This window comes from Artibeus jamaicensis, unplaced genomic scaffold (assembly GCF_021234435.1).
Source record: "Artibeus jamaicensis isolate MK-2021 breed Jamaican fruit bat unplaced genomic scaffold, CSHL_Jam_final scaffold_1031, whole genome shotgun sequence".
NCBI lineage: Eukaryota > Metazoa > Chordata > Mammalia > Chiroptera > Phyllostomidae > Artibeus > Artibeus jamaicensis.
In genome coordinates, this window is record NW_026522026.1 from 932093 (window position 1) to 1052395 (window position 120303).

Sequence of the window (120303 nt, forward strand, 5' to 3'; positions counted from 1 at the left end):
TTCTCTCATTTGTTGTCTGGACAGAGAGAAGAGCCAGATGTCAACGAACACAACACTACACTCTGTACCAAAGGTAGAGAATGCTACAGAATGCTACAATAGCTGTACTAAGTGATATACACACATCATGGCATAAACCCTTATTTTCACAAAAATGTATGAGATAGTTTTTACTCCTGTTTTCTGTCAGATTGAATGAACTTGCCCTTAGTGACTTGCCATTTAGTCACTAAACATACAGTCTGTACTCCACCTAGGACATAGACTGCCCACTACATTACACAGCTGCCCCAGAGCCAAGACCTGGGAAGTCTATTTCAGGGTAACTTTCCTAACCCACTGACCCCAAGTCAGGCATCCGGACATGTCTGGTTATGAGTGTGCACACATCTGTGTATCTGTGACTGCAGAAGCATAACTTTGACTCACAATGGTTCATTTTGAATATCAAGTTACACAAAACCACTCAAAATGACAAGTATTCAGTCAGAAAACTGAATATTAACTTGGTCTACTGGTTTTTAAGGTCCTGGTACAAGATGAATGTTATTCTTGTCATTAATTAATGTATTTTTTCTCTGGTTTGTGGTGAGTGTGCTCACTTAAGCAAATGGCTAAGAACTATGCAAAAGGAAAACATTCGCACACATAACACTCCCTTATACCTGTCTCACTAAAATATCCATTTAATCCAAATTAAAAAGGGAGGACAAACAGTACATCAATAATTGGCTTACAACAGATCCATGAATTGGTCACATTAACCTCAAAATGCCACATAAACTGTAATAAAATGCTATAGTGATAGTGGGCATACATGATTATTAAAGAGCTTCTGTTGGTATTCATTACGGCTATGACAGTGACTGGGTTTTCATTGCCATTTACTAGACAAGTGAACTAGTCAAACTGTTACTTACGCACTGAGTTCACTTCCTCCTTAACAATATAAAAGTAAACCCCAGAGTTATTCTGAGGTGTAAAGTGAGATGACATAGGTGAATCATGTGGCAGATAAAGAATATTCGGTACCAACATCATCATTATATCAGATACTGCACAAATGGCTACTATGCTAATAATTCAGGCCCTCTAGAGGCAGAATCCAAGAGGAAATTAAAGATACAGGAGAATATGGGGCAGGAGCCCAAGAAGGCTGGGAGAGGCTTCAGACTCTGACTCAGGTCTGACCCACATTGAGCAAAGGCAGGAAGGAAGCCTGCATAGGTAATACGTAGCAGTGGTACAGTGCTAAGAAAGTCCCAGTGAAGCTGATGGGCAGTCTTCAAGTCAGTCACCCTAGAGAAGTCCTGTGTCTCCCAGGACCTGGGGAGCAGCCCATGGACCTCATACACCCACAGTGCTGGGTACACTCCCTGCAAAGAACCGAGAGGTTCCTTTCATAGCTGCCTCACCTCCTTTCATTGATTCCTCAGTGTTTCCCCGCTAAACTGTTGACTGGTACAAGCAAACGCATGGGTAAAACTAAGCACAGGAAGGCTTTCATCTTTCTTCAGTAACTCTCAGTGAAGAGCCACCAGCTACTCTGGATTTATGTTGAATGAGTTAATGTTTAATAAAGCCCTAATCAATGCCTAGATGGTGGTGAACGCTAAATTGTTATTAATATGATGGTCTTCAAGTTTAGTTGAACTTCTGAAAGAAGGAAGATCTACAGGACTCAGCTGGAGGTGCTCCTCCAACTGGCATTTAAGGAAGCAATGATGCTGGGATAGGAATCGGCCACGTGGTAACAGGACTTTTTCTGTCGGGCGAAGACGGGGAGAGCTCAGAGGAGACCCTCCAGAAAAAACCTCCCCTAAAAGTCCTTATCACAAGGAGACAAAAAGAAATGGTTATAACTGTATGTGATAAATGTTAACTGAGCTTATAAACATTACGTTCGTTGGGAGGGGCCTTATCTTTTGTTTATTTGTTCTGTTTTTATTGATTTTATTTTTTCATTGCCATTTAGTACCTTATACACCCTTCTGCCCAACAATGTTGTCTTTTTGTTTAACTTCAGTTTTAAATCACAAAGCTACCTCAGATATGTGTGTGTACGAATTTAGTGATTAATGCAAAATTACATCATACTTACAAAAAACTATCCGTAAGCAATAAATTATATTTAACTTACATGTAACAAAATTAACAGTGTTTTTTCCCAGTAAATTATTTCACACAGGTATATGCTTAAGAATCTATTTAATTGTTCAAACTGTGCTGGAGAATACATATTTTGAAAAAGATATTTTGTTAGATTTAGGTACAACATTGACAATTTCCGATGGAAATTTCTTACACTATCCTGATGATCCAAAATAGATTATCAAAAAAAAATATGTATCATCTGCTATCAAATCTGTATTATGTCAAAACATATTTTTAATTATGCATTTAATTATGCCTCTTTCAGCTCTTGGTTTCATAAATATTAAAAATCCCAATTTCATTATTTTTATAAATATTTCTAAAGCATGTTTTCCAATCATTTTCATAATGAAGACCTATAATCAACCTGTGTTTACACATCACTTTTCTCTACACAGTTTTACTTTTTTAAAAGAGAATAGCATAGAATGTGCAAAAGCTCTGGCTCTCCAAGGCAAAGCAAAAAAAAAAAAGCTAAAATTTAATTGTGTATCCTGATTTTCACTTTGAGTTTCATTTTTTCTTCTTACCTATCTTTTAAAGGTTAGAAATTACATTCTTAAAGATCATATACCCCAGGATGATAAGAGAGTCAACACTTAGAGAGTAATTACCTAACAAAAATAACAATGTTACTATTCCAATTACTTTGGGGGAAAGTTTTACATTATCAAAAAAATTATGGTTTCAGATCCATTGGTGGTAAATATATTAAGTTTCTGGTTCAAAATGGAGAGCCTTTCAAGATGAGGAGCTGTGCAGCCAGCAAGGACTTGAGTTAGTCGGGATAGCAGGATTCCGGGGTCAAGGCCGTTTCCACCATCACGGTCTTACCGCCATACGAAAGTGGGACCTTATTTGTGTAGCACTTGTTTCTGTCATAAGCGTAGCAGGTCTCATTGTCTTCGTCACAGATATTGCTCTGGGTGGCAGTAACCACTTGATCTTCCAGTTCCACTTCCGCGGGATCACATTTTTTGCAGCTGGAAAACAAGGACGTGCATCAGACAACCCCCACCAAATGCTGTCTCAGCATTTCGGTGACTACACGTTTCCACCCAAAACCAACGAGGGGTCAGCTCTGGCCTAACAACTGACAGAGGGCAACTCCTTTCAGAGCTCAGCTGCCCTACCATATGGAATAGTTTACAGGACTGTTTTCAACCTTCAGTATAAAAATTAGTTGAAAGTAACCAATATGATCAATAATTTCTACTCTTTTGGACTTATTACATATCATGTACCAGGATTATACAAGTTATTTATACTAACAAAGAAGGAAGAATTTAAAAAAATTGTTTGTTATTGGATTCTGTAGTGTCCAAAGAAATTGGACTTCAGGCATATTAACATATGATCTACAGGGATAACTGTAGATCATATGTTAATATGATCTACATACTTTAGATCTGCATATGAACATATGCCTGAAATCTAGTTACTGAACTCGTAAGACAAATTGGCCCTTCCTGTACTAATAGCAAATATTTCTTCTTTAGAATAAACTTACAGCTAACTTGTAACTGCAATAAAGTTCTATAAATTTATCATATCAATATTTAATAAACATAAAAACTAATGTATTCAAAAGTACAAATTATATTGCTAAATGTTTATGCCACAGCATGTTTCAAAACATTCTTACTAACAAGTTCATTTTTAAGTTATTAGCTTGCATGTACATATTACTATGAATATAATAATGTGAATGTATATAACATGTGAACATATATTCATGTATATATTACTATGAAGGACAATCTCTTACAGGTCGGACAAATGGTACACAAATTTGGTTCTCAGTGGCGTGGTGGGATCAGAGATATTCTCCCTGTTGCCAAAAGGAACACTAAAAAAAGAAGGAAAGAAAAAACAAGTCAAAATAATGAAACTAACAGGTATTGCCATTTTTTGGTAGCAGATATATTGCTTGGACAGTACTTATCCCCTTGGGTTTGGTACAGTTGGCACTCTCTAAGAGTCTATATAGTAATACTAGTACTCAGATTTCACAGTAATTGGCTACATTTTAAGCATTTCCCATTCAAAATCAACCTCACGAGAATTCCTCAGTCAATGATCTTTGCTTATTTGGCAAGTCTGTTTTCCTTTAGCAGCCAGCTCAAGTTTTCCCCTCTCTGAAGTTTATGTTGCTCCCCTCTCCAGCCCTCGATAAATCCCCTCTTCTGTACCCTCACCACATTCATAGACCTCTGTTATAGCAAAGACCGCATCATAGTTGCTCGTCTACAGAATAATTGCTTCTCTCGACTACATAAGTTCATTGAGGCAAAAATAAGTATGCATTCCCAGTGCCTTGCTAGATGTGTGGGTGTGTAGAATATGTTCAATATTTGTGGAATGAATGAACAGATAGTATCAGCCACATTTTTTGAGATGCATAAATTATAAATCAGACAGGTTAGCAATCTACCCCAGATCGCACAACTACTGAGTCATAAAGCTGTAGCTGGAACCCAAATCTCCTGATTTGGCAATTTCCAGGAAAAATTAGCTAATGCTTATCAATTAGTTCAGGTGATTTCATGAACTTTTACGTTCTTATCATCTATATCAGCATTCCTCATCAATGTCCCCCTCCCTTCCAAAAGATACAAAAAAAAACCTTGTGTTTTCTAACTCAGCATTTAGCAATAATATCCACATAAGTATCCAAGCAAAAACTTGGACACCATCCCTGAGTCCTCCCTCTCAGTCATGAGGTCATTTAATCCATCTCACAGGTCAATTGGCTCCAATTCTTTGCATCTGTGAAATCCACCCACTGGGTTCAGGACACCACCATTTCTCTCCTAGCAATAACCTCCTTCAGTCTTGATCCCCCCAATGCATTAGCCACATTGTTGCCAAAATGGCATTTCTACAATAGGAGGCTAATTTCCTTCTCTGCCTAAAACCTAGAGTGTCTCCCACGAATGGTCTGGTCGAATGGTCGGGTGTCCTTAACGATCTGCCTCTCACTCTCCAGCCTCATTTCTCAGCCCACTACCCTCTTCACACTTCCAGCTACAAACAATAGCTTGCAATTTCACAAATTTGCCATGCTTTTCTCATCTCCAAGTCTTGGCAATAACAAACACAGTTCTAATGTTTACTAACTAAGTGCTTAGAGTGAGCCTATACCATGTAAATATGTTACTTGGTGATCTCATGTAACCCTCACAGCAACCCTGTCTCCTTTTCCTGGAATGACCTGCCCCACCTACCAACCGTCATGCACACACATTCACCCGGTGAACTCCTGCACAGCCATCATCCACTTCCACCACTTCCTCCCTACATTCTCTCCTGCCTCCACTGTCACTCTCCACCGGCCCCCGGGACTGCACTGGGTGCCCTCTAGCATCCTCTGCCTGTTTCTGTCATAGCATTTACAATACTGTATTGTAACTGTCTTTTTAACTGTTTACAGTTCCCTCCTGGGCTGTAAATTCTCCAGTGGTCCCCCAACTCCAGTCTCAGTGGCATTCACTAGCACTCAAGAAATGTTCATCAGCTAGATGAATGAATGAATCTATTCTTTATTAGATTGTAAAGGCTCTAGCAATACCAGAAAAGGCTTTAAGTACTGATAGAGATAAGAAAATAAACCTATATGAATGTCTACCATGGGTCAAACACTGTTCTAGATGCTTTTACACACTATCACATTTAATCCTCACAATCCTATAAAGTATAGTGTATATCTACATTCATTTATTATCCCATTTTTACAGTTTAGGAAACAGGCTCAATTAGTTAAGAAACTTGCCTGAAGTCATACGATTAGTAAGTGATGGAGTTGGGAATAATGGCATGGCAACGACAATAGAACTTTCACAAATGAGATCAGAGAACCTTCAATACCCATCAGGCAAAGTGGATGAAATAACTGAATTATCTGAATTCAGAAAACAATACATCATCATAAAAAGAATGGTCACAGAAAGAAGATGCATCAGAGAATCGTGGAGTGCCGTTTACAAATCCGAAGGTTTAAACGTAAGATGGACACTCGCCTTCAACACGGGTTAGGTGCCAGTGTCACAGACAGCAGCCCTTCCAGTCACACGCATCCCTCCCTGCTCTGCCTCTCACAGGGAGCTAAGTGGTACGGAGCCTGCGGGGTCAGAGAAAACCTGCTGGAGGAAGTATAGCTAAGCTGAGACATGCAGGTTGCAGAGAAGTTAGCCAGGCCAAGAGGGGTGGGAAAAAGGGCTCTTCAAGCAGGGGAACAACATACGCAAAAATAGAAGAGAAAGAAAGCACTATGAGTGCGGAAAAATGAGGCACAACAATACTGCTGGATTTTCAGACAGAAGGTGAAGAAAATGTCTATAGAGAGGTATGCTCAGTGTTGTACAGTAGGCTGAGGCATTTTTAATTTATCATAATAACAATGTTGAGTAAACCAGCAAAAGTATTTCAAGAAGTATAGTGACATAATGATAGGACAGGCAGATAAATCACAGTAAGTACTTTTTGAAAACATGCCAGGAATTATACATGCTCTAAATGGAATAAATTTTAATATAGCTTTACAATAGACCAATGAGATGTATACTATTAAAGTTTAGAGTAGAGAAGTAACTTGCATACAGGTGCACACAGCTATTAAGTGGCCCAAGCAGAACTTGAAACAAAATTTTAAATGCATACAACTTCTTCGATTGATTGGATGGAATTGAATTTACGTTGTTTCAAGAAGAGGCACTCAGTTGGGGGAAAACTATTCAAGGATTGTTTGGATCCAATAGGTATCTCACTTTTTAAATATTATTAGCATTTTGGCTATTGAACATCAAGACTCATAGCTAATAACCTGGACTATGTGTGAAATGAGTATCTTAAGTCCGATGTGCAAGTGAAGAATAAATCAAATGACTCAATTTGATTAGCCTGCCTTACCTGTATCCAGACAGTTGAGTGCTATGTAAAGTACTCTGTCCATATGTAGTATAAAATAAAGCTTTTAGTGTTATCTCAAGTTTCAGTTTGAACTAATCAAGAGCAATTAGAAGTTCTGATTGAAAATGAAATAATTCCATATAAACAGGGCATGCTGATGACCAGGCCCAAACCTTCCGTTACCGTCATTTGATCTAGATGGCCAATTTTCAACTGCATGGAAACCTCGTTCCCACTCTCAACTTGTATGTCATTGGCTCAAGCACATCAACCAGATTCAACCTCACATCAGGTGCTCACATCAAAAACAGGGGCAAAGATAGAGGCATTACATTCAAACAAAGACTAATATGACAGAAGATCTCTGCTTACAACATGAAAAGGTAAAACGTAAAATACCACGTACATAATTCTGATGTTTCTCTCAACAATGTCTTCACTAGGGTCTTCAGGAGAAGGGATGATCCTGGAAGTGACCTGGGCACACTTGCACTTGTTCTTCACAAGAACAGTCCTTTCCTCTTCATCTTGGGCTTGAAAGATAAAACGGTGTTGAGAAGAAATGGAAATGAAAATCTACCGATCAACTTTGTATTGAGTTAATCTTTTTTCCAGCGGAAAAAAATAAGTTTTATGGTTGATAAGTTTTACAGTTTGTTCTCCTTCCTAATCTAAAATAGCGGAGTAGAATCTCACAGCATAGAGAAGGAAAGGTACTCCAAAAGAATTTCCTCTTCTTCCGGTGGACCAGTCTATGGGAACCTGAACAAAAAGAACTCTGGTTTTAATCTGGGGCTTTTAACAGTGGCACAGCTCTCTGAATGATGTAGCCTTTGTAAAAATGAGTGCCAGATGCTGAAGAGAGAAAACAAAAATGTAAACAGCAGTTCTCTCAGACCAAAGCAATCCATTCAACAGTGGACCAAAATAACATCACATTTTGTAAACCCAGTGAAGTATCACACCCCTGCTGAACTCCTACCTACACACTGTCTGCTTACTTCCCATCAGAGCTGGGCACACGTACACTTCCCCCCGAGACAGCCTTGTTTTGTAAGGTTTTTCAACATTCTCCACTTCAGCTTTCCTAAAATTAATTCTATTTTTTCATAATAACAATCTGTTTATTATGATATAATGACTCGATCAAATAAAATAATAGGTGCCATATTAATATCTCATAAGAATTATTTTAAAGTTATATATATGGACATGAAGTGTTATAAATTTATAAAAACAATTCAGGAAATATTGAGGAGTACAATCACTATTTCATTTAATATGCCTGAAAGCAGAAAAAAATTAGTAAATGAATGAGTACAGAGATGACCACTAAGGCCTTAACTTTGTGTCAACATTTACTGTCTAATCTGAATATTATACAATAAAACCTAGATAGTGTTGCAAAGAATAAACAAAGTAAATTTATTAATAGCTCGATTTTTATACCAGTTAACAGATATTTGAGGAGTTAATAATAGCTCTTTTTAACAGTGCTAATCAAATAATAGTGATGTTAAATACTTTTTTAGTCCTGCAATATTAGCTAAGCAACATTGAAAACTTCCTCTCACCAAGCCTGTAATGAATAAAAACAAAAATTTAGCCCATAAATTCAAGTTAATGGGGTTAAATGATTGGTACAGACCACTATTACTGGAAGTCTAATTATTCCAGAGTGATCCCAGAGCAGAGAAGCCCTAATTGCAGTATTTCTGTCTCGATGATAATAGTCATTACAAAAACATTTAAAAATCATTGTTATTGTACTTATAAACCATTTGAAGTATTTTAGAATGCATATGATGTCATGATTCACAACTTCCTAATAAATCTGGTACAAGTCTGTGTGGTGTTGGTGAAGAAGTATCAGGACATTGGTTCAAGAGCATCAAGCAACTCTCCCTCCCGCTGGGGAGGGGAGGGCGCCCTCAGTGCTGTCATCCTACCAACTGCTGCATCATGACTCTCATTGTGTTTCTCAATAAAATACAAATGAGCCAGCAGGGCCGGTCCAGAGGAAGAAATCAAATCAATATGCGACTTCACAATTAGGTCTTAAATAGAAAGTGTCTATATTTTATTTATGCTATATAGTTTATTTTCTTACCTGAAACCTAAGGGGGGAAATAACATTACTGTTGTTATATAAAAGTATTAGGCAGCCCAATATTCCTACTAGAAAACATGCAAATGCCTTCAATTCACCAAGACTTAAAAGGTTCTAATATTCTCTCTCACTGACAGGCAGCACCTTTCCTAATAAACCTGTTATTAAAGACTGCACCTCACTTTAGTCTAAGAGCACCTGAGACATAGTAGGTGCTCAATAAATATTTATTTAACTTAATTCAGTTCAAACAAGAAAATGGACTTAATAACATACTACATATGAACATAATTAATTTACTGATTATTATAAGGTGATTCTCTCATGCAGACAAAACAGGATAGTAGTTAGAAGTGCAGACTGTTGGGTCAGAGGGTCTGGGCTCTGCGTACCTCATGCCTGCTGGGGGACCTCAGGGAAGATGTTTGGCCTCCTTCAATCTCAGTGGGCTCAACCATGTGTCAGAAATTGGAACCTGCCCTCAAGCAGTTGTTGTGACAACTAATTATAATAGTATACATAAAGTAATTAGCATAATGTGTACAACATAACATGTGCTCAATAATTATAGCTCATATATGTGTATATGTGTACATGTATTTATAGGCACATGTTTTTACTATCTTTATATTATAAATATTATTAGAAATTGATTATTCTTGATGCTGAATTAGTATGAAATATATTTAAATGATTATTCTTAATTATGTAATACTCGGTATTGAAATAAGAATAAGCTCAGTAAATGTTAGAAACAATCCAGCCAAATTATATCACTTCTAATTCATGTGCGTCCTGGATAAAAATTATGAAAAACTGTATCTCTATTTTCAGAATGTATTCCACTTTCTACAGTACTTTGAAGGGTTAATAAACAAAATACCCAAAGTTCAGCCACTTAGTTATAGGCCCTGTGGAACATTAAACATTGTTAAAAGGTCATAATAAATCTAGAGAAATAAAATCCAAATGCATCCTATGATGTATTTATAGTAATTACTACTTCATTTTTTCTAATAGTAATTTAAGACACTCAAAGAGAGGACTACTGATTTTTAAGAGTCAATATGTATATTCCTATAGGTACAGTATTCATATCAATACTTCCCTGGAAATATACATTTTAATAAGGGGTGTCCAACCTTTTGGCATCTCTGGGCCACACTGGAAGAAGAAGAGTTGTCTTGAGCCACACATTAAATACACAAACACTAATGAAAACCGATGAGCAAAAAAAAGCTTTAAAGTAAATTTACAATTTTGTGCTGGGCTGCATTGATTGCCATCCTGGGCTGCATGCAGCCCACGGGCCACAGGTTGGACAGCCCTGCAAGATAAAGTAGTCAAACAAATAAGAGAAAAAGGAAAAAAAAGAATTATGAGTCTCGTCCGCATAAAGATCACTGCCCATACAAAGATTAAGGCAAGTTAGAAAAAAGTAGACAGCTAGCCGGCCAACTAAAGTACAAGCATTAATGTTCACAGAAGAACAAATCTGTGTTATCTTTTCCCTTTTATCTGGGTTTATTTTCAAAATACCACATACCTGTCACAAAAGCAGCCTTAACAAAAATGGCCAGGACTCCCCAGAAAAGCAAACGGTTCTTCATCTTGCCTTCACTTCTTTCGAAAACTGGAGCCAAAAAAGTCAGGGTTAAGGTGTGTGCTCTGTGAGGAGTGTGGCAAACAATGGTGCTTCTGCTTTCTTAAAATAACGCTCCAGGCAGCTAACAAACTAAAACCAATCACAACTGCGGCTGAAGTCTGAAATTTTAATGCTGCACTGGAAAGAAATGTATGGCTCAGATTTACTTATTTTCTTCCAAAGCATCCCCCCAAAAGTCATGTTTTAATGTGATCACTGTTTTATACTTACTCCATATAATTAAAAAAGAAGACTAATAATAATTTCAAGGCAGGAGTCCATTAAGAATGTTTAAATAGGGATTTTCAACTTTATTCCCTAGATAATAAAGTTTTCAAATAGACATGACATTTGTTGTGCTTGGAACAATAAATGAAGGAGAATAAGTGAATTAAAGCTCATTAAGGTCCCAATTGTATCTCATGCCAACTTTTCTTCTAGTCCTTAATTAACCAAGCTACCATATATATTTTTTAAATATATATATGATATATCTCAGACAGCAGATACGTATACATAGAAGCTCAAACATGGAATTGGAATTAGAAAAAGGTGGAGACTAGAAGTCTCAGTTGCCACATTTTAACTTGATAGCCTTAGGGCAGACCTTGTGTTTGCTCATCCAGTAACACCTTTCGGAATTGTAAACCCATAAAATGATTTTCATTTGAGATGCCTCAACAGAAAACAGAACACTGTAGTATTTTTTCTCAGTATTTTTTCATTAATTAATGCAAGAAAAACAAAACAAAACTCTGAGCTTTGGGACAGAGCATTCACCTACCCTGCCACCACCCCAACATACTACAATTTTCTGTCTCAGGCAGATTTGTTCCAAGAGCATATTGGTTACATTTATATGCAATGTCAAGTCTATGTTACTCTTAGTTCTTAGTTCTCTAATTTTTTAAGAATCTCCTAGAATTTTGAGAGGTAGTAAAGAAATACTTCAGGATCATAAGTAGGCAAGCAGATTTCATAGCAGTAGAATACAGCAGAATGCAAGCTATAAAGTGGAGCACATAATTGCTCTCCTTAAGTCAATATGTATTAAAAGTTTAGCAATAAGTATTGAAAGTCAAGCTCTAGAATATACAGTAATACTATACTTTCAGAATTTACTTTCATTTGATTGTCCACTATCATCGCATTTAGAAACTGCTTGGGGTTAAGAGAATAGTTCACATGAACCATTATACCTAGTACAAGAAGAAACAGATCTGAAAGCACATTATTTTAGGTATGTGGTCAGGATGTAAAAACAAATACCAACCACTTAAAGAGTTCCTCATCTTTAACTGTAGTTTCTACATAACCGATTTATTCCATCACTCCAAAAGAAGAGTAACTAGAAGTTAGCTTGATACTTTTTTAGAAATTATTACTTCCTTGAAAGTAAATGCAAGACTAAACTGCTTCCCAAAAACAATCAGATACATTCCTGGGGTCAAATTAAAGTTTTCCCAAAAGCTTATTTTGTATAAAAGCAAAGATTATTATCTGATTCATTAATACTAAAGGAAAGGTCTATATTTGGTGTTTACATTCCTCCAATATTATAGTTTCATATTTCTATCAGGTAAGCTGCACATCTAAAAGTAATTTTAATAAAAACAAGGCGTGGAGATCCAAGAGGCACTTTTGCCACCAGAAGACTTAACTAGACTTGCAATGTAATGCCAGGACCAGTGTTTTGCCAAGCGTGTCCCAGGGATTGTCTTCCCCAGAAATACCTGGAGTGCTGGTAAAAACATGGCTTTCCTGGCTACACCCAGTCAGAATTTCTGGAGATGTAACCTTGAAATGCATATCATTAAAAAGTCTTGCAGTTGACTGTTAAGTACACCACAATGTAAAAATTGGTAGCTAGAAGCCTGGGGGAGGGGAGGTGGGCAGGGAAAGAACTAGCAGCATTAACTATAAAAGAGCAAGAAGTTAATAAATGCATTTTTAAAGCAAATTTATTTACAATTCTGTGATATAAGCAAATTGTTTCATCTTTTTAGCACTAACCAAATACACCTATATATTGGCTATTATATAGTTATATAAATGTTTTCTAACCAAAAAAAAATATATATATATATAATGGATTTTAGTTTAATTTTTAAGCCATTTCATCTCCAGATTTTGTTCTTTCCACCAAAAAATGTAAAATGTGAATAGAACACTTTCTAAGCAAGTGAAATAAATAATTGGGAGCTTAGCTACATATTCCAAAATTTTCACCAAAAATGGTTTATTTTTTTACATCCATACATGATATTCTCCCGGTAAGGGGTTCAGTGACAGACTCACCTGAATAAAAAAGATCTTACGGTAATTTTGTCTCACCTTCTTTATTTCCACTCCGGTTCTGTTTCAACTTCCTATACAGCAGACAGTCTGAGTTTAGCATTTGTTTAAAAACCACCTGAAGTAGGTCAGCACTTCACTTCCTCTGACACAGCTTATTATATTGCAGACACTCAAATCATGACACTTGATTCTCCCGGGACGTAGAGAACACACTCTCCTTGTTTTCCTGCTTTCATTGATGATGCCTCAGTCTCTTGCTGAGCTTTCCTCTGTCCTCAGCCTTCACCTCTATCTCAGCTTCTGCCTGATTAGCTTTATCCAGTCCCATGGCTTTGAACATAGGACCTGCTGTGACTGATAACTCTAGACTTTCCCTTGCCCGCTGAGCTCCGGCTTTTTGTTTGATACCCCCACTGGGCTGTCTAACAGGTATCTAACAGGTAACCAGGAACACAGCCCTCTTGAGGACCAAGTCACCCTCACGCCGCCACTCCGAACTCTCTCTTTCTTCAGTCTTCCTTGGTCAATGGCATCAACCCAACTAGCTGCTTGCCCAAACCCTCTTCTGTGATTCCTTTTTGTCCTCTCTCCCACGTTCAGTTTATCGTCATGTCCTGTTGGCTTTTTCCCCAAGATATATCCCAAACTTATCTGAGTCTCTCCACTTTCACTGCTACCCTAGTCCAAGCCTCTATCCCTTTTTTTTTTTCAGACTACTACAATAGTCCTTGTGACAAAAAAAGTGGTTTTCTCTTTGCCCCAGCAATGGCAACTAGCACTCACAGCTGACAGACGACAATGGCTAAGTACCCCACATTCTAAGAGAGTCAGACACACACCCCAAGTGTTAACAAGAGGCAACAGAACTCAGCTCACTGCCATCAACTGCCACTTTGCCACTGCCCAGCTCCCACCTCGTCTTTAGATGATTTGGGGGCAAAAGGAGAATGTCATCATCACGGGAGCTGTTGACTTTGTGGACATAGGAGTGTTTGTGGTAAAAAAACATTCCCCTCTTTACTCTTAGGAAAGAGATAGACACGGTGTTCTTCTTTCCTCATAGTCAAGTGAGGGAGAGATTCAAGAAAATAACTCAGAGAGATCAGGGACCCTGCAAAAAAGGGAAACTGAGAAGCAATATAGCATAATAGTCAAGTGAAAGAATTCTGAGTCCGCTGCTTGGTTTATCTCCCAACCCACCACTTACCAGCTCTGTGACAATTTAACCTCTATGTTTCAATTCCTTATCTGTAAAATGGGGACAATATAAATATATATATTTCATAGGGTTGCCATGAGGCTTAATATGTATTATTGCATATAAAGAAGTTAGAGCAGATCTTGGCCTGTGATAAGTGCTAAATAATTATTCATGATTATTAACATTGTCATAACCATTATTACATCATCATCATTATGTTGGTCTTTCCTTGTTGAATTGCAGAAAATGCAAACCCAACCTGAGGACATCAACTCTAATAAAGTTTGAAGAAAGCATTTCTGGGAGAGCTTGACATTTCCCTTTGGGTTATAGGCATGTGGGAACATAGAAACTGATGTGTTCATGCTAAATGGCCCTTATAAGGAATATTAGAAAATATTCAGATAGCTAGAGTAGTAAAAACAGTATATTACTGACATAAACAGCAAACATATAGACCAATAGGACAGAATCAAGAGCCCAAAAATAAATCCACATGTATATGGTCCACTAATATATAATGAGGGCAAGAATACTCAATGGGGAAAGAATAGGCTCTTTCCCAACATCGTAAAAGATGTTGGGACAGCTGGGTATCACATGTGAAAAAATAAAATTGGACCCCTACACCACTCACAAAAATTAGCTTGAAATGGATCAAGAACTTAAATGTAAGACCTGAAACCATAAAACTCCTAGAAAAAAAAGGAAAAATCTCCTTGACATAGGTCTTGGCAATGAGTTTTTGGATATAACATAAAAAGCATAAGCAACAAAAGCAAAAATCAACCACTGGGACTAAATCGAACTAAAAAGCTTCTGCACAGCAAAATACACAAAGCAATCATAAAATAGAAGTGCAGGTTAGAAAATGGGAGAACAATTTACAAGCCATATAGCTCATAGAATGTTAATATGTAAAATAATAAGAAACTCATACAACAAAGTAAAAAAATCTGGTTTAAAAATTGACAGAAAACTTAAGTATACATTTCTCTAAAGAAAGCATTCATATGGCCAACAAGTAAATGAAAAGGTACTCAACATCACTAACCATCAGGGAAATACAAATCAGAACCAAAACGAGGTATCACCTCACACCTGTTAGACTGGCTATTATTTTAAAAAAAAAAGATAAGAGCTAACAAAAGCTGATGAGGATACAGAGAAAAGGGTGCCCCACAAGCCACTGGAAAAAATGTAAATTAGTACAGCCACTATGGAAAACAGTATAAAGGTTCTTTAAAAAATTAAAAGTAGAACTGCCGTATGGTCCAACATTTCCATTTCTGTGTACATACCTAAGGAAAATTAAATCACTATATTAAGAAGATATCTGCATTCCCACATTCACGGCAGCACTACTCACAACAGCCAAGACATGAAAACAACCTATGTGTCGTTGACAGGTAAATGGATAGAGAAAAGTGTACACACACACACACACTATGGAATATTTTTCAGCCATGAAAATGAAGGGGAGATTTCATTTTTATGGCCAAGTAATATTCCACTGTATATATGTAGCATCGCTTTTTTATCTACTTGTCTATTGATGGGCACTTGGGTTGCTTGTATATATTCTGGCTAAATAAGGTAGCAATGGGCACAGGGGTGCATATACCCTTTTGAATTAGTGTTCTGGATTTCTTTGGATATATAACAAGGCGTGGGGTCACTGGGTCATAAGGCAGTTCCATTTTTAGTTTGTTTGCGGACCCTCCACACCATTGTCCACAGTGGATGTACTAATCTGCATACTTAGAGGACATTATGCTGAGTGAAATAAGTCAGACAGAGAAAAACAAATACCATATGATTTCACTTGTGTGTAGAATCTAAAGGAAAAATAAAGAAAATTGAAACAGACTCACAGATACAGAGATCGGACTGTTGGTTGCCAGAGGGAGGGAAGGGAGGTGGGGGATTGGATGAAAACATGAAGGGATTAAGAAGTACAGATTGGTAGTTACAAAATAGTCACAGGGATGTAAAGTACAGTGTAGAAAATAGAGTCATTAAAATAACTATGTATGGTACCAAGTGGGGGGCCAGAAATGTCAGGGGAGGGACACTTTATAAAATACATCATTATCTAACCACTATGTACACATCTGAAACTAATATATAATAATATCAGATGTAAACCATATTTAAAATTAAAACTTAAAAATATTTTTTAAAAGAAGGGAATTCTGCCATTTGTGGCAATGTAGATGAACCTTGAGGGCATTGGCCAGGAGAAGGCAGTCAGACAGAAAAACATAAATACTGCACACCCTCATCTATAGGTGGGATCTAAAAACACCGAACTCCTAGAAACACAAGGTCGAGTGGTGGCTGCAAGCAGGGATGGGGTGAGGGGACATGGGGAGCTGTCCGTCAAAGATTACAAACTCCCCCTTCTAAGATGAGTATGTTCCAGGTTCTAAGGTACAGCATGGAGATTGCAGTTAATAATGCTGTATTGTACACAGTCGCCCCCCCCCCCCGCTCCTTATCTGAAGTTTCACTTTTTGTGGTTTCAGTTACCCAAAGTCAACTGGGGTCTGAAAATATCAAATGGAAAATTCCAGAAATAAACAACTCGTAAGTTTTAAATTTTGCGCTCTTCCAAGGAGCATGATGAAATCTCGTGCAGTCCCGCTGGAGCCCATCCAGAATGTGAATCACGCCTTTGTCCGGCGTGTGCGCGCTGCATCATACGCTACCCATCCGCTGCACGGTAGCAGTCGCAGTTACCAGATCTACCGTCATGGTATCGCGGTGCTTGTGCTCAAGGAAACTTTATTTTACGTAAAAATGGCCCAGAGTGAAACAGTCATGATGCTGGCAATTCAAATATTCCAAAGAGAAGCTGTAAAGTGCTCCCTTGAAGTTAAAAACTACGTATGTACAGGGGAAAAGCATAATATATATAGGGTTCGGTACTATGCAAGATTTCCAGCATCCACTGGGGGTGTTGGAATGAATCCCCACAGCTAAGGGAAGACCACTGTACTTGAAAGTTGCTATGGAAGTAAAGCTTTAATGTTCTCACCATGAAAACAACAACAACATGGTAATTATGTGAGGTGAAGGATGTGGTAACTAACCTTATTGTAGTATCCATTTCACCATATATATGTGTATCGAGTCATCCTATTGTACAACTTAAACTTACATAATGTTATATGCCAAGTAATTTTCCATAAAGCTAGGAAATATAAAGAAAAGGGATATATCTAGAGTTTTTCTGACTTGGAGGAGAGGCAGAGGACACATAGAAGAAGTGTTAGCTTTATTTGTAATAGCCTAAAACTAGAAGCAAACTAAATGTCCATAAATAAATTGGAAAAACAAATTGTAGTGTATCCATTACTCAACAATTAAAGTAAATGAACTGTTGAAATACACACACATGGATGAATCTCAAAATAATTATTCTGAGTGAAAGAAGCCAAACTATTGAAAAGAGAGGACATACTATATGATTCCCTATATTATACATAATATTTACATATACATCATATGTAAAGGTAAGTACATACATACATATACATTATATTTATATTAAATTTCATATTATATTACATTAAATATTATATATCTCAATAAAATTTTAGGAAACATAAGCAAGTCTATAGTGACAGAAAGCAGACCAGCGGTTGCCTGGGAAGGAAGGTAGGGGAGAGGAAAAGGGGCAAAGGATTACAATGGTATGTGAGGAAATTTTGGGTGAGGATGGTATGTTTATTATCTGGGTGGTGGTTATAAATTCACAAGTGTGCAAATATGGTGAAATTTACCATATTGTTTGGCTCAAATATATATAGTCCATTGTATATCAATTACATCTCAATTAAGCTGTTAAAAAAATTCACATCTTCAGAATTCAGCATTTACGTATGATGTTGGGTTTTCCTTTAACGTCCTTTATCAAGTTGAGGAACTCCTTTTCTGTTCCCAGTTTGCTGAGAGTTTATTTTAATTAGAGATGGATATTGCACCTTTTTCAAAAAGCTTTTTCTCTATTGAAATGACCATATGATTTTCCTTTTTTAGTTGGCTAATATGGTGAATTACATCAATTTTAAGTGTTAAACTAACCTGCATTCCTGGGATAAACCTGACTTAATATGTAACATCCTTTTTATAAATTGATGGATTCAATTTACTAAAATTTTGCCTAGAATTTCTGCTCTTAGGTTCATAAAAGATAGTGGTCTGAAATGTTCTTTTCTTGTAATGTCTTGGCCCGGTTTTGTTATCAAGATAATAGTGGCCCAATAGGATGAGTTCAGAAGTATTTCCTCTGCTCCAATTTGCTGCAGGGGTTTCTGTAGAATTAGTATTATTTTTCTTTAAATGTTTGCATATTTCACCAGTGAGGCCATGGCCTGGAAACTCTTTCAAGGCAGCAGACCGAAGCCATTGCGGAGGCCGCCTCCTGGTTTTCTGCCTCTCAGAGACCACTATCCTTCGTTGCCTAATGTCCAAAGTCTTCGAAATCATTGTTTTATACATTTTATCCATTTTTTTCCTCTCAGTTGTTTCAAGTGGGAGGGTAAATCTTGTTCTGTTATTCCATCTTGTTTTGAATTGGGTGTCTGAGATTTGAAATTAAAAGTGAGTTTGAGGTACAAGTTTTTAGACCAAAGTAGAGTTTTATGACTACGTTTTAGAGCAGTTTTAGGTTCATAGCAAATAGACATTTGATAATAGAAAACTACCAAAATTATTGAAGTTTTTTCTTTGGCCAAAATCACACAGCGGATTTGCACCAGAGCTGGGACTAACCTCATCCCTGTGGGCTGGTCAGCACTGTTTTGGCCTAAAACCAAATGGCGGGTGCACCTGAGGGGTTAGGCTCAATGTTAGGGGGGCCTCCAGCAGGGTCTGAGCAGCTGGTACTTTCAGAAGTGGTCAGGGATGGGGATAAGAGCCTGGGCTTGGGTCGTGGAGCATCTGAGAGAAGGCGCAGGAGGGCTGGAGCAGCTGTATGCTGATTGCAGTTAGGTGTCCGCCTGGCTTGCATTTAGGATGCATGGCCATTTCCCCATTCCCTGTCCCTTATCTCACTGCTTCAGCTGAGTCCAAGTGACTCAGAGTATGGTTTACTCTGCTCCTCTCCAGAGAGGCATTCAGTCCCAGTTGGACAACTTGCCTTTGGGACATAAGCCTTTGTCCCACAAGCCATGCACAGGACCAAAACCCAGCTGCTTGAGCTCACTGTCTTGCTGCTAGTCCAGGCCTGCCTGCCAGCCAGAGGAGCCCCTTATGCAAGCCAGTCCTACCAGCCTGCTTGGTAAGGAGACGAGAGTGGAGAAGGCACCTGGGAGGAGCCTCGGTAAAGAACTGGACTTGACCCAAAGGGTCAGGAGGCAGATTTAGCCCTCTTGGGTTGTCCAGCCCTAGGGGAACAGCCTTCCTTATTTACCTTTTCTGCTTTGTAACACCAAATGATTTCTCTTCCAGAGGGGATGGAAATTGGAAGACCACACAAGAAAGCCAGAACTCCAATCCTCATCCACATGAGTCTGTGGTTGGATGTAGGCCTTCAAAAAGGAGATACCAAGAGATGGAGAAGTGGTAACTGCCCACCCTCCCAGTGCCTTGCTACCCCTTAAGCAAGTGCAGAGAAGATGAGGCAGAGAACTGTCAGAGCTGAAAGTTCCCATGGTTGCTTACAAGTCATGTATGCATGCTGTGGGGCAGCTGGGCAGCAGAGCCCTACTTGACCAAGAGTCCCATGAACCTGCACCTGTGGCCAGACTGTGGACTCTGGCTGCCCAAGGCATCACCTTTTTGCATAGCGTTCTCCTCCATTCATAACTACAGCTGACACAGACATCTTCCACTTTGTGCACACTGGTTCTGCCTTTGTCCTTGTAAGCTGATACCTGGCATTAGCATGAAGCTTGTGGGTATGGAAGGGTTTAGAGAGAATTCTAACACAAAACATCCCATTCAATTCTACTTGAGAGATGGAAAAACCTGTTGTATTTTGATAGAACTATTTTTTCATAAAATACATATCCATGAGCAAAAATAAACAAAAAATAAATAAAATTATTGAAGATTTTTATAACACTCTCAAGAGAAGTCAAAGGAAAATTTAATTATAGTAATTTAGAAGAATAATTGGGAGAAAAAAATGGTTTTATGCTTAACTAATGAAACTATTCACTGTTCCAAACTCTTCTCTACATCCAATCTTACCCTTAGGAATCATTGTCCACTTAGCAAACAGCAATCTTTTCAAAAGGAAAGTCAGACCACATTTGACTTATAGCCCTCCACTGGCTTCTCATTACACTTGGAATAAACTCAAACTCCTTATCTTGCCTGATTTCCCACAATTCTCCCTTTCACTCATCACTCTCCAGCTACTTTTGCTCAGGGCCTCTGTGCTCTCTAGTCCCTCTGCATGAACACTTCCCGTATCTGTGCATGGCTGGCCCTTCACCATCATTCAAGTCTCAAGTCAGATGCCATTGCCTCGGAGAGAATTTCCCTGGTTGCTAATCCTCCTAAGCAGCCTGCTAGTCACTGTCATATTGCCCAAATTTATTTTTTCACAGTATTTATTATTGCTTGAAATTCTTATTTACTTTATTTAGTACCTATCTCCTCCTCATCAAAACAAAAGCCCCTTGAGAATGGCATTATCTTGTTGCTCACTTCTTCCAAGAACCAAGCCCAGGAATGCCTAAAATGTATTGATTAAATAAAGGATGAATGGAAAACTTTTTCCCAAAGAGTTGAAAACTACTCTCTAATCTTAAGTCCTCTAATGATGTTAGTCTCTTTTTTGGACAGGCTCCACATTGTCGTAGTTGTGTTTTTAAGTGTAGTATCCAGATGTATACAACAATCCAAGTGTCATCTGACCAAGGACAAAACAGCAGAACTGTAACATTTTTCAATAAATGCCACTTAAAATAATAGTATCTTTTTTTGGCTACATTATGCTATTGGCTTTTATTAAGTGTACAGTCAACTAACACCCCTTTTTAAAAAAATGTGCTTCTATAAAGTAATAATTTCCCCATATTTAATAATTCAATACTTGAGATTTAGGTATGTGCTTTAGCATTGGTCTGCCAGTTTTATCTTGCTAAACTCAAACCAACATTATACCTGTTTAGATTCTTTTTTGAGTCCAGATTCTGAAATCCAGCACGTTAGTTCTCTCAGCCTCACAGCATCTATAAAATCAATATGCATGCTATCAGAATCCTCATTTAAATCATTAAGAAAAATGTTCAGAATGGTAACGCTGAAGGTAGACCTCTGTGGCATACATCTAAATTCCCACCTCTAAGCAACACCAGTACATTAACATGCACATGTGGACTATAGTAGTTCGTTTCAAGTTAATTTACATAACATACTACCACACAGACTGTAGTTCTCCATGCTGTCCACAAGAATAGCATGAATAATCATAAGTAATCAATCTGTCCTTAGCCTCTGTCTTAATTTCATGTGATTACTTCCCTTAAAAATCTTCCATAAAATAAGAGGCTCCTTGTACCCTGGCATCTTGCCACAGAAACACTTAAAAGAGATGATATTTTTAAAGAACTTCTTGGCTTTAAATCCAAGATCCGGACGAACTGTCTTCATTTTCTTTTTAATGGATTAAATTCTGCATTTAGTGTAAGAATTTATTGTTCCTACTTGTCCTTAAACTTTACATGAAAAACAAGCTTTGGTATTGAATAGTATTAACCGAAACAGCTCCCAAACCACAGCCTCTGAAAGGAGTTACAGGGTCATCAGGAACACAGCCTGTACCCCATCCCCAAACACTCTATCTTCTGTACCTTTGAGACACTAGACAGTAGAAAAGTAACTTGTGATTCAACCCTCAAAAATTAACTGAGGAAAGATCATATTAGCACTGGAGGAAAGATCATTGCCAAGAAAAGCTAACAGCAAAAATGTTCTCCAAGATAAGTGAAGCAAGATAAAGCATTCAAAAGTGGAAAATATTTTATGTGTATATCTACACAATATAACAAATATGTAATTATCAGCTTACTTTTAAACATCCTAAAAGTCCCAAAACATCCTATAGTCACTCAAAGTTCCACAAATCCACTGTACACAAAGTTACTCCCAAAGATTGAGGAGAGGGTTTTTTTTATGACAAAAGTGAGCTACAGGCTGATCCGACTGGCACCTACTCCCCCCACACAGAACCTGGCTGGGCTGCTCTGGACTTCCCAGAACTCTTGGGGAGCAGTCTCTCTCCATCTCCACAAGAGCAAGTGTAACTTACCAAAAATCATTATCAACAAAAATTTTAAGATATGTTTAGTAATGTTAAGGAGGATACAAGATGACAACTGTATTTCACATACTTTATTCTTAAAAATCAAGATGTAGTACATGTTGCATTACCCTTTACAACTTGGTTTTTTTTTTTCAAATTTTATTTATTTACTTTAGACAGAGGGGAAGGGAGGGAGAAAGGGGGAGAGAAACATCAATGTGTGGTTGCCTCTCATGCACCCCCTACTGGGGCCTGACTTGGCCAGCAACCCAGGCATGTGCCCTGACTGGGAATTGAACCGGCAACCCTTTGGTTTGCACACCAGTGCTCAATCCACTGAGTCACACCAGCCAGGGCTGTATTTTCATAATAACTTTAAAACAATTGAGTTATTATCCAAAAGAGACCAATTATCACTCCAAACAAGGGATGCCTATCCCTCCCTTTTCAGAATCCTTACTCTGGATCTATTTAATCAGTTAAGAATTAACTGATGACCCCACCTTTTGAATATTATTATAGGTTAAGTCAATGCTTAGTATTAAGTGCAGAATTAAAAATACTAAACTTTATTTCCAAAGTTAACTTTTCATCTTTAAAAGCATATATAATTGCATTTTACACAATTGTACTTTTTTGTGCAAACTATTTTGTGTTCCTTTTTGTCACATGTGTTTTACATACCAGTTTCCAAAAATTGATATACGAGGTCTGTCCAGAAGGTATCCAGCCGCAAAATATGAAAAAACAGAGACATTTAGTGAGGAAGATAAAAGGTACGAGAAACATTGTCCATAGGACAATCACACCTCAGTCCCCTTCAAAGAAGGCACCTTAGGACCCCACACAGTTCTCTCAACCACCATCAGCTGCCCCATTGTATTTTCTTGGATCTCAGTGACAGTCTAAAATCTCTTCCCTTTCAAAGGTGATTTTAGTTTTGGGTGAAACCAGAAGTCACAGGGTGCCAAATCACTCAGTCAGCTGAGTGATTTGATGTTTCACCAAAAAGCTCTGTACAAGACATAATGCATGAATAGGCACATTGTGACGAAGCTACCAATCACCAATTGCCCATAGCTGTGGCCTTTTGAATCATCTGAATAGTTTCTGGGGAGCTGTCCTTGGCTTCCCGATGCTGACAGCATCCCCTAGCTAGTGGCCCCCTTGATCTTCAAAGCTAGCAACAGTAAGCCACAGTAGACCAAGTCCTTCTCATGCTTCAAATCTCCCTGACGTCTGCTTTTGCCTCATCTCTCCTGCTTCCAGCCAGAGAAAGTTCTGTTTTTAGGGATTCATGTGATTACATTGGGCCCATCCAGATAATCGACAATAATCCTCCCATTTTCAGGTCCATACCCTTAATCACGTCTCCGAATTCTTTTGCTACATAACAGGCAACATATTGACAGGTTCTAGGAATTAGGGCCTGCAGATTTTCTAGAAGGATATTATTCTGCCCACGACAGAGTCAAACAAAGTTGTCTTCCAAGAAGAAAGGAAACAGCAAGGAAAGTCCCAAGACAGGAAAGAGCTTGGTCTGCACAGGTAGGTAGCAGGGAGCAAGGCCCTGGAGGGGAAGTAGAGAGAAGGGGAGAACCACAGCAGAGGACACTGTGTACTTCTTTACAAGAGTAATTTTTCCCCATTTGAATTATACAAGGGTAGAGTCTTCTTCAAATTTGAGAATCAAACTTAGTCGTTTTTTTTTAAATTATTTTATTATTGTTCAATTACAGTTGTCTGCGTTTACCCACCACCACTCCCCACCCCAACCCCAGCCAAACCCACCTCCCTCCCTTGCTTCTATCCCCACCTTGGTCTTGCTCATGTGTCCTTTATAGATGTTCCTGAAAACCCGGCCCCTCTCCCGGCCATTATGCCCTCCCACTTAACTTAGTCATTCTAAAGCTCAAGCAGGAGCACAGGCTTCCTAACTTCCAGTCCATTTCACCTCCCACAAAACCAAAAGCCATTATTATTTCTTTCCCATCTATATGAATAAATTTGTTCTAATTGGACAGTTTTCAACCCTAAACATTTTGGTTTTTGCATGCAGAATTTCTTCAAATATACTTCTGTATCCAATCAGTGTATGTAAAATTTATATTTAGACATCAGGAGGCAACAGCCAAATTCACCAAAAACTCAAAACATGAGGAAGACCCTGCATCCCAAAGTCTTTTTAAAAATTAAAAAATTAAGACAAACCAAAAAAAAAAGAATTCTCTTTTTTTCCAATGGCTTTCCACGTAGACTTTAGGGTAGTGTTTTGTGGTTGAATGTTTATAAGCAGAACAGCACCTGTGTTGTGGTCTGTTTTTAAATAAACTCACACCTGCAGGGGCTTTTCATAGAACAGCTGTTTGGGATATTACATGTCAGTTATTTGACCACCATGCAGAGCTCTTTCCCCCCACCACACTGCCTTCTGGGCACGTCTTAATGTACAAATAGGCTATTTCCAAAAATTTATTTGAAAAACAACAGTTCAGATTTCATGATCCTTTCTCTAGAGATATAATAGTAAACAAGGTTCCCAGGAAACCTCTCAAACAACATCTCTTTCAATTCCTTAACGTCAGTGGGGTGGTCCCTCACTGTTCTAAGGAAATATTCATCTATGTTCAGGGGAGGCCTCTGCTCTAATCAAATATATCTGTTTTCCTCTTCCTGTGATTAGCTAATTCCTGTTTCAGAATCTTTTCTGTCTGTCATTTTCCTCACTGTAGTTTCTTTTTCCTGTCAACCTTTGTTAATAATACAAAAATCTCTAAAACTAATTCTAACCAGACTTCCCTGCTTCATATCATTCAGTTCTGTTCACCACATGGCTCTGTGTTTCTTCACTGCCAATGAATTCATCTTATACCTCTTTATATCATTTTACACGATCTAGCATATTACTTTACCTTTTCACCCTTTTTCTTCATATGTGAATAAAGTTATTTTTATACTATAATTAATGCTTCCTAGATGCATAGAGGGGATCATACAGAGAAGTCACGGTTGGATAAAAGGATATGAGGAAACACCCAAAGGCAACTATAAAGATTCAGGAAAATGGGTGATAAAATAAAACTGTTCTTGTTCTAGCTCTTCTATTCCTAATTTTTACATCATATGTAAGTGCCATACTATCTGTTTACCCTAATAACAAGGAAAAAGCATAAATCCATAATGGGCAATATCCAATGAATAATTATAAAAATATCTAATGCCTTCTTTTAATATAATCATAAACATATTTTGAATCTCAAATTTCAAATAAGTTGCTTTAGCCCAAAAGATGTTTAAAAATTGACTATTTTCCAACTAACTTTGCAACATTATAGCTATAAATATATCGTATATTTAAATAATTAACAATACATAAAACAACATAATACTTTGCAGTGTACAGATATGTCTTAAGAGACATATCTACTCCATTCAATTACTTTGCCATCTTCCTCCTGAACAAAGAGCAAAGGCCAGATGTCAGATCGTTTGGGTTCAAATGGAACTTTAGTAGGTTATTTAACCTCTCTCTTCCTAAATTTCATCCATAAAATGAGCGTGACTTATAAAACAATTCATAGAATTAATGAGAATAAACTTAAAGAACCTAGAACATGTTTATAACATACAAATTCTCAATTACTGTAGTATCTATTATTATTATTATTTTATGTTTAGAAAAGATGTCATCTTTGTTCAGGCTAACATAAATGCTAAGCTCTTATGGTAGGCAGGAAAATGGCCCATCAAAGATGTCCATGTCCTAATTCTCAGAACCTGTTATGTTATAACATATGACAAGGGAGAATGTAGGTTGCAGGTAGAAACAGGTTGCTGGTTGGCTAGCCTGGATTATCCAGGCAGGTCCAATGTAATCATAAGAGTCCTTATAAGAGAAAGAGGGAAGCAGGACAGTCAGTGAAAGTGTGAGAGGGGTTTGAAGATTCCACACTTCTGGCTGAAACAAAGTTACTATTTCAGCAAATATGTTTTTTGTGGTCTGGAAAATTAATAGTGCCTTCCAGGCCCTTGATTCAAATGGTTATTCATTCATTTATTCTTTCCTTCCACAAATATCTATTGACATCTATTCTATGTAGCAGGAAAACAAGTGAATGAGTTAGGTATGACCTTTGATCAGATAGGTGTACAGTCTATTGGGTAACGAGATGCACTCACATGATAACAGATATGCCACAGGAGCACGATATTGTGTGGCGGGGGTAGGGAGGGTCAAGGAAAGCTCCCCAAAGGAACTAATGATGGGTCTATGTTGAGACTGAAAGAGGAGTAGAAGTCAGGCAAAAAAGGGACAAATATGGTGTGGGAGAGAATACAACATCGATGACTTAGAGTTGAGAGAAAACATGACTATTCAAGGAAATATGGCAATATGAGTTCAGAGACCATATTTTATATGTTTCAACATATCTACCCTTAAGTACCTACTATGATGCTGTGTGCTGTGCAAAATTAAAATATTTTACATGCATGTAAATTTGGCATTATTGTATGATATGGTTGTAGAGTTGGGATCTTACACAGACAACTATAAAATTATACTTGATCATAAAATATGTTCATTTGGGGCCTTCACAACATGAAACAAGATTTCAAATATAATGTCAGAATACCAGTGATTTATATACAAGAAAACTCTTAAATGATGTGTTGCTATGTTAAATATTGTACAATGGAAGATTAATAGTAGTAGTTAGCAATTGGTGTGAAGTAATGCTCTGATATGGCAATCAGTGTAGGCAAAAATAAGTAGAAAGAAAGTGATTTACAGTGAATAAAAATTTTTACCAAAATCACAGAAGCAAATGAAACCAAAAAGCATAATAAATCTGCCCAAAAATAATCAATAAAGGAACAATAAACCAATCTTTGAGTGATAGCCTATAATTATACTTTATCAATATTTGCCTGTACACACCTACTGCATTCCTGCTTTCCGAGATTTCAAAACAAAACTGAAGGAATTCAACATGGCCGATGCCTCCTGCTTCTCCTTTTTATTGTTGTTATGTTGGTTGAAATTGATACCACATCTCTCAGTGACCTTAATTTATAAATATAAAGGGCTGAGTTTTTTCAATACACATTGAAGCATAAGTCTCTGAGCCCTACATGTTTATCATTAGTTATGACATATAGACTAAGGTCTTGGCTGGGTGATTCATTTGTTTGGAGTTTACACCAAAGGTTACAGGTTGTCTCCTAATCAGAACACATACCTGGGTTGCGGGTTTGATCCCCAGTTGAGGCACACACAGGAGGCAACCAATCAATCAGTGCCTCTCTCTCTATCTTCCTTCCTCTCTCTAAAATCAATAAACATATCCTTCAGTGAGGATTTAAAAATAAACATATAGACTAGGAAACAGTATAATAAAATAGTTCAGAAAAACAAATTCAGAGTAAGACTGACTTGAGTTTAATCACCAGTTATATAAGCATGAGCAAATTACATTACATTTCTGAGCCTCATCTGTGAAAAGAAGCATAATAATGGCACCCTTCTTAAAAACATATCATGAAAATTAAATAAGGTAATATACTTAAAGAACCAAGACCAATGCCTCATACATAATTAGTATCTCCCCAAATATTCAATATCATTGGCAATAGCAAGTGGAGAAAGTCCAGAGAGGTAGTAAAACTTCAGAATATGATAAACATATGAGTTGAGCACACATGAAAGTTTTACTCAGATGTATTTTGTTGGTGGTAGTGGTAATTTTTCACAGGTCTTAAACCTGAATAAATTTAAATTAGACATTTAATTGCATATAGCTCATTTATTAATCCAAATCTTTTAAATTTAACACTTGATGATAGATAGTCCTACATCTGTATTGGTAAGCAGGTAGTATACCCCTCTGGGCTACTAGTTCATATGTGCTAACGAGTCAGGTAGAAACAATCCAAACCTCACTTTGTTTGTTTTCAGTTTAACATGTAATATAGTCCCACATTCCACTGAATATGGAAGCCCCCAAATCTCTCTAGCAAAGATTTTCCTCCCAAGCTTCAGACCCATATACCTGACTTAATCTAGAAGATGTTAGACACTTGAACCTTTTCACAGACACCTCAAATGCAGCATGTCCAAACTTATTTTTCCCGTTTCCCGCATCTTGCTAACCCCTTTCCTCCTGAATTTTCTATCTTAGCAGAGGATACCGTCATCTACTCAGCTGCCCAAGAAAACCTGGGAGTCACTGTAATTCCTTGTCCCTCATGCTTAATCATGTACTAAATCCTATGATGTCATCTCCTAAATAGTTCCTAATTTATTTGTTTAAATCCTTATTCCCAGGACCCTATTTAGACATTATAATTCATCATCTAGATGATGTTAACAGCCTCATACTAACTTCCTACCCACAATCTTACCTTTTTTCATCAATTCTCTCATCTCGCCCTGTTGAAAACCCTCCAATGGTTCCCCATTGCTCTTAGCATAAAGTCTAAGTTATCTCTGAACACCAAAAATAGATATAAATCAATATCACATTTGCAGGCAGCTTATTAAAATCTTAGATTGCTTTTACTAACTTCTAATACCTTATTGAAGTTTAACAGAAATTGATTTAACCCATTATTGATTAGCTATTTACCAGTACTTAGAGATTTAAGTGACTGTGTTAGATAATGTCAAGATTGCCGAGATGCATAGTGATATATCTGGCAGAAAAGTATATAAATACCTGTCGTTTTAATGCAATAGAGAAAAGGTTTTCATATCCTAACATAGGAAGAGTTAAAGGGCTATTAGATGCTAATGAGGAGACATTTTAGCTGGGTTATCTAAGGTTATCTAAGAACAGAGACATGGGCAACCAAAGAAAAGGCCAAGAAAACGAAATCTCAAAAAGAGAACAATGCGTAATGTAGTTTGGCTGGAATGTAGAATTCCTCAAGGAAAGTACTAGGAGAGCAGCAGAGAAAATAAGCTGGGGCCAGATAAAGGCAAGCCCTGAATACTAGGCTAAAAGATAAGAACTTTATGCTATAGAGAACCAGGAATGACCAAAGAAAAAAATGTACATGAACTGTGTTTCAAAAGACCTTCACCATCAAAGCTATAATTAGCATTAAATCAATAGTTAATGTAGAAATAATTATATCGATCAGGTTCCTCAAGACAAGAAAAGATAAAAAGAGATTAAAATGCTGTTTAGAAAATAATCACACAACATTTCATTGGATTCGAGTTTGGGAGGCAAACCAGTGCCATAATCGCACTGAATTCTTCATTTCGTGGTTGAAGCTGGCAGACCAGTCACTTTTCATTAGAAGCTTAAATGGGTTCATATGTTTATTCCCCATTTCAGTAGAAGTTCTATATTTTACTTCCAAATCACTTCTAGGATTTTTGTGTCTTTAAATAAATACAGACCTGAACTGCAAAAAGAATCTATGACATACTGGTTTCAGGGTAAGTGGTTTCCACCAGAAATGAAAGCAGGTGGCAACTATTCTTCATTTCTTCCATTTTCCTTCTTAAACCTAAAAATATTCCTTCTTTCTTTTTTGCACCCAAAAATAGTTTAAGGAGTTTCTGTGATTATATTAAATTATCTAAATAGTTTGATAGATAATAACACTGAGGACTCATTTTCCCATTATTACTATCACAGCAAACTATTTTTACTATTAATACTATTTCTCTGAGCATAAAAGAAACTATGTCTTTAACAACCTCAGTCATCAAAACCTAGTAGTCTGTGATGCTGGGGTAAAAAGTAAATACACACATAACTATTAGCTTAAGTTCACAAAAGTCACATATTTAATCTCATCTTTTAAACTGAAATTTAAAAAAATGTGCTGATGACTTAGAGATGCACAAAAGACACTGCAACTCATTGTTAAAGGCTACTATTTTGATATGCTAACATGACCTCGATCCCAGGATTTTTTAAAAAATGACTACTTGGATCTAGACTTAATGGGGTTCACACACTTAGTCGGGGAAAAGCAGTAAGTATAGATGGAGATGAGTAAAACCAAAAGGAAGTTCTTCCCCTGTCTGAGGAGGCCAGGAAAGGCTTTTGAGGTGAAATGTGAAATGAGTCTTAAAGGCTGAATAAGAGTTCTCTAGAAAGTGTAAAAAAAAAAACCGTGTGCAAAAGGAAAGAGGCAAGAAAAAGCACAGCCCACACGAGGTTCATGAGGAATTTTGCAGGTATAATTACTTATGCATTAATGATTGATTCAATGATAATTATAGCCTTGATAGTGAAGGTCTTTTGAAACATAATTTTTTTCTTGATTCAGCCCTCATTCTCTATACAGTACAGGCCTTAGCTCTTAACCTAATGTATTATATATAACATATATACATATGAAATAATATACAATACTCTGCCCCACATGATGGCAGTGAGAATGTAGTAAGATGTAAAGTTAAAGTTCTATGGTCAGGTCATAAGGAATATGAAACTTTTAAAGGACTTTAAGATAGGGATCTATAAGATCATTTTGTGTGTGTGTGTGTATGCGTGCTTATTTGTTTATTTTTTAAGTGAACCTAAGATGCAAACAGTTGTTTTCTTCAGTTTCTTTTTTTAACTTTTATTTTTTTTTAGATTTTATTTATTTATATTTAGAGGGGAAGGAAAGGAGAGAGGGAGAGAAATATCAATGTATGGTTGCCTCTCCTGCAACCCCTGCTGCAACCCAGGCATGTGCCCTGACTGGAAATCGAACTGCGATTGTCTGGTTTGCAGGCCTGCACTCAATCCACTGAGCTACACCAGCCAGAGCTATTCTCTTCAGTTTCTGGTACATTCTCATTATTGGCCCGTGGCAGATTCTTCCTCTATTCCTTTCAATCTCCAAGCCTCATTCCCATTCTTTGTTGCTCCACAGCAATTGTCCTTTCATATTTAATGCATGTTATTTTTGTTTGTATATATCTTAAAAATTGTGTATCATTGTACTGTGCATTCATTTCTAATACTAACAGCCTATCGTATGTAAAGTCTGAAAATTTACACCTTGAATTTTCTAAGATTATAAGGCTGTCCTTTCATACTTCTAGCCCTAGCAATATTTCTAAAGACAAGGTTAACTAATTTTTCCCTTATTACCACCCTCTTCCTCACAAACTTTAATCTGTGCTCTTGGTTTCTTTCATCCACACAGCAAAATACACCCTCTGGGAAGGATCTGAAAGTAATTCACACTGAAGAAGCAAAGGACTGATAACAGCTGAGTGTGAAAACCTGGTGTGGGAGCCCTGTCTCTGGTTTCTGTGCCAGATATGCTAATATAATCTCCCCAAGTCTGTTTCCACATGTCGAAAGTAATAATGTGAGGCCGGAATTGATGCTTCCTAAAATCCATTCCAGTTCAGGTTAGCTTCTTCCGGGACATTTGTAGCCTAATGCATCATTCACTCTGTTTTATGTAGCACCTGAGACAGGTAATCAAATACTCTGATTTCAATACTTACTCATTAAACAAACTTTTTTTTTGTGTCAGACACTGTACTGGGTACTTGCAGTATCAGTGTTCGTAGAGATCTACTAGGCGATGTAGAAGAACTGAGGAAACGACAATTAAGGGAGTTGAGACCGAAGAGGTGGTGTTTAAACTTATCTTCAATACAGCAGAAATTTCCCAAGGTTGGGTGGAGTACTAAACCCTGTTTAAATAAGGAGGATGGTGTCTATACAAAGAGCGATGGAAAGGGCATGTTGAGTGTTTTCAGTAGCTGAAGCCTGGGTAACACAGGACAAGGGTTCACAGCACTTAACTCCAGTTATTATTTGGAATGTGCGGCATGATTACTTGAGTACAAAGCCTGCCCCCGCTAGACCACAAGTTGCACGAATACGGGGACAGCGCCTGCTTATGCCCACCATTGTTTTCCCATGGCCTAACACGCTGCCTCGTGTTTAATGTTGAAAAATTAGTAAGTTAAGGGTACGCCATTGAATTAAAATGTGTCCTTTCCAAAGCATCTGGAAAAGTGAACCTTCTCCATTGAAACGAAAAGAAATCACGGAGTCTTCTACAACCAGAGAGCCCCGGAAAGAGTCAAATTCTAGGACGGGGCTCTGTCTTCCCGTAGTCACCCCTCTGAGACTCAAATCCCCGAGGAGTCACCGAGCTCTGAGCGCAGGCAGCTGGAGGTCTTCTAACAGCGGTCCAGAAGCTCGGCCTCCGCTCACACCGGAGCCGATGACAGGATCGACAGGATCATCCTGTCCTGCAGCGCCAGCGGCGCCTCCAGGCAATGGTGCTCGGAAATATATTTGCACGTGGCGGAGAGAAAAACATCCTGATTAACGTCCAGACCGATGAACGGAAAGATTAAACAATTTCAGTAAACCACCCTCACTGAGCTACTTGTCGAAGATGCTCGGTACCTGCGCAGTACAGCCCAATGCACAGCCCCGGGGTACCGCCCCTAGGCGTAGAGGCAGAGCACCCTCTACTGGTCCCGGCGACCTAGCCTCCCAGTTCCATCACTACGCCCGGCCCCCGCGTCCCCGCCCATTCAGGCTAGCGAGAGTAAGAACAGAGGTGTCCTAAGGGGCTCTGCGGAACTAAACTTCCTGTACCTATTGTTCCTACACGGAAAGATTTTAATTCACCCGATTAGATTGGTATTAAAGGGCAAAACGAAAAGGGAGGGGCTGTTACGTGACTAGTCTGTGGGACCAAAAGGAAGTTCCGGTTCACAGACCACACGGAGAGCATCCTGGGAGCCGGAAGGAGGTTGGATCTCCTTTCGTCTACGGAAGCCCCGGCAAACTCTCGTGGTTCGAGAGCGCGTGGTTGTTTTAAGAGGCGTGTTGCTGGAGCTCGGGACGCGTGCACGGAGAGGAGTGGCGGATAGCCTGCCTTCGGTGTAGAATCTGAGACCGCGAGCTATGGTGGGGAGATCCCGGCGGCGCGGAGCGGCCAAGTGGGCAGCTGTGCGGGCCAAGGCAGATCGCGGCCCAGCGGACGAAAATGAGGACGATTTCGAATTACCGCCCTCACCAGGGGACTCCAGCTACTACCAAGATAAGGTAGATGATTTCCATGAGGCCCGCTCTCGAGCCGCCTTGGCTAAGGGCTGGAACGAAGTAGAGAGTGGGGATGAGGAGGAGGATGGCGATGAAGAGGAGGAGGTGCTAGCTCTAGATATTGCCGATGAGAGCGATGAGGATGGAGAGAGTGCCGGGGATGAGGATGACGATGATGATGGTGGGAGCTCCGTGCAGAGTGAGGCTGATGCCTCTGTGGATCCCAGTTTGTCTTGGGGTCAGAGGAAAAAACTTTACTATGACACGGACTATGGTTCCAAGTCCCGAGGCAGGCAGAATCAACAAGAAATAGAGGAGGAGGAAAGAGAGGAGGAGGAGGAGGCACAGCTCATTCAGCGGCGGCTAGCCCAAGCCCTGCAAGAGGATGATTTTGGGGTTACCTGGGTGGAGGCCTTTGCAAAACCTCAGGTACCTCAGGTAGATGAGTCTGAGACACGGGTCGTGAAGGACTTGGCAAAAGTTTCGGTGAAAGAGAAGCTAAAGATGCTGAGGAAGGAATCACCAGAGCTGTTGGAGCTGATCGACGACCTGAAAGTTAAGTTGACAGAGGTGAAAGATGAGCTGGAGCCATTGTTGCAATTGGTGGAGCAAGGGGTCATTCCACCGGGAAAAGGAAGTCAATATCTGATGACCAAATACAACCTCTATTTGAACTACTGCTCCAACATCAGCTTTTATTTGATCCTGAAAGCTAGGAGAGTCCCTGCACAGGGACATCCTGTTATAGAAAGGCTTGTTACCTACCGAACTTTGATCAACAAGCTGGCCGTTGTGGATCAGAAGCTGTCCTCTGAGATTCGTCATCTACTCACACTTAAGGATGGTACTGGAAAGACAAAACTAACTCTAAAAGCAAAATCCACCAAGGCCAGACCAACAACTGTTTCAGAGGCTGCTGCTGCCTCTGCTGTTGCGGATCTTTCTGATGATTCCAATTTTGATGAAGCTGCACTGAAATACTCTAAAGAAACAGAAGACAGGCAGAAGCTGAAGAGAAAGAAAGAAGAAAATAGTACTGAAGAACAGGCCCTTGAAGATAAAAATGCAAAGAGAGCCATTACCTATCAGATTGCTAAAAATAGGGGACTTACACCTAGGAGAAAGAAGATTGATCGTAATCCCAGAGTGAAACACCGGGAGAAGTTCAGAAGAGCCAAAATTCGAAGAAGAGGCCAGGTTCGTGAAGTTCGCAGAGAGGAGCAACGTTATAGTGGTGAAATATCTGGAATTCGTGCAGGAGTTAAAAAGAGCATTAAGCTTAAGTAAATGTTTTGCTTTAATTTTTTTTTGCAAGTTTTAGATCAATAAATTTTAATTTTAAGTAGTGAAGTTATTGTATTAATATACCACCTAATTTTAAATACTCTGCTCATCAGAGAAATTCACTTGGGTTATTGATCAATTTATTTGTCCTTTAATTTTTGTTAAGGTCATACAAAGAGCTATGGGAGGAATATGCAGGTGCTTGGGAAAAGAGATGATGTTGAAAAAAGTTCTCCAAAATCCTGTCAAGTAGTAGCCTAGGAAAATTTCACAGCTAGTTGTGGGACAACAGTCAAACTTAGAATACTTGTATAGTTTTTCTCATAAACTGAAGCGAATGCACCTTTGGCAATTATTTGTAAAATAGCCTATAAAATATTTGTGACATATTATTTCATTTACCTAAGTATAATTCTTGAGCAATACACTTGTTAATAAATAGGTTTAATGTTAACTTAAGAATTTTGCACATTGTGTGTGGTAAAAGCTTAAGAGTGAAGAGGAACTATGATTAAAGAAAGATATCTTAATTACATTAATTGTGATATTTCCTAATAGTCCTTAACGTGGTAAATAGGTAAAAATTGCATTTCCCCTTCTGTACTGATGATGTGCCATGGTTGCCATTGCTATACTCCATTTGCTGAAAATTTGGTGCGATTACTCCTTAGGTGAGTGCCAACTACAAATGGTAACAAAGAGATTTTTTTAAGTTGCTCTGGTATTTACAGTAGGAGAGAGATATTGAGAGGGTGAACTTAAAAATATTTAGGATGATGCCAGGGAAGAATTTGAGAGGACTGGTGAAGGAAAGCACAACAGATGACTTAACTGTGTCACTTTTTCATTAAATATTGTGCTAGCTGCTAAAGATGGAGAGATGATCAGTGGTTAATATTTACTAAACATCTGCCATGTACCAGATATGTATCACTTCATTTAATCTTTGTAGTAACCTTGTGAGGTAGTACTTTTCTATCAGAGTTGAGAGTGCTGAAATTCGTGAACGTTAAGTTTCTAAAGGACATCTTGAGATCTGGGTCCAAGCCAGCTTAATTTGAGCCTTTACTCTTAACCTCTGGCTTATATCTGCCTCCTCAGAGTAGCACACATGTCAAGTAAGTTTATCTTTTGTTTTCTTATAAATAAAAGGTAGATTGGAAGTAAAATTAATATTCACTGAATGCTAAAGAGCACTTTATACTTAATTCCTTTTCCTTGACAACAATTCTTGTGTGGTAAATTCTATTACCCATAGTTACAGAGATGAGGAAACTGACAAAGAAGTAACTTCTCAAGGTTATTTAGCTATTCATCCCAGCCTTCTGGCTTCAGGGCCCTGTCCTTTTTGATACCACATAAAAAGTGTAGGTTTTAGAGTCAACTTACTCGGGTGGTTTTGAATTCATTACTTGATCTCAGTCTCACTTCATTTGTAGAGTATAATTATTATACTTATCTTGAAGAGATAAAAGTGCTTAAGAGCTGTGGGATCATAGAAAGTGTGTGTGTGTGTGTGTCTGTCTGTCTGTTTGCCTCCTCTCCCCATTTCTCATACAAGGATCCTAAAACCCTTGTCAATTCCTAAGTCATTAGAACACTTGGAAGCATCTTTTGCTCTAAGGTTACTTTGGATGGGCTCCTGAATGGCTCCAGAATGGGGGCTGGTCACCAGAAAGACCAAACTATGATTAGAAACTTAGAATTTTTAGTCTCATTCTCCAGAAAGGGGAGGGGAGAGGGGCTGGGAATGGAGTTAATGATTGATTATACCTTCGTGAGAAAATCTCCATAAAAATCCCAATAGCGTGGAGTTCAGGGAGCTTCCATGTTGGTGAACATATCCATGCTGGGAAGGAGATGCGCCCCAGTTCCATGGGGACAGAAGCTCATGTACTCAGGACCCTCCCAGACCTCATCCTATGCTTTATCTGGCTGTTCATCTGTAACCTTTATGTCCTTTTACTAAACTGGTAAATGTGATTCCGTAAGTTCTGCAAGCAAATCAAGTGTTAAGGTATGTTTTACATTTCACCTACTGTATTTTCTCATGTCAAAGTTTTTAATGTACTTACTTTAGCGACACATTCCAGATGTTTTCTTTTTAAAAAAATTAATTGATTTTTAGGAAGCGAGAGATATTGATATGTTCTTCCACTTATTTATGCATTCACTGGTTGCTTCTGTGTGCCCTGATCTGGGATGAAACTTGCAGCCTTGGCATATCAGGACCCATTCCAACAAACAGCTACCCAGCAAAGCTCCAGATATGTTTTGACTCAGTTATTCATTTTTGAAAAAAAGAAAACAATGATTTTCTTTTACATTTGCTTTTACATTTCTTTTACACTTACATTTAAAGTGAAGCTTGAAATACAGTAAATTTTAAGAATCATTTTTTAAACTATAAAACAAAAAAAATCTTGGAAAAAACTAATAAATAATGTTCTGCTTTAAGAGAAATGAGAGAATTTAGCGATTAGGAACTTGATCTCTCAAGCCAGGCTGAGTTTAAATCCCAGTTTCATCACTTAATGGTGTGTCTTGGGTCTGCTTAACCTGTGTCCCAATTTCCTCACTTTGAATAATACAAGATAGTTATAGCCATTTAAAAGTTAAACCATGTAACAAATTTAGAACAGCACCTGGCAGGTGGTAAGTACTTAGTAGTACTAGTTACTATTAATCCACTAGAGAAAACTAAAATACACCACTCGAAAGCATTAATTTTCTCCTTGGTTTTATCCTAACAGTTCTTAAACCAAAATGCTAAACATCTTGGTAAGTTTAGATTCTGTTTTAACTGGGCCGATGTCTGTTCAGATCTGTGTTTTTAGTAGGTAACTCAGATGATGCTGACCCAGCTGGACTATAGAACACTGTTTGGGAAACAAGCCCATAGGCACACTGATTACCATGGGTGGGAAAGGGGATTACAAAGTAAGTTGATAACCGAACAGAATTTGATTAGTGCCTAGAATTTTTTAATATTTATTAAGGGAGTTCTTTTAGACATACATTTCTAATAACACCACATTTGAACACACAAAAAGGGACATTAAGGCCAAATTTATCAAAATCCATACTCAGTTCAATTTTCTTGAATCACTTCTATTTTGGGTTCCTGATGACCACAGAATCAAAGAACTTTGATGGGATTTTTAATAAAAAGGTGTGGAGAGGTGTGTTACCAAACTACTAGAGGAATAAATTGGTTGTACATTATAAAAAGGAGAAGCTCAAAAGATGCCAGCTTTGGAAGTATACACATTAGTAGAAGAGAAACACATTACAGTCAGCCATTTACTGCATACCAGCTCCAAGTCCTTTTCAATAACACAGGCAAGACAAGATGAAGATTTCAATCAGAGCAGAGAGCACAAATTAAGAGACATTTTTGAGAGAAATTTAGAAGAGAATTGAAAAAGCACTTGCGACTGGAAAACAAAGTTATAGGTCAGCAAAAGCAAACAACCAAAGAGGTCTAGCAACACTATTAAGGTTAAAACTAAATAGACACAAAATATGTGATAGGCCTCCTTAGGGTAGGAATTCTGTTCCACAGTATACACAACACAACTTTGCTGTTAGCAGGTCATCATAAAAAAGATAAAGTAAAACTCCCTCAATATGGTTTTATTATTTCCTATTACAAACTGAACATTCATGATAGACTACTTGCAAGTACAGAAGAGCAGGAAAATACATCCATATTTCTACCACCCAAAGAAAACTGCCATTGTTTGACCAAGCCTAAATACATTGCTTAAGATAAAAGACGTTTATTGAGAGTGCATTGTTGCATTTAGTGTTTATATTTCTTGAGAGTGGCCAGGTGGTTCAGTTGGTTGGAGTGTGGTTCCGTACATCACAAGGTTGCACATTCAATCCCCGGTCATGGCACATATCTACATTGTGGTTTCCATCCTTGGTCTGGATGCATGTGGGAGGCAACTGTCCATCACTCCCTCAATAAGCATATCTTCAGGTGAGGACTTTTTAAAGTGATTATTATAGATACAGTAAATATGGGGAGGAGGTACGTGTTGACTAAGTATTTTTGTAATAAATGTTTTGGAAAAATAAATAACAATCATCAAAACTAGTAACAGCAGTCAAAACCTAGTAAGGCAAAAGGAAAGAAGGATGGAACCTGAAAAAAGCTTTTCAGCAGACTCTCCCTCAGGAAGCACACACATGCCTTTCCCTTCTCTTCTTTCCCCACAAGGTGCATCTCCTAAACTCTAAGGGTCCCCAGGAGACTTGCAACCAGGGGAGCAATGAACAGCAGCAGCTCGTCCCAGGCTAACCCCCTGAACCTGTCTCCAGGTCCCCCTTTTCTCTGACTTCTCGGTGAGCTAAAGCAGCCCCATCTAGGCTCATTTCTTTCCTATAACATTTTTAGAGAACTGAAGCAGCCTGGGCTAGGCTCTCTGCTATTGCTTCTATCCTAAGCCCTTCCTTGTTTTGAGAGAAATTTAGAAGAGAATTGAAAAAGCACTTGCGACTGGAAAACAAAGTTAAAGCTGACCTATACAGGGGGGTGTAAATTAAGACATACAGAATATAGTCAATAATATTGTAATTATGTAGTGTGTCAGGTGGGTACTAGACTTATGAGTAATCATCACCTTATAAGTTATATAAATGTCTAACTGCTATGCTGTGCACCTGAAACTAATACAATACTGAATTTCAACTAATTTAAATTTTTTTTTAATTTAAAGAAAATTGATGCAGACAACAAGCTTTTAGAACAAGTTGTGGATTTTGTCAGGTTGCAATAACTAAAACTTGTCTTCACCTGTAGTTATGTCTGGAGGCTAAAATAAGGTGTGAACATTTCTGTACAGAAAAGAAAAATAACATCTGGAATCTCTTCGTTTTTCTTTTCAAGGCATGATAAAATTTGCAACTCCTAAAACGCTAATATGTTTTTTATATCCAGACTCTCATCATCACCAGCGCAAATAAAAAGCCCCACAAACTTTAAAATTTTAAGGAAATGATGAAAAGGCTTTTCTCAACTGAGTTTGTTCTTAAATTATGTTTTGTCAAAATGATAAAATATAGCTAATAATTATTTTACCCTATGCCAGACTCTGTATTAAAGGCTTTACTTATATTTATTTAACCCTCACAATATTCCTGTGAATAAGTAATATAAACATTTTTACATTAGAGGAATCTAGGCTCAGATGACAACTTACTTAAGTGGGCAGTAACTCTGGGATCTACAAGTTAGGAGAATATCACAAAGTGAAAAGCTACTAAGAAATTTTCTGACTACTTGAAGTTAGCTTCTTGTAAACATCTTTTAAATTTAGTCTTGTTTAAAAGATTTGGTGAACAATAGTATGGTAATTTCCTGTGGTAATTCCAAGAGTGATTTTCAGAGAATAGCAACAATTAAAAGGTTTACTTTTTTTTTGAGAGTGAAGTAAGTTCTACAGGAAGAAAGACAAACCAGAGTAAGAGGGAAAAGCAGGTGGGCAAAATGTTACACACTAGTGATTTTTAATTATGAGTCAACATGGATTTCGTGCCAGCATTTTACAACCTGAACACAAAGCCAGTGAGCTGGGAAATAGGAGAGCACATTCACGGAATCCAGCATAAAGAATAATGATAGTAACTAGAAATGGTCTTTATTAAAGAAAGAATGTTTACTTATAGGAATTACTGGATTGGTAATCATTGATTCAAATAGTCAAAAGAAAGCAACAGCGGCCAATTACTAGCGAGGCGGTATAAAAGTGAAAACTGTCGACCTGTAATAGATGCTTGTCATATTAAATTCTAAGCTGTTCGGTTTAAAATGCACTCATGCGCACCCGGAACACCGGAAACCAGGGAGTGAAAGTCAAAGCAAATCCAAGGTTCCCATACAGTGCATATGACAGGGAACAAAAGAGATGGTGAAACGGAGACACCCGCCTCTGGTTTTTCACACAAAAAGCTCCTGAATCAAAACAGTGAATCCTCATTAAAAATTCTAATATGTGAAAGGCAAACGGTACAGTTTAATACCCGGGGATGGGAGGAGATTCCTTTTTAAAATTAGGCCCCCGGGAGCAAACAGCTGACCACTTTGAAGGGCCGTGCAGGGGGCAGCTGAGGACGAGGCACAGCCCGGCGGTCCCTTCTCCGGGGTCGCCAGGGACGACGCGTTGCGGGTGCGGAGCGGGAAGTGGGAAGAGACACCGCCCCCTAGGGGAGCCGCGCCGCAGGCTGGGGGCCGGGGCGGGAGGGGCAACGGGAGGAGGCGGCCGGTAAAGAGGCCGCGCCGTCGGGCGGGGCGGTCGCTTCAGCTGGCTCGGACCCGGGCGAAGCGGGCTCTGGACGGAGTGGCGGAGTCCAGACCGCGGCGGAGGGGAAAGGTGGTGGCGGCAAGGACAGGACGGAGCAGCGACTCCTCACCGAGACTCTGCTGCTCGGGAGCGAGTCGAAGGCAACGTAGGCAACAGCGAGCATGGCTGAGACCTCAGTGCCGCCCACCGCCGGCGCGGAAAGTTACAGCGAGGAGCCGGCGAGGGGCGGGGAGCAGCCGCTGGAGCAGCCGCGCCACGCTCCGACCGGGGACACGGACCCAGAGGGCGGGGCGGGGCCGCTGCTGGCCTCCCCCGGTGGACACTCGGAGTCCGACTCGCCCGTGGCTGCTCCCTTCTTCCTGCTCTACCCGGGAGATGGAGGCGCCGGCTTCGCAGCGCGCCCACAGCCGCAGCAGCAACAGCGTGCCTGGAGGACCCCGCCGTCGCCTGGCTCCCCGCTGCCGTTCCTGCTGCTGAGCTACCCCGGCAGCGGCGGCGGCGGCAAGCACCGTGAGTGGCGGCGGGGAAGGGCCGGCCGGGGGAGGCGGGGGCTCTGAGGGCGGCCGCGGTCCGGGCGTTAGGTTATTACCTCCGAGTCTCTCCAGGCCGCGGACTCCCGCCCGGCGCGCCCTCCCCTTCTTTCGCAGGCTGGGCGCTCATCCTCGGCTGACAGACACTCACGTGCTCGCCGGGTGGCAGACCCTGCCCCGACCTGGGATCCAACCCCCAGAATTGGAGGAGGGGGCGGCGCCCAAACACCCGACTGCCTCGCCGGCCCGCCTTCAGCTGGCTCCCGGCGCCGAGGCAGCCAAGTAGGTGTGGCTGCCTGCTCTGCTCCCCGGGCCGCCACAGCTGTACCAGTAAAATTTTTACTGGCATTCACTCCACACTTAGAGTACAGATTCGTCCACCAGAATGGGAAAAGAAATCAAGAACGGTGCGCGAGATGTTGAGAACAGAATGGGGGGCGGGGGAGCTTTGGAAGGGCACCTCCCAGGATTATATCATTTGGCTGGAAGAGGCCTCTACCTTTTTAAAACCACAGCCACAGGAGCCCTCTGAATTCAGCTAACCCCACTCTGTGTGTGCTCTTTTAGTCAACAGATGTTTACTGCTACTTGTAATGAGCGGGGCTCTAGAGTAGGCAATGGTGTATAAAAGACTCTGGGAGGAGTGTTAAATCCGATTTAAAAGACCACATCTTACACTGTGAAAATGTGACTAAAGATACAAGGCATGGTATATATAAAATGCGAAATACTTTGCTGTTTGAGTTCTAAAAAGGGAGAGAAATTTGCCTAGGGAGATGAGGGTCAGCCTCTCTCTCCCTCTCTCTCTCTCAGAACTAGGGTGTTTTGTGTTTTTTTAAGCACCAAGGTAAACCTTTTCATTGCTCTGCACTGCCAAGAAACCCTGACAGCCTTTTCTGCCCCGTGATCCAACGTCTAGGAGATTAATCTTAGTTGAATATTTCCTACATGCATCGACTGTGATTGTCATAGTTTATCCTCACGTCTCGTTGAGCCAAATATGATGCACTTTTTCCGATGAGGAATCTGAGGATCATCAGTATTAACTGATTTGTGCTAAGTACCGAGTAAGAAAAAGAATGAAGTTGACCCAGGTTCCTTGCCTACCAGTCTCTTGCTCTTTAAGCAAACACTGCCTGTCCAAAACTGGTGGGATGGTTCCTCCTAAGTTATGGTCCATTGGATTCAGTTAGAAGTAGTCCAGTGTCACCTTTCTTACTTTCCTTTATTACTATCTCTTTATTTTTTATTACTTATCTACAAAGAGAGCTAATACTGACCGTTGACTTAAGAGTCTTAGGAAAACTATAAATTGTGAGCTGTACTGGTTGACACTAATCTCCTGATGGGAGTATCTAACTAATCAGGGCAGAAGTGAGTGCTTTTCATTTTCTAAGGAATCTGCTTTCTACTTTGTTCTTTAAGCACAGTCTCTTTTTTCTCCTTAAAATTTATTTCTGTGTTGTCTGTTTATTAACCACATCACTGTAGAAGGCAGAAGACACTTCTATCAGGTGTTTATTACTAACAGTTGTGGTACAGGGTTTGAAATAGAAGAATTTTTCAATCACTGGCTAGTGTAAGTAGTAGGGAATAATCTCAGTTTCAGTTAATTTTATTTGATTCCTTCCTCTTATTAAGGGTTGACGCTATTTTTTAAGTATTGTTCAAAAATTGGAGCCTAAGTATGATCAAGGTCAGAAATGGAAGATTTAAGCTAAAGTGTCATAAATCCCTACAATAACAGCAGATGTCTGGCACACTTTGTTAGCACATAAAGTTCCAATAGTTAGTTCTTCATGGTCTTTATTTCTGAAATAGTTTATTGATGTGTAAGTGCTCAGAAAAATTATCAGGAAGATGTCATATCCCACTTCCACTGTGGTTAAAGACCAGTCACTGAGGACATTTCAGGTTAGTAGAAGTTCACTCACACATATGTTATTGACATACAAAATTGACTTAAAAGTATTTCTTGTTTTAGGCTGAGTTTTTATTTTTTAACCTGTTACTTTCATATGTACCTTAGAATACATGCATACTTGGAAATAGGAATACCCTATTTATTAATAGAAATACTTTCTTGTCACCGCCCTGCAGAGTCAGCGCAGTATTGCTTTCTATGATGTACCTGGACATCAGAACCCTGGCTCTCCTGACTCCACTTGAGCACCTGAGACCTAACAGTTTTTTAAAAGACTTTGCATTTCAATTACCAGGACAATCCCTGCACTCATTCTAAACAACTTATGGATATTTGCCTCCTCAACACCCAGTTTTTAACTCTGGCTAATGTATTTGCCAAGATGTATAATGTATAACTTTGCGAGACTATACAGGGTGGGGCAAAAGTAAGTTTACAGTTGTTCGTATAGAACACAGTACAGTATTTAATAATAATAATACAAGAATAAACTGTTTAGTATACTCACAAGTGCAAACCTACTTTTGCCCCATTCCATGTATTAAGGCATTATCTTTTCATTTTAGAAATTCTAACTTTGCTCAGAGATTTCTAAGTTAACCTTTACATGTGAGTTAAAAGACACCGATGAAGATAGCAAAAGTGTGTGCAGAAGTGAAGTGCAGAAGTGATAGCCTAAAGTTTTCAGGCTTCATGTGTCAGTGTAAAATCTTTCAGGATATAATGTCCATAAAGTGTTCAGCATGCCCAAATGCAGTGTGAAAGAAGGCTTCCGATGGGCCTTACCAACCCTCATTAGTCTTTGAGGGCTGGTAATCTGCTAAATTTTTGTGCTTCTACCTTTTCAATCTCATAAAAGTTTTTGCCATGTAATTTTTAATTGATTTATAAAAATTGCAAGTAATGCTTGGATCTATTTTCATTTTTAGATGTTTTATAATAACAATGCATTGAGTACAAAGTGAACTTTCCTCCCTGTGGGCCCCCAACCCCCCATCACCACCACCATTTATTATCTGAGACACTACCTTTGAGTTTGGTGAGTTTTCTTTTAGAACTTTTGCATACATTCACAGACATATGCACTCATATTTAATGGGGCCATTTCCCTTTTGGCATATGACCTTCTATACCATTTTCTCATCAACTATGTAAGAAGGAACTATTGGGTTGGCTAAAAAGTTCATTTTGTTTTTTCTGTAAGATGGCCCTAGTAGTGCTTAATTGTCTTTAACTTCATTCGAAACTATTTTGTTAGATTATATTGTGAAAGCTATCATATCAGCCTGCATTTTAAAAAAACTTATCAAAATTGGTGAGTTTTTGTATAGCCATTTTAATATTGAAGATAGAAGAAAATATGCAACATTTTGGGCACATTATGCTTATTATTTTCAAGAAGGGTAAAAAGGCAACTGACACACAAAGATTTGTGCACTGTATGGAGAAAGTCCTGTGACTGATCGAATGCGTCAAAAGTAGTTTGTGGAAGTTTTGTGCTAGAGATTACTTGCTGCATGATGCTCAACAGTCAGGTAGACCAGCGAAGTTGCTAGCGATCGCATCAAGACACTAATTGAGAACAATCAATGTCATACCACGCGGGAGATAGCTGACATACTCAAAATATCCAAATCAACAAAGTTATTTGTGAAAATGAAAAATGTGTCTTTTAGCTTACAGATAAAACCATATGGACTTTTTGGCCAACACAAAACTTGCATGCCATGGTCTGATACTTTTAATACCTTCCTTTTCCATCCTAACTTTAGAAGTCATCTTGTGGATGGACAGGGTGGGTAAGAGATGGCTTCTCCTTGGCTTACCTACAAGGTAAGAGGCATTCCTACCACCTGACAGTTATTCTTCTCCCAACTCTCAGAGCTGCAGCAGACATTTATATTTAAGGCAATGCCATGCAAGTAGCCCACAGCTGAAATAATCTCTGCCCTGGCCTTTTCTCTCCTAATTACAGCAGCATACAAAAAAAAATAGTCCCACTCACAAAGAAGCAGCCTTCTTTCTGTATTTGTATGTGCTGTTTTGAGATTGGGAGGAGGGCTAGGAGAGGAATAGAAAGAAGGAAAAAATCCTTGGAAAGGACTGGCAGCTTTACTATGACTGCCTACCTCAAAGTTGAGTGTACCTAACTATGAGTGCCTTATGTGAGCCATGGACAGTGCTGAGAGTAAGGCTTCTAGAAGCATTTGACTGTTTTTCACAGAAGTACTTGAAGAATCTCTGATTTGAAGAAAGAGCTTTCTTATAATATGAAACTAAGGATGAATATTTAAGGTGATAAAATTACTCTTATGTTCACAGTTTCATATACACATACAATATAAAGATATATAGATATTGTGTGTATATGCATGTATATATATTATGTGTGTATATGTATGTATTCATTGATATTAGGTTATCCTTCATAGATGTTTTTATTTCTTTGTGTGTGTGTCTCTCTCTCTTGCTCTCACTCTCTGTCTAACTCATCTTCTTTCACTATTCAGTGGTACTCGAGAAAATATATTCTACCCAGTAAGGAGTTGAATACACATCAGTCAGTTCATCTGCTATATGCTTTTCAAGTTTTGAATTGACAAACGTACTTTATTGTGTTTCGTAAATATCGAGGCACCTGCTTAAAACTGGGGAATAGGGGAAAGAGGGTCTAACCATCAGAACCCGAGAGTTTTGAGCATTCACCTTCATGCTAGTAGTTTTTAGAGGAGCTGGATTTTTTAAAGACAGCATTTTGATATCATTACCATAGAGAAATGCCTCATTTACTATACTGTGATTAACAAACTGTTAGCCTTCAGCTTTTTTCCAACTGTTAAGAACCCAAAGAACCACTTTCTGGTCCATTAAATGCTGTCAAATGGAAGCTATAAGCAAATGCCCATGGGGGGAAAACCCTCAGAAATTCAGCTTCTTCAGACAATGTGTAATTGTAAATTAGTGACTTCCATAGAAATGGAGGTTAGCTCTTAAGAGTACAGAAATGCAGGGGGGTATTTTCCACACACAGCTGAAATAATTGGGGATATCCTGAGCTTCTGAGGTACAGGGAATTGGGTCATGCCCCATTTCCTGTGTCATGGCTAAGCAGCCTCTCCGCTGCTAGCCGTCCTGATTCACCTTTTATCACCGCTGGTGTCTATCAGTTTGTCCTCTCAGCCAATGTCTCCTGTCCCTTCTGCCACTTTTCTTTTACCTACTCTTCTGGCCTGGCATTACCAAAAAGTCAAACAACACTTGTGACTGATAGCTTTATCAGTCACAAGCTTCAGAATATTAGGTGTAATCTCTGAGTCTTTGACTTTGTTTTGGGTGCTCCCCTCTTAATAACTATATGTTCATTCTTTATATATTAGTGTTCTTTTTTCTTATTTCTGATCTTTGTTCTAGGTGCCATTCTAAAAGGCACTTCATTAAATAGCAAAAGTTTTATTGTAGTTAGGTAACCCAAACAATTACGAATAAAGAATGTGACTACGAAGATAGTAACGGTACTTAGTGGCTACCACTTATAGAATATTTTTTGTACCAGGCAGAGAGCTAAAAACTTCATAGGTATTAATTTTTTGTTTGATAAATAACTGTCTATTTACATAGCTCTTATATAGCATTTCTTTAAATTTCTGATAGATAGCCCTGGTTGATGTAGCTCAGTGGATTGAGCACGGGCTGCGAACCAAAGTGTTGCTGGTTTGATTCCCAGCCAGGGCACATGCCTGGGTTGCAGGCCAGGTCTCCAGTGGGGGCCACGTGAGAGGCAACCACACAATGATGTTTCTCTCCCTTTGTTTCTCTCTTCCATCCCCTCTCTCTAAATAAATAAATAAAATCTTTACAAAAATTTCTAATAGAATAGCCAATACATAAAACTACTTTGTTAACAATTAGCGCTGAGAAGAAAAAATGGGGAGGAGGAGTCCACATAGGCTTCATATAAGTAGATGAATGCAACATATGTTTTTCATAAGAATATTTGATTCGGTGTCTCTAGCATGACTAATCTAAATTATTATAAGACACAAAACTTATGATGGAGCAACATTGAATTTATTTATTTATTTATTTATTTATTTATTTATTTATTTTTATTAATAAGATTTTATTTATCTTTACAGGGGAAGGGGAGGAGAGAGGGAGAGAAACATCAGTGTGTGGTTGCCTCTCTTGCGTCCCCTGCTGGGAACCGGCCTGCAACCCAGGCATGTACCCTGACTGGGAATCGAACCGCGATTGTTGCAACCTTGAATTTAGAAGATGATATTATGGAGGTCCAGATTCTGTGGTTTTAGGAAAGGTCTTCTGTGAAATTGTAGCACACATCAGAATCACCTGGAGAGCTTGTTAACATAGATTTCTGGCTCTGTCCCCAGAGGTGTATTTGTGTTGTTGTTTTGTTTTATTTATCATTTTTAATTGAGGAATAATTAATATATAGCATTGTATTAGTTCCAGGTATATAACATAATGATTCAGTATTTGTATATATGGCAAATTTTCTGTAACTGAAACAGAGTTAATTTGTACTCCTAAATAGTCCGACTCCAAAGCCCATGGTCTTACTCACTGAACGCTCCCTCACCAAGGCCTTAAATAAACCCGTTCGGGTAGAGGGCAGTAGAGGCGGCTGGTGGGAGAGAGGTCAGAGGGAAGATGGCAAAAGAAAGCAGTTTGGGGGTAAGACACTAGTTACTGGCCTCAACACATACTCACCCAACCTTCTTCCTGCCTTGCATCTTTCCCTTTTTGTTCGACTTTTAACAGAAAACTGTGTTAAACAGGTACAATTTAATAAGAAAGAGAACATATTCTTGTAGTGTAAGTTATAGGTAGTAAAAAGCCTAGGCAGATGAAGATGAGAGCGTGGCAGAATAAACTGGATGAAATAATGATATATCCTTGTTAACTAGTATTTTTGAAAATTCCTTAATTGTAAGATTTGCTTAAAATACAGGCTTCTGCTTTATCATGGCACTATAGGTAACCTATAGCCATCATAAATAAAAGTAGAATTGTACTTTAATGAATTTTACAGGACATCACAACTGTTACATTTCTACCTAAACTTTATTAACATTAAAACTTCTTCCAATAGTGCAAAGTGGCTCAAGTATGAACCTTAAAATTTAATTTTGGGAAGTCTATTAATAGTACACCATAGGCATTAAAAAATTGGTTTGAAATTGTGTGAAAGGAAATGCTTTTAGTGTAGCAAAGCAGTGTATTTGAGAGGTTAAGTATTGACATGGTCATGCTCTGTACTAGAGCTATATTTGAATAATTGTGAAAAGCTCATAGTCTTCCTAAAACATATTAGGAGTTGGGGACTGCTGACCAATGTGGCATTCTTAGCAGAGCCCTTCTTAGTGATTGCCTGGTTCTGTACTTATTCCATACCAAATGATCATGACACTCAGCATGGGTCAGCGAGTGGTGTGAAGAAGGGTGCAGCAGAGGTGGAAAAGTTTGAAACCTAATCACAGGAAAGGAGAGATTGGCAGGCTGTGACAGCAGGAGGCATGTAGAAAGCGGGAGAAAGTGTCTCAGCATGCTGGCTTTTGGAGTACAGTTCTTACTCTAGAATCTGTATAGGGACTTCCCACAGACATTCATCTGCTTCCCTTGCCTTTCTGTGAACTTAATGAAGTCTGGTCACCTGATACGAATGCTGGGAAATTCTCACCCATCTCTTCTTTCTTCCTCAAAAGCCAGAAGATGCCCGAGCATACCCTTTGCCCAGATCTCCTTTTCACTTTCGTCTGTCTCAGTTCCATGAATATTCATCCTTACTGATTTTCATTTCATGTAATAATGGAGTTTCTGCTTTGTTTTTTCCAGAAGCCTCAAAGGCAGAGAACTAATAATGATGATAATGCTGACATTTACCGACTCGTTTTTACTTTGTGCTAAGCACTGTGCATTTTACTCATATTGTTTCATTTAACTCTGTAGTTGTTTTTGTTTCCATTTCATCACAGAAGAAACAGGCTCTCAAACAAGTAATTTGCCAAGGTTGCTCAGCTTCCTGGTGGTGGATCTGTGATCACTGTGGGCATTCTGATTCCAGCGTCCACGTGCTCTCTCAGCCTGCCTTGCCGCCTCCCCCACCTGGAACCGTGCCCCCAAATTAGAGGCTCCTTTCCAGGCAGCGACCCTCTAGTTCTTTCACTATTCAGTAAAGCCCTATTTGTTAAAAAATGAATGAATGAATGAATGAACATGAAACCCACAGGTCACGAATTTGATAGAGAAAATAGTTGTATGTAAACAACACCAAATAGCTGTCTGTGTGACAAGGACTTAGGAATTTCTAAAACACCTGTAATTGCCTTTTTTCTTGGCTGTTGCCTTGTTCTTCATATTTCTAGTGGCTAGCACATAGTAGGTGCCATATACATATTACATGAATGATTCTGTTAGGTACAAAAGAATACAAACTGTGTTAAAGTGACCTGTGTTGGAGCATAAATATAGCTTAATTTTATAGGACTTGGGGGTTTTCATGGTTGAATTGAAACAGGAGGGTGGAAATATTCTACTTCATGATTGAGGAGTACTTTAGAGATACATATCTATACCAGTAAGTATTGAGGCTCTAGTGGTAGATACTAATTTAAAATGGTATGCAAAGCAAGCAAAGTTCTTCTCTTGGAGCCTGTTACTTCTGTGAAGCGACTTATCCAATTTCATATAATAGCTGAGTAAATTAAGACAAAAGGATACATTTTCCAAGATTATCGACTAAGTTGTTGGTAGAGTGATGTCTTTAAATCATTATCTACTGCCATGTAGCCTTGAAATAAGCTTTATTTATTAACAAGGAGTTATTTCTAGTATTATTCTGGTTAATTTTAACAACTAAAATGATTGTGCATTGTTATACTCCTGGTGGTGTTTGTCTTAACATAAGAACTCAGTGTCTCAGTTGTAATCATTTTCAAGTACTTACTACCATCCTTGGTTAATATCTACAAAGTAGTACTGGTCTGCCAACTGTATAACCCTCAATTGTAGAAATATTAGTAGCATCAGAGGTTAACATAATAGATTTTTGTTTGAAAGAAGGAAGGAAGTGAGAGGAAGGAAGGACTGGAGCAAGTGAACAGACCATCATTCCCTTGAATAATATTATAATTTAACAAAACATCTGGGCTTTCCACTAGTGTCATTTGTCATTATCACGATAACTTATCAAGGAAATCCAGTTTTGCTAATAGTAACTAGTGAAATCAGAGGAACGGAGATGAGGTTTTTCTTAAATTTTAAAACTGTGATTCAGAAAGCCTTGGGAAGCATAACTTGTGAGATTTACAAACTGATTTAATTGCACAAGTCAACAGACATTAAGAATCACCATTATGTGCAGAATAGGACCTAGGTAATAGGAGATAGCTACTATAAAAGAAATTAGTGAAATGGTCTCTTCAAACCTGTTAGGAAGAATTGGTGTACCTGCAAGAAATCTATTTCTGCCCTGGAGGGTGTGGCTCAGTGCATTGAGCGCTGGCCCACAAACCAAAAGGTCACAGATTCAATTCTTGGTCAGGGCACATGCCTGGGTTGCAGGCCAGGCCCCCAGCTGGGGGCTTGTGAGGGCAAGCAATCGATGTTTCTCTCCCCCTCTTTCTCCCTCCCTTCCCCTCTCTAAAAATATATAAATGAAATCTTTAAAAAAATAGAAATCTATTTCTGAAAAGTATCTAAATAATAAAATATAAAGTGAAAAAATTAAAATAACCCCAATGCTCACCAGCATGGACAAGAATCAGAAAGTTGTTTATACATACAATGAAATATTACCTTATAATAACCTCATAATACAGTAACAAAAGGGTAAACCACAGTGGCCACACTACGGTGCAGATGAGTCTTAGAAAATGCGGTGTTGAGTGAAAGGCTTTAGAAGGTTAGAAAGAACATGAAACCCTTTTTATGAAGTTAAAAAAAAACTGAAGCTAGCCCTATTGTTGAGGCATCTGTGTATTTGTAATAATATCTTAAGAATAAGACTATGATTTATACCATATTTGGAAATGATTGAACATAGCGGGAAAGACCCATGCTGAGTTCTCAGTTTCTCAGAAAATGTCCACTTATTAAAAACCTGAGCTAAATGTATAAAGGTGACTAAGTAGAATGTATGGTTTATGAAGCATTAAGGTATAAAGTGTGAAAGCTGATAGTTGCAAAGTATAGAAGAAAACATGGACTGTGGGATATCTACACAGAAGCAGCTTGGAGTCCCAGCTGCCGCTCACTGATTGTGTGATCTTGGCCAGTCACTTGGCTTTGCTTTGGTTTCCTTGTATGGAAAGAGGAGATATCAGTATCTATTTTGCAGGATTCTTGTGAGGATTTGATAGGGTATATAAAAAGCATTCTGCAGAAAAAAATTCAAAAAATGATAGTTACCTTAAGTAACAGTCTTTCCACGCTGTATAACAGGGACATTGGGCAGAACAAATCAGTTTTTGTCTTATAAAAGTAACTGAGCAAATGTACTTTAAGAGGAATGCAACTTCTAAGTTTAAAATGTGAATCTTGTTTGCTTTGAATCAATCATATAGTGGAAAATTTGAGCTGTGTAAGCAGCTAGAACATAGTATTGTTCAGATCATCTTGGATTTGAACTTCATATAGGCCTATTTGTTTTAGTGAGTGCCACAGACTGCATACCGGCTCCTCACAACTATTTTACAAATATGTGTCTTTATTAACAAGTGGGATTAAATGAGAAAATAGTTCAATACATCTTATAAATAGTATATTTATGAGAAAAAAGTTCAAGGTTTCTATGTCTTACCAGTGATTTAATATTACCTTTATATTCTGAGCTAATGCATGTACTTGGTAAAGACCCTCATGTAAAAACAGTACTTGGCAATATTTAGAATTACTTTATTAGTTTTCTACAAATAGTGCTTGTTCTTTGTAGTAAATTCATTGCTTACGAACAATGAGTAACTGTTCATTCTGAAGGCTCAAGGGTGTTTACCTGCAAACAGGTATAACTAGATAGTAGAAATACAGGTTTTCATGTCTGCCCACAGTTCTTACTTCTGAAATGGCTGCTAATACCTCCCCAAACCGATAGCTCCGGCAAACTCAGGGAGAACCAGTGTGGGCAGGTTTTTCTCTCCATAGCAAAAGTTTTAGTTGCTTTGGACCTTCGTCCGTGTATCTTCTAACTGAAGAAAAGGGCCTTTGGAAGGAAAGTTAACCAAGTTTGTCTGCTTATTAACCTAGATGTTCTTGCCCTGGTGCGTTGTAGTCAACGTGAATCTCCTGTTCAGGAGTTAGTAAATGCTTATTAGTTGGTTTAGGTAGAAAGATTGTTTGTCATGGTTTGTGACAGGCTGAATTGGGGTATGGGTGGACTACAGGCAATCCCAAAGCATTCAGCTTTATTTAAGTATTTACTGTTCTGTATTTTAAGAATGCATCAGTCATGTGTACAGATGGCCAAGCCTGTTTGGCATTGTGGTTCCGGGAACTATTCAGTGTCACTTTGACTTAAAGGTTTTAATGAGCACTTACTATGTTTTGAAGTATTGCATGGCTTAAAATGCAACTATAAACTATCCTCTTTCAGCTTTAATGTATAACATGGAAGTATATCTAGCTAGAAAGGAGTCAAACTGTAATTCAATGTGCATGTATTAAATGAAGGCTTGTGCTCAGTATTTGAATATACTAACTCAGCCTCCTCCAGAAAGTGATCTTGTCTTGCTGTTTCATGCCCAATGCCTGGATCACTGCCTGGCAGCATGAAGTACTCTCAGTCAATATTGAATGAATGAACGAGTGAATGAATGAATGAATAGTTCTGGGCCCAGATGTAGGATAATTTTGGAAGAGATTTAAATAGAAATGAACAAACCTAGAATATTTTCTTTTCCTTAGTAACCTCATGATTTTCTTTCTAATTTTAAATATGCATATTCTTATGCATATGCATTCTTAACATTGTATCAGTTAGCTTTCTTCTAACAATATGAAAATTCCTGTTTACCTGCAGAATCTGGTTCTTAGCATTTTTTCATTAAGCTAAATCTCACATCAGGGTGAAGCATTTATGAAATTTTAAAAATATTCAAGAAAAACTTGAATATTATTTTAGTTTTCAGAAATTAATAAAGCTATCCGTGTAATAAGAAATCTCTAGAATGGAATAAATCACCCAGGGATATATTTCTTTAAGTAGTATGTTCTCCTTTATAACCAGACCCTTAATTAGGAACAACAAAAACAAAAACTTGTTTTCAGTGATCCAAAATATTTTTTAAAATCTTTATCAGCCCTTATCTTTTGTTATTTATGTAGCTCAGAAAGCAAGGTATAAATATTTCCTTGAATAATATAGATATGTGTGTGGGTGGGTAAATTGGTTGGCTGATTTAATAGGAGAATGTGCCTTTAGAGTGTTAAGGAATGAGAGTATTTTTAAAATATAATATAGTTTTACCTTCTGATTAGAAACACAAAACATGCTTAATACAGAAACTTGGTAAATTCAGCAACATCAGTAGGGGTGACGTTGGTATTTAATCGGGAAGGATTTTACTTTTTTAAATTCAGGGGATTTTTTTCTTGCATTTCTGTCAAGTCTAAAATGTCAGGTCTTGCCCTGGCTGGTGTAGCTCAAGTGGATTGAGCACAGGCCTGCAAACCAAAAGATTGCGGTTCGATTCCCAGTCAGGGCACATGCCTGGGTTGCAGGCCAGTTCCCAGCAGGGGCCAGTTCCCGGCAGGGGTCACATGAGAAGCAACCACACATTGATATTTCTCTCTGTCTCTCCTTCTCTTCCCTTCTAAAGATAAATAAATAAAATTATTTAAAATAAATAAATAAAATGTCAGGTCTTTGTACTTTGGAGAAGGAAATTACAAATGTCTGAGAGTATAATATTTAAATTGAAAATCTGCTTTGGCTTTTCTTAAAACACCACCTTTAGCAGAGTAAATAATTTTAATGGCTGGATGTCATATATAAGGATAAAAGATAGAGGCTAATTATATGCTCGTTAAGTTAATCTAACTGCCTCTTTTGCCATCTCCGCTATGGAGTATTGCCCAGTGTCATCCTCCTGTTCTCCAGCTCCTTTATCCCCGAAGTGAGGGGAATTGATGAGGATCTGTGCGTTGTGTTATGTCTGATCACAGTTTGACTAGCACAGTCTGGAAGTGGGTTGTGGGGATGAGAGAGAGCAGCCTAATTGTTCTCCCTGCATCAGCAGCATCTATAAAGCATCCTGGGACTTGCTCGCTCAGAGCGGCTGGTCACATGAGCCTGGATTTTCGGTTCAGTTCATTAGTCAGCCATTTTGGTCACCACCCTGCTCACTGCGCACAGCCAATCCTGTCAGAACTCAGCATCCCAGCTCATCTGAGCTGATTCTGGAAGTGGCTTCTGCCGTTGAGGATTTTTTTTAAGCTAAATTGAAAATATTGGTTTATTTTTTGTTCATTTTTTTCTTTTATATTTTCTTTGCTGCACAGAGAAGGATTTTTCACTTATACATGCAGAGGCCAGTCTTTTTGAAGCCAGCTAAGGTGGCTTCGGCTCTGCAGCATTTGAAGCCTATAGCTCAGCTGAATAAGAAGGGGTCAGGGAAGGGAAGATAAAAGGCGAGGAGCTGGGAGAAGACGAGCATCATTTTATTTTACTGTGTGGTAGGAGCTGTCTATGAGAAAAGATAGTAGAGGATTGTTTATCTTGAATAGTTGGTTTGTAAAACATAAGATATTTTTCCTTGTGTGTGTGTGTTTTAACCTCCCAACCCCTTAAGAGCTTTGTTCCAAAGCTCTGGATTTGGGGGTTGTCGGTGAGGTGGTTTTATTTATTTTTGTCGGTTGTGTGTGTTTGTGTGTGTGTTGGGGTCCCAGCTGAGTCATCATGTCTGCTTTGACGCCTCCGACCGATATGCCAACCCCCACCACAGACAAGATCACACAGGCTGCCATGGAGACCATCTACCTTTGCAAATTCCGAGTGTCTATGGATGGAGAATGGCTCTGCCTGCGAGAGCTGGATGACATCTCACTTACGCCCGACCCAGAGCCTACCCACGAAGGTATGGTCAGACCCCGTCCTCTAGCGGCTCTCTAGAAACCTCACTGTTGTGGCAGGCTGGGAGGCCAGGGACAGGTAGGGAGAACCCATGCATGTAAACTCTTAACAACCCTGGAAACCTGTCTTCCTTGCCTACCACCCAGTCCCCTTCCTCTACTTACTGGGAACTGAATATTTTTCCCTGCCCACCCTGAGGTATCCTTTTAAAACATGCTGGTGCTGGTCTAGAGTTCTTTGTCTTTAAGCCTCTAAAGAGAACATTTGAGGTCACTTACCACATCTGACCCTAATCGATAATGAAAAAGCTATTAATTTTGGTTATATACTAAACTATTACAGAAATTGCAGAGACTCTTATTAGAATGAGTTAAGACAGCATGATTATAGTAGTGCAGGATACAGTTAAAACACCCGAGGGGTAGCATATCAGGCTATAATGTTAAACAGGCTGTGATATCTTGAAAAATATTTGGTCAAACATTATTGCTTCTTTAATAATATGGATTATTAGGTCAGATGAGAAAGCAGTTTTACCTATGGAGTCTTAAAAAAGCATAATGCCTGAAAAGGTTAAACATTATCAATAAGGTAATCCCTATCCATGGACTCTGTTGGCCATTGCTTTTTTATAAGTTATTTATGGTAACTGTGGTGACCTATTTGAAATTTCTACTGTCAGTATCTTTGAGATGTATGTGGTCTCTTGACTTGTCACTTCCTCCTAGAACCTCCCTAAATTGTGAGAGGTTTTCAGCTTCCCCCTTAATTTTAACAATACCATAAGGAAGAGAATTAATTTGACTCAGTTCTTAGTCATTTTGTTTTTTTATGTAGTAGTGGCCTCTTAGCTAGTGTTTGTTCTGTATCATTAAAACAATGAAGACATAAATGCTTACATATGAGATAAATTTTTCATAAACATCTTCCTGATGTTTAGGCATGTCATCTGCAAAACAGGGCAGAAGGTAAATTGTACATAGCAGATTTCATTAGGAAAAAGTGATTCCTTGCCCTTGACCTTGCCTTGCAATCTTATCGTGACTCAGATTTCACCATTGTAGCTGATAAGAATTTTACTTTCCCAGTTAGACTTATCCTTGAGTAAGTATTAGAGAGGGTTTACATTACAGAACACAAAGCAGTCTGATTTGGAGTATGTCTTTAAGGGCAATGCTTAATTAGTTTTAATTTACGACTTTCTGCATCTTTGAACAACTGATTTGTCAGTTGGACACTTCTGGCTCTAAGTTTTAGAATGTGCATAAGTGTTAGAAGACATCAGCTTCAATTTCAAGCAGTGACAGTACTGTTTAAAACAAACTTTGGGGATGAAAAATACATTTTTAACAGGCTACCAAGAAGTCTTTTAGCAAATGACTCAATTTGCATATTCCTATCCATTTTGAAAGTCACGCAATTATGAAATACTACCTTAATTGTAAAATCCAGGGTAGCAGTGTCTCAAAAGTAGTTTTGACAAATTTTAGTAATTTGAGTATATATTTGTATTTTGAGCAACTTTCCTATGAGTGAGCAAAAGTGAGCCATTTGGTTTATGCAAGCATTTGTAATGAAGAAACTTGGACAAAATGTATGAGGGCTTGCAACCTACACTCTAAATGATGCATCTTTTGATGAAGAAAAACAGACAAATGAGAAGTTCCCAACCCCTCAGAACCAACTACAGAGGATGTGGAGGAAAAGAGAGAAATGCTGATAATAAATTTGGGAATTCTGCCTTAAATTTGGCAAGAGAAGCAAGAATTCCACATGGATAGAAATGGAGATAATAGAAGGAAGCCCAGGCCCAGGAAAGCCTCTGTAGCTTTATTATTAATCTGGGAAACCAAGTGATCCTTTACACGCCTTTTATTTCCTTGCTGCACTGGCTGCATCTGGATGTGTAACCAGTCACTTGGACTCAGGAAATGTCTGCTTTAATGTTACTATCAGTGACAGTTGCTAGGTTTATTTCAGCTACCAGCATTTAAGTGGTGGTCACCAGGCCAGGGGTAATGTGGATCTCACCTGTTGACCACAGAGAGCACCTGGTGTCTGGACACACAGGAGTATTCACAGAACACTTCCTGTCCCATCCACAGAGGGAAAGACATCTGCACACAAAAGTCCTACAGTGGGGACTCCTGGCTTCCACAAGAGGAAGTAGGCAAAAAAGCGTAATGTACCCTCTTAAAACGATAATATAGATGTAGCCTCGGCAGTAGAAGCTTTATTGTTTCCAACTTTTGTTTTCTGAAAACAGAGTTCCTGCCCAGCTTAACCCTTAAATACATGGGAATGAAAACACTCACTTCATTATTTTAATGGTTATTATTGGTCAAGGAGGTTATCTCTGTCTTCTTTTTTTTTTTACATACAATTTTTTGAAAATCAGGAGCAAATCTTTGTAAGGAGATTTCCCCTAAAGACAAAAGCCTAGGATCGATTACACAGGAAGGCAGAAAGGCTTCATCCAGTAAAGGAGACTTGGGCTGGACCTTGTGTGATAACTAGGTGATTGCCAAGCAGATATGGAGGGTGCATTTCAAACGGTGCAAGGTCAGCGGGCCAAGCTGATATTAAGTTAGGAGGATTAAATGAGATAATTAATGTAAAGCATCCTATGAATATTAGTTATTTGTGTAATAGTTATTCATGGAGCAGTAGTTTGAAGTGCAACAGTTTAAGCCAGATTCCTAAATATATTACCATTTTCATATATATTTCTTTTTTTATATATTAAATATATATATAAAGGCTTTCTGAAACAGTCTTACGGTAAATGTTAGTAACTTAAATTCATATTTTAAGCATTGTCCTTCCTGGACTTCTATAAACAAGAAAATAATTGGTTAAAAGTAAAACTCAGTTATTACAAAATACTTGTTTTCCTATTAACCTTCTTTTAAAGATGGGGAATCCGGTACTGAGAGGTAATGCAGGATGACCAGTTTAACAGTAAAATATACTATTTTGTTACAAAGAAAACTGTAAGCCTTGAAATTACTTTTTTGACTTAGAAAATTTCCTTCTCAAATACAGATAGTAAGAGACAGACAATGAAGAAATAAAATATTGGACAGACACATTGAGTAGAGAACTGTACGTGGTGGCTGACTTCACACATGTTGTTATTGTGTAACTCCACAGTTTTCCCCTGGTAGTTGCATTTTGTTCTAGTGTTCATTTAGGATATCTGGCATTTATACTGCAATGTATAAAGAGAGAGCTTACATGAAACATCTGTGAATACAGTACTACTACTACTGCACTACACACAAGGAATGTGTTTTGGTCTGTCCGTTGATCAGAGATATTCCTTGGGCGTCCCTTGATGCAAAGTCTGGGTCTAGGGACTGAGAAAGACAGCCCTTGCCCCTGAGTTCACCATCAAGGTAAAGAGATGAAACAAAGATGTCAGGCTGCTTGCTATGCAGCGTGTGAACTACTTAGTTGCCAAAGGACAACTCTGTTTCTCAGGAACTGGGACATGGATTTCAAAGAGTGATCACTTTTCCCAAAGGAGAGTACATGTGCAGATTGGGCATTGGGTTTTTTCCATTCAACAAGGAATACTGTACTGATAGCATTGTCTGGTGCTGAGGAAACTCCAGTGACATTTACTAAGGTGCTTGTACTCATTAATATCACTGCATGTGTATGACCCCATGCTGCCTGGCAACTGCACGTGTTTTAGTGAATGAGGTGAATATCCCAGTGGGCATTTTGGTAGGTAGAGCCAAATGGCTGTTTACCAAGAAACTTCATAGCAAGAAACTTCACTACATTGTAGGGCAGGGCTTTTATTCCTGGGATCCATGATCCTAAAATTGATATGTAAAATCTTGTATCTGTGCATTCTTTTGTGAGGGAAGAATCCTTAGTGTTCTTTAGAGCCACCAGAGAAAAAAAGAGTAATGCAGTTTTTATCATAAAATCATAAGAGTATCATCCCTTCATTCAACATATATTGTAGTATCCACTCATGCCTTCTACGCCAGGTCCTGAGGTACAGCCTAGTGAGCCAGCTGGGTCCCTGTGTGTGCCATTCATAGTTTAGGTTGTAGCCGTTAAACACTTTCTGTCACAGATTTCTCCATGCATTCAAACAGCACCATCAGAAATGCTTGCATGAACCAGTCTGCTCACTGTTGCTCACTCATTGGAATCTTACTCAAAAAACAAATATATACTCAAAGTGCTAAGTCATTCAGAAGTATATCTGACAGTGACACACTAGGTTTTATAATTAAGGGAGTGTTTCACATTGCATGACTTTTAAAATGAATGGGAATACTTTTTAAAGCAAAATATGCAAATTGAGGCATTGCTAAATGACTCTTTGTAGCCCTCAGAAAATATATTTTTCATTCCTCACGGCTATTTTACACAGTACTGTCGTTGTATGGAATTCTAGTGATGTTTTTTAACACTTGTGCATGTTCTGAAATTAACAACCGAAGAAAGCATCCAGGTGACCAGCCAGCTGTTCAGAGATGCAGAGGGTCTTAACCGATGAGTAGAGACAGTTACAGTGGTAATTCAAACAATTACAGTGGTAATCCTTGCAGGGCAAGGCTGTAGAACCAAAAATCAAATCTGAGGGAGCTCCGGGGAAGATTTCCAGCTGCAGCCTTGTCTGAGCAGGAGCTGTCTGGGCATTGACTGCAGGCGTGGGTGGGGGAGGTGGGAAGACAGCACTTGCAGAAAGACCCAGGAGCCTGCCGCAGCCCAAAGGTCTGCAGTTGTATTTTCAGCCCCTTTCCAAATTTTCTTTCCATTAAATTTTCACCTCTTTGATCACATGCTGTACTAGGGACAAAATGTTAGGGATATTCGATTTTTTCCTCTCTTCTGGGTGTGCACAATGTTAACTTTTTTAACATTAAAATGTGAAGTATTTTAACAGTGAATAAGTTCACTAGGTGTGTGCATTTATTTCTGTACTTTAATAAAATATGGATTTATTAAGTCATATAAAACTTAATAAGAATCATTTCTACCAATTAAGAGAAAAATAAAATAACTATTAGTCTAAATATTGAATATCAGTAACCATAAATTTGTGGTTAGACTTCCTGTTTTCACTTCTTTATATGTGAACCATACCTTATCTTTTGGATAAGCAGCATGTGTTTCTTCTACTAAGACAATAATAAATATGTACTGTATTGCTCAGACCAACATTCGAGGATGTAAAGCAAGTGGCAGAGGCAGGATTTCACCCCCAGCAGCTGTGGTTCAACCCATGACGTAGCACCCCTGCACCAGAACTCACTGGACATGAGTCCAACAGTATTCCCCACAGTTTTATACACAGTTGAACCCAGAATTGGCCAGTGAGCATCCAAATGAGGTCCAAAAGCATGCCACTTGGGGGGCTTGCTTGGTGATTGCCATCAATCCTTGGAGATTTTGCTTTTAATGCACTTATTTTCCTTTTCTTCTTTCCACTGATGAAGTGTGTGAAAATACGTACACAGTGGTGCCAATACTGCCAAACAGCAAAGGTGGTGCTGACGGGACCTTGTGTGCTATATTCGAAATGTTCCTCAAGCAGACATAAAAAGTGATGTGGAAAACAATTTGTGGTAGCAGTAGTGTCTGTGATTATAGACTGTTTGAGGTAGTAACGAAATGAAATTCTTACTTTTTAGCCAAGCGTTTCTGTGCCCTTTTGGGTGATCTTGCTTCTCCAAAGTTTTTCAAGCTCCTTTTTAGTATTTACCTATGCCAGCTGTTGATACTGTACTTCACCAACACCCCGGTTATTCTTGTTACTCTCCTCCCTCCTGAGAGTCTGCATGCGGACGCTGAATCAGGAAGAAGACAGAACCCTTGACACCCTTCCTCCACCGGCCTTCTCTAACAGCCCCAGGCCCTCGTCTCCCGAGTCCTTGGGAACTGTCTGCATCACGTGGTTCAGTGCGCTCGGAATCTTCTCCAGGGACCTGTCTTTTAACCTATGTGATTCCTTTCAGAAGGCCTCACAGCGCCGTGTACTGTTTATGGTAGATACCCAGCACACTTTACATGACCTCAGTAGTGCCCCATAACCCCAGTAAATAATTCATTGTAAAAGAAGAGATAATTCGAAAATCTCCCCCTACTGCACACAATTTATGGTTTCTAGGTTTTAAATGTTTTCTTTCTTTTTAATCACTTATCTCATATTCTAGATATACTGTATCTTGTTAAGAAAACAGCAGTTTAGTATAATAGAATTTGTTTAAAATGTTCTTGAATAATATTGAGTGCTGATGAAAGTATGAGAAGCCTCAGGTCAGGGCTCAGCTAGTAGAGCATGTGTCGGTGTAGCCTTTTTGGAAATTGCTTTTTCAGTGGGAGTCAAGACCCTTAAAAAATTACCCTGACTGTGTGGCTCAGTGGATTGGGTGTCATCCCACAAACCGAAAGGTCACCTGTTTGATTCCCGCTCAGGGCACAGACCTGGGTTGTGAGCCAGTCTCCTTGTTGGGGCCATGTAAGAGGCAACCAACAATGTTTCTCTTTCCTTCTTTCTCCTTCCCTTCCCCTCTCTCTAAAAAGAAATAAATAAAACCCTAATTTTTAAAAAAAACTTTAAAAATTAATGCCCAGTGATTATACCATACTTTTATCCTAAGGAAATAATCAGAGAGATGGGGGAAAGTTTGCATAAATATCATAGTATTTGTCATGGTATTATGTTGTATTATAGCAGAATCTTAAAAGCAACTTAAATAGCCTACCAGGGAAATTGTTCAGTAAACCGTAGAACATCAGTACAACAAGCACTAAAAATGGTGTTGAGGAAGAGTATTCAGCGGCATAGGAGACTTTTAGAATACAGTCAGGTTTGAAAGCTGTCTCCCAAGCCGCACGCATGCACACTATGACCATAACCCGTTACCAGCGTAGCTGCACATGCACACAGTGAGGTGGAATGTACCACCGTGTAAAAAGGGATTATTTCTGGGCAGGGACTACAGGCGATTATTATGATACTCTTTGTACTTCTTTATGTCTTCCAAATATTCTACAAGAGCATACTCGTATGTTAGTATGATCAGGAAAAATGCAAGCCTTTAAAAGAAAAAAGCGTATGGAAACCGTGGGTGGACAGTCACCCGCCCTCTGCCTCACTCACTGGGCACCTTCGGTGACAGCAGCGTCCCACACACCCACGGGCAGGAGCGGTCACTCAGGAGCGGTGCCTGTGTTTCCTGACTGCTTCGCTGTCCTGCTTCTTTACATTCGACTTCCAACGTAATTTTTTAACATTTCTGGTAGACATTTGTCTTTCAGGTCACGGGCTTGTGTTTCCTGACTGCCTGGCTTTGTTTTCAAAGCTGTCCAAATGCTGCGTGCAGTGTACGCGGTGACCCGCAGTGTCCACACTTAGGTGTAGTCGGTACCGCGTGTGACTTATTCTTTTCCCAAGAGTTCAGAAAATAAAACCTGAGTCATTGGGAATCCTTTTTTTTTTTTTACAGTATCATGTTATCCTTTGCTTTGAATATGGCATGTCTCCTTTGTCACCTGCCCTCAGTGAGATTACTGGAACATTTGTTGCCACCAGCCCAGTTAGCCTGTGACTTACACTGTCAAGTTCTCCGAGTTGTGATTCTGTATGTTCAAGGCAGGCTTTGTGAACTTCTCAGAGCAAGGTTGTAGCTTTTAATTCCATCTCAGACGCCCACTGGGCAAAGTTCTTTGAACAAGGTTCATTCCTTCTTGTTCTGCTCCAGGAGTAAATAGCCTAGCGAGACACCCTGTCAAGGTAAGTTTTACCCACCTGCCTCTGGGATTTTATAAAATCCTAAAACAGGGAAAGAAATGCTAGGAGAGTGTCATTTGCACCTTAGTTCATATTTAAAACCACACCAGAGCTGCCTGGTGCCTCTGAGCAGACCTCATGTAACATGCTATCTCTGAGACCAGCTGTCTCCTCCCCACTGGAGGTCTGCTTTCAGTTTTCCTACCTCCTTCACGCTCCTGCGTTGGTGTCTGTTTTCGTGCACTGTCATTGATCCTGGGGCCTTACTGTCTTTCTGTTGGTGAGCCTTTTCTGGACCTTGTTAGAACAGAGCTTTTACTTTCCTCTTTAATAGTGCCTTTCTTAATGGAGTTCACTTTAACTCTGCTTGAGTTATCAGCTTCCAACACCAGAAGGTCATCCGTCCTAAACTAATCACAGACATATTTATCCTTTTTCAAAGGTGAGTGCTGTACAAGATTAGATAACTACTACTCAGTGATGGAGCTCAGATTGGAATTCCAGTTGTAGGATTCCCAAGCCTGGGTACCTGTGAGATGCAGCTGGAAACAGAGCAAATACTGTCATTTGAGTCACCCACAGTATTTTCTGCTCTGCAGTTGTGATTCTGAATAGTTTCGGAGTTGTGGTAGTGCCTCTTTTTTAGGGGAAAGCAGAGCTTGTAATGGGGCCTGATTTTCCATGCTGCTTCCTCCATCCGCTACTATACCGAGACTGCTGCGAAGTTGCTTTTGAGTACAGGGGAGTAAATACAGAATCTGTTCCCTTACAATTTTTGCTCTTTGAACTTTTCCAGAGAACACATAGATGGATTTGATGAGCCAGAAGCAAAGGTATTGAGTAACAGGGAAGCAAACTTGTTGCCAAATGGCCCCTAAGTGATTACTTGTTTTTCATCGTAATTAAAGATTCCCAAAATGAAATGTTTGTGTCAGTGTGTTGACAATAATTGGGTTCTTTTGGAAATATATTTAATATTGTTATGTATGTGTTTTAATGAAAACAATTATTTTTATAGTTATAGAAAAATTGTAAGTGTTACAGAATACAGAAAAGTACAGGTTACAAAATAGCCCTGACTGGTGCGCTCTTTGTTAGGTGTTGGGCACTGGTTCGATTCCCAGTCAGGGTACATACCTGGGTTGCAGGTTCAGTCTCCGGTTGGGGCATGTAAGAAAGGCAAACCAATTGGTGTTTCTCCCTTTCTTTCTTCCTCCCTTCTCTTCTCTCTTAAAATAAATAAATAAATAAAGGTGTTTTTTTAAGTACAAAATGCAAAATAGCACAAAAATTCTAGCACCTATCTATAACCATGACAAGATTTAGTCATCAGATCTTTTTTTTAATGTATACACACAGAGTTCACTTACAAGCTTATACAGTTTTATACATGTAAAATCATACCATACCTATGTTGTGTGACCTGCCTTTCTTCCTGTGCATCGTCTTTCTACACCAGTGAATATACATCTGTATCACCTTGCTTAATGTCTTCAGTTATTTGAATGTGACATAATGTCTTTGACTCCTTTATCACAGACATTTGGGTGGCTTCTAAATTCGCTACCACAGGCAGTTTCGGCACATCATTATGCCTGTAGCTTGAGCACTTTGCCAGTTTTCATTTGTGGAAGTGAAATTTCTGGGTCAAATAGCAATATATTTTAATCTTTGTTTACATTTCCAAGTTGCTGTGAACTTTTTTTTTTTAATTTTAAGAGTGTGTTATCATGATGAACTTTCGCATAGGCCACTTCTTTGCAGCTCATTTTCATCTTTCACTGCTGCACTTGGTTGTGGTTTTTCACACTGTATTAAAATCTGAACTTTCCAAAGGAAACAGTTGTGGTTTCTAGGACGGTTGACTGAGCAAGTGCAAACTGCATGATACTATTACATCTGGTCTTTTTTTTTTTTTTTTTTTTTTTAGCTAGTGACAATGTCCAAAGCAGAAGGGAATGAGTTTTACTGTTAATGTACAATGAGAAATTTCGCTTTTCTAAGATTGCTGAAATTTGCTTTCTAGGCTGAAGAGACTGCTGAGATTTCTTTTCTCTTTCCCCTAGAGCCGTAAAACTTAGGGTGCATGTTAGAAGCACTGCATTTCACGTGAGAGTCCCATAAGGCCTTGACCCCACTTGAGGCGTATCAGGGGCGTTGTCCCTTCCAGTGCAGCCACTGTGGCAAGAAGACAAAGGGTGTACCAGCGAGGGCTCCGCTTTCCTTATCCCCTCGTCCCCCTCTGTCCCTGTGCTCCCTAGCCTGCCGGTGACTGTAGCTTCTGCTCGTCTGCCTTAGGAATCTGTTTTATGTTGTCTCATCTCTCCGATACCAGTCCCCTTTGACCTTGTGTCATAGTTGCCTAGTTCTCCTCAGTGTCTGTGAACATTTATCTTTGTAACTTCTGTGCACACTAACTGTACTGACCGCCTTAGGAAAGCTCTTTGCTCACTGTGCTCAGTAAGTATTAAATGGCTCCAATGTCCATAACTACATTGAAAAAACTTACCGATTTACTCCTGTGTCTTTCTCCTTTCCTTTTCCACAGAACACTTCACTTCTGACACTCCACTCACCCCAGCTTTTCCAACACCAAGCAGTTCTGCAGTACCAGCTGGGTGTCTTACAATGTAACTCAATTCTGACTCTCCCTGGAGATAAAAGCAGATCCCACAGGTTGAGGATTTAGTCCCATGACACTGCCCCCCCACTTCAAATGACCATCGAAAGCAGTAGGCCCCCAGATAATTCACAACTTTTGTCCTACTTGGCTACAAATCAGAGCTTCTTGTGACACCCTCCCCCTTGAATTTGATTATTTGCTAGAACGGCTCACAGAACTGAGGGAAACATTTACATTTTCTAGCTGATTGAAGGACAGATGAACAACCAGATGAAGAGATACAAAGGGTGAGGTCTGGGAGGGTCTCAAGTGCAGGAGCTCTTCTGTCCCTGTGGAATAATAGGGTAGGTCACCCTCCTAGAATGTGGATGTGATCACCAACCTGAAAGCTTTGGAACCCCACACAGATGAGATTTCATGGAGGCTTCCTGCCGTAGGCAAGCTCAGTCATAAATTCCATTTCCAGTCCCCCTCCCCCTTCCAGAGAGGTGGGAGCAGGACTGAAAATTCCAGGGTCCTAAGTATGCCTTGGGCATTTGGGGGACTAGCCCTGCCCCGCCAGGAAACATTCAGGACTCACCCATAATTGTCTCATTCAGACAAAAGGTGCTCCTTGTGGCTCTTATCACTCAGGGATTTAAAAGAATTTCAGGGGCCCTTTCATCGGGGACTGGGAATGAAAACCAAATATATATTTATTATTACAGATCACAATAGCAGAATAACACTGTTACTTTTTCTAGGACCATTGTATTTCTTTGCCGATATTTTTTATTTATTATGCTATGGGGAGAAGATAGACCCTGGACTAAATTAGTGGTTTGTTAGAACAGGACCTCTGGGAATTTTTTAAAAATAGCTTGACAGCTCCTTTGTTAATTTTTATCACATTACCAAGCTGATTATATTATTGTTAGTTTAACAGTATCTTAGCTATTAATTTTGTCATGTGGTCAACACGGACTTATTTTTTCCCTGTGTTTAATATTTAGTTTAGTTTTTTTTTTAATCCTGTTCTCTGTTTTCTTTGAATAATTATGGCAGACAGAGGAAGCCAGTTTGTAGCCAGATGAGTATGGGGCCACATTGGGGTCTTGTAACCAGTCAAATTGACATTGAGTACTTAGGAGGTGCTAAGTACTTTGAATTTGTTAGCTTTTATTTTCACAAAGTCCTTCAAAGAGTTGTTTGTCATATCTCATTGGGGCTTCAGGAAGGCTTTCCCTCAAGAAACTGTCCTAAACTTTTAAAAGAAGTAGCACTCTAAATAAAAGACACCTAGCCTTAAGGCAACAGTGGAGCTTGGTTACATTTGTCTCTGAACTCGTCTGTACCTCTGTTTTCTGTAGTAATAATACTCCCGTAGAGAGAACATGCCAGGAAGAAGAGAGACCTCACGACCACACGTCTATAAACAATGAAGAGGTACTTGGAGCCCATTCAAGTGCTGCTTCTCAAGAGGGAAGTAGCTGCAGCCAGTTTCTCATCCAAACAGAAAGGAACTAACTCGCCAGGGCCCGGGGTCTTGTTGGAGCAGAGCCCCACCAGCCCAGGTCTGTCTCAGTGTAAGAGCCAGGGCCCCGTCTGCCAGACCCCTCTGCTGTCAGCATTGAACCACCTTGTAATTACCGGGAGAGCAAATATTTCTCAGTGCAGCCTGGTTAAATATTTTCAGAGCTGTAGAAATTAGTCTGCTGATCTGTTCATTGTTAGACCTGAAACAGAAAGATAGCCAAGAAAATAGTGGAGTGAACCTTAAAAAGCTATGCTTCCTCATCTGGGGCCTTTTTGCAGTTCCAGTATTGTCTCTTATCTCATGACTTTAAAAATGTCATTGTTCGTATGCATCTTAAAATTAAGATTACAGTGTGTTTAGTGCTGCATTTTTTAAAAATCTATGCTATTTTTAAAAACAGCTGTAAGTCTTTTTTAAAAAGATTTTTATTTATTTATATTTAGAGAGGGGAAGGGAGGGAGAAAGAGAGAGAGAGAGAAACATCAATGTGTGGTTTCCTCTCATGTGGCCCCCCAGTGGGAACTGGCCCACAACCCAGGCATGTGCCCTGACTGGGAATCGAACCAGCATCCCTTTGGTTCGCAGCCCGTGCTCAATCCACTGAGCTACGCCCGCCAGGGCCCAGAGCTGCATTTTTGGCCACTCCCCTCCGAGTGTTGGGAGTGGCAGAGAGGTACCGATGTTTCATCACCAGTCTCGAGGCACCACACACACTGACAGCCCACTTGGCATTTCTAAGCCGTGTGCTCCTTTTCTTGAGAGTCAGTGTGTTGAGTGAGAACTGATGCACACCTGGCACAATTCTGATTGGCACAACCCTGCATTATGCAATATCCATAGCAACATTTTAGTCCAGTCCTGTCTTCTGTGTCACCTAACAAGCCTTTAGATTACTCCTCTCTGCAATTTGTGAAAAATTGTGAAATTTTTGTGCAATTGTGAAATTGCAAAGAAAAATCTCTGCAATTTTTTGTGAAAAATTAAAGTTAATATATTTTTTAGACCAGGCAAAACATTCTTAGGGCAATAAAGTATTCTCTTTAGAAAAATTAAATGTTCTGGAAGGAGACAAGGGTTGTCCATACCACCCATTCACCTCTCTGATTCATGTATTAGAAACTTTTTTGTTGTTTTAATAACTTGAAGATATTTCAGAGGGCACAATTTTTAAGATGTATTTTATAAATCCTTCAGCATGGTAACCATCCTTTATTATAATAAAATCCTGAGCATGCCAGGGTAAAGTAGAGAACAACTTTAAAAGGAGAAAATACCCCTCTTAGGGAAGGAGGGCCTTTTAAAAATGATTCCATTGCTGTGACACTTATAACTTTACATTTTGTTTTGAAAACAAGATGTCTGCATGGCACATCAAAGTACTCTAGATGGGACGTGCCAGGGGGAAAGTTGGAGAGGTCCCTTGTCCTCACCACCCATTCCTACCTAGAAATTCACTTTCCAGAGCTCTGCACGGATCCTGGAGGATCTTTATATTTTCATCTAATGAGGTAGACCTTTATTTCATTAGGTGACAATTACAGTTTCTAGTTCAAGGAAATAAACAGTGAAATAGGAAAGCCTTCCTGACTTTCACAAGGTCACATGACATATCTGTAGCGCAAACTGGTGCAATTGTTTAAAGGGTACATTCTTGTGAATTCATGACCCTACATGTATAAGGTAGGTGCTGTTCTTTTCTCTGTTTTATAGATAGGGACACTTGCGGAGGAAACGGAGATGACGTACCTGACCAAGGCCATAGAGCCAGTAAAGGGTGGAGCTGGGATGCCAGCCCAGGCGCCTTGCTCTGAAGTCCGTTCTCTGAACCACCGTGCGCTCCTACCTCTGTTTGTAAAATTACTTCCTTGGGATGTTGATGAAAGTAGGAATTTAATCCTGGTTCTCGATGCTGTACTCCTGTACTTGGTTTTCTAAGTGATTGCTGTCTAGACTTTTGACTTGGGAAACCATGTAAGTGTGATAGGATATAGATGCTTGCCTTCTTTTTGTACTACCTGCCCTCAGTGTCTGACCTAACCAATAGTGTGTGTGTGTGTGTGTGTGTGTGTGTACAGTTTACAGAAAGTTCCACTTTAATCACCTCATTATCGCTAGCTCCCCCTCTTCCCTGTTTTCTGAATTTAAAGTTCAACTTTTTATGTATTTGTATCCTTTTTGTACATCTCTGTGGGATAACTGATTATAGGACATGAGAAAGTACCCTTACGGCACTCTGGTTAGTAAGCAAGTGAGACAGTAGGACAGTGACAAATTCTTTTCCTAGATGATGATTCCGAATTACTGCTGCAGACCCTGTGCTGGCTTCTGTGATAAATTTTTCAAGATGGAAGGCTTACAATGAACAACATAGTCTTTGTCCATTTTCTCGTTTTTATTATGCTTCATCCTGAGAACTTCTCTTTATTTTCTAAGTATTTACACATTGTGAAGGTCACATGACTTAGCTTAAGTATGAATATTGCAGTTGTGTGTAATAATAGTTTCAAAGTTATGGAAGGATGAAGTTAGTCCACTCTTTAAAAATTTTCTATAGGTTCAGAATACATCGGGATCTTATAGCCTTAAGATGGAAATATCTATTATATTTGTAATCTTCACATTCTCTCCTGTCCTTTTGCCTCATATGGAATATTCCATACACAAAAAACACTGAATTTATAGAGTACTATGCTCTCAATAGAATAAACATCTGTATTTATTGAATTATAAGTGATCATTTTGTCAGTCTGCAAAGCAGCATCTTTTGCTGTGCTTTTGAGAAGGGAAAACTGGGGGTAGAGGGAACTGGGAATGGTACTTAGATTTTTCTTTGGTTATTTTAAGAAGAGTCACTTAGTTTGCATCATGATACTTGTCCTGAGTCGAAAAAAACATCCCACATGTGTTTCAGCTTCACTGATGTGATCAAAATAAATGTTGAATTAGATCAACGTTGTATACACTTAGAATGCAAACAGCCTAATCTTGATTTTCAGTGGGGAAAAAAATCTGCATTACTTTTTTATGGGATATGAATCTTTGTTTCCTTTTATTAAGAACTTTGAAACTATTAATCTTAGCTTTGCAATGTATTTAATAGAGGTGATACCCTTGCTTAGTGTCCTGTCCCCTCTTGGGTGTATTCCCCGCCCTTTTCACTGTCAATCTTGGGGTTAAGTGGAAGGAATTCTAGGAATCTCCCTTTCAGTTATCCCTTTTGAAACCTTGTTTTTTAATAGCACTTTTCTTTCTTGGCTTGCATGACACTTTATCTTTCTTTTCCTTTCTTTTTGCCGTTTGCAAAGACTCTTGGGAGGATTTGACAGATTTGGTGGAGCAAATGCGCGATGATACAGAAGGTGCGTGCCACACCAACATCTTTCAGCTTTTTTTCTTGCTTTCTTTTAAAAAAAATTCTAACCACCTTTTTATTGTTTCTCATAAGAGGGAATGTCAGCTTTAGGTTTTACTTCCCAGGGCAATAACTGGAGCAGTAAACATATTTGCCAGATTTTTCGTATAGCTACTTTATACAGGATTAGGGTTCTCAGAGTCCTGCATTTAAAATCTTCATCCGTGTGGTTTCAAGTAAAGTGTCGTTAATCTATGTTTATATTGCTCTCTTAGAATATTTGTTAAATGTCGTTCAAAAGGGACTTTATTTCAAGATTAATATATAGTTTTTCTGTGGCTGTTTTTTCATTTATATGTTGTGAAGATGTAAATGTTTTATCATTCATGAAAATGTATGTATGTATTTATTATATATATATATATATATGTTAATTTTTATATATGTGTGTGTGTGTGTGTTTCTGTGAATCCCACAGTGGTAATCTCAAGTATTGGTCTGGGATGCTGCACTGCTTTGTAAGTTTCCCTGACACTAAGTGCCTGAAGCTTCAAATTAACTTTGAAAACTTGCGCACATGTTCTAATGTATGAAGGTTCCCCAAACCAATAATTGTTTCTTCTGTGATTGGCGCTTAATTTTGGGGAGCTCGAGATGATTTACGTATTTTAGAGTAAAAACAGAAAAGTTGAAGTTTGGCTCCACTTTTCTATACCGTGTTACATTCCTGCACGTTGCCTGGGCAGTTAAAGGTGTCGCCAGGGTCAGTGCGCACACATCCACCGCTCTGCCCATCTGTCCTTTTCACCGACTGCATGAGTGCCCACAGCCACCTCCTGCCATGTTCCTGTGACGTCCCACTCAGAGCATCTGCTCGCCTTTCCCTCCCCGGCCCCTAGACTGAAGGGTGGCCCCGTGCTCCAAGGGGTGCTCCTTGACCACTCTGGCCCACACTCATTTTTCATTCACTCAGGTCCCACAAAACTTGGAGCAGGAGTCTTTTTACTTGTTATCTAATTCTTGTCTGTTTATCATCCTGGTTAAAGGATAAAATCCTTGAGAGCTGAGATTGTCTTAAATTTCTCGGTGTTCAAATCAGACCTGGGGTGCTCACACCAGACAAAGCTAAAGCAGTTTTCTATCTCCAGTGCTACCCAGTAGTTTCTTCAGCACTTTACTTTAAATGAGTAAATTATCCTGAGTCTTACCTCATTTCCTATAGTGAAACTATATTTTTATTACATCTTCGATTCTGCTTTTAATCTAGCTAGTTATGTATAATAAATGAAAAAACAAATCAGTGTTCCTTGTCGATTGACAGTTCACAGACAAGGAAAAGGACGGAGGATATCGATTCATTCAGTGAGTAGTGTTTACTATCATGTTAGCTGCTGTTATTATTTACCAGGCACCGGACAGATTTAAGGTTTCATTTCTTTGATAGACTAGGTACTAAAGACAAATGCTGCATAAAAGCCAACAAATCTGTGCCCTTCTTAAGGAATTCTTCCCTATGACTCAACCCTGGTAAAATCCTATTTTTCTTTAATGCAAAGTACTACTGCAAGAATCAAGCCTGCTGTGAGAGTCAGCCTTCTTTTTCATTCTGTTTTTGCTGGCATTTTTGTAAGTGATTATTATAGGTAAAATCAGAAAGGCAAGTAAGATGAGTGGTAACAGTGGAGCACATAGAAAATCCAGAAGATGTGAATTGTATCAATACTTCGATGATCTTACATTATCGGTCAGGCGGTCCATGATCATGTTGGCCAGGAACCTGTTCACAGAAAAGGCTTTCCGGAATGTAGTTTTTAAAAAAATCAGAATGGGAGAAGGGAGATGGCTTTCTTTGTTAACTTTGGAGTCATTTCATCATTGTCTTTTTTATATCATTTTCTGCTTTTGTCTCATTTCAGTTATGTGATACGCCAGAAATTTACTGTGTTGTGTAACTTTGAGTTTTGTAAATGAGTACTTGTAGCAAGAATAAATTTGAATTAGGAGAATTACACATAACACACGTGAGCAGCTCAGGGTCTGGGGAGGATGCTGGTTTCAAACCCTGGCTGGGAAGGCCGACAGGGCGTGTGGGCTCAGGTTGTTTGGGGAGCCCTTCACTGCTGAGCTGTTTCCGCTATTTCTTGTCTGTTCTGTGGATGTCATAACAGTTGGTGTTTTAATAGACAAAGTGTTAACACTAGCTCCCAGGTTCCTGAAAAAAATGCTTTTTAAAATAACAAACTCTAGGAAGTTACAGATTTGAACTGTTAGATTTTGTTGGTTCATTTTTTAAATTTTGGCAAGATCGAGGTTTTTCTGGTGAGCTTATTTCGTACAGTGGTGGTTGGTTTTACATTCAGTGTCTACAGCTCTTGTCCAGTAGAACATGAAGTGTCTTCTTGGGATGATCAGTTATCTTGCATCTCATCTCATTATATGCCATTAATTTGTGTCTGTGAGTTATGAAACTCACTAGAAAATTATGAAGATTCAATGTAATAATAAAAGTGCATAATTTATGTTTTTAGTTTTGCTATAAATATTGAATTCCTTTCTATGCATATTATAAACCTTGTAGACAGATTCCGTGAATCTGTAGTTGCCCCGGTCACTGTGCACGTCTCTGACCACTGAACTGACTGGGACATTACTTGAATCAGGAAGATAATGTAGCTGTATGGAATATTATCTGATCAAGATTACTTACTGGTTCGATCGATGCACTGTTTTCTTTTGGGTCAAGATTTGATGTCCACCATCTAGAAAAATGGAAGGAATATATCTAAGAGATTGTCTTATTTCTAGTACTATGTCATGTAGTCATTTAATAATGGTTCATTTTTAATTAACTAAATTGTAATACTTTTACTTATGGAAGACCATAATAATTTTAATAGCTAATATTTTTTCGTGTTTAGTATGTCCCAAGCATTTGTAAATACTTAACATATATGAACTTGTTTAATCTTTAAAACCCTATTTTATAGATGAGAAAACTAAGGCTTCCAGAGTAAGAAACTTTCGCAGTGAAATACTACTCAGCTACAAAAAAGAATGGAGTATTGATACATGCAACAACCTGAATGAACCTCTAATGAGTTAAGCTGAGTGAAAAAAAGCTAATTGAAAAAGTTAGATACTGTATGATTCTATTTATATAGCATTTTTGAAAATGACAAAACCATAGAAATGGAGAACAGATTAGTAGTTGCCAAAGGTTAGGAGAGGGTAGGGGCTGGAAGGGGGTTTAAATATAAAATGTTGGTATGTGGGATCCTTGTGTTGATGCAGACATGCTGTGTCTTGACTGTAGTTTAATGTCAGTATCCTGGTTATGATGATGTACTCTAGTTTTATAAGGTGTCACCCTCTGGAGAACTGGATTAAAGGGTGTATGATATCTCTGTATTATTTCTCACAACTGCATGTGAATCTACAATTATCTGAAAAATAAAAAGCACAAAAGAGAGAGAGAGAGAAGAAACATTCACAGAGTCACACAGTTTGAGGAGACTTCAAGTTGAATTCAAACTCCAGCAGGCCCATGCCAGAGCTTAATGCTTTTGCCCACTGTACCCTAGTTTTTCAAACTTTTTTGACTCAATATCCACTGTAAAACCTGTTTTTATCAAAATTCAGTACACACATCATCAATGTGTGTATCTAGAACAAAAGTTTCAGGAAACAGTACATGACCTTACTATGGGGAACATACGAAATCGATTTTATACTGCACTAAAGGGTGTGACCTTTAGTTCAGGACAGTCCGGTGTCCTGTGCTGCCTCTCTGGAATGTATCCAGTTCGGCTCTAGCTACTAACATATAAGTCATTCCTGGAATAACTGGGTTCCATTCCCAGCCTGTAATTGTTGGAATGCTTTCACGCCGGGCCTCTAACTTTGTGTCCACCTGTTTCCCTTTAAACCATCTCCTTTGGTGAAAGCATCTTTTCTAGTAATTGCTGCTATTATCCTTATGCCATGATTATCCAGCCCCAAACTGTAATTTGTATTTACAACAATGTGATGAAAATCATGCTGAGAGTACTTCCACATAAATGTCCCTGTCTGTATCCAAAGCCAAGCTGATCTTACCTCTTACCTCCAAAGCAGTTACTCAGTTTTTTCATTTCTGTCTCCAGTCTCACAGGACGAAAACCTTGGTTATTCTTGACTCCTGTTTCCTTAGCAGTACCTTAGCAGATACAGTTCTTCGTGGCAGGCCATTTGGACCCTCTTCCCCCAAATTCACTTCGCATAATCCTTTTGGACTAATCATCCCCTTACAAAAAGTTTTAATCCTACTACTTCCCTGTCCAAAACCTAGTGGTTCCCACTGCCCATTTCATGAATATACAAGTCTCTTGTTGTGGAGACCTCTGTTGTCTGCCTCTAACCTCCCCACGTTTCCCAGTTCTCCCCACGAAGAACTCTTCCTTCCATTCCTATTCCCTTCACCTCACTTTATACACCCATTCCCACCTTTTGGAGTTCTTCTTAACTATTTCTTGTATTTTCACATTTAGGGTGTGCCTCAAGTTCTATAATATACTGAAATTTATCATGCTTTTATTTATGTTACTATTGGTATTTCATTTGGAACACATGTGTGTGATATTCCAGGAATTTAAGGGTAGAGATTATTCCTGGGTTTTGTCAGGTCTACTCTTTACCCTGCTTTTAAGCTAAAAAATGTTAGCCTGTTACTGTTTTCTTGTATACCGGCAAAGACACCAGACTCCTAGGTCAGAGACACAGGACTGGATTACTCATGACATGGCAAGCAGCCTGAGCCTCAGCACATTTGTGTTAGTTCCTCTTGTACCAGAGTCCCACCTGGGAGACCCTGTGTGGTCCCACAAGGTGCTCCGCCTCTGGTAGGGAGTTGTGTTGCATCTCAGGGACACTGAGTTGGGGAAACCCATTGCTTTTATAGGCAGCTGTAGGAAAGCTTCATCTCTCATGATGATCAGCTGCATAAAAAACCCTGAGAAATGGCCTGGGTAGAAGAGTGGTCAGGGCCTTGCAGTGTCCATACAACCCGGTAAACAAACACTTGTAGTAGCACAAGAGGTCCGTGGAAGACTGTCTCTCCCAACATTGTACAGGTGAGCTACAAAGAAAGGAGAAATGTCCCCAGTACCACTCAGGGAATATGAGAGAGACAGAGAGTCTAACTCAGATCTAACTCTAAGTCAGAGTGCCAGGTCGCAGTGTTGCCCCTAACATTTACATTATTTCTGTGGAATAAATTGAGCAACACAAGGAACTCTTGGATTAGTTCATATCATCTAAATATGTTGCATTGCATCAAAACAGAGAAGATTGGCTATGGTCCTAACTTCTAAGTGTTTCCAGACACTTAGGTATTCTGTAGTGTGCAATGCTCCAGGTAAAGGCACCTGAAGAAGTTTAGGAAACTTTCCAAAACTAAAGTTGATATTATACTACAGTGGTCCAATGAAGAAGAAATCACTGGGGTTTCATAAGGAACTCTCAGACAAGCTTGGGTTATAAATGAGCATCTTTTATAATCTTTTAAAGATTAATGGATACCTAAAAGAAAAGTACCATTTCTCCTCTTCTACTCACAGTACGTCTGACACTAAGTGTGTGGCGTTTTCTCCCACCAGCCCATTCTTGAACACCAGTTCAATTCTGACACTGTCTACCTGGTGTTAGTGCAGACTCCACAGGGTGTACGCTCAATCCAACGAGACACCCCTCACTTCAGGTGCCGTTCTCAAGTCCAGGTTGGCACCTGTGCTTCTGACCAACCATCTGTAAACCAGGTTTCAGTGACTCCCTTTGATAATGTCCTAGAACAGCTCACAGAACTGGAAGAGCATATACTTAACAGGCTACCAGTGTATTCTAAAAGAATATAACTCAGGAACAACCAGATGAAAGACATACATAAGGCAAAGTGTGTGGGAAGAGGGGCACTGAGCATCCTATCACCTCCACACATTCACAAACCCAGAAGCTCTCTGAACCACCTGGTTAGGGTTTTTACAGACACTTCATTGCAGAGGCGTGGTTGGTTAAACCATTGGCCGTGTGATGCATGAATTCAATCTCCAGCTCCTCCACCATGCCTGGAGTTGGAGGGTGGGAGCAAGGCTGAAAGTTCCAATCCTCTAATTCACAAGTCTGGTCCCCTGGGCTACCACCCCCTCATCCTTCAGGGTCTTCCAAAAGTAACCTCATGAACACAAATTCAGCTTTGTTGAAAGGAGTTTGTCATAAATAACAAAAGATGCTCCTTTTAATTCTGGAACAATTACAGAAACTGGGGGTATAAAGCAAATATAACAATAGATACCACCTCTCCCCCCAACTCCCTCTCTCCACCCCACATACCTCTTATCACTTAGGAAATTACTAGGGTTTTAGGAGCTCTGTTAGGAACTGGGGCAAATGTACAGAGAGATGTAGATACATTATTATTTCACAATACCTGACCGAGAATGAGTAGGAATATACACAGGAATGTTTGTGCAACATTTTAAGTCACCAAATAAGCTTCTTCATTTGCATGCTAAGGCCAGTCAGAAGACTTTTTTTTAATTATGTTCAGAAATAGAAGAAAACAGAACGAGATTCTTACTGAACTGTAGCAGTTAAACCTTGACCCAAAGCAAGAGAAAGCAGAACCTCTTTTGTTTTCAGTTATGGAATTTTTCTCAAGCACATAAAGTAGAGACAATAGCATAATGAACCCTAACACTTCCATCACCCAGCTCCAGTAATTATCAGTATTCTTCAGTATGGTTTCACCTATTACCGCCACATTTCGTTTCTGGAATATTTTAAAGCAAGCTCCAAATATTGTCTAATTTTATTAGATGTGGTAAAAAACTCAATATCATACCTAATAAAATTAACATTAACTTCTTAATAGTATCTAATATTCAACCCATTTCCAAAGTCTGCTTACCTCAAATACATTTTTCAGGTCTTTTATTGACTCAGAAGCCATATAAATATACATTTTGTGTGTTTTAAATCACTAGTGTTTTTAAGTAACAGTTTTATTGAGCTCTAATTCACATACCGTAGGTTCCTCCCTTTAAACCGTACAGTTCAGTGGTTGTTAGTATAAGCACAGCGTTGTGCATCCATTACTGCTTTCTTATCCCAGAATATTTTCATCACTACAAAGAAACTACACGTATTAGGGTTCACTCCCTGTCCCCGCTTTCTCTCAGTTCCCAACAACTACTAACCTACTTTCTATTTCTATAGATTTGCCTATTCTGGACATTTCATGTAAACAAAATCATTAAATATGGAGGCTTTTGTACCTGACTTCTTTTGCTCAGCATGTTTTCAAGGTTCATTCATATTGTGGCATGTAACTGGGGGAGGAACATACTTTCCTCTACTCTCAAGGTTCTTCTGGCTGCTCTAATAAATAGGCATGAGACAGATCAGCAGGAGATAACCAAATTTAATACATGCTTAGGTATGGGATCCCCAGCTACATGAGAGAGTCAGAGGCCCCACATGCAAGAGGGGTGCAGAATGGAAACAGGGATACAGGTATGCCTGACCATCTGAGCTGGGCGTGAGGTCATTCGCCTTGAGGGCTCGAAAGGGTCAGTGGAGGCAGATAAGAAGAGCAGATGTTTAGTAAATAAAAGTTTGCCCTGCCATGTCAGTGGGTCTAAAATGTCGTCACTGATAATCTCAAGTTTTTTTAGGTAGTGAAAGGGAGGGGCAGAAGTTTCTCCCGAGTCTGCGGCTGAAGTTGGCTTTAGCTCAGAGCAGTCCGCATCCCATAGAGGCACACCGTGGGTGGCTCACCGTGGTCTCCCGTGTATCAGCACTTCGTTGCTTGTTACTGTTAAACCCTAATCCACTATACGTGCCTCATGTTATCGATCCATTGGGTAGTTTTCATTTTGGCGGTTATGAATAAGTGCTATGAACATTCATGTATGAGTTTGATGTGAATGTATATTTTCATTTCTCTTGGGTATATACCCCAAATTGGAATTTTTGGATCATATGGTAACCATGGTTTAACCTTTTAAGGTCATGTGATTTAACCTTTTGGGAAACTGCCAGACTATTTTTCAAAAACCACTGTGCCGTTTTATACTTCAACCAGCAATGCACCAGGGTTCCACTTTCTCCACATTCTCATCAACACTTGTTATGTTCTGTTTTAATTTTTCATATTATTATCTCATCGCAGTGCTATCTCATTGTGGTTCTGATTTGCTTTTCTCTAATGAGCATCTTTGCATGCACTTATTAGCCATTTGTACAGTACATCTTCTGGAGAAGTGTCTGTTCCAAGCTTTGTACACGTACTCTGGACACTGGATCTGACCATCTAAGAGTCCTGAGATTCTACTGATTACTTTTAAATGAGGATTGAGTAAAAGTTCATGATTCTCTTGTACAAATGTCTTCAGACTAGTTAAATGATGTTTTATTACAAGATCTTTTTAGTACTTTTAGTAATTTTCTTCACTATGAGGGACACCTCATTTTATGTTCAGATTAATACTCTAAGAAATATACAGCAAAGCTTCAAAATAGGAATTCCTGAACCTTATTTAGGAATTATTGACCTTCAGTCATTCTGAACATAGAGTAAGCTTGCCTTTCTAGACCTGTTAGTTTGTCATTTTAAATCTCTTATTAATGGCGTTAGGTATTATCAGAAAAATCTCTGTATGACAACTGTTTTCTTCCTCATGTAAGTTTTGTTCTGTCAAATAACCAGGAAATTCTGAAGATGACTGTTTTGCTACTTATGAATTATCCCCATTTTGCCAAGAATTGGGGGCAGTGTAATGTACTTAATATTAACATATAAACTGTAACCTACTTTTCCTTTAATTATGCATAAAAATCATTTCGTGATTTCTCTGTATGAACATTAGTCATTAGTCATTAGTCACTGCACTATAAAGAGATGACATGGGGTCTTGGTCAGATGTTTGGTTTGCGGAACAGCCTGACTCACTCTTACTCTTAGCTATGACTTTGGGTTCACTTGTGTCATCACTATTAAGTACATGAGCCACGTGACTGTAAAGTTTATTAAAATTTTTTTCACGTGGAAATGAGCAGTCTTGAAGAGATATAATGAAGACCCACATTCTTGAAAGAAATTTGAATGGAAACCCAATGAATATGGTTTAGCTATATAGTGTAGCTATAGTCATTTCTACAAGTTTTTAGTCCACTGCCCCTCCAGTGTTCCCCACCAAGGTGATTGTCACCACTGTTCATCTGATCACCAGAATTAGAAACATGAGAGTTCTCTCCATTCCTTCTCCTCTCGCATCCCAGTGCTCATCTGGTTCTGAAATCCTGACATCGTGCCTCTGGGTCATCACTGAACGCGAACTCCCTCTTCCCCACACAGCACCTGGTGCTCTGTCTGGTCCCACTCCTTGGTCTTTCTCCTCAACTGCCACAGTAGGCCCTTCCTCTCCCCTCAGCATTGAGTTCCTGCACCCTTCTAGTACGTCTTCCACAGGACTGCTAGAAATTTCAAGTCTGTGACATCACACCTCACTTCAGAATCTTTACTGACTTCAAGGTAAAATCTGCACTCAAACTGAGTTCTTAGCAGTCTCTCTCTGAACCTGCTTCCCTAATCTCAGCCCACAGCGCTAACATGCATCACAAACCTCTGGCATTTTTTGTTTTATTTTTTCTTAGTGTGCCATGTTCTTTCCTACTTCTGTGCCTGCCCAAGCGGTTCCTTCCCTCCAATTCCCTTCACAGCTCCACTGCTGCCCCTTCCTTGCCCAGTGAATTTCTGTCCTGAACATTGAACTGAAAAGTCTCACCCTCTGTTAGTAAAATGTGTGGCACTTAGTGATTCCTACATATGAATTTTGTCCTCTGCTACCTCTGTGAATTACTGTATTTTTCTAGAGATTTTAGTTTATTTTGTTCCATTTTCTGGGTGTAAAATCAGACTATGTGCAGTAATATTTGATCTACTTTCTTACAGTTTATGGGTTTCCATTTGCTTTGTCTTTGATTACATTGTTCTGCCACCCTCAGTGCAATGTTAATAACCATGTTAATGGATAGGTCTTAATTTCCTTAAAATTCTGTAGAGTATGTGAACATAAGTTTTTTTAAGTCCTCATACTCTGAGAACTTATACACATTGAGTACGTGCCTGCCCCTTAAATTTAAATGAGAAAACAGGGGGCCAAGTCAGGTAGCTTTTTTCTGTGCATATCCCCATGGTGTTCTATTCATATTTTTGTGAGTGTTACTGCCATAGGTTTGCAGTGCTTCTCAGACTTTTCCGTGGAAACACGTCAGTGGCAGAGGCAACTGTATTGGACTTGCAGCCTGCCTGAAATGCTACGTTAATATTAGGTTTACTGACTTAGCTTTTAAAAATATATAAAACTTACATTTGATTCCATACAGTAGGCATTATATTTGATCTAAGATAAAATCATTCAAATTTACCTGTCCTGGAATAAGACTGATGTTTGTCAAAAGTGATATGTTATCCTGAAATTTCAAGTGTTCTCTGTAAGCTTCCCTGTTTTGTTCTCCCGGCTTCTCTGACCCAAGTTTGATAAATAGTAAGTACTTCACTGTCAGGGACTGGGTCTTCTATCTCTGAATTCCCACCATTACATACAGTATCTAACACCCAGTACATATTTAATATTAATTGAAGAGAATGAATGAATGAATGAATGAATGAATGAACAAATGTTCAGTTTTGAAATTAATAGTCTTAAATGATAATATTGTGAAAATTAAATTTTTAATGATTTTTTCTCATAGAAAACATATGACTAGTGGTATTGTGAAATTCATGAATTTAAAAAAAATCATTTTCTGACTTATACAACATAAAACTTTATTTAACTTTTTATAGTTCAAAGTATAAAATTTACAGAAAAGATCACGTAAGTACTCAGTTCAGTGAATTTTCACACACTCGACAATTTCATGTAACTAACACACATATGAAAAAACAGAACTCTGCCCGTTTCTCAGGGGCCTCTTCGTGCTCTCATCTGGTTATTGCGGCCCTTTTTAACAGCATATAATTACTTCCACAAAATCGTTTTATTCCTTAGTACAAGTCAAGACACCAAATTAATTGAATCCAGAATTTTTTATTCTGTAACAAATTAAGTTGATGACAGTATTCATAGTTAGTAGCCAATATTACAAAATTTAAAAAATAATAATTAATGTTAAGTACTATTTTCAGTAGTTTCATTTAGTATCTAACCAGAAATATAATTAAAATCATTTGTGAAGAAGAAAAAGAAATTATTTGTAATGACCATTACTCTTGTATACTATGCAACACAAAATGTTGGTAATATGCATTAAGTAATCCGTTTAACTTACAATTTAATTAAATAAAAATTTGAGCAGTTATTCTTTTGAGGTCTTATGTGTAAGTGTCAAAATACCCTAATTTTTGTTTGACTTTTTAAATATTTGTTTAGAGCAGCAGTTGTCAACAGGGAGAGAACATGATTTTGTCTCCCTGGAGCCACTGTGGTATCTGGAGATCTGAAGACAGTTGCAGTTGTCATTGTAGTGTGCTACTGCCACCTAGTGGGTAAAGGTCTGAGTTGCTGGTAAACTTGATTCACAGAAAAGCATCCTCCTCCCCAACCCCGCCTGCCGCAAAAGGAAAATTATGGCCCAAAATGTTGGTAGTGCCAAGGTTAAGAGAAGTATTTTCCAAAGGATGGGTAGGTTGTTAGTGTTTGATTCAGTTTAGTTCAGGCAGGGTCTAGCACCATACCAGTGGAGTCCAAGGTATTAGGAATTTAATTTCCCTAGATCTAGTTCCATCTTTCTGAAATTATGTGCCGGAGACCCCAGCCAGATGTCTTGAATATTTCTGCTGCTGACTATGAGACAAATGAGATGGGGCAATATAGAAGAGCTAGTAGAAATCTATCACTCCTTCCGGAAAAAATCTTAAAGTACCGTGTTTTGCACATAATTCAAATCCAGCTCTCCCCACGTGACTCACTCTCACAAGGGTGGAGTCAGGTCATATGCTTTGACTAGCAGCGCTGATTTGCAGGCTCCAGCTAGAGAGAATGGTTCCTTATGAGCAGCCAGTCGTCCAAGTTCAACAGTATTTTCTTGGGGTCTGTCGGGAGGTGTTAAGTGGACAACCGAGGAGCTGAGCACAAACATTCATGCATACCCATACACCCCTGCCCTGTTTTGTCCTCCCAGTGAGCATGGAAGCTCAGAAACACTACTGTAAATGCTGGTAACAAAGCTGGGAGGTGATAACTGGTGATTTTGTTCTTCACGGCTGTTTTTCAGGGAGAACTTTAAAAAATATATATTTCTGTGTCCCCTGAGAGCTTATTCTAATCTTGACAACTTGACCTACCCTGAGCAGAGAGCCGCATTTGAGGCATGCCCTGAAACATTTGTTGGTGTGCAGGAAAAAAATAATGGCAACATAGACCAATTCTGACTTTCATGATAAAGTATTCTCTAAAAATGTTACCATATAAAACTATGATGAACCAAGGTTTATATAGTTGGAGCTGTAAATCTACAGTAAATCCTTCAACATGTGTAGAATTTGGCTGTTTGATTCTGCTCGTTTAACTGTGAAAACAGATCTAAGTGAAAATACTATGTGAAGTAAATTACTTGAGACAAATTAAATAATCTGTGTTTTGTGCTGTGGCATGTTTATATTATGGGAGCATAGAATTCTCAGTATTTTTTGTGTTCCTAAGAAAAGTAAAAATATTTCATAGATCTTGAGGCCTTTTTCAGTTCCTGTAGAAATTTGACATATTTAATACTTTGGAGGACGTATGTCACAGTGCAGACAGCATTGACTTTCACATCAGACTCAGGTCCACATGCTGCTGTGAACTGTTTGGCCTTGGACCACTTAACTGTTAAGGGCCTGCTTTAGCACCTGAAAAGAATGGATACTACTTAAATGCTAGAATCACAAGAGTCAAACAAGATAACCACATGAAAGAATGGTCAGCAGGAGGGAAGAGTAGACATTTTTTGGAGTCATTGACTCACTAGTACATGGACTATGGTGGTCATGAGCACAGGGTTTGGAGTTGGAGAAACAAGGTCTAGACTCTGGCTTTCTCGTCTGTTCCCAGCCGTGTGCAGGGGCCAGCTACTTGCCCCTCTGAGGCTCATTTTCCTTCCTTGCAAATCGGTGCCATTGGTAACTGTCTTGTAGCACGCTGTGAGGAGGATTGAGATCATAATTGTAGAATCGGCCCACCGTACCTGGCACAGGACACATGCTAGTACATGAAGTTACTGAGTGTCCACATTGTCCTGAATTCTGTTGATAAAACATGGTTCTTGTCCCTTTCTTTGAACAGTTTGTCTACTTGATGAAAGCCACACATTCTGTGCTAAGTCTTAAAAAATGTGTGAATTAAGTTGTCATACTGCATTATACCAATAATGTTAATTATTTTGTGTATTTAATAATGCTTTAGTTTAAATAATTATGTTAGCATTAGTACTAATAATGCAAATAGTGTATTGGAAGAAATTTTGGTCTATCTTTTCTTCTCATTGGTTTTATTTTTTTAAAGCACTTCATAAATTGTGTAGAGAATAGGGGAGCAACGCAAGGGTGGAAGCAGACCAGTGTGAAGAGTGGGGAATAGTGAGCTCTGGCGGGCACTGGGTTAGAGTGGCCGCAGAGGCTGTGGTGAAAATATTAAATGACTATACTCAGAGCTCAGAATTTGATAACAATAAATAATTTTTACTGTTTTTATCAAGGATATTCCTAAGAGAAATCGACATCATTTTTATAAAACAAGCACATGGCAGAGAAGAACACACAGCTAATAGCACAATTTAGAACCCTGTCTTGATCTTGCAAAGACAACAACAGTTTGCCCACCATTGCTTTTGCACCATTGAATGCACAGGTCAAAACAGGGAAATTACACTGAATTTTAAAGTGCACTATTTTTAGTAACCAGACATCATCTTCTTCTTTGGCTGCAGATCCTAATTATCTCATGGCTAACGAACGCATGAACCTGATGAACATGGCTAAGCTGAGTATCAAGGGCCTGATCGAATCAGCCCTGAACCTGGGGAGAACTCTGGACTCCGACTACGCCCCTCTGCAGCAGTTCTTCGTGGTGATGGAGCACTGCCTGAAACACGGCCTGAAAGGTAGGCTGTGGCCCCCACGTGCCAGTTGTATTCAGCTGTTTCCTAAACAATACAATATGTGCTCAAGAATAAAAGCATTTTTTGTGGAGCCAAAGAATACAGACTTGAATTAATATTAATCCGGTGGAGTGTGGGAATATGGCTGATTTAAAGGACTTTATATGGCTTAAAAAACACGGATCATTGAATGCTAGAGCTGGAAGGGCCATTACAAGTTTCTAGTCCGATCTGGCATTTGTGTTGGACAGGTGGGAAGTAGGCCTGGGACGGCCCGTGGCTTTCCCACAGTCGCACGGTGCGTGGGGCGGAGAAGTCTGGAAGTCCGACCTCCCGACTGACTCTCGCTTTCTTGCCCTTTCCACTTCACCGGAAGCTTTGAACTCAGGCAGGACCTAGTCTTTTCACCTTTGCTTCTTTTTCTTCTTCCTCCCCAACATTTGATAGCCTGTTTCTGAATTACGTATTCTTTTATGTATTCTTTCCTGTTGGACTGTTAGCTTCACTAATACTTCACAGCTTTAAGTACTATATTGTTAAAGTGTTCTGTTACAGTATAGAGCTAGTCCAGAAATTCTCCTTGAGAGAGGAAGGACTGAGTCTTGGGAAGTAAGGGGTTTTTGATTTTCATAAAATGTTATGTATTCTGAAAGCATGAATAATTTTAGAAATACCTGGTAATCTAGGAATGAGTCCCGGAAAAGAGCACTGAACAGATGGGAGACAGCTGTGTGTGTGTGTGTGTGTGTGTGTGTGTGTGTGTTGAGGGCATATGTATGCTGTAAACAATATTAAAATACTGCTTTGCTTTTATCTCCTTAGCTAAGAAAACTTTCCTTGGACAAAATAAATCCTTCTGGGGGCCTCTAGAACTGGTGGAGAAGCTTGTTCCAGAAGCTGCAGAGATAACAGCAAGTGTGAAAGATCTTCCAGGACTTAAGTAAGCTTGAGGTCGAATTCTGTTCTGTTTGTCAGGGAAAACACTCTTATTAACTCTCCCCTTGAAGAGTGAGACTAAGACAGTGATGACCATGATCATTTATTCCATGACAATCTGAAATGCATCCTCTTTTTATGAATAGGCACCGTTTTGAGAGAACTGAAAATATAGACTGTTAAATGAGGTATGGCTATGAGGGATAATTTTCATTATTAACCTGAGAGAGGTTGTCTTCATGTTAAAATACCAAACATTTCCTTATCTTTTTAAAGTACTTGTGGGAATCGTTTAGTGAATTTCAAGAAATTAGATGAAGGGAGTTGGCATACTGGACTTGACTTAGGAAAAAGAATGCGTTTGATGGAGTTTGAAAACCAAGATTAAAACAGTTGTCACTGACACCTGGACCCTACCTTAGAACTTGAGAAAGAGAACTGATCACCTTTCCAAAGCAGATTGGCTTCCTTTTAATCAGATGGAGGTCTAACTGGCCCGTGTCCACATTATTATTTTGGGGGTACTTTATATGATCCACACTAAATTTATGAGGATTTACTAATACCAGTTTGATGGAACATCCTCAGTTGAGCCTCCTAGAGATCTTAGCTTCAAATCGTTGTCTCATTCAGCAGTCAGTTTCTCACCAGAGCATCTGTCCCAGACCCGTCTGGGTCTCTCTAGCCCACACACAGTTCTTCATGTGGGACGTGGTAGGAGAGGTTTTGAGGGGCACTGTGCTCTGCTGGGGGACCACTAGCAAGAGTAAGTGCATCTGTCCCACGGTAACCCCTATTTCTGCTACTTTTAGTTATTTGGTTTCCACGTTTTTGTAGGACACCAGTAGGCAGAGGAAGAGCTTGGCTTCGGTTGGCATTAATGCAAAAGAAACTTTCAGAATATATGAAAGCTTTGATCAATAAAAAGGAACTTCTCAGGTATGAACATCATCTTGTTGAACTTTGTTTTTTTTTCTTGCTACGTTCTCTGTTATATGAGGTCAAATTATATAAATGTATCATTTTTGTATATCAGAAACAGTTGATTCATAAGAATTTCACATAGTTCAACTGATAGCTTCTCCCAAACTTCACACGTACTCAAGAAGATGTTTTTATATTACGTGTGCTGTCTGTTGCTGTGGCATATATATGGTCCTTTGTAGGGAAGTCTAACACTCAGCACCTCCAGAAAACAGGAAGGGTTTCTGACACCTTAGCACACACCCAGGTTCGGTAAGACAGGAAACTGACATGTGACATTAAATTCAAATACAACACACACAGCATTGTCTTTCTAGATGGATCATAGATACAAATGAGAAAGAGAAAACAATAAAAATTTAAGAAGAAAACATAAGAGAGAAAAAAATTCCTTAAACAGGATTTAAAAGTTCTACCTGAAAAGGGAAAAAATTGATAAATTGGCCTACGTTAAAATGAAGAACTTCTGTTCACAAATACATATATGAGGGGAAAGCACGAATATTCCTTTCAATGAAAATGCTATTTTGATCATTTTTCTTCATCTGGACTGCTTATTATCTAGAGTCTATTTATGCATCCATCATCTAAATAAAGTACCAAGCCATCCTTTTTTTTACTTTTTTGCTATTATCATAGATGACCACATTCAACCATAAGGCAAGCATTTTTCTTTTTGTCTTGCGATTTGCATCATTGGTCCTGGAGGCTGCATTATAACCGAGCATTCCGTGAATCTCTTGCAGTGAATTCTATGAACCAAATGCCCTCATGATGGAAGAAGAAGGAGCCATAATTGCTGGTTTGTTGGTGGGTCTGAATGTCATTGATGCTAATTTCTGTATGAAAGGAGAAGATTTGGACTCTCAGGTATGAGAAAGATACTTGGTTACCAAATATGTCACTCTGAATTCTGTTATCACAGAATTTGGATTGATTAGATTGGACCAGGCAAATTAGGGGACATTCTTCAAGTCATAAATAGGATTTCCTTTTATTTTGATGGTAATATAAAAAAATTAGTTTGTTTACCTTCCCACTTGGCTCACTTATGCACTCTGAATATTTTTCAAATTCTTATCTTGACTGTGACCCCTGTTAAAAATATTTTGTGCAGACTAGAATATACATATGCAGGCTAAGTTATACACACAGGCTAAATAGTAACAGTCAGTATAGCATGATAGTTAAGAGTGAAGGCTCTGAAGCCAGACTGTTTAGGCTGAGATTCTGGCTTCTTCATTTTCTATTTAGTTTCTTGATGGTTCAGATCGCTTACCTGGAACCTGGGGATGAGAAATACTGTATGTGTTTCATGGTGGTATTGTGAAGAGTAAAGAAGTTAGTTCATGTGACGTACTTAGAACAGGGCCTGATTTATATTCGTTGCCCAGTAAATAAACCTACTGCTTTCACTATGACTGTGTCCCACCCCTTCTGTGTGAAATCCTACAATGTGTTACATTTTACTCAGGAAAATGAAAAATGAAGTATGATATTTTGATGTTGATTTTAAAAAAGAAATAAGCTGAATGATAAAATAGCAATCTTAAAAAATTTAGACATGCATCAGTGAAAATTTGGAAGAATAGAACCAAAATATCACAGTGGTCATCTTCAGAGGGTTGGGATTATGGGTGTTTTACATTACTTCCTTCTGTTTATCTATATTTTCTAACACTTCTCTAAGGGCATGTACATTGTTACTATAATTACAGTTTTAAAAGTTACTTCTAAAAGTGAATATTGGGGATCAGTAACAGAATAACTGAAATAAGCAAAAGAGAAAGAAACTTTAAATTTGTATTGTTTTCTGTTGACCTTCTTAGTCTGTCTTGTCTTCTAGTTCCACTCACTTAATCTTGATTCTTTACTTACAACCCTTGTCCATTCTTGATTATAATAAAAGTAAAACATTAAAATGTCATTAAAATTTTTTAGTAATTATCATGACTGTATAACTATTTTGAATGTCTAGAATGAGACATGTTATGCCTTGGGAAAAGAACCTAATTTTATATTAAATTTTGAAAATTCTCTCTGTAGGTCGGTGTTATAGACTTTTCTATGTATCTCAAGGATGGGAACAGCAGTAAAGGTAGTGAAGGGTATGTACAAAGAAACTCAGGTTTCTTTTCTATTTAATGTTCTTTGATAGCATTTACAGTTTACAATGATGCTGCTTTCTAACAGACTTGCTGAAAGAATTTGTAGTGGCACAGCTGTAATAGTGTCATGCCAAAACTGTCTGTTGTGTCTGCTAACCCCAACAAGGGGCTTACTTAAAGCAATTTTCCTCTTCTGGGGTTCAGGGGAAAGCAGAATTAACATTTTTATAAGAGACATTCAGTGCTTCATCTCTTCAAGTGGTGCTTGAAAGCATGGCCTTTCTTGACAAGAAGGATGGCACTCTCAGCTTGCTCTAAATGTCCAATATTAAATATGCATCTCGGGGTTATATAAAATGCTACTGTTAAGGGGGAGTATATGGGAACTGCCTTACTTTTACAACTCTTGTAAGTCTATAGTTATTTCAAAATAAAAGGTTTCTTTTAATTCTTACACTACCTAGAAAATGAAGATCAAAGCACACCTTATGCCCGTTATAAGTTCAGCAGTTGGAAGCATAATTAGTCTGAAGTTGTAAACCTTGGATATTGAGCTAAGATTGTATCATTTATTCTTTAAGTAGTTGTAGAGGTATGTGGCCTTGACTTTGTCTTCCATTGAAAAGTCTGGCTGTTTAATGTTTGCCTACTATACGTTAGTTGGTTCCACAAGTGAACTTTTCTTTTCACACTTTATCTTTTCATGTAACAATAAACACCAATCCTTGTGAAAGCCTTTTATACCATTCATTTTGAAATACAAATGACATTTAAAGGCACATATATCCTTTGAGAAACAACCATTATCATACCAAAGTAAGCTTATTACATTTCCTATAACAAATGGAAAAATTATTATGATACTAGTGAAACTAAAAAAATCTATCAGTTGGGAGAAGAAAATGTTAATTCTTAAAATGCCTCGCATAGATTTTAACATTGTATCTGTAACCTAAGTTACTGATGTATATAAGCTGTAACGGAGGCTTTCTTTATATGGATTTTTGTGTGTCTTGTTTTTTTTGAAAGAAAGACTTTCAAGTCTTTCTTATTGATATTGAGGGTTATACATCAGGTCTGTCTTCTGGTTCATTGTTTATGCCACAATTTCCTTTCTGCTTTATGAAGAAATTGGGGGAGGGGGAAATCTTGATATTTCTATTATTTTATTTCTATTTTCTCTCTCTTTCTCCCCCTCCAGAGATGGCCAGATTACTGCAATTCTGGACCAGAAAAACTATGTAGAAGAACTCAACAGACATCTGAAGTAAAGCATGAATAACTATTATTACTTTACTGGGGGTTTTGTTTTGGGGGAAGGAAAGGATAAACTGATGAGTGAGGATAAATTGACACAATACTCAACAAATATATATAGAATTCCTACTTGCCAGGCACTGAGGTAGGTATTGGAGAAAATGGCACTTAACTGTTTTGTCGACCCTTAGTGAAAGGCGGTAAAGTTTCTTAAATATGTGACATACAGTAAGTCCTCATTTAACATTGTCAGTAGTGTCTGCATCTTTAAACAAAACAACATATAATGAAACCAGTTTTACTATAGGCTAATTGATATAAACAGGAGTTAAGTTCCTACAGCATCTCATGAACATTATAACAAGACAGTATTGAAAGAAATAACATTATTCAAGGGCCTATTATTTACCATTGAAATAGGTGGCCCTCTGGGTTCAATAGATCTAGACACATATTTCAGGACTAATCTTGGGTAAACCCCTCATTGCCTTAGTTCCTTTAGATTAATCATATATCATTGGTCCCTTGCATTTCTCATTTACACATTGGATTAATAGTATTAATTTACCCTCTCTTCACTATCACTACCACTATCATTAATTTACTAAGTACTCATCAAGGATTTTTCAGAACTGTCCAGAGCATGAAATAATCTCTCCTGAGGAGAACTATCCAAAATTTATTGGTATTCTGAAGCACACTGATACTCTGAAAAGACTCAAATAATTAAGAAGAATTTAATATGTCTATTATATCTTATTTATAGTTTTCCTGTGAAAGATAATTATTTTAATTTAACTAAAGACCATAACATGATTACGTCAAAATTTAAATTGCCATCTTGGTTCCAGCTAGAAAACTCAAGAACAATTTAAGTACATTCTCTGGGGACCAACAACTAATAATGACTACAGTGAACTATGGAGATGTTAATCAAGCAAAGATAAGGTTACAATTGACAATGAACTATAAGCACAATATTATTTTACTCTTTTCATACCTGAGTTTCTTTTAATTGGGGATATCTAATGCCTAGCATTGTTGAAAGGAATAAATGAAATAACTCGGTAAAGTTATTTAGAATAGTGTTTGTTGTGTGGCAAGCACTTAATCCATGTAGCCTGTTATTATATCTGTAACTCATATAAGTAAGCCTTCAGGTTTACTGTATAGCGCATTTGCTCTTTTATTTTATTCAACACTTTCTTATTAAGTGCAAACTTCAGTGCCAATGATGTGCTGCCAAGACAGACATCCCCTTGTGAGTTATCTTAGAGTTTGCAAGTCTATCAAAAATCATGCATATTACAATGAATGAAAGTATGATGGGTGTTTAAAAGGGAATTATAGGCAATTGTTCTGTTTCTCAAAAGAGACCATTATTTTTTTTCTTCTCTTGATAGTGCTACTGTAAACAACCTTCAGGCGAAAGTGGATGCATTAGAAAAATCCAACACCAAACTGACAGAGGAAGTAAGTGGAAACTCCTTGATTGACTTACAGAATTTCGTAATGTGCATTAGTGGGAAGTAATTTCTCTGGAGCCTTAGAAATAAAAGACTTGACTTTTCCGATAATATCTGCTGTAGGTCATAACTCCTTGTTCTGACTAGGAATGGCTGCCTTATCTCAGAGGTCGCAGTTATCCAGTTGGACTATGCAGGCCTAGAACATAGGCTGATCAAATACTTGGTTCTTACATTTTTTTTCTGAGCTAACCTAGAGTTAATGTTTAGCATATAGCATGATATGCATCATGTATTCACTCAACAAACATTTTAGGTACTACTGATGTGCTAGAGCTAGACAAAGATTTATGTGTGCCAGATTGGAAAATAAGGCCTTCACAGGAAATAAGGTCTGTGAAGGCCTTATTTTCTCCTTGGGGTGGTGGGTAGAAAAGATAAAGAACTCTGGTCAGAAGACCAGTAGTCCCTGCTTACATGACATGGCAGATGTCATGTGCTGTTGAGCAAGTCTGTCACTTGACTTCCTAAGGTCCAGTTCCCTTGCTGACAGATGAGGGTATTTATACTTCCTCTTGCAGCCTCACAATTACTCTAAAGATCTGAAAGAATATATATGTGAATACTCTTAGGACATTTCCTAAAATAAGAAGAGAGAAATAACTTCATGTTCTACTTCTGATTAACATATTTTTTCTAACCTACCAAAGTGTAAGCTACATACTCTATCACTAGCATTAGATGTTTTTATTAAAAACCTTAAATAAATTTTTCCAGGTGGTAGAGACTATCTTCTCTATTTCTAACTATTCTGTTACATACAGTGGGATAAATAAAACCAAATTAAAATACCTGCTAGGAAACGCCATTTAATCTTTTTTCTGGAACAAACATTAACATCGTTGTAACTTTAAAACACCTTCCTAATTCATGATGCAGCGTGCAGATGATGTTTTGTTGACTGGTACACTTGACAGCTGCACGGTTTTGTGAACCAATGTCACCCCACTTAATTCAATTAAAAAAAAGACACCTTTAATACTCAGCTCTGTGGGCTTCATTTCTGAGCATAGATTCTTATATTAAAACTTTACTTTATGGATACGAACCTTAGAACTTGATCCCACAAAGCTTTCAGAATATTCTGCACTGAAGTTGTGTACTGTGATTCTACTGCTATTAGATAATATGAGGCAATGGGGCATAGCAGTTGAGCATGTTCTCAAGAGCAGAACTGCTTGGGTTCATGTCCCAACTCTGCCTTTAGTCCTGGGCCAATTACTTACTTACACCTCTGTTCCTTGTTTTACTTACCTGTAAAATGGAGACAAGAACAATACAATTTTTGTGCTAATTAAATGATTTAACACGTAAGGGCCTAGACCAGTGCCTGACACCTCCCAAGCACTCAGTTACTTGTATAGTTGTTCATTTTATTCCCTCAGTCACAAGATTACCCTCCAGACCTAGATTTTTTTTTACTAAAAAATGTTAATTTACTCATTCATTGACATTTCATTTACCAAGAAGATTCATTTTCTTTAAACTTGGAACTTTTAGAGATAGGTAAGCATTGTGTGTAAGCTTTTGAAAGAGCAAATAAAGTTAATGAGGGCTGCATTTTCTCTTTTGGATTTAAGAGGATGAGTTTTAAAAATTGAAAAACAGACCCTTTTCTCTTCCTGAGTTCTGAACCAATATAACAGAAAGAGAACTAAACAATGAAGATATAAATACCTACTCTGTTGTTGTACAGAGTACAGAGGATTTAGAAAGCCCATTTCGATCTGCAGTCACCATTTCTTAATACTCACTCTGATGCTGAAGTCTTGGAAGATGCTGTCTGAGAGTGCACTTGGATCTATCAGAGTTACTTCATATACCATCAGGCCCATGGAGCAGACAGAGAAATGGGCTTCCACACTTGCCTGTAGAAAGCTTGCCTGAGCCCTAGCTCCTCTGTCCTTACACAGTGGAACAGGAAGCAAGCAGAACCTGCACCCACTGCTGGTGAAGAGGTGATGAAAAGGGAGCCTAGCCTGACTGAGAGGCGTCTGTCTGCTCAGTCTATTCCCAGCCTCATTTAGGCACCTTCACATTCTCTGTGGGGAGTGAAGGTCAGTGGGAAGGAAGAGGTGTTTCCACTTTACTTTTCCCTCCTGTGGAATGGGGATATCAGCATTTCTCCTTAGCAGTCTTCTGCTAATAACATTACCTTATTCACTTTAGGTTCTGAAATGAAAACTCTCTTTGGTGCTTAATGGCACCTTTTAGAGTGAGAATGTAGGAGTTCATTTCTTCACTCTTAAAAATCATCTATAAAAAGTCTTATGGAGGGTTCATAAGATGAGTCCCAACTCATGAAGTGACCTCTTAAACATTTTAGAAATAGGTCTTTTAACTAAATATAATTACAAGTTATCCATGAGGATACCCTTTAAGGTAAGTGATCTTAAGTTAACATTTTGGTACTAAAAAAAATTACACAAAAAGCAGCAGAAGGAGATATTTTAAATTTGTATCTAACCTACTTTCAAAATATTTCTCTTAAGTTCCCTATAAGAACACTTTTAGGGGGTTATAAGTAGCTTTCTTTGCTTCTAAGAATATCTAAGCCTGAAAACTATGTTTTAGCAGATCACGAATTATCCTGTCCTGTGCTACTGAAAGCAAAATAAAGGATTTTTTTTTCTAATTTCATCAACAGCTTGCAGTTGCAAACAACAGGATTATTACCTTGCAAGAAGAAATGGAACGAGTTAAGGAGGAAAGCTCCTACATACTGGAATCCAATAGAAAGGTTAATCTTACTGGGTTGATAAAATAATCCCGAGAGGGTGTGTGTGCATTGGCAGCAGGGGGAGCTGCTGAGGGCCTGTGAGGAAGCAGAGAGCATTCGCATGTATCAAGCAGACTGTTTTTACTCGGACTTCACTCGAAACCTAGGGAGCACTGGAGGCTGTGGGAGGGAGGTGTCCCTTCTCCTCCAGATGCTCCTTGCGTTCACCACCATCTCCATCTGTTCAGAGACTTCAAGAAGCAGTCTAATTCAGTTTCTTGTTTTTATGTACTAATGAATGGTACCGTATTTAAGTGTAAAATTTTTTTTAATTTTTCATTATATTAAATGTGTCATTATTTTAGACACTTTTACTATTTCATAAGAAGTGTTTATCTGATACCACTGGGAATGAGTTACTATATAAACTGATTTTCTAGAGAACTTAATCCATTAAAGTACCAAAGTTTTTATATATGCCTAAACAGATAGTTTATAAACCTTTTATATATTGTCCATTTCTAAGCCTTCTTAAGTGGAGGATATAATGTAACACTTTGGCTCTTTTTGATGACTGAAGATCATAATTATCAACATTAGCAATTCTATACTAAATTATAGTGGTGCTACTTTAAGGAGCTATTGAAAGTCATAGAGCTTCTAGCACCTGTACTTAAAATATTCCCAGATGGCTGTGGGTGTTATTATCCGCCTTTTATGACTTTGCTGGCATCTCTTCTTACTGCTGTTAGTATTGCTTTCTTTAGAAAGGTTTTCCTGTTCCTGTTTATCCTCATGCTTATAACATGCTGTGACTTAAGAATCCAGACACCCAGTTGTTAAAATGGTCCCTACCCTTGGCCCGTGAAGCTCATTTGGTTGGAGTGCTGTTGGGTCGTGGTTTCGATCCCGGTCAGGGCACACACCTGGGTTGTGGGTTTGGTCCCCGGCTGGGGTGAGTACAAGAGACAGTCATTGTTTCTCTCTTGCATCAATGTTTCTCTCCCTGTCCCTCCCTTCCCCTCTCTCTAAAATCAATGACCTTGTTCTCAGGTAGAATAAAAATATATAAATAAATTTTTTAAATGGCTCCTAAAGAGTAAGTAACCAGGCTGAGTGGGGACCAAAGTAGTTTTCTATGAATAAATTTTGACTTTAATGTGTGAAGTTTGTGAAAACAACTGTGACCACTCAGAAGAATTTTCTGATGACCTCCTTATTTTTAGCTGTGATATCTCTTGATGGTTGGAGAGACCAGAGGTCAGATCTCTAGAGAAGGAATATATTACCATTTGAATTTTTGGCCCAATTCATAGTTGACAGTGAATGCTACTTTGTTTTTAGAGACTGGTTTTTAAGACCTCTACTACTTGATTTGGTAAACTAACTAAAGACTTTAAACAAAATGGCAAAAAATCCCCAGTTCAGCTTAAGAATTTTTAATTTACTAAACCTCTTCAGTTTCTTTGTTGCCTTCACTCATTGTTATACCTGCTTAGGTAGAATCATTTTTCTTTAATAAATAGCAATGCCAGTGTTAGCTAACTGTATAGGTCTTCATTTTTTTAAAGATTTTAGTTGTTTGCTTTTAGACAGAGGGGAAAGGAAGAAGAGAGAGAAACATCAGTGTGTGGTTGCTTCTCGTGCACCCCCTACTGGGGACTTGGCCTGCAGCCCAGGCATGTGCCATGACTGAGAATCAAACCAACAACCTTTCAGTTCACAGACTGGTACTCAGTCCACTGAGCCACACCAACCAGGGCTATATAGATTCTTTAAATTCTTAAAATGTACTGTTGTGTTTTTTTTTTCCCAAGGGTCCTAAGCAAGACAGAACTTCAGAAGGGCAAGCACTAAGTGAAGCAAGAAAGCATTTAAAGGAGGAAACACAGTTACGACTGGTAAGCTTTGCTTACATCCTGCCAGCTCGGGGCACATTGAAGTGTGACAGCCTACTCAGGGGTTCTACCTTACAGTCAGGAACAGCAACAGTGTCCTGACACATTTTTATGGATCCTGTAAAACTGCTTCTTACTCTTAATTAACCCAGTTCCCTAAAATGCTTTCATAGTGCATTTTCTGAGTATTCTCAACAGCCAATAGGATTTTGCCCCCTTTTTTTTTTTTGCTTTCATAGGTTGTATTGCAAAAGCATTATATGTATGGAACCTACTTTTAAAACTATGGACTGCCCCTCCCCACCTCAGTCCTCCCTCCTGCAAAGTTTCTGATATGTCTCCTTGGAGGGGGCATCTCTTCTCATTACTAAAAATCATTAATGTACAATTGTACTCTTTAGATGTTATTTCTGAATTATATATAAATAGAAAAATGTGTCATCAATATTAGACTTAAAATAGTTTTAAGGGGAAAAATGTATAAGAATGTATAGTGAGGAGTAGCATCCTTGCATTAAACTTCATCTAAGCATTAGTAATGAACAGACCCCTGGTACAAGTGCGGGGACTGCTCCTGGGATTCAGTTGGTGTGACTCGCTGGAGGGCACCAGCCGTGTCTCTCAGCACAGGGAGGCGGCTGAAAATGAAGGGTGGCCCAACTCCTACTAAAAATGATCACAAGCTAATAGTGCATGGAACGGAATTTCCCATTTTCAGAGGAAAAAAATATTTGTTTTTACATCCTTGAAATTTTGTTTTCCTTCTGTGCATTTGTGAATTCGGTCTCAAAATACCTTCCATAAGGAAGCTTCTACAAATAATATATGTTGGCTTTATAAGAAGCAGTCTGATTCATTTTCTGTCATGCTAACCATGTTCAGAGCAGTGCCTCCGTTAAGCAGCATATGCTAAAAATTTGACACACAAATTCCCACATCCTTGTATTCAATTATTTTTTTATTCCAAAAAAATAATTGGAAAGAAGCCAAGCAAGTAGGCAAGGTCCTAGGTGTGCCCTGGGCATCATAGCCTGACTGCAGAGCAGGGGTGTCTGTATCTTTCGTCATCCAGGTAATGTTGCGGTGGTAATGGTGGAAACAAAAAGGGGGTTCATGTTAAGTGAATATAAAAATTCAGTTAGCCATATTGACTACTTCTCAGTAATCAAAATGTTACCCTAGGGACCCAAAGTATCTTTTGGGTTTCTTGGGCTCTTGAGTATGTCAACATCAACCAAATTAAAGACGGCTGGAACTGTCTCATTTAGCAATTAACAAGTAATATTTTGTTAGTTTATTAAAGTTGACAATTAACATTTTGCCTATAATTATTATATGTATTCCTATAATAAGAATTGATATCAGGGGAGTGGAAGGGGAAAAATGGAGACAACTGTACTTGAACAACAAATAAATAAATAAATAAATAAATAACTTGACCTCAGTTTTCTTAATATCTGATGAAGTACCCCAGGTATGTGCATATTTTACACATTAAATAGCATGATATTTGACCTACTGAGCTCTTCATATTTGTATATTATTGAGTAAATGTTATTGTAATTATCCCAATTATTATTGTTGTGAATGTCTCTGCATTGAATGATAGCTTATAGCTACTTTACCAGAATATTCAGATCTGAGAATTTGGTCTACCTTTTCCTGTGGAATTTTATGGTTTGTTCTTAGATGGGGAGAGAGAGTAAGCAGTTTATTTGTCTTTGGGGGCAGGATGTTGAAAAAGAGCTGGAGATCCAGATCAGCATGAGACAGGAGATGGAATTGGCCATGAAGATGCTGGAGAAGGACGTCTGTGAGAAGCAGGATGCCCTGGTGTGTCTGCGGCAGCAGCTGGACGATCTCAGGGCTCTCAAGCATGAACTTGCCTTTAAGCTTCAGGTAGAGGAAATTGGCTCGGGGCTTTCCTCTGTCCCTCGTGTTGTCTAGAGTCACACTTTAAATAAATACAAGAAGAAAGAGTCGCATCTCATTTTGAGGCTAGCCACCTGTAAACGACTTTAGGAATCTGACCATTGCTATGACTACTTTTCAAATTGTAGTGGGAAAAGGGGGTCTTTTTTATCCTACAAGATAATTTCTATGCTGCAGCCTAACCTGCCAAGTGAATTATGTATTCCATTGCTTTTGTACCAGAATATGCTGAATTGATGAACCTTCTGATGTTGATTTTTGTGCAAAAGCTGCATATAACTATGAATTCGAAATGTTGCTTTTTGTTTTTTTTATACTTGGGAATTAACTGACTCCCAAGTATATGAGAATTTCTATTTCCCTATTTCCCACTTACCATTAGGTTCAAAAGGCATGTGTGATTTATTTCAGGATTTTATGCTGTATATATATCACTCATAATTTTGTTTTATAACAGAGTTCAGACTTAGGAATGAAACAGAAAAGTGAACTAAACAGTCGCTTGGAAGAGAAGACCAATCAGATGGCTGCTACCATTAAACAACTGGAACAAAGGTAAAGTGCTGTTTCTTTAGTGAAGCATTTGGGCCTTCAGTGCTGGAAGGAAGAGAATGTACTACGTATTCAGCAAACAGAAAATATGTGAAATTCTCCCAGCCTAACATCAGGCATGCTGGTAGAAAGAAAGCTGATCCAATTTTTTTGTTTCCTAAGATGTTGCTGAAAACGTTTTTAAGAAACATCAGCCTTTCACAACTGCTCTGAACAACAGACCTCTAACCCTATCAGTCAAATCACATTTCAGTGTCATGTGTTAGGGGATGGATACTTAACAAGGATGGCAGGACTTTCAAATAGATTTGCGATTCTGTTACTGTTCATCACCAAAGTCTTTGAATACTTTAGTGCAAGGTGATGTAGGGCTACTGAGAGCCCTTCTAATAACTTTAACCCCCCTTTTCCCTTCCTCCTAAACAGTTCTATTGCTTCCACTGTTAACCTCCTGCCCATGACTCAGACATGTCTGTGTCCAGCTCAGTCCTCCATCTGGAGACCAGTCTTGCATTTTCATCCTCTGACAAGCTGTATCCCACCAGTACCTACCATTCACAAAATAAAGCCTCTGCTACTTTTCTGTTTCACTTTTGGTCTAAAACCACCAGGGTCATCCTGGTGCCAAGAGAAATGGCTGAGACTTCCAGCTTAAATGAGCCATAACACCGTTGGTCATTCGTGTTGCCCGGATCTGTTGCCACCTTTACACCCACTGATGACCCTTCTTGCACTTGTGCATGACTAAACTACTTACTGGTCCCCAGACATGCTTCCCATTTTTCCCGTCCATTTTTTTCCCTAGTAGTTCCACCAATTGGAAATGCCCTTTCTCTCCCCACTTCCTTGCTCTTCAGATACATTTTTTTGTATTCAGGATCAAATGCTCCCTACCCAGAGTCCCCTGATACCTATTCCCAGATGAAAAGAATCTGCCAAGCTGCCCTTGTTGGAATTCCCCTGGCCTTATATCCATACCTACCCATACTGCTTATAGCACCTCTCCTTTCTGCCTTACCTTATACCCTTGATGTATGCATCAGATCTTCTGATGATAGTGTGAACTCCTTAAGGTTAGTTAACTAATTTCTTAAGTTCCCTCACTGGATCAGCGCCTTGAATTTACAAGACATTCATTTAGTAGGTGCATGAATGAATGGATGACTTATTTTATTCAGATGATTCTTAACCAGGAAGCATTCTGAATGGCACTGAATATTGATGTTAACTCAAAATTTATGTGTAAATTAATAAATAGGCTCAAAACTTCTGCTTTGGCTGATTTTAAATAAAAAGGTATTGGTCTATTCAGGAAGTTATCTCAGTGCTCATTTATAAGCAATTATGTGTTTGTGACTCGACAAATTAATTTTAGTGTTCAGAATTGTATATTTGAAGTACATCAAATTATTTTTCAATGGTTTTTTAACTTCTCATTTAAAGCAGACAGAATTAAAATAATGACATCTCCTCAAGTATTAAGCTGACTTATTCTCTTGCTATTTTTGTCTTTCCTGTTTATCCATTTTCTCATTCCCCTTTCACTCCATTTTTATTTTTATTTTTATTTTATTAATTTAGTGAAAAGGATTTGGTGAAACAGGCAAAGACCTTAAATAGTGTAGCAAATAAACTGATCCCAAAACAACATCATTAGGCATTTTGCAATGGGTCACCTCGCAAGTCTGATGTCATTTGATTGTAAGAGGAAGAAATCTGAAATCTGTTACATTTAGGCTCTGATTTATATAAAACATCACCAAAAATTGACTTGAATTTGTTGGACTTAAAAACAAACAGTCTGATGTATAGGCTGTGTTTTTTCTTCTTTATTTTCTCCTCAGAGTTAGAAAATTTAGTATAAGTTCTTAATTAAATGCCAAATAAACTTTGCAAAATTACTTCTGAGTTGACCAATAAATAACTATTCCATTTAAAAAAGAAACCTAGGGAATCGAAGCTTTGTACATATGTTATTGATGCCTTTCCAACCCAGTCCCTGTCGGGCCCCAGCTGCATTGTCTGTGTCAGCGAGCCTGTTCTGCCCTTGCGATGTAGTGAACTAAAGGTGACGACCATATGGACTTGGACTCTTCTAAAGTACTTCTGTGTCTCTTAGGCCATGACCTGACCCCTTTTCACTTTTGTTATATAGGTTTAATCCCCAAGCCAGAATAAGTACTTAGTCTTTCACTACAGTTCTATTCTCAGTAACCAAGATTGCTTGCAACTTTTTTTGCCTTAGTGACTTTGGGGGTGGAAAAACAGCATCCTTACATTTCTTTAAAGTACATAGAAATAAAGTTAGTGGTTAGGTAGCTTATGGTAACATAATGATGTGCAAGCTTGGGAAAGCCCTCCTGATGTTTGTCACCTTCTACCTCTGCCATTTTTCTGCAGTTCTATGTCCTGTTTAGGCAGTTCAGAGAGAACAGTTTTCATAAAAACACGTCTTACTAAAACAAATACACCACACATTTTTCAAATCTGTCCTGCTTTTCCTTTTGGAGTAAAGTAGATAAGGTATCGACATGAGTGATGGTTTCCTACCTGTCATTCCATGCTATTAACCTCTTAAGAGTTTCTGTCACTTTTTGTTTAAATGGGGGTTTGCTAAAGTTTCTAGGAAGCTAACAATCTAATTATTAGGAAACTATTCCAGAGTAGGATATAGATAAATGGTAAATATTCTTTATTATTATTTAGTCTAAGAATAAAGATTCCTAATAGATATCTGCAAACAGTAATTAATAGGGCTTCTTTCTCCTAAGTGACCACAGGTTTAACCCTTTCTAGGCTTTACATTATAACTAATCCTATAGATAACATAGTTTTAAAAAAATGACTTTCGAGTTGGGGAGACAGGCTTTACATAAGCCTTTATTTCTTCAAAAAGTCGTGGCAATTTCTTTTCCTCTTTTTTCATTCTGGTATTATTTGCAGCATTTCAGCTGCTTAGGTTGGGACAAAGGTAACCCCTTTGCTTCCTGCTCCTGAAATTCTGTACCTTATTGGAAAAACTGGAATTAAATGAATAAGATAGATTTCATGTATGCTTTGATAGGTCCTTGCAGACTTGAACCAAAGTCAAGTCAAAGAGCAAGTACGTAACCAATCTCATGGAAGATCTTCTGCTCTTCAACTTATTTTACTTATACTTTTGCACCTATTTTTATCTTCATCAATGTGTTGTGGTGACTTGCCTTTTCTATGAGCATTTAGAAGGAGTGCTCAAACACACACACACACACAAAAACATTTTAAAGATGACATATAGCATGCTTCCATATTCTACTTTATAGAGCCCTGGATGTTTCGCCTCTTGGCACATGCTTCTTTAAATAGGTGCAAAATGATAGGAAATACAGAAGAAAGTGTTCATCAGAATCTCCCAGAGATTATGGTCAGGAATCTTATACAGGCCTATGCTGAATGTTTGTCCACTACTCACACACCACTGGGTAGGAAAAGAAAAGGAAAGATATGGCCAAACTCTAACGAAGGCTTCTCCTAGTATAATAACCCAAAGCCTGGGTAAGGATTGATGTATAATGTCCAGTGATTTAATACAATTGGTGGTTTAGGGGAGGGGCCAGAAAAATATTCTAATTCCATATATATAAAAAGGTAGTTGCCCATCTACAAGTTCCAGTTATTTGTATAAAACAGAAATAGAAAGAACCAATTGGTTTTCCAAACTAATTAGAAAATAAAAACAAAAAAAAACGTGGATTTGACTTTAATTACTGTGTGCTTAAGGTTGGCTTTGGATATGGATTTTCTAAAAAGTGATGTTTTGTTGTTAATCATCTAATGGCTGTAAACTGTAGTACTAGAATAAAAAAAAAATGGAAAATCACTTTTCCTCTGCCTGGTTCACCTTCATCTTGCTTTTCTTTAGAATTTCTTTCTTTTCCATCTTTTTCCCCATAATTTCTTCCCATGTCCTGCAATATTTTTTTTTCCTCTCAGTGTCTCTCTGTGCCTTCCTCCTTGGGTTTTATTTTGTGTTGTGAACTTGGTCTTCCTCCCCACCATGGCTTTTGTTTTTATCACAAGTTCATATGGCTCACATCCAGATTACGCCAGGCTGAGCGAGACCGCCAGTCTGCTGAACTGGACAACCGGCTCTTCAAGCAGGACTTCGGAGACAAGATCAACAGCCTGCAGCTGGAAGTGGAGGAGCTCACCAGGCAGCGGTGAAGCGGGCGGCTGGAGCTGGCGGGGTGGGCGGCGGTAGTTCTGAGGCCGACAGCACAGGAGGGCTCCCCTGATCCGGCCCCTGCTGTGTTTGCAGTGTCCTTTGTCTGAAATTACACTTCAGAAAACTTCATATGCATTGACATTCCTAACAGTTTGTCAGTGTCCTTTGCAGTCAAAGAAATAGGAAGTTAGAACCCAAGGCCCCAGATACATATATGTAGGAAAGAGTAAGAGAATTAATAACCAATACAACTATTTTTTTAATCCTTAATACATTCTAATTTAAAAACCTGTCTCTCACTGACTCCAAGCCCTAAACCCATTCTTACATATTATTTCTCAAACGGGACTATACTGTGGTAAAGCCACTGACTTCACACAGGTAGAACTTGGTCATTGGATAGATATAAAAGCACAGAGTGCTAAAGACACTGGTTGTTGAAAGTGTAACTGGGGATTGAACACTGTAGCTGTACAGAGACAATTAATACGAAATGGGACTCCAGTATTAGTGCTTTCATACTGTAGCTTGTTGAAAATTTGTAACTACTGTCTTTCAGTTACAATAAATCCTACTATTAATTTCATTCAGTTCACCACAATTCTTCATTAAGAGTTCATGTTAAATACTGACGTTTGGTGGTGACCCTCCGGCACTGGGAGCTCCTAAAGTACATTCTTAGTCTAAGACTAAAGACTAAGTATGTTATATGTATGCATTTTAGTGTTACTGGCTTTATTATATTGTATTTTACTACTTTAAGACTTAGTTTTCCATATATATGGTAACTTTGTATTAATCAAGAATGTAATTCTTAAACTTGAAGAAAAGGGTTCTTTATAGAATGAGTGCAGAAATCTAGATGTTCATCCGTTTCCTCTCCCACCTATCCCAGGAACCAGCTCGAGTTAGAACTAAAACAAGAAAGAGAGAGAAGGTCACAAAACAACAGGAGCATCCCAGGAAGGGACTTCCAGAAGCCAGAACCCAAAACGGTAATAACTGCTACTGCCTTGTTCATTTATTTACTACTTAGAGGCAACCTTGATGGTCAGAAAATTCCCTCTCACGGAACCCATGCTCCAGGCTAGAGCTGGAGTCAGCACCTGGGAGCCGGACCCCCCTCCTCCCCACCCCCACTCCCCCCCCTCCCTCCCAGATGCTCTGACTTGATTTCTTGTGGAATCAAGGGAATTAATAACTGTGCTTTCCAGTGACCCTATTATGCTTTTTAATTTTTTAAGTAAGGTTATTTTGGTATCTTAACAGTATGTTTCTTGCACTTCTGCTAGCTAATATTCTTAGTAATGGGGTATAGTAAAGCCTCTCCAAGCCTGAATTCTCCTTTAACAGAATTGTCTTAAATGAGTGTTTACATCTGGACACCTTTTTCAGAATCCTGATGATTTCAGTTTTAGCATATTCAAGGGACTTCTTTTGGGTAAATTGGCGAAAGGCGGAACTAAGCTTGGGGGAGGGACAGTTGTCGTGCAGGGTGGTTTCACTAGCTCGCAGGCAGAATAGAAGTTTCTGCAGAGCAGTCTGAGGGCGGGACCTTCGGCGCCTGAGGGGGTGTGGGAGCTGACCCTGGGTAAGATCATCTCTGGGACCCAGAAAACAAGAGCCAGCCCCTTTGAATAATAAAGTATGAAAGTGTAAAATATTTTTGCTATGAAAGACAAACATGGGGAAAAATTATGTTTCTTATATATTTATATGTAACAAAGCAGAACAAATTTATAAGCTGCTTATTTAAAATTTGTGGAGAGTGTGCTGCTGATTTGCTGGAGAGTAGGAAAGAACAATGAATGGAAATTTATTATATAGTACTCCTTACAACTGACTTAAAGCTCACAAAGGACCACTATGTGGCCTGCTGTCTTTATTATTTCAGTTTAGCAAACATAAAATGTACTTACAAAGGATTGTCGAGATTTACTAAAATCATGGCCTGGTGCTCACCCTGTCTTTCCAGTGAGGCCTCCGGTTTCTCAATCTGGAGTTGCCCCACAGTACAGTTTCCCACAGGGTAAACACCACGTTGACTGCCTCTCCTTGATCCTTAAGTGGTCTAAGAACACACATTCTACTTTTGGAGGCTGATAGGCAGCAGTTCAAGGCAGGAAGCAGAGTGTGTGCAACAAAGAATTTGTAAGAACTGGCAGGACCTCAGAGCACAGGAAGCAGTGCTGTTTGGAACTCTGTATTGGTCCTTCAGAGAAGAAAGCTCCTTGAGTTGTGTAGGCTGTAGAGGTCACAGCATTGCGTGTGCAGCGGATCACACAGCCCTCTGGCTGTGGCCCTGCTTGATGTCACTGGTTTCCCAGAGCCCAGCTGACAGGTCTAAGAAGTAACTGAGACCTTGTGTCCACTTTACAAGTAACATTCTGAATTTCATTTGAATCTCAAAAAATTAAAGAAACTGTCTACTCTGAAAATAATTTGTAGCAAACTCTATAGAATAATCTGTTTAAAAAAAACTACTTAGAGCAAAGAATGAGGAAAAAATCTTAAAAGTTAAATTCCTTCCCTTAAACAAAATATGCTGCTTAGCTTTATACCCAAGCTAAGAAAAAATATATTGCAGCATCATCACTGTGTAGCATTCTGAATAATCAGTAAACTGGGCTGTTTTCTTTTGGCAGGATGGGAAGCACAAAATTCAAGAGGAAAATGTTAAACTAAAAAAGCCCCTGGAAGAAAGCCACAGGTGTTTGTTAATAAAGTATTAATTAAGACACAAAGTCATTTTGGGGTGGTGGGAAAAAAGAGGGAGCTTTTGATATACATTGGCAATGACACAAGACTGGATACCAACTCATAATATTGATATTCTAGAAAGACCTTTTGAAGAGGAAGTGAATAAATAATAAATAAGTATTGGAGCACATTAAACCAAACCCATTTAATCCGTTTCAGAAACAAGAAGGGTGACCCGTGCTGTCCTCTGATTCTTCCCTAGTTAATCCCCAAATTCAAAGTATCACTGAAAAGATTATTTCTAATCTCTGCTTGGCATCACAGAGATAAAGAAAATGAAGCACAAGTCACAGCATTTCTTAGGGACTGAAGTGCTCCTGAGTGTGACTTATCCCCACCTACGAGCTAAGTCAAAGGCAGCTGGGTTTCTAGGAAATCCTCTAATTGCCTTATTTTTGTTCTCTTAGGGTCTCAAACAGTTGAACTTTATTCCTTTTTCTTAAGTGTTCATCTGATTTGTTCACTATGATGAGGAGCAGAGGATCGTTTCAAGGAAACTGACCGTTATTCTAGCAGGTAGACACATGACAAAATACGACACAGCGCCACTGCATTAAAAAGAGAAAAAGGAGGTTCAGCTATTTGACATCCTGGGAAAGGCAGCACCATGGAGTGTGGATGCCAGGGGTCAGGGGATGTGGATGGATGGATGAATAGGCAGACCTCGGAACTGCTGGCCCGAGGAAGAGCGGAAAACAGGTCATACTGGTGGTCACACTGCCACTCAACCAGAGTGAACTGTAACCACTGTAGCTCTGTGACACATTTTCTCTAGAACGGAAAGTAACCTTGCTGTCCTCTTAAGTTCTATGTCAAGTTAGGAAAATCCAAGGTAGCTCACCGGGGTCTAGTGAAGTACCCCTCCCTGAATGGGTGTTCCTGTGGCAGTCCCATTCATTTCTTTTCCTGACTGATTTGCTGAAGTTCACACTTTGACATTATTAGGGACAGGGGACTCATACTTGACATAATGAATAGATTTCTGTAATATCAAATAGAAAGACTTGGCATTGGCCGTTTAGAGTTTTACAGGTTTGGAGAAGTAAATGCTATTTGCTGGGTTGTAAAAAGGAAACATAACTCCAAATCTATTTATTTTATTTTATTTATTTATCTTTAGAGGGGAAGGGAAGGAGAGAGGGAAACATCAATGTATGGTTGCCTCTCATGGGTCCCCTGCTGGGAACTGGCCTGCAACCCAGGCACGTGCCCTGACTGGGAATTGAACCTCGATCCTTTGGTTCGCAGGCCCGTGCTCAATCCACTGAGCTACAGCAGCCAGGGCCCAAATCTATTTTTAAACAGGAACAGTACTGTAGATCAAGGATCAGATTCTAGTAATAGGTTTAACAACCAAAATTTCCTCTCCGTAGAGGTCAAGATTAGTGATCATACTGGTTCCAACAACGTAAAAGAACCATGGTATTGCGGTTTTTTGTGCTTTTGAAATGATATGAGTAAACATATACTAAGTTGCTGTTTTTACTGGTTTTCATTTTCCATTCTAGGCTGCAGTCTCACCCTGTGGATGAACAGGTAACCGAGTCTCCTGAAAAGTCTTGTCTCAGTTGTGGGGTTGGCCGTGCTGTGCCTGGCTGTACACAGGCAGCAGGGGAGGCGGGCGATGCATTGGGGCCGCTGCGCCCCGGCCTCACGACCACGTCCTGACTGCACATGTGTTCGCTGTACTCACTGGGCAGTGCTCACTGGGGGCAGCACAGCTTTGGGCAGTGGACTAAGTGGACAACGGTTCTCACCACTTATTTGAAATTCTCTTTGACACCTAAGAAATTGGACCTGAGAGAGCTCACCGTACCTTCCCTTTCCCTTAATTTTCCTTGTATCAAATGGAAAGAACCCTGGCTGGTGTGGCTCACTGGGCTGGGCAGTGGTCTGTGAACCAAAAGGTCACTGGTTTGGTTCCCAGTCAGGGCACGTGCCTGGGTGCTGGCCATGCTCCCCCCCCCCCGCCCGGTTGGGGGCATGTAAGAGGTGACCAAATGATGTTTTTCTCCCTGCGTTCCCCTCTCTCTAAAAAATGACATTTAAAAAGAAAAGGAAGAGAAAAAAATACTTTTCAGTCACTTAGGAATAAGCAGACATAAATGATTCTAAAACACCTTGCAAATAAATAGTGTGTGACAACCCAATGAGAAGGATGATAAATGCCTCTGAGGCACCCCTGTCATTAATTTATTGCTGTGTAAAATGAAGCCCACTCCTTTCCATTCTTTTTTTAAAAATATTTTATTTATATACTTTTAGAGAGAGGAGGAAAGAGAGGGAAAGAAATAGGGATCAGCAGCCTCTCAAGAATCCCCAAGTGGGGACCTGGCCCACAACCCAGGCATGTGCCCTGACTGGGAATCGAACCGGCAACCCTTTGGTTTGCAGGCTGGTGCTCAATCCACTGAGCCACACCAGCCAGGGTGTCCTTCCCACTCGTGATGGTGGAGTAAGGCAGGAGGGATGGGATTTTTTTCTCTCACTCTTTACACTTGTATACTTGCATTTTCTTCATATAAGTAAAATCACATGTTACTTTATTAGGAAAGTTAAGGGAGCACCGAGGCCCGTGATGGTATTATCAGCGTTGTATTGATGTGGTGTTGGGACTGTGTGGCACTTACTAGTTTCCAGGTGGTCGCAGTGTGTTTGTATTGATTTTGTAACTAAAAACGTGTGTTCTGAAACTCATATTTCTGAGGCGTAGAGAAACTAACCAGCTCGCTGTGTGGCGTAGGGTCGGCTGCTGCTCGCTGAAGGGCCACAGGTGTGTCAGCTGTGCCAGGAAGGTGGCGGCACGACAAAGGTAATGGTGGTGGGCAGTGAGCGGGTCCTGCACAGGGATGGCCTCGATGCCACCGTCCCCTCCCAGTCATAGGGACTTCCCTGTGGAGACCGCGGAGAGTGGCGTAAAGCAAAGGGAACAGGCATTTGTGTACCTATTTTTTTCGGTCCTGTTAAGTCATGTCGGCAAATCCCCATTAAAATAAATGTAAACAACTAAAGCAATTTAACACAAGCATAAATGTATAAATAAACATTTCTTGAGCCCCTACTGTGTGGAATGTGCTATTCCATGTGCAGGAGAGAGAGTGATGGACAGAGTGTAGACTGAGTCCTTGTCCTTGTAAAGCTTGTGTCCTCCGTGCCATCGTTTTCTAGATGAGAAGTGTGGACTCAAAGACGCCAGGTGCATTTCCCAAAGTTACTTAAGCAGTAAGTGGCGAGGCCCGGATGCAAGCTGACTTTGGCTCCGACATCCACACTCCGTCCAGTGGTCTGTCCTGCTTGGATGAGACAGGTTCGGGAGGAGTTCTTCGCGTTATCTGGGGAAACAGCCTCAGAGGGACGTGAGCTCTCTTCAGAACAAAAGCACCAGTTCCCCCTCAGATCCTCACGGGTGTCTGCCTGACCCCCTTCCCAGTCTGTCATCCTAGAGCAGGCAAGAGTGAGACAGCCAGACCAGCACCTCGTTCGTGCCCCTGCCCCTGCGTCTCATTCGGTGTTCGGTTCCTAGTAGAGTCTCAAGAAATGTCACGGACAGGTGACCGTGTGAAACAAGTGCTCGGAAGAGAGAAGGAAACTCGCCCAAATTCTGGACTATAACCTGCCTGCCACTATTTGTGATCTTGCCGAATTTTAACAAAATTATAGTACGGCCTACTCTTAAATTTGCAGAACTAGATAAAGACGAACTGCCTTTAGAGGACTGGAAGTTGTGGTTATAGAAATATAGAAGAAACCGCTATTCTACTTCTGGTCCATCTCTTCTAACCCATGTGAAGTAACAATGTCAGAGGAGAATTCCTCCAGGCTTTCAGATAAAAGTGTCCCCTTAAACTCCCCTGCACCCTCAGGAAGATGAATTCTTAGAAAGCAGCATTATCGTAGGGAACATTGTTCTTCACAACCTTCAACCTTCACAAAGCTCCTATCTTCAAGCTTTGTACGAACCACCCTCCCACAGTCTTGCCAGTGACACTGCTGTAATGACCGTCAGGCTGCCCCACTGCTTGGCCTCTGAAGATTTAAAATGAGTAATAAAGAGACTAATGACCCTATAAACAGGATGCAGGAAGCTGCACTTCTCCTGCACTGATGTCCCACAGGCTATGCTTGTGGAGCATCACGGGAAAGCATTGAGCACATCAGTGTATCAGATTATACTTTCAAGTTCACACCCAGCACATTTTTTAATCTTAGGCTGCTACCCAATCCATTGCCGTGTCACTGCCTGCCTTACTTTAGTATGCTTGCATACTTGCCAACTGCTTTTAGAATTAGCCTACCTAACAGTGATATAGTGAATAAAAGTATGTATTCCAAGATAAAGAAGTACTTTTGTTCTTTTTTAATTCTGTAGCACTGCTTCACTTAAATCTAAGAACCAGACTGTGAGCTTCTTTGCAGGCAGAAGTTGTGCTTGGTCAGATAACTTTCTGGTGCATAACAAACGTTCAGGCAATACTTGATTAGACATTGAGCATTTACAGTGTTTGGTCTTTTATATCCCATGCATCCCTCTCCCTTCTAGTCCCCACCTAACCTCCTCTGTCCTTGCAGAATGTCTGTAAGAACTGCAGAGGAAACTTCTGTAATGCCTGTTCAACAAACGAACTGCCTCTTCCTTCAAGTATCAAGCCTGAGCGAGTCTGCAATCCCTGTCACGAGCATCTGATGAAGCAGTACTCCACCAGCCCCTCGTGAATCGTGAGGCTGGAGGCAAGCCCTGGACCAGGATGTCTCTGCCTGTGCCAGATGCCAGGATTCCCTAGAGTCCAGACCTTAGAATCAACTAAAAGTTGATAGAAATGCTTTAAATAAAAGTTACTAGTTGAGCCTCTCTCTTCTAAATCTAAACTACCCCACTTTGAAGGGTTCATTTCATAGCATGTCTTCGGAAGGGCTATTCCTTTTTGTGAATAGTGGTAATTCTGGATAGATAGAATTAGAAGAGAGGGTTCTTAGACAACAAAAAGGAAAATGATCATCTTCCTCTATTTGTAGATTAAAGGGGGAAAGATAAAGGTTCATTAAGATCAAAATGACAGACATTACTTATTTTCCCAAGTGCTGCTAGATATAAACATTGTTTGCTCTTCAGCCCCACTTACTACCTCTTTAAAGTATCTCTACCAAACTGTGAACCCAAACTCAGGGAAAAGAAAGTAAAGAGTAATATAAATTCTGAATGTACTTAAAACAATGTTGTAATATATTATAGGTTCAGGACTAGAATTTCTGGCCCTGGCCTGCAGGTGTTTTCATTATCAGAACAAGGTAGAGGAACATTTGCTTTGTTTCCCCTTAATGACTTGAAAAGTAAGTACCCGCTCTTTTCAGAGCCTCCTAAGACAAAACCAGCCGACTCTCCTCCCCGCCCTCCCGCCTCTCCAAGTCATTATGCAAATTGTTAGTTTTAAAGATGGGATTTGACTTTGTAAATAGGGAGTATTGAAAGCAGAGCTAAAGCAGGTTTAAAGTAAAACAATTTTATGTCCATGGCAGAGAACAGTGAACTCAGAATATTTGTTAAATTCTTTCTTGACTAAGGGATCCTTTGCTTTGAGCCAAGACTCAGAACTGGTAGACATGCTTCTTGGAAACTACGGTACCCAGACATCTCTCAGCAGCAAGTCCTCCCGGGGTGAAAGAGGGAAGAGCTCTTAGGGAGGGTAGGAAAGAAACGGTGTGTGCTGTTTTTATTGTGACGTGCGTCTAGATTCTTTGATTCCCAATAGAACCTCAGAAGATAGGGTTCTGTAACCGGGGTAGACTTCTGGGGTGGGGACATCAGGAACCAGGGCAGAAGGGTTGCAGCCTGGGGAAGAGTTGTTGTTTCGGAAGTCCGGCTTGTTACTTGGTGAAGCTGAGTTTTAAGAGTACTAAGGAAAAATAAAGTTTAATAATTCTAGCCTAGTTTCTTGTCTTTTTTCCCCTTTAAATAATACTTATTTTTGTGATTGTTCATCCTTCTTATTGTTGGATTCATATGCCAGCTGTGTTCTAGGTGCTGCTGCAGATAATTTGGGGAATTATCCTAAATCAGTGTAAGTTATTTTATAATTAGTTTCAAATGAGACTGCAAACAGGCAGCTCTGTAATATAGACTGTAAAATGGAATAAGTAATAAGACATGAGATTTTATTCTGAACTGATAATACCGTTCAGCCTTTTTAAAAGCTTTAAAGATCTGTTATTAGCGCAACAGCCCACACCTTGGCTTAGTGTTTAAGCCTGTCTTCCTTAAAAATCACACTTCCCACCATTTTCAGCAGCATCAGCATGAATTAACCAGAGGCAAACCACTTTTACACTGAAAACTACAAAACATTGCTGGAAGAAATTAAAGGCACCAGTACATGAAAAGATACTACATGTTCATGAATTGAAAGATTTGATATCATTAACATGTCAGTACTACCCGGAGCCATCTACAGATTCATTGTAATCTCTGCCAAAATCCCAATACAATAGCAGTGGTAGAAATAGAGGCAACCGTGCTAAAATTCATATGGACTCTTAAGGCATGTCCACATAGCCAAAACAACTTTAAAAAGAACAAACTTGGTCTCACATTTCCTGATTTGAAGACAGTACAAAGCTTCACTGATCAAAACAGTGTGGTACTGTCGTAAAGAGACATAGGGACCAAAAGAATAGAATGGAGAGCCAAGCCCTGGCTGATTGAGCCTGGGTCTGCAAACCAAGGGGTTGATTCCCAGCCAGGGCACATGCCTCGGTTGCAGACCAGGTCCCCCTTTTGCAGGGGAGGAGGAAGCACACAACAGGCAACCCCACATGGATGTTTCTTTCTCCTTTTCCCATTCTAAAAATAAATAAAATCTTAAAAAGGAAAAGAATGTAGAGTCCAGAAAGAAACCCTCACATATATGGTCAGTTGATCTTTGAGGAGAGCACTGAGGTCATTGAAATTGGGAAAGGGCAGTTTTTTCAACAAATGAAGTTGGACCTTTACACCATAAAAAAAATGCAATGGGTCAATATCTACCATAAGAGAACCATAAACTCTTAGAAGAAAAGAGGAAAAGGTTTATGGCATTGGATTTGGCAACAGTTTCTTGGATAAGCCACCAAATTCACAGGCGACAAGAGAAAATACTGGGTGGACTTCAAAATTGAAATTTCTTGTGGAGAAATTGGAATCCCTGTGCACGGTTGGTAACAATGTAAAATGGTGCAGCCACAGTGGGAAACAGCACAGTAGCTTCTAAAGAAGTTAAACAGAAAATTACCATGTAATACAGCAATTCCACTTGTGACACACACCTCCAAAAAAGTGAAAGCAGGACTAGATATTTGTATGTCCGTGTTCATAACAGCATTATGTACAGTCACCAAAAGGGGGGAGCAACCCAAGCATTTACCACTGAATGGATAAACTAAATGTGGTAGATCCATATAATGAAACAGTCTGAGAAAGGAAGGAAATTCTGACACACTACAACGTGGGTGAAACTTGACATAAAATGAAATAAGCCAGTCAGGACAAACACGATTCCACTTGCGTGAAGTTCCCAGAGCAGCCCGATTCAGAGACAAAGGGGAATGGTAGTGGCCAGCCAGGAAGCGGGGCAGAGGGCGGTGGGGGATGAGGACAGTTTCCCTTGGGGAAGATGAAAAAATCCTGGCAATTGATGGTTACAGCATTTGCACAATATGAGTGTATTTAATCCTCCTGAAATGTAAACTTAAAATGGTAAAGTTTGTTATGAATATTTTGGCACAATATGTAAAAATCATGCTTTCCAAAAGGGCAGATACAGAAAATAGGTAATGTTTGCATGTATGGGTTGGGACAGACGTGTGGCACTGCCCACTGAGCAGACCTGGGAGCCAGCACTCTAGTAGCAATGGGCAAATCCAATGGCCGATCTTTCATTGGAAACCAAAGCGTGGTTTCTTATAACACTCTCCAATAACAGGAACCTGGGCTCCTTGGAGAAATGGCTAATTCTTGCCAAAAAGGAGGCGCTATAAAAGCCACAGGATGAAGGTGTCTTATCAAAGGGACACAGGAGCCAAGCGAAAGCTCCCAAGGACCAAAGTTGAAACAGTGTGAGCAAGAAAATAACGTAGTGTAGGATTTAACCCAAGGTATAAAGTAAATACCCATGAGTTCATATTGACATAAGGATTAAATAAGTAGGGGAGATATAGCATATCTCCTGTATGGAAAAATTCCATGCAATTTATGTAACCATTCCTTCAAGGAGCTATGGCTTGCCCTGGCTGGTGTGGCTCAGTGGATTGAGTGCCAGCCTGTGAACCAAAGGGTTCCCAGTTGAATTCCCAGTCAGGGCACATGCCTGGGTTGCGGGCCAGTCCCCAGCAGGGGATGCACAAGAGGCAACCACCCATTGACGTTTCTCTGCCCTCTCTCCCTGCATTCCCCTCTCTAAAAATAAGTAAATAAAATCTTTTAAAAAAAAGAAACGGGAGCTTAACTCCCCACTTCTTGAATGTGGGTTGTGCTTAATAACTTGCTTCCAAAAAAAGTGGAATATAATAGAGAAAAAAAGGAATTTTATTTTGTAATTACAGTTTATGTTAGACATTATTTTGTATTAGTTTGAGGTGTAAAGTGGTTGGACAATTATATGCTTTACTAAGTATACTTCAAATACCCACCTGGTACCATACTTAGTTATTAGAATATTTTTTACCACATTCCCTACACTTTACATTCCCGTGACAATCTCGTAACGACCAATTAGTATTTCTTCATCCCTTCACCTAAAGGTCCTAAAGAAGGAACTTTATAGTCACCTACAAACGCTATCTGGGCCATGGGATCAAAATTCACAGCGTCAGTGGTGAGTCATGTTGGTCACACGACTCCTTAGTAAGGTGTCGTGAGAATGACACCTCTGTGTCCTTCCTCCCCCAGGCTACAACCCAGTCTAAGCAGGAGAGAAGCCTCGGAAAACCCGACTCAAGCACGTTTCACGAAGTATATGAGAGTTGCCCTTCCCACTGGCATCATCAAAAGACATTCTGAGGTTGAGACGTGATGACTGAGTGGGACTCAACATGCATCGGGACAAATGTACTGTAGCGATGTAAGATGTCAAAGGGAAATTAGGTGAGGCATATACAGGAATTCTATTTTTGCAACACTTTTGTATATCTAACAGTTTATTTAAATATATTAGCGCTTTCATACTCAAAACCACTGCAGGTCTAACCTAATGGAGGTTGATTAAACTCCCTAAATGCAGCTTATTTCCAAATAGAATCTGAGGATTTTCCTTAGCCTGAATATTTTAAGTCAGACTTACAGCTCAGCCTAAGGTCCTTCATTCACTATTTATAAGTGAAGTTATAAAAATGTATGATGAAACAAAGGGAGTTTAACTATTTTGTGAAAGAACTCCAAGTATGGCCTAATGTTTTGTGGTTTTTTTTTTAAGATTTTGTTTCTTTTTAGAAGGGAAGGGAGAGAGGGAAACATCCATGGGGGGAGACATGGATCGGCTGCCTCTTGCACGCCCCCAGCTGGGGGTCTGGCCACCAACCCAGACACATGCCCTGACCGGGAACCCAAGGGCACACAACCCACTGAGCCACACCAGCCGGGGCTGGACCAGAGATTTTGAAGTAGCCCTCAGGGCCACTATCACAGCCTCACTCCAGCTTTGCTCAACAGACTGCCAACCCTTTCTAAACAATTGTATTTCAGAAATGAGTGGCTGCGTCTTTATAGCAAAACACCTTTCGAATAACCTAATATATCCCCCTCCCGAAATGTTCTCCCAGGACAAATCTTAATGATTCTTAGACATCTGTTGGCTTGAGTGTTGTTGATTATTGAGGTCTTCCATCGTATTCTCAGCACTCAGAACAGCCGTTTTGTTGTTAACACACTAATTACTTTGGTATGAGATTTTTGTAAACATGTCAGTCTACCAAGTCAGAAATCAAGTATCTGACCAGCACAATTTCTATATTAAGAACATGACAAACTTTATTCAAAGACAACCTGTTATGTTGAGAAATAAAATTGATCAAAAGAACCAGGCACCAGTTGTAAGCATGATGGAGGATGCCACATTCCTAGGACTTGAGCAAGCTTGGTAGCCAGCACTCAGGGCTCCAGTCAGCAGGTAGCGGGGACGCTGGGCCCATCTCCAGGCAGCGGGGTTGCCTTACCATTTTGGGGTGCTACTTTCTGGCACAATAGCTATCACTCATTACTCATTTACAAGGTTTATCGCAAGTAACTTTTTTTACATTAGAGCAGGTTAAAAACTAGCCCAATATTATCACTTGTATTTCATTTGCTTTCTTGAGGGGACAAGAAGTGAATGGAATTATACCAATCTGTCAGAAATTGTAAATAACTCAGTTTCACTTTTGCTTTTGGTCTTTATTCCCAAACATCATTATCAAGTGGCAGAAAGTGGTAAGCCTCTTCATTTCAATTAGAACCAGGTAGGTTTTGGGACAAGTCTTTGAATATACTTGTGCAGAGTCATCTGTGGGATTCAGATTAGTCTAGATCACTTGAAAAGCTCATTCTTAAATGTATCTTAGTGACCCTCATAAGCTTCACTGAATCCATCCATATTCTACAATCTCCCTTGGCTATATGCTTTCCTGCCTTATCACCAGGTGTTTCCGAAATTTTGCTGGGCTGTCTTAATTCTGACACCAAACCTAGAAGTCATAAAAGGGGAGATTGAAGAATTTCACCACATAAAAATAATTTCTGCCATAATAAACACTGACAAACTAGGAGTGGAGATGGATAATTTAAAGCTAGTTCATATCAAGAATAAAGGGCTCCTGCTAACTAGTTAGGAAAAAGACCGAACAACAGGAAAGTGGTCAATAATCACAGAAAGGCAATCAGGAAAATTCAGGTTGTGCAAAACTCTAGAGGTTAACCTATTTCTCCAGAAATACAGGGTCCCGCAGAAGGCCTGCCTGAGTATGCTTGGTAGGGTAACGATGTGGGCATAATAATTTAGTTTTAAGTTGAACATTTCACCTAGAATGTCATATGGTGTATTTGCATGTGATAGTTGTTGGAGAATTACTTGCTTATGATTTTGTAAGCACCCAGGATTTTGTAATAAAAAAGGGGGTGTTATTTGTGCTGGACCCTGCAGAAGAGGAAACGTGTGGATTAAAAGAAGTAGGAAACACGCACTCCATCACTGAAGAAATCTGAGTGGCTCAAAGGCTTATGAAAAAATGCTCAACATCATGGACTGTCAAGGAAACCAAAGGAAAACCAAGGCATCCCACCATACACAGAACGGTCAAAGTGACAGGATGAGACCACCAAACGGTGAGACTACAGACCCACTGGAACTTTCATACTGTCTGTGGTGTATAAAATAGGATGACTGCTTGGGAAAGATGTATGTCAATTTCTAACAAAACTTAAAATATACCAGCCTTACAACTCAGGATATTCTGCTGAATACTTGCTCAAAAGAAATCAAAACATAGGTTCACGAGAAGCCTTGCACAAGAGGTTAGGTTCATAGCGACTTTATTTATAACAGCCAGAAACTCTAAGCAGCCCATTGTCCACCGGTTGTTCACCTGCCGCATGGAACGTTACGCAGTGGCGCACTCACACAATGGAATACTACTCCGCGTGGCAACGAACGGGAACAAGCTTGAACACGGGGATGAATCTTAAAACGTGCTGAAAAGAAATTTACACAAGCATACATACTGTATGATTCCATTTATACGGAGTCTTAGAATGGCCAAACTCATCTATGGCCATTCCGTGAAAACGGAATCCCAGCAGGGAGAAGGGATGTAAGAGGCGTAGGAAATAACCGGGTAAAGAAACCTTCTGATGTGATGGAGACATCCCATAGCTTGCTAGGGGTTTGGGTTACAAGTTGTACATCCAGACTCAACAAATGGCACAGTTAACATTTGTTCACTTCACTGTAAATTTTACAAGAAAGTCATCAACATGTATGCCCCAAAGCTTATGAGGCAAATACAGATGTTTACATTTTTGACACACATAAATACACGGATACATAGATATCAAGGAAATACGGCAAAATAGTACTTGTAGACTTGAGTTGATAGGTATAGACATGCTTAGAGTTGAACTTCTCTGTATGCTTGAAATTATACATTAAAAGGTCATGGGCAGGAGGGAAAGAAGCATATTAACCAATTGTAATGTGTGTATGGTTTAGACCTTGACTGAAACTTTTTTTTTAAAAAAAAGGACATTTCAGATAGATATTTGGTAAAAAATTAGTATTTTTAGAAGTGATACTATTTTTAGTCATTTTTAAAGAAATGTATAATACAGATGAAAATACTGTGGTTTGGTTTTGCTTTAAAATGAATGAGAATGAAAAATTTTTTATGAGGAGAAGTAGATGGGGATTATAAGCAAAAAATAGGAGGGTATGATGGGATTATACGAAAAATGAGAGTATGAAAAGAATTCGCAGAAAAGGAAATCGAAAAGCTCTACACGCGAAGCGCTGCCTCAGGAGGGACCACCCCCGTGTGGGCGTGAGAAGGGGTGCGTCCAGCCTGACCGGCTGCTGACACACTGTCAGTGAGGCTTTGGGGAAGCAGCACTTACACTGCTGGTGCAAGCTAGGAAAAAATACATTGATCTGATTTGCTATAAATTACAAGTGCACATAATCTGACCATTTATCCTACAGAGAAATTCATGTGTGTACAAAATGACAGATTTATACAGGGCAATTCACTTCCGCATTGTGACAGCAGACTGGACAGAATCTGTGTGTGCATTAGTAAGGGACAGGTTCAACTGCACACGTCCACACTACACACCCATCTTGAAAATGAGGAAGCGCTTGTCTACTGGTATCAAGTGATCTTTAGGATGTATGGCCAAGGGGTGCAGAAGAGTAGTGCAGTATGCTGTATACTTTAAAAAGAAATGAAAGCACCCATCTTATCTGCTTACCTACAGTGTCACTGGAAGTTTACATCAGAAACTGCTGAGAGTTGCCTAAGGGAAGTGGCTGCAGTACAGGGTGGGAGGGGGGCTACAGACCCCTCCATATCGCTACAATTTTACTTCCTTCAGAACAAATATAAACAACTTAAAAAATCATCCCACGGCTTGTTTTCATATCAAAGCTTATGAACCAAACAAAACCCTTTATCGATAACCCTTCCTGTCATGAAGAAAACCACCCAACTAAAACACTGGGTAAAAGATCTGGACAGCTCACCAAACAGTCTGCAGATTCAAATATATTTAAAGACCATCAACATCAATTAAAAATTAAAATGAGGTACCATGATACACTTATCGGAATAGCAAAAACTTAAAACAATGAGTACACAAATGCTGACAAGAAAGAGTTGCTACGTGAAGCCTCACTCATTGCTGGTGAGGATGCAAAATGGTACAGCCACCCTGGAAGATAATTAGTAGTTCCTTGGGAAACTAAACATAGTCTTACCATATGATCCAACACCCCCGCTCCTTGGGATTTACCCAAATGAACTGAAATGTGATGTACACATAAAAACCTCCGTATGAATGTTTATAGCAGCTTCCTACAAATTTCAGAGATTATTTTCTATCTGCTGAATCAGGAAAAAACTGCATTCCTACATTAGAGCGATTTCTTGGAAAGTCCTGGAACTTAGGCCTGCCTCTACTGCTGAAGTAATAGCACTTCACTCTATCACACAGGTCCTACCAATTGAACGTAAATGTGTTCGCATAATTTAAGGGAAACTCTGAAAACAATGGAATGTTTTAAATTGTAAAATGAATAGGATGTAGCCCAGAGAAAGGTTCCCTAAAGAGAATCTGCTGAGGAACTGTTTAGGGCAGAGGATGCCAGTAGGGCAGGTTAACTCAATAAGCAGGGCCCTTGCCTCAAAATGCCATGTAGGCGGAAGTGGCTTTCTCCTGATTCTTCCTCCTCACACTGCAGAGGTGGTGAGGATTTAGATTCCCACCCCACGGCAGTCTCAGTCTCCCCTCTCACCTGGCAGAAGCATCCTTCCCCCAGCAGAGAGGGACAGAGAGTCTGATTCAGCTTCCTTCTCCAGTGTCAGTTAGGGTATGAGCTTTGGCAATCTCTTCCTTGCTGTATTTCCATGTATCAGAGCCCCCCCTTGCCTGAGCAGTAGCTAGCCTACAAGCAGGAGATGGGTAACATGGTCACATCCAGTCCTGCTATTTTTTTATAGCTTTACCGCAAAGGGGGTTGTAAAGTCACAAACAGAAGAGAA

The 120303-nt window shown here is 39.2% G+C and overlaps 3 protein-coding genes across 15 annotated transcripts; 2 read left to right on the forward strand and 1 right to left on the reverse strand.

The window, feature by feature from the left end:
• Positions 1-2193: 2193 nt before the first annotated feature.
• On the reverse strand, positions 2194-10868 carry JCHAIN (joining chain of multimeric IgA and IgM). The gene is made up of 4 exons (XM_037148633.2): positions 10719-10868; positions 7469-7595; positions 3923-4003; positions 2194-3137 (listed from the first exon to the last, which is right to left on the reverse strand). Exons 1-4 carry the CDS (start codon positions 10780-10782, stop codon positions 2933-2935), a joined length of 477 nt encoding a protein of 158 aa, XP_037004528.2. The 5' UTR covers positions 10783-10868; the 3' UTR covers positions 2194-2932.
• A 22418-nt stretch (positions 10869-33286) lies between these two features.
• Positions 33287-34954, forward strand: UTP3 (UTP3 small subunit processome component). Its single transcript, XM_037148632.2, has one exon. It carries the CDS (start codon positions 33475-33477, stop codon positions 34897-34899), a length of 1425 nt encoding a protein of 474 aa, XP_037004527.2. The 5' UTR covers positions 33287-33474; the 3' UTR covers positions 34900-34954.
• Positions 34955-41153: 6199 nt separating this feature from the next.
• Positions 41154-111973, forward strand: RUFY3 (RUN and FYVE domain containing 3). 13 transcript variants are annotated; one of them, XM_037148620.2, is made up of 20 exons: positions 41701-41717; positions 55566-55753; positions 70956-71009; positions 85007-85180; positions 86000-86117; positions 86951-87052; positions 87844-87967; positions 89144-89205; positions 90407-90472; positions 91866-91935; positions 94636-94728; positions 96525-96608; positions 98337-98504; positions 98995-99092; positions 103169-103288; positions 104189-104288; positions 105939-106003; positions 107562-107589; positions 108797-108865; positions 110623-111973. In XM_037148620.2, the coding sequence occupies exons 2-20, from the start codon at positions 55576-55578 to the stop codon at positions 110764-110766; spliced, it is 1917 nt and encodes a 638-aa protein (XP_037004515.2). In that variant the 5' UTR covers positions 41701-41717; positions 55566-55575; the 3' UTR covers positions 110767-111973. The 13 variants fall into 13 exon arrangements, 12 of the variants coding, with proteins under 12 accessions (XP_053511640.1, XP_053511633.1, XP_053511634.1 ...); XM_053655658.1 differs by lacking the exon at positions 55566-55753 and having other exon boundaries at positions 41155-41717; XM_053655661.1 differs by lacking the exon at positions 70956-71009 and having other exon boundaries at positions 41702-41717.
• Positions 111974-120303: the final 8330 nt, after the last annotated feature.

Excerpts from the sequence above, each read along its gene's own strand:
- JCHAIN (XM_037148633.2), bottom strand. The coding sequence starts at position 10,782 with ATGAAGAACCGTTTGCTTTTCTGGGGAGTCCTGGCCATTTTTGTTAAG. Across the intron at positions 7,596-10,718 it reads TAAGGCTGCTTTTGTGACAG|CCCAAGATGAAGAGGAAAGG; the intron begins GTATGTGGTATT and ends TTATCTTTCAAG. Across the intron at positions 4,004-7,468 it reads GAGAGAAACATCAGAATTAT|TGTTCCTTTTGGCAACAGGG; the intron begins GTACGTGGTATT and ends TTCTTTTTTTAG.
- UTP3 (XM_037148632.2), top strand. The coding sequence starts at position 33,475 with ATGGTGGGGAGATCCCGGCGGCGCGGAGCGGCCAAGTGGGCAGCTGTG.
- RUFY3 (XM_053655658.1), top strand. The coding sequence starts at position 41,369 with ATGGCTGAGACCTCAGTGCCGCCCACCGCCGGCGCGGAAAGTTACAGC. Across the intron at positions 90,473-91,865 it reads GAACTCAACAGACATCTGAA|TGCTACTGTAAACAACCTTC; the intron begins GTAAAGCATGAA and ends TTCTCTTGATAG. Across the intron at positions 108,866-110,622 it reads AAGGTGGCGGCACGACAAAG|AATGTCTGTAAGAACTGCAG; the intron begins GTAATGGTGGTG and ends CTGTCCTTGCAG.